At 43.9% G+C, this 144,179-nt stretch overlaps 2 protein-coding genes across 4 annotated transcripts in view; one reads left to right on the top strand and one right to left on the bottom strand.

The window, feature by feature from the left end:
* FNBP1L (formin binding protein 1-like) overlaps window positions 1-19,910 on the top strand; it is a 99,862-nt gene extending 79,952 nt beyond the window's left edge. The window contains exons 9-15 of one of the 2 annotated variants that reach the window (XM_012661123.1): window positions 27-230; window positions 8,991-9,100; window positions 11,962-12,094; window positions 12,469-12,563; window positions 14,488-14,636; window positions 16,185-16,343; window positions 17,637-19,910. In XM_012661123.1, coding sequence (XP_012516577.1) covers window positions 27-230; window positions 8,991-9,100; window positions 11,962-12,094; window positions 12,469-12,563; window positions 14,488-14,636; window positions 16,185-16,343; window positions 17,637-17,644 — 858 coding nt within the window. In that variant the 3' untranslated portion in view covers window positions 17,645-19,910. Of the gene's footprint in view, window positions 1-26; window positions 231-8,990; window positions 9,101-11,961; window positions 12,095-12,468; window positions 12,564-14,487; window positions 14,637-16,184 lie in introns of both variants that reach the window. The other variant, XM_012661122.1, reaches the window with a different exon arrangement.
* A 6,306-nt stretch (window positions 19,911-26,216) lies between these two features.
* BCAR3 (breast cancer anti-estrogen resistance 3) lies at window positions 26,217-135,642 on the bottom strand. Of its 2 annotated transcripts, XM_012661120.1 has the most exons (12): window positions 135,488-135,642; window positions 128,321-128,648; window positions 97,291-97,330; window positions 51,900-52,028; window positions 48,682-49,124; window positions 45,464-45,567; window positions 43,801-44,447; window positions 38,476-38,591; window positions 34,874-35,045; window positions 31,378-31,489; window positions 30,892-31,104; window positions 26,217-26,837 (listed from the first exon to the last, which is right to left on the bottom strand). In XM_012661120.1, the coding sequence occupies exons 2-12, from the start codon at window positions 128,635-128,637 to the stop codon at window positions 26,659-26,661; spliced, it is 2,472 nt and encodes an 823-aa protein (XP_012516574.1). In that variant the 5' UTR covers window positions 128,638-128,648; window positions 135,488-135,642; the 3' UTR covers window positions 26,217-26,658. The 2 variants fall into 2 exon arrangements, with proteins under 2 accessions (XP_012516574.1, XP_012516575.1); XM_012661121.1 differs by lacking the exons at window positions 97,291-97,330; window positions 128,321-128,648; window positions 135,488-135,642 and adding an exon at window positions 74,696-74,991.
* Window positions 135,643-144,179: the final 8,537 nt, after the last annotated feature.

Raw genomic sequence — 144,179 nt, 5'->3', positions numbered from 1 at the left:
TAAAAACTTATGTTTCTTGTGTATAGGACTCTCAAATGGTGGTAGACTCCTTCAAGTCTGGTTTTGAACCTCCAGGAGACTTTCCATTTGAAGATTATAGTCAGCACATATATAGAACCATTTCTGATGGGACTATCAGCGCATCCAAACAGGAGAGTGGGAAAGTGGATGCCAAAACCACAGTAGGAAAGGCCAAGGGCAAATTGTGGCTCTTTGGAAAGAAGCCAAAGGTAAACGTCATAAAATTCCTATATGCTAATCAGTTTTTTTTAGTGTATCAATTAAATCAATATAAGTATTGAATGGATAATGATTTACTATTAATGGAGGATAAATATTTTCAGTTTTAATGATTCCAATAACCTTTCACTTAGGAAACAGAGTTTTATACTTTAATAGTAAAAATTATTTCTGGATTTAACATTTGACCACTGCTTAATAATGACTAAGAATATTAACTCAGTTGTTACTCTCTAGTTAAATATTTGCTTTTGAAAATCTATTTTGTATTCAGTTTCCATCAGAATTTCTAAAGGGACATGATCTAACTAAAAGACCACTAAAATTGCAGTTGTCAATTGGAATGAATCATTGACATAGTAATAATAAATGTCAAATTAGGTCTTAGAGATCATACTACTGAAATTATTTTTATCATTCATATGAGTTTTTAGTGGGAATGACTCGATGTTTTTGGTTATTTGGAATTTTAAAAATGTCTAGTTTGCTAAGAGAATCTCAACTCTTGTTAGAACTCACCTTTTGATGTGCTGTTTATTTTAGGTAGATAAATCTAGCTTAGCAGGTGAGCAGATGGAATAGATGAGTGCTTTGTCTTTCTTATCAATTAAGTGATTATACTAGTGTCATATCAGTAAGGAAAATAGACACTTTTAATCTGTGCTATATTTATTAAAGTATACTTGATTATTGTTTTTTGATCTTGGCATATGACTGTGGATAAAATTAAAATTCAACTGAAATTATAGTTTACCTATAAGTGTCTTTAAAAACACAATTATAATTAACTCACACTTTATTCATGCTTTTAATAATATTGTCCAGTCAAGAAATTGAGAGGTCAGACCTTTTTTAGTCATATCAGAGTAGCTAGAGGAGCTTAGGAATGCAAGGAATACTGAAATTTTTTTAAAAAGAGGTGAAATAGGATGGAATACCAACAGTCTGAGAGGAAAACCATGAATATACTGAAAATTTTTTGCCTATCTCTGTTAATAATCAATTATAATTTTAATATTTTATATGTGACATTACCTGTTTAGATAACTTTAGCTATTGCTGCTGCCTTTATCTCTTGAAAAGTACATGTTAAGTATAACTAGGAATCCATGGTGATGCTAATATTCTAGAAAGCAAAATAATTTTTTTATCTATATCTTATTGCTTTCTCTATAATTTGTGTACTCTATATTTTTAATCTATCAGCTTGTAAAAAGTGATTAAGTGAAATGGTACATTTTAAAAAGTAAATTTGATTTAAATAATGATAGTTTTTGGCAAAACTATGTTTAATTTCTTATTTTTATAGAAAACTTTATTTGAGGTATATTTTGTGAAAAGTATGTTGCCAAAAATAGAATTTTCATTTAGGAAAAGACTATGCACATTTGGCTTATTGATTCCTTTCTTTATTTCCATATTAGCCACAGTCCCCACCCTTAACCCCTACTAGTTTATTCACATCCAGTACTCCTAATGGGTCCCAGTTTCTCACATTCTCCATTGAGCCCGTGCATTATTGTATGAATGAAATAAAAACAGGGAAGCCCAGAATTCCTTCTTTCAGAAGCCTCAAAAGAGGGGTAAGTTTAATAATGGGTTAAAATGCATGATGGCCTATTGTGTGTGTAGTGTGGCTTTTAATACTCTCCACCCTCATTATAAGGCTCTCTCCTATAAATACATAGTTTAAAAACACCACAGAATTAAGTATAGCTGCCCTCAAGTTAAAAATAACTCCTCTTTATAACATTTGAAATGCTCAACCATAAAAGAATGGTATTATAAAGAGGGTGCTGGGTACAATCATATTTTAGCAATTTTTTTGTTTATGTGAAACCATGTGTTCACCATTGTCTTGTATTTACATTTTTAAGACTTTCAGTAATTTGTCACTGGAGTTACTCTTGTAATAATTTGTCACTAATGCTGACTTCACTTGCCAATTTTATAAAGTATTTTATTGACAATAAAATGTCAAGCTCAATTTTAATTGCCCTATTTAACTTTTAGAAGGGTAAAGCACAATTTCTAACAGTTAAAAAAATTAAATAGTCATGTTAAATATCAAGATTGTAGATCAAATTAAGGATAATATATTAGAAGGTATTTTGTAAGTTGTAAAGCATATAAAAATACTAGATATTACTGAGTAATATTTACATGGAATTTGTTTTCTTGAACTAAAGAGAAGTTTTATTTTACCAGAATTTTCCCTCTTTTTTTTTTTTTTTTAAATTGGCTAGCCTTTGGCATTTACTTGTTCCTAAGAATACTCTGCAAATGAAAATTTATAGAATAGTAAAAAGGAAATATTAAACTTTCTAAGCAACAACTATTATACTACTGATAAATAAATTAGTGTTATTCCATTATGTAAGGTTCTGTTTGATTTTAAGGATTTTTTTTTTAAAGAAGAAACAGAGTCTTTCTGTGTTGCCCAGGCTGTAGCGCAGTGATGAGATCATAGTTCACTGTAGCCTTGGACTCCTGGGCTCAAGTGATCTTCCTGCCTCAATTTCCCGAATAGCTGGAACTACAGGTGTGCACCACCATGCTGGCTAATTTAAAAAAAAATTTTTTTTTAGAGACAGGGTCTTGCTGTGTTGCTCAGGCTGATCTAGAACTCCTGGCCTCAATTAATCCTCCTGCCTCAGCCTCCTAAAGTTTTCAGATTACAGGTGTGAGCCACTGTAACTGGCTGAGGATGTGCTTTTTAATATTCATAGGCTATTAGATTCATTTATAAAATTCATTTGAACGTTTGAAAAATTTATGTGCGCTAACTCATAGTTGAGAAATCAGTCTATCAGTGTCTTAAGAAGTTTAATTAACAGTAATAATGCTAAATAATGCTCCTTTCCTCTTTTCCTTTTCTTTCCTTCTCTTTTATTTGTATTTTCTTTTTCCTTCCCTCTCTGTTTTTCTTTCTGTAGTCCTTTCTGTTTTTTCAAATTTCATTTTGGCTTCCTGTAGAACAAGAGATATTAGTTTAGGGCAAGATCACATTATTATCTACATTTCCATTAAAATAATCTGACAAACTTAATTGATGTCAGTAATGAAGCAGAAATGTTCTAGTGTGTTGTGACTTTTTTTGATCTTTTTTCCTCTAATGATGTGAACTTTGCATCTATCTTACCTAATTCCGTTTGCAGATAGTATGGGTGATTAATGACAGTTTGAAAAGTCCCTGTGGATGGGTCTATTATACCTACAGGCATGCCTGTAATCACTTTTTAAAGCTCTTAACACTTATTTGAAAGACTTTAAGAAATCGTATTTGGGATTTCTATTGCCTGAGTTATGAGGGTGGAATTAATTCTAATGTTGCTTCCCTGTGGTGATTTAGACTACATTAAATATTAATATCTTGTCATTGTGTAAATCATGAGAAATTACTGGTTAGTAGCCATGTTTTTGCAATTGTTTGTATATTCGACATATTGAGTCTACCAGGCCCAGTTAAAGTACTCTACACAATATAGTCATAGAGATATGAAAAAAGTATAAAAATAGGCAGTTAGAACTGTGAGCCCTGGAGAGAGAGAAGCTTAAAATATGTGACATCTTCATTCCTATTGAATAAATTTATGGTTAGAACTTTACAACTGTAAAACTTAAAACTATTTGGTCATCATTTGTTTTTCACAAATAGGTTTAATTTTAAATATTCATATGTTATTTTTACATGGACCTAATTTTAGAAGGCAGAAATCCCCTCTCAGTTTTAGTATTAGTTACCACTCAAAAGAATATGGCAATGTGCAAGATAGAAAGTAAGACAGACAAACCAATGGGTTTGGAGGATGGAATAGGAGGAAAGTGTATTACAGCCTTGGGGTTGAGAAGTTTCTTTCTGTTATGATTGGCATTTGATAGTTTACTAGATAATATTTCAGAATTAACCTACTTAGATGTTTTCCTTTCACTTAAGAATTTTTTCTATATAGAAAAATTCAAAAAGAAGGTAAGCTTTAATAAACCAGTTTATATGTTTTTACATGGGTTTACATGAGTTTTTCAGTCCATTAAGCTTACAAAATAAAGCTGATGAGTAGTGCCATTCAACTCAGAAATTCTTCTTTTGAGCTACACTTGTTGGACATTGCTTTTCCTACATACCTTTTCTAAAAAAAGTATGATTTCTTTCTTTCTTTTTTTAAGAAAAACTGGTTTATACAGATCCCAGTATCGTTAAGGATAGGAGAAATGTATTAGACCAATGTTTTTGAGTTTGACAGTAGTACCAGTGGACCTTTTCTGAGAGACAAAGGTCTATAATTTCCTTATGTGACATCAAGTTCAAATTGTTAATGGGTATTTGGGGATACACCCAAACTAAACTATTTAATATACAAACTAATAATTTTTACTCTGTAACTACTTCATTTGAGCTTTATTGGATATTCCTTTTTTAACTAATAGATTTATCTATTATAAATTATTCATGACTTTATAGACTTCCAGAGTCATTCTTCTAAGCTTTCATCTCTCCAGAGTACAGTTCTCACAGGATTTTGGCCTATCATAAAATGAAATACACTAGTAATTTTAATTGCCTAACTGATTTTCTTTTTAGCTCTCCTTTACATTTATTAGGTATAGTGGGTATGTGACATTTTCTAGTTTATAGATATATGATAATTATATGTGAGAGTAAGGTATTTTTGTTGTGAACATGTAATACTTTCAAAAGTACACAATATATTTCTAATATTTTTATAAAGAACTTAAGTTTTATATATATCCTGAAATCTAAGGTTAACGAACTGTAAATTTATTTTCTAACTGATAATTTAGTAAAACTAGGTTAACTAAAAACTGAAACATTTGATATTTTGGTTATAATTATCTTAATTTTTTCTCTAAAAGATACTAATATAGAAATTAGAAAATAATTTGCATCACTTAGAAATTTAGCTGGTGAAAATTATTGTAAAAGATAAGTCAAATTCAAATATTTTAAATAAATATTTTATTTCTTGTCCTGTATATAATTTTGTTTAATAACATTTAAAGAAGACCAGATTATCTTTCTTTCATTTAAACCTTGTTATTTCCTCACCAAGAATAAATTATAGCTTTTGTTTTTCGAAACTACTGATAGTCTAAAGAATGTTAAGCTTAATTTAGAAAGATAATGCATAGCAAATGTCATCTTTCCTTGTCATAACCATTTAATATATATGACCAACTCATAAAGAGATAAGGGGTAGATATTTTTATCAGATATTTGTTAAAATTTATTCATATTTTTATGTGAAATTCTACCTAATATCTCCCCACCTTTTCTCAAAACCTCATGATTTAGAAAACATGGAAAAATAAAAATTTTAGAGGCAGCTAACTAGTTGCAATCAATGTGAAGATTAATTTTGTAAAGCTCTGTTGTTACATATTCTGGGTCTTGCTCTGTGTGTGTGTGTGTGTGTGTGTGTGTGTGTATGTTTAGTTGGGATGCTAGATAGATGCCATGCCAGTTGCAGAATCCTACTAACCCACAGAATGTAGGATAGATGAGTGTGTGTGTGTGTGTATGTATGTATGCATGCATGTATATATGGTATTTATGTAGGAAATACGTGTGGGACACCTGGATCTGGGTAACTCATTATTTTGATAATGTGTTTTTAATGTATCTGTACATAAATAAAAAACTAAAGTAAAAATGTTACCCTCACCTAACTTGATAAATTTAAATTCAAAACAGTATTTTGGACTATAAAAATTCAGATAATTGTGTTTTCTTTAATGCATTGGGAGGAGCATCCTATATTTTGATATTTCTTATAAGATTTGTTTTTAAATGGCTAATATTAGATCTTCTGTATTCAGCTTTTCAAATATTAGTGATTTGAGAATGAAGAACTATATAAGTAAAATTCACTTACGTAAAAATTCTCTTTAAAGGAAAATGCATGATTACTGATAGAATGATTACTATTTACTTTTGAGTTTTAGTTAATTTTAGAAAATATCTGCCCATTATCATCAGTGTATGCTTTTTTGGCAAGTAGTTTACTTTCCTAAAATGTGCTTAAAATTGGTTTTTTTTTGGCATAATTGTTTGGGTTGTGAAATGTACATGATTTCTTTTAATATTGTAAAATCGTATAGGTTATTGCATCTTCTGTATTATGGTTTCATGTGAATAATTTACCATTTCTTTCTGTTTTCCATTGAACTATTCAGTGGTCGGTGAAGATGGTAAGCCTTATGTGCTGATCTATATACTGTGCCAACATTAAGTAATCTCAAAACATTGTTTTGTTTAATTCAAAACAAGTAGTAAAGTACATCCCACATTTTCACCGTGTGTGTGTGTTTTTTTTTTTATAATTTAATACATAGTCCAGCATATACTAGTACTTCTCTATGTTATGAGATTAGAAGTAATGTGGTTAACTGTCATCAACCCATTAAGTTCTTAAATGTTCTTGGATGGAGTCCTTGTCATGTTATAGAGGAATATGAAATTACGGTTAAACATTATTTTTCAAGTTACATGGTAGAGCAAAAGTTCATGTTTTATGCAGAAGAAAATTTAGCAAAAATTATTTTTAACACCCTTTAAAAGATCATGTAAATTTGATTTGTAGTTTATCGCAAGAATCATTAAATTTTTCCAAGAAAAATTTCCTGTTAGTATCATTATGGAATCAGTGCTCTGTTCTTCTGTACTATTAAAGGGGAATAGAAGCACAAATGATCTAAATAGTGTGTGTGCATGTGTGCGTGTGTGTGTTTGGATTGTTCCTTTGTTCATTTATTTGAAACAAATTAATGGAGCTACGTTATAAAGAACTATGCAGAAATTATTATATAAGAAGCTATACAAAATAGCTTTTGGAAAATAGACCACTTTTTTAGATCGTTGCACTCAGCCTTTTATAAATTCCTTTGCAGTAAAAGAGGTTGTTAAATGCCTCAGAGGACTTCTTTATAGGAAATAGAGTGAGTTTAGTTCTCTTATTCTAAGAATAGGTTCTACTGTCAAATGGGGTATTAGAATTGTAAGTGCCTAGGTGTGTATTGTTAATAAATTTGAGAACAAGTTTTGATCAGGGATAAGTCGAACTCTGGCACATTCACTTTTGGGTAATTGTGAGTTATAATTTTAACAAAAAACCCACACTACATTGAAATGTATTTCTTCATTAAGTAATTTTTCAAGATTTTTAGAAATATTTTAAAACATACAGATAGAAAATTTACCTTTGGCATATATGTAATAGTTTTCAAAACCTGTACTCCAGATTAGATTAAATCTGAAAATTTATGTTGAGAATTAGCCAATAAAATTAAAGGAACTTCATATAGAAAATTTTGCCATTCATTTATTTAGGTCAGATTTGGTCAATTGGCCTTCTTATTTCTGGTGACTCGTAGATGAAAAAACAAAAGCCACTTAGGATGCCCTGCCTTTTGTAGGCGGGCTTGTTGAATGTCCATAATGTGTAGGCCACTGGGGAAAGATTCTGGGCATTCTGTTATTAATTAAATATTACATTTGATTATGGCTCATCCTAAAAGTGAGTTTTCTCTTTTTTAAGTAATTGAAGCGTTCTTATAGATAGTGAAATAAAGCTATTTAGCATATGTTATAGGCATAACTGGCCTAAAGAGCAAGAATGCATTGTTTGGAGTGTTCATTTTACCATCACTTTAAAAATTGAGTCATATTCAGGTTCTTAAAATAACCATTTTGAAAAGAAAAAGGAATAGTGATAGGCATCTTCAATTTTTAGAGTAAATAAAGACAAGTAAATGTAGGTTTATACTAAATGGATTCAATAGCTGCTAATACTGGTTCTGTTGTAATTGCTAATAACATAGCTAAAGTAACAGTGGTTGACATTTAAGAGGAAAAAGATGTCATTTCCATCAGAAATTTGTATCTAAATACTAGCACTTTTTCTTAAATTGCATAGTTTCTTGATTATCAAAGCATTAAAAAAGTTTCAAACATCAAGCATCTGTTTTAAAGAAAGATTGCATCTTTCTTTCAGGAACAACAGAGGTATGTTATTTGGTTTTACAAAAGAAATTGAAATTATACTTGTGATTTACAGAACAGGTAAAATTTCAATTGAAAATATGCTTGTTAGAATATTCTATCTTTTGTTTTTTAATAATCAGGTATGTTTTGATTCTGAGGAATGGTTTAATAAATGTAATCATTCAAAGACTGTATATATAGAACATATAAAGTATATTTCATTAATTAGATTATATAAGGTAAGTTGCCTTTTTAACTCAATTATGTTCATATTTTTAGTTTGAGCATTTGTAACATTCTGAATATCATGGCAATAGGTTTGATTTGGCAATGTGGTATTATGTTATATATAAAATAATAACTTGTATAGATAAGAAATGTTACGTGTTTCCATTTTGTTGTTGTTGCTGTAAGAAGGTTTATATGTATTCATTTTTATTCTGCCAAGAATTGGAAATAATGTGATACTGGTCATTACCAATTATCTATATCTGATGATATTTTTATCTGTTCTGTTTCATGGTTTTATACAATGACTGAAATTTGAGCTCTTTCAATACAGTTGTTTTCATTAATATATACACATAAAAACACACACCTATGTAGATTTCTATTTTTTTTTTTAAAGGGTTGCTTGAGGCAGATTTGAAATTAAACTTTGGTATATATTCTTATTTTATGGCAGGTACATTTTAAAAATAAAATTTCCTAAAAATGTCTTCTGTAATAATTTAGATTCTCTTTTCAGGGCCCAGCACTAGAAGATTTCAGTCATCTGCCACCAGAACAGAGACGTAAAAAACTACAGCAGCGCATTGATGAACTTAACAGAGAACTACAAAAGGAATCGGACCAAAAGTATTTTTCTTTTAAATCTTCCGTATCATTATTATTTCTTTCGGCATTTACTTTGAATGGTACATTTAAATGTGATGTACAGAAGGTTTAAAAATCATGTATGCTAATTGAAATACCTTTTGAGAGAAAAATATACTCTTAAACTCGAAAATTTTATGGTTGCTGTGTCATAAATAAAAATGAAATATTAGAATTTCTTTGGTTATAGATTTTTAGAATATGTTTATGCCTACCATAAATTTAAAAAATAGCTTGATGATTCATTATCAAGTGTAGTTTCTGGCTGGATGTCGTGGCTTTTGCCTGTAATCCCAGCACTTGGGAGGCTGAGGTGGGAGGATTGCTTGAGGCCAGGAGTTTGAGACCAGCCTGGGCAACATAGGGAGACCCTGACTACTAAAAATTAAAATTAAAAAAAGAGTAGTTTCACTAACATTAAACACCTCTAAACACATTTTCATTTCGCATTTATACATAAATTGAGTTCAATAGAAACCTGAGGCTGTAATTACTTTGTTTGCAGTAAAACATGTTGTCAAACAATGCATAATTACTTACAACTTCATATTTGTTTGTGCATAGCTTTAATTTTTTAAAAATGTTTACCAAAAGTTTCCTTTAGATCAATTTTTATAAAATAGACACAGAAGAGTTATTTATGATGAATAAAGAGTTATTATAATGGATTGGTGACTTAATCTATACTGAAGATAAAATTGGGGCTTAAAATTATAGCATGTGAGATTTAAGTTTTGATGTTAACAATTGTGTATGAGGTGCCTTGTGGTGCTTAATCATAAATGAAATACTGCAACACAGTTGATTCTTATTAACAGTAGCTGTGTTCTGTAAATTCACTGTGAACGCTGAATTATTGAGTACTGAAACGTTGCTCATAGGAGAAATACAGAGTTGGGCTCCAAGTAGCCACTGGTTACAATGTTTTCATCAACTGATTAATATATAATCTTGTTTTATGTATGTTTTTGTGTAAATACACCTTATTTAATTTATATTGCTGATTTGTCAACTTTGAACTCCGCCAACAGCACTGTAACTCACGTTTGAACAAAGCTTATCTAACACATGTTTTCTCCATAAGTAACATTATAGCCTTCTTATGCTCAGGAACACTAGAAAGCACTTCAGCACTGTGCTTAGGGGCACCAAGATCATCAACAAAAAGCACAAAAATGCGAAAAACATGGCACTAAATAAATAGATTACAAAAAGGACATGTCGTTCAGAATATGAGAGCACAAACATGAAGCCCAGGGTATTACCTTGTTTGACCTCGGCTGGGAACTTGAATGTGTGTCTGGCGACTCAAATTTTTCTCTGCTCTGTCCATGTCCAAAACAAGAATAAAGGCACAGAAACGTGAATGTTCTTGCCATGGCCTGGTATTAGCTCTAATCCAGGGAGACTTGATTAAAAATTATGTGGAGTATAATAACAAAAGTTGAGGATGAAAAGGTATAGAATAAATTGTGGAAAGTCTTGAATGCTTTCCAGCCCTTGATTAAATGCTTTTCTGTGGAGTTCTGTAGGTGTTAGAGTTGCCAAAAGTTGTTGAGAGAGAAGGTGTGACATTATCAACTCTATATTCTTAAGAAAGGTAATTGAAAGCTATATGAAGATTAGATGGTATAGGAAGGAGATTGAAGGCAGGGAGACTGGTAAGGGGACTTTTTAACAATCCAGGTGAGAGAAGCTGAGGGCCTAAATAAAGGCATAGCCATGAGACTAGAAAGCAGGAATAGATAACAGTCATTTCAAAGCCAGAGTAGGTTGGACTTTTCACCTGATTAGATGCCTGAGAAGAGAAACATGAAGGAGGTCGAAAAGAGAAAGACTTGTAGCTCAGGAGAGTAGCTATAGAATTAATTGAAACCGTAAGAAAAATTTGGGGCAAATAATGGTTTTGTTTGTGTTTTTTGAAATATGTGAAAAATTCATATTGGGAGTGTCCAGTTGGGTTTACAAATATGAATCTAGAACTTGGGAGAGAAAGAGGGCTAGAGATACACATTTGAGAATCATCTGAAGATAGGTAATATTATTAATAAAACAGTAGGAGATCATCCTCAAAGAGGGGAGTGTAGGATTAGAGGAGAAGAAACCTTTTTTGTCATTTTATGTAATGTGCATGTAAAGGTTAAACAAAGAAGGAGAAAGAAGCAAGTGAGGGAGATTGTGAGAAAGCAGAGATGAGGAGGAGGAAAAAGAAAATGTAATCTCCATGAAATCAAGAAGGAAAAGAGTGTTGGTCAATAGTGTCAGATGTTAAGAGTCAAGAGGAGCTGATTGAGGCAAACCTATTGTAATATGATTAGAGAAGAGGAGATAGGCTAAAAGGAATTGGCAAATGACTGAATTTAGAGGGAGAGGGCAAGTTAAAGCTGCCATTCCTATTTCTAGCACAGATGAGTGGGAGGACGATGATGCTTTGTGAGCTTTGATAAGGAACACTGGTGGAATAGGGTGGCTATAATGAGTTCGATTTGGGACAATGATGAGTTTAAGAATATTGAGGAATATTCTTCCAGCCCTTGATTAAACCTATATATATATATATATATATATATATATATATATATCACCTTGTTTAGAAAGCAAGAAATGAGAAATGAAATCTGTTACTTTTTGGTATTCTAAGTGTTTTAAAAGATTATCTCAATAAATTACTAATTCTGTACATGTTATCAGCTTTATGCAAATTGTCTTTAATCAGGTCATGTTAGACTATATATAAAGAGATGTGACTCTATGTAAGATTAAGCAAGTCCCCAGAGTCAAAACTCTTTTACCTGGAAGCATATGAAGTGAATATTTAATTATGTGGTTTTCTTCTCTTTCAGAGATGCACTCAACAAAATGAAAGATGTGTATGAGAAAAATCCACAAATGGGAGATCCAGGGAGTTTGCAGCCTAAATTAGCAGAGACCATGAATAACATTGACCGCCTACGAATGGAAATCCACAAGAATGAGGTAGATTTGTTATTCAGCAGTTGTCTGAGATAAATTATTTTTATAAATTTCATATTGATAGACTGGTTTTTGCTATAATTATCTTCAAATATCTATATTTAATTTTAGGGTTTATGATCTAAAAGTAAACTATAATTACGGTATGTAATCTTTAATCCCTCACTAAAGTTTTTTATTTAAACCTTTATATAAAACTAAACATTTAAGTTTTTATTCAGCTGTAAAGTTGATCATTGACCAAATTGGAATAAAAGTTTCCAATCTCTAAGAATTACAGAATTATAAAAACTTCAAGCACATTTTAAATGTAGAATATCTTATTAGCTTTTAAACATATTTATTGAGCTCAGTTGTTTGCTTATTTTTTCCCTAAGGCTTGGCTCTCTGAAGTTGAAGGCAAAACAGGTGGGAGAGGAGACAGAAGACATAGCAGTGACATAAATCATCTTGTAACACAGGGACGAGAAAGGTCAATTTTTTTGCATTTTATTTGTATTCCTTCTTTTCCCTCAAACCTTTCTCACTCTTTTGTCCTAAACTTTATACAATTCTTTTTCTTCCTCCCAAATTTAATAACTTCGGTCTTTTGAACTCTGTTCCTTTAGCAATGTCTGCAGGTAAAGTAGGAATTTTCATTTCGCTATGCAATTCTAGTTTGTTGTGCATCCGGAAACAGAGCTAGGAACACAGAAAATTCCTGGAGCTGCAGTCTGGGGACATAAACTACTCAGGCATGGGGAAGGTTCCTTTAGGGTTTAGATGGAGTTGGGGTAGCTTATGCCAAAGAAAAATTTTGCTGTCAAATTGCTCAAAGTTTTGTGAAGGAAAAAAAAGATGGTTAGTTTGGACCAGAGCCTCCAAAAGGCATTTTGCTAAGTTTCCATACCACTTGTGGCATTTTTCCCTTGGTGTAATGTATCTCCCCTGACCCTGCCCCAGTAATAAAAGTTCACAAATTAGGATTCACCTTGGAGAAGAATTTGAGAGGTCTAGTATCAAATCTTGGTTTTCTACTTAAATATAGTATATTACTCAAAGTAAAAACTTTGTGAAGTTCTATTTTAATGTTCCCTGAGCATTTTAATGTTTCCTGAAATATAAAATGGAGGTTAAAATACCTGTCCTTCAGGGCTGTTAGTAAAAAAGGAAATAATGCACATAAAGCACCAAGCAGTAAAATACCTGGTAAATAGTATGTGTGCTTCACAAATGTTAGTTCCTCCCTCTTCTCTCCTCTTTGTCTCCCTTATCACTTCTTGAAAGAGTACATATCTTCAATATGTCAAGAGATATCCACAAATAACTGTTTTTTTGTTACTAGGTAAAACCCAGATTAAAAGGATCTAATTTCTCTGGCATGTGTTATTTAAGAACATGGCTTCCAGACTTACTGAAAGTGCTGTTAAATCTAATCTTACAAATTTTTCCGTTATTAACATCTTAGTCATTTGATTCTTCAGCAAAATTATTAACATTTTTTCTCTTTGATTTAAAAAATTTTTAAGAAAAATCAAATGCCTTTTTTGGATTTTCTAAGTTACTAACTTTCTTGTTACCATGATTAAATTGGAAATTAACTTTATTTCTTATTTTAGTTAGGAGTCTTTTGGTTTTTGGTGACAGAATGAATACTTTACCTATACTGGCTTAAACTAAAAATGGACTTCATTGGCTTACTCTAGTGAGAGCTTGGTCTAGGAGCTCAGATGATATCCTCAGGACTCAATTTCTTTCCACCTCACAGCCGTGCCTTCTACTGTGTTGGCTTCATTTTAAGGCTCTATATGGTGATCTTCCAAAGCTCTAGGCAAGTATTCTTCCAAGTTCAAGTCCAGTGGAAAAGGGAGTGAGCTTCTCTTCCAACAGTCCCAAGCAAAAATCTCTTTGCGTCTCTTATATCTGATTGGGTTACAGGACTACTTGTGAACTATTCACTCCAGCCATACAAATGCTGTGCTCTGATGGCCCCTCCAGATCCAGAATAGAAACAACTCCACCTGAAGCCTGTGAACTGAACATGGGTCTGGGTGGGTCCCCTAAGGAATTTTAGGGTTCTCTTGACAACAGGGGGCGATGAATCTGTGATGATGAAAGACAATTGTTTACTACATTTTTCCATTTTATCTCTAGACCCAGTGATAGTGAAATGTATTTACTAAATACTGCTATGTGCATAGAACATTATAATCTTTTTATTTCAGAAAATTCAGCAAAGAAGCATTTTATATTAGAAGCAATTTGTATACTCAACATTTAAGAAAATAGGGCTTAATTTGGAACCACGTCTTTGATATTTAGTTTTCCGAATTGATCCTGAAGAGATCAGCCTGTAGGTAATATATAGAGTTCTCATGTTTATGATACTTGATCAGAGATAATTTTATGTTTTATAGTCCTGAGGGAAGTTACACTGATGATGCAAACCAAGAAGTCCGTGGGCCACCTCAACAGCATGGTCACCACAGTGAGTTTGATGATGAATTTGAGGATGATGACCCCTTGCCCGCTATTGGACACTGCAAAGCTATCTACCCTTTTGATGGTATGATTTTCTTAATATGTATTTGATAAAATTGGTTCCTTAAAGTCTAAATACATTGTCACTCACTTTAGTGTTCTCAGCTTAATAATACATTGTTAGAAAATTATAACAGTACATTAGCATGCATACTTTTGTATTAACTGAATTACAAATATAGAGATTTTTCTTCCATATGTGAAATTAAAATTACCCATGTTATCAGCATCCTAATAGAGATTATTATTTAATTATCAACTTTGGTCAATACAGAATTTTCCCCAGAGTTCTTACTAATGCTTACATGTACTCAGCAAAGTTGAAGCATCTTGAGCATATATCCCAACCCAGGAAATGGATGGCTGGTAGATGTCACTTTGTGTTCTTCCTTGCACCTGACTAACATTGAGAGACAGGTACAAGGCATAGCTGAATGCCATCATCATATCCTGACTCTGTAGACCACCTTTTTAGATGATAATGGGAGAGAATGTGGTAGCTTCTGACTATGCCAGCTTTTCCCCTGTGAAAGTTGGAGAACAGACTTTGTGAGGGGAGTGTGGCACTGAGGCCTTCTCCTGCACATTTTTAGTTAGACCCTTTCTTCTCTTGGACTCCAAACAGTCTCTCTTCAGCTAAAGAAGAGCAGAGTAAACTGCTTATAAAAAATTGTTGTAAAATGGTAAATGATATAAGGTCTTTCTCCCCCGTTTGTATTGGTTTTAAAATTGAGTAAAGTCTTTAGTCCTCATTGTGAGAAAACATTAAATTTAAGATCTTGCAGCTGAGTGCAGTGGTTCACTCCTGTAGTCCCAGCTACTCAGGAAACTGAGGTGGGAGGATTGCTTGAGCCCAGGTTCTAGACCAGTCTGAACATAGTGAGACCTTATCTCTAAAAAAAAGAAAAAAATTGAGATCTTGCTATAATATAATCTAGAAAGTAGGGAAGAAATTTAGCACATGTTAAATGAAGACTCAACTGGGGAAATTGTTAGTGTGGTTGGGGATGGGGAGAAAGGGAGTCCTGAGGCTGGTGAGGGATTGAAGGAAGGTTATGCTTTGCTGCCATTATGCATCTACCATCTCCATAGTCAAACCTGTATTTTTCTCTGCTCTCTCTTCAACTGTATTCTTTCCATCCTTCTTCCTACCCTCTCACTGTCTTTTTACTATTTTCCTGATCCATACCTCATGAAATCTTTAGCTAGCTATACTACTCAAATTTGGGAAAGGAGTTGGAATAGTGAAATGGAGTTAGAATACCCTGTCAAATCACAGAATGTCACTGTGGCTCAGTTACTTCATCTGTTATAATACCTGGGGATGATATTAATCCAGTTTTACATGCTTATTGTGCAGCTCAAATGAGAGATGAATATGAAAGTGTTGGGTAAACTACAAAGCATAATAGAGGTGTTGTTGCTAATGAGAGTCAGTGGGCTCATGGTTCCAGGTATGTTGAAATCTAGTAGGGTTATATGTTACTACTACTTTGTGTGTTGTATTTGTAAATTTTATTAAAAATTATTGCTGTGCTTAATTTATGTTTGTGCTATGAAAACTCTTATCTAGGACATAATGAAGGTACTCTGGCAATGAAAGAAGGTGAAGTTCTGTACATTATAGAGGAGGACAAAGGTGATGGATGGACAAGAGCTCGGAGACAGAATGGTGAAGAAGGTTACGTTCCCACATCGTACATAGACGTAACTCTAGAGAAAAACAGTAAAGGTGCAGTAACTTATATCTAAACTAACCAGGCAGCTTTGTGCCGTGTATGACACAGGAATGATAACATAAATGAAAACACATTCAACTGGTTGGAAAAAATAAAAAAACTTAAAGGGCATCTAAGATTTATTGTTCACTATGTGAGCTGTGTAGGCTTAATCTAAGAGATGTAACTATTACCACAAGAACTGTTTTTGTGGAACTTTACTGTTTAATGTTGGTGTGAAGCTTAATTGATGCCTTTTGCTTTATGTCCTGCTTAAGTCTTTGTGAAGGATTTGTGTTTTTCTGCCTTACAAATAATATAATTTGATTTATTGGGCAGGAATCCATAAATAGTATGCTTCTCTGCCTCCTTTCCTTCAGAAAACACAGTGACTGTAGTGAATTCAAATAAGTAAAACTGCTCTGAAATGCTGTGGAAAGCTGACTCCCCAAAGAGTGCTTTGATCTAGGAATTTAAATTCATAGCTACAGTTTCTAGGAAGAAAGTAATAGTTGGATAATTGGGTAAAATAATAATATCATTTTCATTTTCTTCCCTATTTTAACTTTGATTTCCTAAAGGAAGGAAATAAGCACCTAACATATAATCTATTTAAGTAGTAGGCTAATCAAGAGATTTGCAAAATAAATCACCTGGTCTAACTTTTAGGTGAATAAAAGTTTTCTTTTGAGACCTGGAAATATTTTGAGATTTACCAGCAATTTTCAATAATGTAAAAGCTTCCTTCCAAATTAATTTATGTTTCTATTTTTCGTCTTGAAAATGTCTTTTGGGAAATATCACTTTAATGATTATTTAGCATTTAGCAGCTATACATAGGAAAATAACTTGTTATATATGGGAAAATATATATTTGAAGGTGGAGGAAATCTTGAATGGAAGGGAAAGTTTACTTTTTTAAAAGAGAAACAACTTTTTTGACTAACTAGGTTGGAGGAAGATATCTGTACCACCACCATTTTAGAGCATTTCATTATTTTAGTTGGATCACCAGTTACTAGGATAGATCATTTTTTCCAGTTAATTTCAATAAGCATTTGTTGGAAACACTGTATAATCAAGGATTGTGCGGTCCTAGTTGTGTGATGACACCCTGAATTATTTGTGTGGGGAAGTAAAGTGAGGAAGCAGTAAGATTTTGCTCATATTTCAAAATTTTCTGGAGTTTTCAGTAACTGTAAAAGATTTTAGAGACATTTTGGACAGACACTTTAAACTGAACACCCCGTTTGGTCTTACCAAAGGTCTTCAGTAATTGTTCTTTTCTTTTTCCTCCTGGACTGCAGGTTCCTGAAGAGGGTTTCTGAGGAAATGGGCAAGATGTTGAAGGAGGTTACATGCAGCTGCTTTTGGGGGAGGGTATTAGAGTTGTCAGGCTCAAAAGAGAGAGTGACAAAAGCAAGTTGCATGAGTGCATGCAGACATGATTATTTTTTACTAACTTCATTAGCATTTTCATACATTGTTTTAAAAAATCATTGTAATGCCAGTTCTTAAATTCCTAGTTCACAATTATTCACACAAAAGAAAACAGCCAACAGTGGCTGACTTTTTTCCCCATTTATTTTCCTGATGTCCAATCAGTAAAGAATGCAGAGCTATCATAAAATTTGTCATACATTTGACTGTCCCAACAGGACTGCCTCTATCCCAGCTCTGTTTTAATTGTCTTTTGGACCCCTTGTCTGTTAGCTCCTTGCCATTTGTCAGTGTCTGCCTGTGCCACCTCCGTGCTTGCTTAACATCCTGTTGCATGTCTAGAGTGATCGGGCTAGATTTTTCAGGCATGTCTTTATAATCCCTTGTTCTTGTCAAAGCCTTTGTTTTGTTTTACATTTGTAGTGCAAATCTCTTTGTCAAACATCTCCAGCACTAATGTTGCCATCCTAGTATTTGTGTATGCTGCTATAACTTCCCCACTGCAAACATTCCAGTTTTCGCATTATGAAGAAGTAGTCTGTAAACCTGAAGTATTTATGATGAGAAAAAGAAAACATCTCTGCTCTAGCCTACAGCCCAGTTGAAAGAACTCTTTGAAATGTGATACGTTTTCAGCACCTCAGTCTGGGAAGAATCTATAGTCATCACTGAAATCTTGGCATAATAAACACAGAAGATACTCACCACCTCAAGACAAAGGACTATTGTCAAAAGTCAGCTGCTTCCATTCAAATGCTGCCTTAAACTAGAGTGCCTAAATCTGTTGATTGCCAACACTACCACTACAGTATCCCACAAAGGGCTTTATGTGTCAGCTCAGTGCGACCTCCTTTAACTCTGCTGCACTGTTGCAGCTGCCGATGTAGCCTCGGTAGGTGGCTGTTAGAGCTCCACCATGTACGATGGTGCATCTTCAAATTTATGCATCAAACTAAAGACATGTCCCAGTCCATTTTACTTTACTCAGTGTTTTTATGAGAAGTTTTGTGGACCTCTCCCCATTGTCTTTTTATTTGGGGTTATGACGATCTCATTTGATTATTACAATGATAGTCTTTCAAGTGATGCTTTTGTTTGAATCTGATAAAATTTAGTGTAACTTTGTAATGATCTATGTGCACTTTTACTTGTAAAATGGAAATTTCCGTATGTTTATACTTGTAAATATAATTGTTGTCAGTGCCCCGTTGCTCACGTTGTCCTGCTTCGCATTTGTGATTCTGTTTAATGACTTGTAATCTTAACTAATTTCTTAGTGATGTTGTAATAGGGAGATGGGTGGGGGTGGGGGGCTATTTGTACCACTGAAGCTTCATTAATTTGGTTCTTTACTGTTTTGAGGGGAGAAAGAGAACGTGAAATGGTTTGTGTACTATTGGATTTTAAGCAATATTTTAGAAGCTATGTGACTGCTTTAATAATTTTTCCCAGTGTTATTTGAATCATACTACCAGTTATACTAAAGCTGAATGACAATTGTGCAAAAGTTAATGCCTTCATAAGATCAAGTACACCACTGTACACAGCTGAGATATAGCATATTACCTTTGATGCTAGTAAACTATAAAGTTTAGATATCGAATCTCATTACAGGGTTATTTATATAATGTGACATTATTCAATACTGACAGACTACATGAAGTAGTTTTAAAATCTAGTGCTATTTTTATTTTAAAGGTTAGCAATGAGGAGGAAATGTGATCTGGTTGTGTTTGTCTTCTGTATAAAGCCTGAAGTGCTTATGTTTTTTTGGCTAACAGTCACAGAGGGCAAAGTTTAAGGCTTTCTTGTAAGGACTAACTGTTCTTTTCAAGCTACTGTTTGTTTTTCTAAAAGCAGGATTTGCTTCCGTAGGAGGCAAGTTCCTTCACGTGGAATAGTGCAACCTGTATATGGGTTATTAAAATAGCAAAGACATTTGTACTTGCACAGTTTAAATCATTCTTAAATCATCCTTAAATTTTGAACATGTGAATTGTGCAAAAGAAATCTTTAATTTTTCAGTAATTTTTACTCTTTGTGCACATGTTGATTTCCTAATGGTAAATGCTTTGTTTAAGATAGTGTTCTCTGTTGAGAATATTTTCATGGAATAAAACAATCTTTTCATGGCCAGTTAAGGTGTATAGTGTGTTATCTCTTACTGTAATGATTTTTTTCTTGAATATGCTAGATTTCAGATAATACAAAGTAGATGACAAGTTTCATAAATGAGGCAACCTTTTTTGCAAAGCAGTTTTTGGAAATTTTATTCTAGTTTTGGTTTCTCTCAAGCTTTGCTAAAGGAAAAAAATGTTAACCATTTCTTGAGAGTGAATTTAAATTGCATGTAATAATTTGGACTTATCTTTGTCTACAGTAGCTGTTTCATTGACTTTTCTTTTACACCATCTTATCCTCTGCATCCATTCGTCCCTGTACCACACATCCTGATCTAGCCACCACACTCAGGCCGGCATTTCCTGTGCTTCTATTTGATTCCTGATTGGTTAGAGCACCCTCATCTTCCTGGCATTTCAAAGCATGGAAAGAACATTTGCCATATTTAGTGACACATTATCTGTAACTTTGGAAAGTCTAATTTCAGAAGATTCACCCTTTTAAAAAGGCAAATGTGAAACTATGCAAATTTTTAGAAATCCAAAAAGGGAATAAAACTCAGGGTAGATGCTGAACAATACGAGGTTGCAATTGTTGAGATGAAAATTTAGAAATGAATGCTAAGCTTGGAAGTGGGGACACACAAAACAATGAAAATTGCAGTAAAATAGGGTCAACTGTTACAGCTTCAGATGAGCAGAGGTTTGCGGAGAAGTGAAGTTCAAAACAATGAAAAGGGCTACTATCTGAACTAAAATCAGGGAAGCCACATCCTACTTGCTAGGGAAAGATAACATCCTTATGCCAATATTAACAAAAGGAAAAGCATCTCCAGGCTTATTGGAAAGGATTTTCTTTTGAAGAAGGTACAGGTTGAGTATTTCTTATCTGAAATGCTTGGGAACAGAAGTGTTTGGGATTTCTGTTTTTTTTGGATTTTGGAATATTTGCATTATGTCCTTACCAGTTGAATGTCCCTAATATGAAAGTCCAAAATCTGAAATGCTCCAGCGAGCATTTCCTTTGAGCATTGTGTTGGGGCTCAAAAGTTTCAGAGTTTCAGATTTGGATGTTCAACCTGTATTTGTTTAAGTGAAAAATGCTTCAGAAACACTGAACCTATTTCAATGAGCTCGTATACAGATGATCAGATATATTCCTTAGTATAGTCACTGTCAATAACTGGGGAAACTATAGAAAATATAACAAGTGCCAAAAGAATGGGGAATGGGCAAACATTGTTATTTTGGAGAGTAAATTCTGGCACGTTTGACAACAGCCCTTATAGTACTAGATGTTGGTAGCTTTTGGGGGACAATGTAATGGGCAGCTGACCACTTAGGTTCCTAAGAAGAAGTCATGTCAAAATAGCTGCATTCCTTTATTTTGATACAGATGGGGAATTCTAAGATATAATTAATGTCTTGCTTTCTGCACAATATCAATTTGATAAGATTTCTCATTTTTGTAAGATGGTGACAGCATTGTTATAGAACGGGCTGGTGCAAGCTGATTTGGTAAATCTGGAATTTCATCCCTGAAGAGTGTCTTGTGGAGAATATGTGTATGTTTGTTATCAATCATAATAAAATAAACATATCACCCAACTAAAAGAAAATTACCATCTCCTCCTCCAGAGGTAACTATTATCTTGAATCTTGGGTTTATTGTTTTGTTTTTCTTTATAGTTTTAGCACATGAGTATTTTTTCCTAAACTTGATTACCTTCCTTGGTTTTGAGCTCTGTAAGGATGGTGTCTGTAAAGATGCTTTGTATGAGTGGGGCTGATATTCAGTTAATGCATTCTGATGTGTAACCATGGTGAATGCTAAGTACTGAAATGTTTCCATACTGGTTGGTAAGTAGTAACTAGGAAAAGTAGCTTAAAAAAAAAAAGTTAGTTAATCATAGAAGTTCCAGTACATGTGGTTTATCTCAGAAACCACACATGACGCTCTGATACCAACGCATATCTGGTGTGAGCACTGGGGACAAAGCTTAAAGAAGGGCTTACTGTACATTTACTATTATTTATTTCAGGTGTTGGTGAATCCTTAGGTTTCATGACTTCTTGGGTGGGAGAGGGCCCTGGCAGTCAAGCGGAGGGAGACACATTCTGTCTCCCCCAAAGAAATGCCTCGCCCTGCTCAAGAGGGGCAAAGCTGGATCTGGTCTCTGGAAGCAGCTGGGGAGACTGGAAGGGAGCATGGGCCCTGGGCCCGTCCATGGTTTTCGATTTTTTTTTTTTTTTTTTAAGAGACAGGGTCTTGCTCTGTCGCACAAGCTGAAGTGCAGTGGTTTGATCATAGCTCCCTGCAGCCTCATACTCTTGGGCTCAAGTGATCCTCTTGCCTCAGCCTCCTGAATAGCTGGGACTACAGGCGTGCACCACCAGGCCCAGGTAATTTGTTTTTGTTTTTTTTTGTAGAGACAGAGTCTCACTATGTTGCCCAGGCTGATCTTGAACTCCTGGCCTCAAGCAGTCCTCCCACCGTGGTCTCCCAAAGTGCTGGGATTAGAGGATGAGCCACTGCACCTGGCCCCATGTTTTGCTTTTTATGGGTAACTTATTCTGTGGTGGAGAATGGTCTGCCTTGTGTATTTGAAGAGGTGTGAGGAGAGGGACTTTACCCAGAAGAGAATGTTCTCCTGCAAGTGATAGCACAACTCTTGCTATGCTCTCCCCCTTCCCTTGGGTGGTCTCCAGACAGGAGTATCACATTAGTCTGCCCTCTTCACCTCCACAAGTCCACCTTTCCCCTCACTTCCTAGGCAGACCAAGCCACTTTGACTCAGGGCAAGCAGAAGCCCTAACAGCCTCGTCTAGTGTTTCTATTTTCTCCTCTTTCCTCTTCTGCTTTGTCCTGCATCATAACTGGCATCCAGCCAGTCAGTGGTGGTTTCCTCATTGGCCAGTGTGGGAGACACAGTCTGGGTGTGGAATGAGACAGACAAAAACCACATGCTTGCTCCCAGTTCTGGCAAACCAAGATCAGCACCCGTCTCACTTCCTCTTCCTCCCTTTCTCCACTCTTCTCTGTGGCTGGGAGCCCCTGCCACTGGTCTTGGCATGTAGCCAGCACCCAGATGGTACAGTGTTGTCTGATGAGGCTAAGAGATGGGATGGGGATCAACTGCATGCCCACTCTCTTCAGGTGCCAGACAGCACATTAGTAAGCTAATAACTATGTATTGAAAGGGGGAGGTCACTGGAAGAGTTTGCAGTTCCCTGTGTTGAATATAGGGGCGTCATTTACCTGGTGACAGGCCATACCTAACAAAAGTTATACCAACCTATTTAAACAAATGATTTGAAAATTATTAGTAATTGATGAATGATTTGTGTTTTTATCACTTGATAAGTTTTTATTACATAGTTGAAAGAATAAAAGGAATTTTACTTATTCATTTGTACATTGATTTATATATTTATGTATTTATATATTTAGTAACATCCCACTTATCAAACATTTTGAATATTCCACTGTGTTTTGTTTGCTTTTTCATTCAATGTTTCTAAGCTTTATCCATGTCTATGTATAGTTCATTTTACTGTGTGTAATAGTCCATTAAATATATAATTTATCCATCCTCTTGATGGATTATCCTGAGTTTTGCTGGCAAAAACGATGCTGCTTATGCACATCCACGTGCATGGTTACTGATAATGAGTGTTTCTCTAAAGTCTATACCTAGGGGTGGAGTTGGTAGGTTATGAGTTATATTAATTTTCAATTTTAAAAGATAATGCCACATTTTCCTCCCAAAATTATTGTAATATTTTTACACACCTACAAGCATTGTATAAGGGTTACTCATATTCCATATCCTGGCCAACACTTAGGAGTTGGACTTCAATCTTTGTCAGTTCAAAGGATATATAATAAAAGCATTTCATTGTAGTCTTAATTTGTGTTGCCCCAATTATTATGTTGAGCCTCTTTTTATGTTTACTGTATGTTTTTCCTTCTTGTGGAAAGCCTGTTTTCATCTTCATCCATTTTCTTTTTTGGTTGGTTGTCTTTCCCTTTTAATTCATGGGAATTCTTGTGAATGGGATGCTAATTGTGGTAGTTATCTCTTACTGTGTAACATAGCCGGCTGATACTGGTTTGGAGTTTCTCATGAGGCTGCATTCATCTCAAGCTTCTGACTGGGGCTGGAGAGTCCACTTCCAAGATCATTCCAGTGGTTGCTGGCAAGCCCCAGTTCCTTGCTGGCTGTTGGCCAGGGGCTTCGGTTCCTTGGCATGTGGACCTCTCCATTAGGGTGCTCACAAGGTGGCATCTTGCTTCCCCTAGGACTCAAGGTGCAAGCTGCAGTCTTCTTATAACTTAATCTCACACATGACATATGTAACATACCAATACTTCTGCCCTGTGCTCTTGGGTTGCAGACCAACCCTAGTACAATGTGGGAAGGGACAACATGAATGTGAGCAGCAGGAGGCAGGGAACGTTGGTGTCTGTCTTGGAAGCTGCCTACCATACCAGTCCTTTGTCAGTTTTACATGTTGCTGATATGTTTTTTTGTTTCTCTATGTTGTTTTTGATGAATAGAAGTTGTTCATTTTAATGCAGATTAATCATTTCATAATTAGTGCTTTTTCTGTGTAGTTTAAGAAATTCTTAATTGATTCAAAGAAAAAAAGGTATTCTGTTTTTTTCTTCTAAAAGTGTTAGAATTTTGCCTTTTGCACATAGGTTCTTAATTCATTTAGATTTTATTTTGGTGTCCAATACAAGGTAAAGAACCATTTTTTTCTCTTTCATTTGCTTAACCAAATGTTCAAGAATTATTTATTTTAATGTCATCCTTTCTCCCATGATCAGCAGTATCATTGTTATATATTAAATTTCTAATGACAGTTTAATTACTGTAGCTTAATAATGAGCTTTTGTATCTGGTAGGAACGACCAACTTGGGACCGCTGTAAATCAATTTCTTGGTTTGGGGTTTTATAAATTTTACTCCAGACCTATAAGAGGACAGGCTCGTGGCTGCAAATCCTCACCAAAGACTATCATCATTACATTTATTTTCTTCCTGGTGCTGTATGTGAAGACAGGCATGTTTCCTGGCAACCTGCATTTCTGGCAGATAGATTTTTTCCCACCTGTTCTCAGGGACCCTTTAAGGGTTCCTGCTTAATAGAGGCATTTCACACGCAGCTCCCCCAAGACAGCAGAGTCTGCATTCACTGAGCTGATGTTATTATTTGTCTCTAGGCCTACCCAGGTTTCTAAGTTCTTGCACAGAATTGATTTAAATTTGCTGTACCTTTGGCGGGGGCGGGGAGGATTTCCCTCCTTTCATTCTATCAAGATTGTGCATTAAAAGGTATGTTTATTAAAATTTATTCAGGATTTAGTTATAGTGAGAGGGCTTTCTAAGAGGATCTGAACCACTGTATTGCCAGAAGTAGAAGTGTGCTTTTGTTCTTCTCAGCAGATGAAAAATAGCAATGTGATGGTGCCTTTAAAAAATGGGAGAGGGGCCTCCTGATTCTAGGCCACATTAATGGAAATACAGAGTCCAGGATTTGAAACTAATATTTCCGTTGTATTAAACAGATCACAGTGAGAGTCTCATACTTAGTTCTAGTAGGCATATTTAAGATGACAACAACAGGGTGATGGTTAGGTTATGGTGGGACTTTTATAACCAATAAGTCGTATTTTTTCAAAGCCTATTTAACATTGTGGAGAAATTTTTACAGCCTGTTTGAGGAAAGATGGATATAAAATTTGGCATGGTCCCAATATTATTAATATTTAAAAGAATAAACAAATTGTTAAGTGTTTGACAGTTGGTGGCAGGGTGATAGAATATTAAAGTCTTGTATTCCACATTTTCTATAATAGGAAAAAATTGAGGAGGATATCAATAAACTAGGACGTATCCTCTTTGGAAAGTCGGAAACCTAGAAAACAAACCTAGAAAGCTCGTTGTTACACTTATCAGCTAGAAGACAGGTGATTGATCTGAAATACATGAAGAGATGTCATGAAATACAGTAGTAACTAACACGTGGGTGCTCAGTTTTGTACAGGTGGCTGTGCTGCACTGGGACTCGATGAGGTGAACTTGGCCGGAGTCCGGCAGCTAGCATGCTCCGTAGCTTGAGTCGGATCCCGGGTCCTCTGGAGCCACGACTGTCTTCTGTCACCATTCTGTCTCCTAAACTCGAAAACTTTTCATACCACTTTCATTCCTTTTGGTTTACTATCAGGATATAGTAGTGGCGAGGGAAGAGAGTGCCTCAGGAGGCTACGAGGTAGAATTATTGTACTTCAATGAGTTTTATATTGAAGAGACTGGCTACAACTGTTTCACAAAAAGATATATTTTCATTCATGACTATTTACATTTTTCATATTTATTTAAAGAATATCATACAACTGATACCTTCTGAAATGTTTCATGCTTTTCTTTTAAACTCTTCTATTTACACTTATCTGACATAGAATTAAAACTAAAATGGTCAAATGCCATAATAGAAAGCAACCAGCCAACACAGCTAGGTCTTCTCTTAAATTAGCTGATCAAAATTAGCAACTGTTACCTTAATAATAAATTATCATTCATTTAAAAATCAGTAGTAATTTTAAACAATCCATAAATAAGTGTGCTCTGTGCAATTTACACGTTTAATATCCTGTGGATACTAAAAGCTTGTATATTGTCAGATTTGCACGTTATTACTTTATCACATGAAAGCTTTCCCAGACGCTTGAAATAATATCCTAAGGTTCTCTGGAGAGTTGTCAAAGCTCTGCCTGCTTTATGGGAGAGGGTTCCAGTTTACGTGAGAGCGCAGTTAAAATCTGGTTGAACTTCTCATATCTCTCTGTCTGATTGACTTGGGCACCTTTGCTGCCCCACAGCAATCGCATTTGAAATTCAGTCTTGAAGATTTCACTCATTTCTTCATCTGGTTGAAAACCTAATCAAAACAAAACCACCAAAAAAGTTAACTTCAGTTCTGCCTAAAAACATAGTGTTAAAAATGTGCTTGTTTAAAGTAAGACCAAAATGAACTTCATCTTCTCTCAGAACTTTAAAAACTGCCCCCAAAAGAAAAATGCAGGATCTCCTCTATAGGAGGGAGGGCAGACCCCCACCCTCAAGGACCTGAGCACCTTCCGTGAACAAGTGAACTCACTAAAACACGATAGAGTGAAATTCCTGTGTACAAGCCATTCTGGGTGGCAGTGCTGTAGGAAGGAAGGAGTGTTCATGTTACCTTGTTTTTTTCATTTGTTTTTAACAACTTTACATGCCACATGATTCACCTACTTTAGCTGTGTAGTTTATAATAGTACATTTGTACAGTTGCACGACCAGTTTTTGAAGACTTCCCTCACCCTAGTACCTCTTTGCAGTCAATCCTCGTTTCCTACCCCAGACCCCAGCCAACCACTGATCTGCTTTCTGTTGCTACTATTTTGCCTTTTCTAGGAATCTGACATAAATGGAATCAGCCAATATGGACTTTTAAATGTCTGACTTCTTTTCACTTAGCATGTTTTTGAGATGATTCCATATATTGCATGTTATCAATAATTCATTTTTGCTGAGTAGTCAGTTAATGGACATACCATATTTTGTTTATCCATTCACCAATTGATGGACATTTGGATTGTTTCCAGTTTCTGGCTGCTATGAATAATGTTGTGGACATGTTTTTATTTCTCTAGGAGTAGAACTAGTGGATCATATGGTAAGTATATGTTTGCTTTTAAAGAAACCATCGAACTCTACTCTAAAATGGCTGTATCATTTTATATTCACACCAGCAATAGACGAAGATTCCAATTTCACCACATGCTGCCAACCTTTAGGTTTGTCAGCATGTGGTGGTATCTCATCGTGGTTTAAATTTACATTTCCCTAATGACTGATGCTTTGAACATCTTTTCATATAGTTGCCATTTGTGTATCTTCTATGATGTATCTATTCAAATTTGTCTATTTAGCCTCTTGAGTTGTAAGAGTTCCTTATATATTCTAGATATAAGTCCTTAGATCAGACACATGTTTAGCAAATATTTTCTTCTAGTCTGTCTTGCCTTTTCAGTGTCTTAATGGTATATTTTTGAAGAGCAAAAAGTTTAAAATTTTAATTTATCAATGTTTTCTGTTATGGTTCATGTTTTTTGTGTCCTAATCTTTACCTAACTCAAGGGTACAAAGAAGTTCTCCTGTATTTTCTTATAGGACCTTTATACCTTAGCTCTTACATTTTGAGTCTATGATCCATTTTTTGATTACTGATTAATTGTGTGTGGTGTGCATGAGAAGGATCAAGATTCATTTTTTTTTGTATAAGGCTATCCAATAGTTGCAGCACCATTTGTTGAAAGACTATACTTTATTCTGTGAATTACCTGGCACCTTTTTCAAAAATCAATTGACAGCCATATGTGACAGCCTATTTCTTGACTCTATTCTGATCTAAGAGAAAATCTGGTCTGCTTAAGTCCAAAGATGCTTATCAGAGAAGGGGGAAGCCTCTAGGCCTGCAGTCCCCAACTGGGCCACACAGCAGGAGGTGAGTGGCAGGAGAGGGAAGCTTCATCTGTATTTATAGCCACTCCCCATCGCCGGCATCTGAGCTCCGCCTCCTGTCAGACCAGCTGCAGCATTAGATTCTCATAGGCCTGTGAACCCTACTGTAACATGCATATGTGAGGGATCTAGATTGCGGGCTCCTTTTATGAGAATCTAATGCCTGATGATCTGAGGTGGAGCCGAGGCGGTGATGCTAGTGCTGAAGACCAGCTGCAAATACACATCATTATTAGAGAGGTTTGACTGCACAGAGACCATAATAAATCAGTTGCTTGCAGACTCATATCAAAACCCTGTCTGTTAGGCCGGGCGCGGTGGCTCACGCCTGTAATCCTAGCACTCTGGGAGGCCGAGGCGGGCGGATTGTTTGAGCTCAGGAGTTCGAGACCAGCCTGAGCAAGAGCGAGACCTCTGTCTCTACTAAAAATAGAAAGAAATTAATCGGACAACTAAAAATATATAGAAAAAATCAGCCAGGCATGGTGGCGCATGCCTGTAGTCCCAGCTACTTGGGAGGCTGAGGCAGTAGGATTGCTTGAGCCCAGGAGTTTGAGGTTGCTGTGAGCTGGGATGACGCCACGGCACTCTAGCCCAGGCAACACAGTGAGACTCTGTCTCAAAAAAAAAAAAAAAACAAAAAACCCTGTCCGTGAGTGGCAAGTAACAATTAAGCTGCATCTGGTGGCAGGCGTTAAGTCAGAATCTGACACTTATTTTAGTCTGCATATGGCCCGCCTGTTATTTACCACTTCTGTCCGCGCCTCTTTCCCACACCGCGCACTTGTCTCAGTCACACACCCTCACCCTAGCAAAAATGAGTGAAAAACAAACATCGCTGGCGAGCTTCTTTGAGAAGGGCATCATTAGGAAGATATCCTTGATGGATAAACCACCAAAGGCCAGTTAATGACTTCCATTCACTCGGGTAACGTGCTTTGAGCCTGTGCCCTGGGCTGGGTGCTGGTGAAACTAGTCACTGTCACTTTCAGCAGTGGGAACTTGCTATGTAAACTTGTGGCAGGATCAACTGAAAAATTCCATCAGCTACCTTTAAAGGGATTTGCTGTAGAGCAGCGTAAGGCACACTTTCCTCAAAACCCATCCTATATATTGGCTTATGCAACATCCAGTGTAATATATTCATTGGCTTTGCATAAGTGCATACTCTAATATCTGTTGAATTGTGTGTTTTTATTGTTTGCGTCCCACATTGCCAATGCTGGAGACCTTTTTTGAGGGAAAAAATGAAACAGGTATGTGGTGCATATACTACAGCAGACACAGTGCCATTCAGTCCCACATTCTGGTTCTGAAACAATGATTTGCTTTTAGAAGGAAATGAATAGGCCTCTCCTGCCCCACCTAGTTGTTAACCTTGTGGCTCAAATTGTGGGCCCTTGAAGAATTTTTTAAATTATCTGGTAAGTAAGAGAAACCAGTCATCCCTAATGACTGCATTGGCAAAGCCCTGTCTGGCACTTGCTTCCTAAATGGTCTTTCTGCCAACAAGCTTCCGAGCCTTCCAGCACTCGGATGCCAGGTAGTTTACTTCAAAACATAAATCTGACCCTGTGCTGCCCTTCCATGGTTAAACTCTTCACTGGGTCTTCCTCAGCCACTCCCACTTCCTCTGCAGCCTAGTTGGCTGTTCCTTAGGTCGTAATTTACACTAATCCAAACCCAAGTACTTGTAGTTCCCACTTTTCCTTAAACTCTCTCAGTGGCTTTGCTTGTGTCATACCTTCTGAGTGGAATTTCCATCTCTGTTTTCTGGCTAAGTACTATTGTTCATTAACAATCAATGGAGGTGTTTTCTGAGAAGTTGTCCCCATGGCTTCCTCTTTCCCTGCATCTCTGACCAATTCAGTTCCTTAAGTGCTTCCATGGCACATGCTGCACTAACCACCGTGTGCTGAAACCTTGTTTAAATGCCTCTGAGCTCCGTGAGGACATCCAGTTAGCATGGCTCCGTGATAAATGTTAGTGAAACTAACTGAAGCAGCTGCTGTCTGTTACCATTGTACTGACACGAAAGGTCAGTTTACGCAACACTGTGCCGAATGTGCCTGAGGCTAAGAGCAGGGCGCTCACTTCCCAGTGTGACTGGGAAGGAACAGGACTGCAGGTAGATGAGGTCTAGAGAAAACTCCACCTCCTGATCTCAGCCCACCACCTTTTCTAATCTCACCAATTGGAGGTACTGATTTTATTCTATACCATTGACACAACAGAACACTTAAGGAGAAACAGGACACTTGAGTCATTTTTGAATTTAGAGGAAGTAAGGATCAGTCATATACGAAATGGAATTCCTATGCGTTATTCTTTCCTCCTTGGTCTTTTTTAAATTAAGGCCATCCATTCTCTTTCATGCCTTCATTTCAGTTACCACACAGAGTAGACAGCTTCCCAAACCCAGCCCTCACCTGCCAGGATCCTCTCGGCATTCACCCGGTAGCTGTCCGCAGCCTCCGCCATGAATCGGGCTGTTGCCAAATGGTTCAGCATGATTTCACAGCTTTGGTCATTTTTTTCCCACATGTCAGTTCCTTCAAAAGTGACAGCCTGGCGCTCCATTAACGTCACAAGGGGCATCAGCAGTGGGACCGACACACTGCTTTGAGGAACACATGCAGACTCTGAAGAACAAGGAGTAAAGTTTTCCATAACATTTTTTTTTCAAAGTTAAGCACACAATGGTTACTCGTAGCCTGCATCTTGTTGTAGCTACTGTAGACCTTCTACAAGCGATGCGGTCATGTGACAAAAGTCCTGAGGACATCAGCAGTTCCGCAGATAACTCAGGGCCTCATAATCTGCCCTGTTAAATGCTTGACAAAAGGGCCAGATAGGACCTAGTCACTTACCACCCCCGATGGGCACTCCGGGCTCGCCCTGCCTGCCGTGCTCACCTCTGCCTTCGTGCAGGAGTTTGCTGAAGGGCTTCAGCTGTTTCTCGTAGAGGATGGCGGTCTGGGTGTACTGGTGCCGCAGGGCAGTCCACGTTTTTTCTAACCTTGTGATCTGGAAGGAAGAAAGAAAGGTATTCTTATCATTTTGGAAAAGACTTTTTAAATTACCTTTTTGCAGCCAGGCACGTGGCTCATGCCTGTAATCCTAGCACTTTGGGAGGCTAAGGCTGAAGGATGGCTTGAGGCCAGGAGTTTGAGACCAGCCTGAGCAAGAGTGAGACCCTGTCTCTACTAAAAATAGAAAAACTAGCCAGGTGTGGTGGCGAGCGCCTATAGTCCCAGCTACTCGGGAGGCTGAGGCAGGAGAATTGCTTGAGCCCAGGAGTTTGAGGTTGCTGTGAGCTATGATGATGCCACTGTGCTCTAGCCAGGTTCTCCAAAAACAAAAACAAAACAAAACAAAAATTACCATTTTGCTTAAATTTTGGAACAGATAATAGATGCACATGGCAAAAGAGTACCGAGAAAAAGTAATCCCCCAGCGTACTCCTTTCTGTACTGCTCTCATGGCTCATCCCAGTGACAACTCTTCGTGTGTGTGTGTGTGTGTGTGTACACACCCCTTTTAAAAATAAATACATGCATATATACAACCTATATTTTTCAGTTCCTTGCTTGGAAATCATTCCATATAGAACAGCCTTATTCTGTTAAACCTCTGCATATTATTCCTGCATATAGAGACACTATAATTTAACTGGTCTATAGATCAGAGTTTTAAATATATTCTGCTATTACAAAATTACCTGAAAAGGATTTTGCAAATGTAAACGTGTGAAAATATCTGGAGGATAAATTTCCAGAAGTGGAACTCCTGGGCCAAAGAGTACATATATTTTAATTTTGATAGGTGTTGTTGGTAACTGTCCAGCACAGAGGTGGTACCAACGTAAGGACGTAGGAATGTGACGCAAAGCATTTTAATGTTTGTACAAAATGTCTGAGACACACAAAGGATTGCCTAGACCACATGATGCCATTATTAGTTTCTTTTCATTCCTTTTGGAATAATTTAGTCAACACCAGCGTATGCCACTGACTCTGTCCTAAGATAAATGGTCCCCCACTCACACCATAAAGCCAGTAAGCCTAAGTGTCAAGTTTTCTACATGAAACAAGGAAGGGCACTAGTATTTAGGGAATGAGAGCCAACTTTGTGTCAAGTATTTGAAGAATTTAATTTAATCTTCACAAAGCCCCATAAGGCAGGTATTTTGGCCTCATTTTGCAGATCAGAAAACAGAAGGGATTATGTAACTTGCCAGAGGTTTCCCAGCTGGTAAGTGACAGAGCTGAGATTCATTTCCTTGGCTTCTAAGAGCTCCCAGGGATTCCAAGAGGAAGGTAAGAAGGGTCAGCTCCAGCTGGTTTGCTGGGAAGAAAAGGCTGTGGCTGGTTGTCCTCTGGCCACCCCCATGCTGCCCTCTCTTCTCAGAAAACCCTTCTTCCCTCCTGCTCCCTGGAGCATCCGCCCTTCTGGAGGAAGCCCTGTATCTGGGTCAGGTTCATCTCCTGGGTGCTTGTCTCTTGATTCTAGAAGCTGAGAAGAGAAGGCGGCATATGTGGCTGTGGGATAAGCGCAGGTTTGGATGGCGACACAGTGCTGTGACTGTCCTCTGGAGTTTTCCCTGGGTATGCCACTCCCCTCCTCCTGCTCACCCCAGGCCCTGACTACCCTGGAGGACTGCGCTACCCCCCTGCTGAGACTCCAGAAGGGAACGGTCTGGCACTGCTAGAGGAGGGAGCCGCCCACAAAGGCACGTGAAGGTGGGGGTTCGAGATGAGTCCCTAACCGCTGAGATGACAGCGACCACGTGATCCCACAGAACATCCCCTTCATCACTCTCAGAGGAAGCTCTGGGCTGGGGGCTTTACACAGCCTGGCCTGTTGGCTCAGCTGTCCAAATTCTAGGCAGTACCGGATGAGAGGAAATGAACGTGATGCAGTTAAAAACACCTGAATGAAAAATTATAAACCCTGCTATAGAAATCAGCATATCATGAAAGTATGGCAGAATTTATGGGTTGCTTTTTTCAAATATCGATCCTACAAAATTCCAGTGCACCTGAAGAATTTTAAAAGCTCTTGAAATATTATAAATAGAATGGATCTCCAAAAAATTCCTGATGAAGTCACCAAGTTGTTCGGCTTCTTGTTGTTTTTTTTTTTTTTTTTTTTTTGAGACAGAGTCTCACTCTGCTGCCCAGGCTACAGTGCTGTGGCGTCAGCCTAGCTTACAGCAACCTCACACTCCTGGGCTCAAGCGATCCTCCTGCCTCAGCCTCCCGAGTAGCTGGGACTACAGGCATGCGCCACCATGCCCGGCTAATTTTTTCTATATATTTTTTTTAGTTGTCCAGATAATTTCTTTCTTATTTTTTTTAGTAGAGACGGGGTCTCGCTCTTACTCAGGCTGGTCTCGAACTCCTGAGCTCAAACAATCCGCCTGCCTCGGCCTCCCAGAGTGCTAGGATTACAGGCGTGAGCCACCGCGCCCGGCCAGCTTCTTGTTTTTAAGGTGATGATCTTGCTTTAACACAAGGAAAGTATGTTCCTGCCACACTTAGACTTGCAGGACATGTGACTGTAGCTGTCTTCCTTAGTGGCAGTGATGGATTTTCACTGAGCACCTGGCAGGATTTCAGAGACAATGTGTGGCTATGAAACAGCGAAGCTAAATGACCAACAGTTTTGATGTTCCTGGTTGCAGGTTTTGCTTGCAGGACTGTAATCTCGTACTCAGAGTCCTCCAAGCACTTAGGGCGCGGGAGAACAGAACTGGAAAGCTGGTTCTGAGCAATAAAAATAGCAGGATGCTTTGCTCTGTGAGGCCTGCTGGATTGAAAATCCAGGTTTTCAGGTTTGACACTCATCCTGAAAAACCCCTGTCAAAGCAGATAAATTCAAATGCCCAGTTTCAGAAACTCTGAGGGGGTTATGTGGCAGGTGGGCCAGGAATTTTTTAACAGGACTCTGTTTTAGGTGACCTGAGGACCGTACTTGTGATAAACTACTCTAAGGATTCTCTGAGATAAGCTCCCCAAATGTCTCACTTTCCCAGTCATTATCCCAACTGCCCAATTCCTGGTAACCCAGATGGAAGTGTCTCTTATACACTCATTTTAGCCAGATGTCTCACCCTGATTGGTTCTCCAGAAACACTGATTGTTCCTGAGCACGACATTTGTTATTGTACATCAAAGAGAAAACATGAACTGTCAGCAATTATCCACTGTTTTTTAAAAGCAGAGCCAAAATACTTAGGACCCTGCTTTTGGTTTCCCCCTAATCGAAGGAGCTTTCACTAAGATTCAATTTACTTTTCGAGACTTGACTAAAATAGCCTGTGACTTGCTAAGCATGGTGTGTGGACCCCTTTGCAGAATACTGAGTACACGCAGGTCTGAGGGCTGCACAAAGCAAGTGGAAGTTTACCTGTGGCATTTCCAGGGCTTTCATGACAGCTGAGAAAGAATAGAGGTCCCCCATGGAGTCTTTTAGTTCCACTGCCACCTGGATGATCCTGTTGAGGGTGGCCGCGCGGTCCTCCAAAGTGCCCGTGCAGCCCAGGACGTCCACCGCAATGCCGATGGCCATCGTGTTGTGTCTGAGAGGGAGGAGATCAGTGGTCAGGCCAACGGCCAATGGGACTAGAAGAAAACGAAACCAAATTGGCCAGAACAGGACTTGTTTTGCACCATTTGTTGCTTGCTCTGAAATGCGCCGGCCACAGACAGTTTGGACGGCCAATCTCAACAGAGAGACTACCCCTAGCAGCTGACTACAGCAGGGCCCGGGCCAGGCCACAGAGGGTGCACTGTGCAGTCAAAAAACAGATGCTCCAGGACAGGGCCAAGTTCAACCATGAGCAGAGGCATGAAGAGGGCCCCCCTGGGGCTAAGATGCTCAGAGGTTCATGTAGCTCCCTGTACTCCCCACCATGAGAGGTCCAAGGAGACAGCAGGTGCCCCCAGCACACACCCTGGGAATCCCTTCCTCGGGGAAGCCTGGGACCACCTCCAGTGAGCCCCCTGGACTTGGGAATAGAAGGGGCAGAAAGATGGGAGGGTATGTTTGATCCAAGAAGATGACACAGGCATCAGAACAAAGGAAGGAAAGAGGAGCTAAGAATGGTGCTGTGCAGCCCAGTCAAGAGGCCAGAGAGGAACGGAGATGTAGACAAGACTGAACAGCTGATAACCGGCAAGAATTAGCCTATAAAGGTCAGACCTTAATAAAATCAAAATCTTATTCCCCCCAACAATCCTCCCTTTTCTCATCCTGAGCTACATGGGTCAACCTCAGACCTAGAACAGGAAGCAGGGTGATCTTTTCCCTCCACGACAATGGGACTGACATAAATGGCGTCGACTGCGGCAGGAAGCACAGACTGCGACCTCCTTTCCTTCCCTCTGTAAATCAGGAGCCAGGAGTTGACTGCAATGGACCGGAATTGCCTCAGTTACACTTCATCCAGCTCTGGTACAAGTGCTGGAGGTGAAGCCCCAGTTCATAGCTACGGTTAATAAAATACAACAAGCTTCGGAAGTGCAGGGCCACGCTGTCCTGGATGTTCAGAGCTCAGGCTGCGACTCCGTGGCGGTGCTCTCCCTGTGCCCAGGGGTGCTGGTCTTTCTCCTGCTCCCTTGAGCAAAGGGCAGCAGTGACTCAGCTAGTGCCCAGCGTGACTCATTGCTCTAATGTTTGTTAAATAAGTAACGAGCTCTGTGTCTGAGTGTGTTTGTTCACATACGTGTGCACGGTGTTCACTTGCAGTGTTACTTAACGGCTCCACTCCTTAGTTTCTTCATCTGTGAGAAACAGACCACGTATGGGCGTAAAAATAACTGAAGTGCCTGGCACTGGCAGCCACCCCCTAAATAGTAGTTGTTGCCACAGTCGTCTCTGTGTGCGTCTCTCCGTGTCTTGGTCCATTTGAGGCATTTATTTTTATCTCTTTTACCATTTCTCCATTTATCTCCTTTCTCTGATTTCTTGTCTTTCTCAATTAATGTATCCAAACACAGACCTAAAGTAAATTTTTATTATTTGCATTTTTTAAACAGTTTTGTTATTCATTTGCAAAGTGCTAACATTGAGTAGAGCATTTTAGATGTTTCTTTTAACTACTTGTAGACTAACATCCCACGCTGTATTCAATCAATTGTTTATTCAGTGTTTTCCTCCCGTGTTTTAGTTTTACTGGCCCTTAATAAAAGGCAGGTTCTCTACCCCTTCTTTAAGACCTGGTGTTATATCAGTGGTTAGCTAAATGGTTATATCTACTCACTCAGCCAACATTTGCCTGAAAACTCCCCGGATACCACTGTAGGAAGAACAACTCGGGATGGCAAGTGTGTAGCAAGAGCTCCAGGGGTTGGCAAGGGAGACGCTCAAATGTTACAGGAAGGAAACTTCCAGCTTGGTAGGCCTGGCATGGGAGAAGTGGTACATTAAAAATAAAGGGTAATTCTGTATTTGATTCTTAAAGGCAAAAAGGCGATGTCATTTGACACTCCAGGACCCCTATAACCTTGGCCTTTATTTTAGTAAATACATTGTAATTAATAAAATCACTTCCCAGACTCTAGTAGGTAGATCCCACAAGTCAGCCTTGGACAAGAAGCAGGCTAAGGCGCGAGACCCCAGCCAAGTGGCAATTGACAGAAGAAAGAAATGGATGTTGACAAGAGAGAAAATCGCCAAGAGAGACGCCCCAGACCTGCTGCCCCACCTGGGCCCAGGACGCACGTCCCGCACAGCTAGTGATGGTCATGAAATAAGGCTCAGATTCATTAGGCCTGGAACCCGGGGAGTTTTCAGGTGAAACGTCTCATGTGAGAAACAGGGAAGTGTGGCGGCACAACTCACCTCTGTGGACAGGGGAAGCGAGTGGAACTGCAAGGCCAGGCCCCTGGGAGAGAAGGGGACACCCAGAGAGCGAGGCTAGAACCTAGAAAAGTCTCCCCGGGAAAAGCAGGGAAATTCAGAAGTGGGATCTATAATCTCCCAAAGGCCTTCAACAGTGGCTGTGCCTGAACAAAGCCAGCACAGGCCACTCCACCTCCTCACTGTCCACTAGCCACATGTGGCTATTTACACTTAAAATAGTAAATACTAACTAAAAAATGTCCCTCAATTGCACTGGCCGCATTTCGGGTGCCCAAGAGCCATGGCTGGTGGCTACTGCAATGGCCAGTGCAGATGAGGACCTTTCTGTCATCACAGGAAGCTGTGCTCAAAGCCTAGTGACCCAGAACACTATGGAAAGCCACACGCAGGCAGTGAGGGCAACCGGAACATCGGTTGGAAAAAACAGAAAATTTAAGATAACAAGATAGTCGTGCCCCAATTAACTTTTTTTATGCATCAACAAGGCTAGTTTTTGTGGTAATGTGAGAATCTAGTCTAGCACTTCTCTTCTTAAGAACATGCCTCACTCTTGTTTCTAATTTCTAAGCATCCCACGTTCACTCCTGTGCATTCCAGTGGACACCGGGCCCTGGCTTTTCATGAGAAGAGGGCAGCGGGCCGGGTGCCATCATCCCCTGACCTCTGCCTCCCCGTTTGTCCACCCCTCAAAGAAACATTGTTCAGACTCTGTTCTTTCCCACAAACTTCCACTTACTTCCTCAGGCAACCGTAAACTCCAGAGACAAACGCACGCAGCTCATTGAGACGGGGCTATGGGGGTAGGAGACCCGGGGACATCCCAGGTCCCCTGGCTGCCTGCAGCACCCAGCTCCACCCCGAGCTGGCAGGACCTGTGACTTCTCCTCGCACAGGTCAACCAAGCCAGTGGCTTCAGGCAAGTCTGCTCTCCATCTGCCCCCCCGCCAGGAGCAGGGACAGGAACGTGTTCTTTGTGCCTGACTTGCGCTGGGCTGTCTCCACGTGCAGCTCCAGGAATCTCTGGAGCTCTGGGAAGAACGGGCTGGGCCGCGCACTGAGGCGATGCTACTCTGGGCAGGGTTGGTGCTGCTCTGACCCCACAAGGAGTGGGAAGGGTCAGAGACGCAGAGGACAGCTCCGCTCACCTTTCGATGATGTCCAGACGTAGCTGGTGGCCGTGAGGCAAGGTGATGAGCTCCAGCCCTGAGCTCACGCCCATGCTCCTCCTCATCTCTTCAGAGACTTCAAGTATCCTGGCAACCTGGCAGAACCAAAGGCGAAACACACCAGATCAGGAGGCGGGCTTGCCTCAACAAACGCAGCCTGCGAAAGGAAACGCACTAAGCCGGGGCAGCGTGGATGAGCTTTACTTGTTGCGTTTCCCCAGGAGCAGCAGCAGCTGACAATATGGTTCTTCTGTGATGTCCGGGGCATGTGAATACACACACTAGAATATAAAACCTAGGGGCGAAAGGAGGACTGGGCGGGAACACCTAAACTGGTCTGCAGAAGCTGCAGATTTGTTAAGTGTTTCTGCCCAGCCAGAGAACAGTTCAGTCCTTTGAGCTTTTGCCTGACACCGGTGGGATCCCGCAGTGACACTCTGCTGCCAACAGCAGGGCCGCGTGTGTGCGGAGCCAGCCAATCCCCTACGGCGGAGAAGCGGAGTCTCGTCCGGGCTACCTCTGCTGTGGGCTTTGCCATTCATGTTCTCACTGACCAGCACGGCTGGCTGCTGGTCCCCTTAATCACGCCTCCCCAGGGCTCAGTAAACGCACCATACATCTGGAAACTATTAAAAAAGTGTACAGTGATTTGAAACCTGAGGTCTCAAACGCGCCCACTTCTCCTGAGAGGTCTGCCTTAAAGAAAATCTTCCTTTGTCCCAGGCCAGCGCTCACCTCATCTCAATTTTAGTATCTAGTCACAGTTTGTCGGAATCAGGGATTAGTTGACCATTTATAGTTATTTATTACATATTATGTAGAAACGTAACAACGGAGTCGGTGTGTCTCTAAAATGGGCTGATGACACCTCCCAGCACAATGACGTCCTAGCAGTGCGACCAGCAGGTACGGTGGGCCCAGCCAAGCCTGACCGCGTGGCAGGCATGGGACAGTTCTTGCTCTGGCAGACTCGTCCTCAGCCGTAATTATCCCAGGCATGTGAGCTGTGCAGATGTCTTCGTAAAAGGCCACAAGGAACATCCGGAAGTTTAGCCTGTATTATTAACCCTTGACTGCTGTGGTGAGCAAAGGAACCACCGTCAACCCTGAGAGGATGAGCCCGGGGCACGGGCCGCCCAGTGGGAGCTGCCAGAACAGGACGCAGGATCCATACTGAGCTCACACTCACACCCTCCGGGCCTCAGTGTCCCCTTCCTAACACAACTGTTAAATCTACCTTTCTCAAGGACTTTGCAAAGGATTCAAATGACTTTAAAAGCCCAAAAAGCTATTTGAAAATACAGGTTGTGAATCATCAGCCATACGGGAAGGGGAAGAATTCTGGCGAGATCTCAGGACAGAGATTCGCACCTTGGCCACGCAAGGCAGCCCAGGTGCACAGCCAGCGGCCGGTGGCCGCCACTCCCTCCCTCGTGCAGAAGCTGCTCTCTGCCAGAGGCTCCAAGCCCTGCGTTCGAGGGGCGCCCGCCAATCCACGCACGCTCCGGGTAATGAGACTGAAAGGCTCGTCGTCGATTCGGTTTTATTCCGGGAGACCTAGCAGGCATTTGGTGACCCCTGCTCTGAGAAGCCTCCAGTCTGCTTTCTTCCAGCATAAATATGCCACCCCTAGGGCACTTTCCTAGGGCCACAGCTGCTTGCTTCTGAGCTCACACTGCAGGGCGTGGACTAGGCCCCCTGGGAAATGGCTGCGCAGCTCAGACGCAGAGGAAGGGCGACGCTTACAAAGCATTCACTATGGGCTGGACCCAGCAGGGCAGGGGGCACAGGCGCCCCTCGACGAGGCATTCCAGCACCTTTGCCGTCCAAATCTTAGCTAACCCAGCTCTGCTGGCTCTCTGGGCTCTGCCTATCCCTCCTCATCCTGCCACCTCAGAAGGTGCTGTGGTGACCCACGGGAGCCCTGGTGGGGCCTGGCTCGGCCCTCCTCCCAGCTGCCAAGGGACCTTCTAAAATGCAGTGCGAACGCCTGGCTGCATTTGCTGGTTCTGCTGCCCTCGGCACAGAGGACTCAGGTCTGCACCTTGTTTGATTGTAAAGTGTTCTGAGGCAGGAAACTGCCTAGAAGCAGAGACTTAGACACTGGAGGAAAGACCCACCAGGCCCTCCTGCACCCTAACCCTGACCCCACCTTTCCCCAAACAGTCTGAATCCTCTGTAAACCTACCCACTCCCTGTGGCTTCTGACATCCGAGTCTCTGTGCCTTGTGCTGCCTGCAAGGTGCTTTTTGCCATCTTCATCTGGCCACACAGCCTTCCAAATTCATCAAGGATCCCCACCCCATCTCCACCCTCCCCTCCAGCTCCTGTGCCTTCCCCTGCAGCGCATTTCCTAGCCGTTCCTGTGTCTTTGTCCCTCCCTGCCCACCCCCACCGGACACCATGAGCTGGCCTGGCACACGGTAGGCACTCGGTCAAGGCCAAACACATAACGCTAGTAAACACTCAGCACTCACTCTGGGCCAGGCAAGGTGCCCAGGCCTCTTCATATATTATCTCATTTAGTCCTCACTGACCACCTGGGTGGTCGGAATTCCTCAGAGATTCCTTATAGATGGGGGGGGAGAGGCAGGGCAGCTCATGTGGCAGGGCCAAGTGCTTCACTACTGGGCCCCACATCTAGCTATGGGCAAAGACAAGTAGGCGGGAGGATGGCCATACCCCAGACGTCATGAGTAAGGCCAGTGCAGCGCCCATTTGCAGGGTGGGAGGGGGTCAGTGGCTCCTAAGTGGGCTTTGAGGGGTGGGGGCTGGACACTGCTGGGCAGGCAGCCTGGGGGGCTCTCAGGACCACCCGCTGTCCTGATGGCCTTCCTAGGTGCCTGCCCACACGGGTGAGAACCAGCACGTGGGGCCCAGATGCTACCCAGTGCCTGCTCTCAGCTCCTGGGTGGCCCTGTCTGGGCTGCCCCTGCATTTGGGGCAGGAAACAACAGATCTTGTTTTATTTTGCTCTTAGAGGCACTGGTTGTGCCTACTTGGAAGTCAGTGGTTCCAGGAAGAGAATAAGGAAACGTTGGTAGACTTGTGAGGGAAGAAAGAGGGAAGACTAAACACAGCCCTGCCCTGGGGCTGGGTGGGCAGAGTCCAGGCTGGCTCCTGCTCCGGGCTCTGCCTGGGGGCCTGGGACTCCATCCAGCCCTTGCCCAGGGCTGCCTGAAGGCAGACGTGGGAGTGAAGCCCCACCAGGAGGTCGACATGCACCACAGCAAGCAGGAGGGCAGACTGCACGTTCTTCATCTGGGAACAGACTCGGGCTTTAGTTTCATGGCTACCAAAGGTGGTGGGAAGGTTCTAGGCCTCCTGCAAAGAGTGGCAGGCATCTCTCCTCCTCCTAGAGCAATAGGTCAAGGCCATAGGAAGGATTCATTCCCCCTAGGAACTGGGCTGTTCTGTAAACCCAGGCCCCTGTTTTTCCTGGGCGCTTCCTCTATGGAGAACCCAGGCAGATTCATGCCAGGCCAAAAGCTCACTCCCGGCCTATTGGGCTGGTTCTGCTCTCACATCCAGGGCCCAGTGTGGCTGACTTACTAGAACAGAAATCCTCAATCCTCTTACCCCCCAAACAGGTTTAGCTCGCTTTAAAGCAAGGTAAAGATTTAACTGGGCAAATCGTCTGGCCACCTGCAAGCACTGCCCAAGGACCTCCAGCCAAATCGTAAACACACTCTTTTTCTCCCAGTGCACCTGCTTCCTGGCTCTCCTCTCAGGGCCTGCCCAGCCAACGTGGACACCCCTCCCCCCAGGCCTGAGCAGTGAGGGACATTAGCTACTGAGTCATTCCTTAAGCCCTGTTTTCAGCAAGGGCCTTGTTTACCCCTAAGATGGTCAGCAACTGTCTAACGTTCCTCAGGGCTGTTCTGAGGAACCCTTGATTAACTTCTGCACTCCCTGGGGGAGTGCTCAGAGACTGGATTTCTTGCCTCAAATTCATGACTCAGGAAGGAAAACCCAGTTCCTAAATAAGCCCTAACCTTTGAAGCTAACTGATTTCACCGAGCTATGAATGAAAAAGAGCTTTAAATCCGTCATTCGAACGCCCAGTACCAGCCTCTTTCTGCTGAGGAGGGCAGCTAAGTCCGGCCCAGCCTGAGATACCTGTTGTCTAGAAACAGTTGGCCCTGCTTATCTGTGGGTTCAGAAACTGTGGGTTCGACCAACCTTGGCTTGAAAATATTTCAGAAAAATTGCATCAGTACTGAACATGTACACTTCTTTTCTTGTCATTCATTATTCCCTAAACAATATGGTGTAACGGCTATTTACAAAGCGCTTACACTGTATCACGTATTATAAGTAATCCAGAGATGATTTAAAGTATATGAGAAGATATGCATAGGTTGTATGCAAATACTACACCATTTTATATAAGGGACTTGAGCATCGTGGACTTTGGTATCTGCTGGAGGTCCCAGAATGAATCCCCCATGGATACCAAGGGACATTGTATCTCTCTGAAGGATGAGGTGGTTTGGGGACCGCCTGTGAACAAAAGCCACCTGTATCTAAAAGAGATGCTTCCTATCAAACATGATGATGATGTAAACATATTTATTTAGTCACATGAAAAGAAAACGGTCATGATATGTTGTTCAATGAAAGATTCAGGGTTTGGAATAGTATGTATAGACTAGTGCCATTTCTGTATAACAAACATACATGTAATTATTTACACGTATCTATTTGCAGAGCAAATGATAACGTAATGTTTTTGCATATACCAAATGTTGACAATGGTGGTCACCAGGACACTGGATTTTGTGTGATTTTTTTTTAAATTTGTATTTTATATTTTTTCTAAATTAAGCAAATACTGTAAAAAAAAAATCAAGGTAACTTTAAAAATGTTTCTTTGTACTAAGGACCATTCTAGTAACAAAATAAATATATAATGTATGTAAGTATGATGTATAGTGCATAATGAAATGAAAATAACCAAGGTTCTGCTGCTCCAGAAACTGCATTTACATTTACGCTCTCCTCTCCCGTGGCTTTGGCGTTACCAGTTCTCAGGGAGTTGAGGCCAGGGGAGGAGGAGGATTCTGTAGCAGCTGCTGACACAGCGGGGGTGGAGGTGGCCCCAGCAGCAGCTGCCACCCTCTGTCCAAGGTGAGTTTTACAAGCTTCCTGCTTGGGCAAAGGTTGTCCTGACCTGTGGTTCCCACCCCTTCAATAAATCCCCACAGCAGCGTTATCGTCAGACTTTTCCTATGAGCAAAGAGCTTAAAGGGTAAGGCAGAGTGAGGCCAGACAGGACCCCCTTCCCGCCTCCCGAGCTCTTACCTTGCAGTCCATGCTCAGCATGTGCTGGGCAATGGCCTTGGGGTCGCTGTTGGTGAACAGTTCTTTTGCACGTTTCAGCATTGCTGTTTCCAGGGGCTTGTTCTCAGCAGGAAGGAGCTTTGACTCAAAGTCGTTGGGCCTGAACGAAGACACAGTCTCCAGGAGGGGCTTCACGAACTTGCCCTCGTCCTCCTTGTCCGTCTGTGCTGCTGGAGGTTCCCATGGTCTCGCCTCGTCATTGCCATCAAGGATGGAGTAGTTGATGCCGGAGTTCCGGGGGCCTGGTGCCCCGTTCTGCTTGGCCGTCAGCAGTTGGGGATGGCCGCCCCGGGCACACGAGGGCAGCCTTGCTCCCCGGTCACAGCCCGCGGCAAAGGCTGGGTTCAGTTCACAGTAGTTGGCCTCCGCGTTGAGCCAGGCGGGCGGAGACGAGGGAGCTTTGAGGAAGGGCACCTTGCAGGGCTTCGGGGGGGGCTTCGGGCAGAGCTGGCTGTCCGATCCCCTCAGCGCCTCCCCCGCCCTGGCATCCGAGGAGACCCTCCGAACCACCGCCGGGCTCAGAGTGGGCTCGCTGCCCGTCCTGAACACGGGCGAGCTGGGGCAGGGGCTCGTGTCCACGGCCGGGGACTGAGAGGGCAGCTTAGAGCCTGTGGGGAATAAGAGAAGGTCAGAGAAAGCACAGCTGTGTGGAGAACACAAAACAAACAAAACTAGAGTGACGGCTCCCGGCCCTCCATTCATGCCCTTGGGTTTCAATTTTCATTCCCAAAAGAAAACTCAGTGTGACTGCCCCACATCCAGTGTCAGCAGCCCAGAGCACTGTGCGGGCGAGGCCGGCCACCCCACGCTTCCGCGGGCAATTCTCAATCCCAGGGATTGCCGGCAGCTCGGAGGGCGGTCAGTAAAGCAACCTTGCCCTAAGAAACAGAAGTCACCAGCCACATAGCATAAAGGGCCCTGAGTCACTCTCAAAGCCAGGGTGGATCCCAGCCAGCTTTAAAGGAAGAGCTAGGGACACAGGAAGGGACAAAAGGACATTGCGATAACCCACATAGAAGCAGTTTACAAAGGGGTTTTAGTAAAATCACTTAGTGGTCCCAAGAAAGGTTATGAAAATAATGAAAAACAATCCCATGTCCTACTAATGTGATTGCGTACTAGGTTTCCCCACACCCCGGGCCTTGTCACTCTTCTGGCCTTGGAAGGAGAATGGGGAAGATCCACCAAAAGCTCCGGATTGACCCCCTGCCCCCACTGCCGCCAGCCTCTGCCCAGGAAGGGGACTAAGGGAGTGGGCTCATTTATCATGAAGGCCCCAATTATCGAATGGGCTTAAAATCAGAAAACCTGGCTTCAAATGCTAGGTGACTCTGGACAAGTTACTTTAACCTCTCTGTGCCTCAGCTTCCTCAGCTGCGAAATGGGGATAATCACGCCCACCTTGAAAGCTTGTTATGAGGCCTAACAGCCAGCATCCATAAAGCCTTTGGCTCAGTGCTTTGCAACTGGCTCTCGTCCTGGAAACCACTTCCCCTCTAGGCTGCAGGCACGGAGCCTCGTGTCAGCTTCAAGTTAGACAGATGACTAGACTGAGCAGGGCAACCGCCTGAAGGAAATCGGAATCACGAGCCACCCTCCTCCCTGAAGATATCCAGGGACGTACCAATCGGCAGGTAACTTTCCGACTGGTGGGCTTTGAGGGATAAGGCTCGTCGGTCCTGCATGTGATCCAGGCAGGCTGGCTGGCTCCCGCTCTTCTCTTTATTTCTGAAGCAAAAGACAAATGGGACAGAAATGTCATTAAATTACAAAACCTTGAGACAACATCATGGAAAGAAGAAAGAAAGGAAAGAAAGGAAATTGCTCAGAATGAGAGTGCTCCAGCATACCCTAGCAGTAAAGGAACGTCCGCTGGAGGAGGACATGACTGATGGCCATTAGTCCACACTGTGCCGTGTGCGCCAGCCCCGTGCCCCGTGTAGCTAAGTCCTAGGGTGCCTCCTCCGAGCCTTCCCATCCTGTTTAACAGAGCAGGGTAAAAGTTTTACTGCACTCTTGGGAAAATCTGAGGAACTGGAATGTGTACTTTTAACAGAGCCTAAAATTACTTACAGACCCAGGGGAATGACTTGTTTAACTAACATGCATTTTCCACATGCTTCTCAGTGTCACGGTTAGGAAGGAAGCTGTGGGGCAGCTTCTATTTCAGTGCAAATCTCAGCATCTTCCAAATAATCGGCAGGACAGCCTGGGGAGGCTGTCATCCCCATCCTCCTGGCAGCGCAGGGGGTCCTCACAGACAGCCCCCTGCTGCTGAGCTTGCAAAAGGCACCGGCCGGTCACCAAGTGGCAACTGGGAGCCACACAGGGAAGAGGCACAATGTAACCTTCAACACACTCGCCGTTCCTCCTCCTGTTCCTTTCCAGTGCAAACTGCGAATGTCTCCAATCAGCAAAGAGCAGCAGAAACTTGTGCTAGAGGAGAAGGCACTGCACCAGCCAAGCTGTAATGAACTTTAATTGGCCCTCCCACAAGCATAAAACATTCTTATGTTACAGAAATCGCAAAGTTCTTTCCTACCTTTGCAAGCACCAAAGAAAAAACAGATTAAAAAAAACCCAAACTCCCAGCAACAGGGAAATTCCAGCAACCCCTCAGAGATAAGGCAAGACAGAGGGCAAATTCCAAAAGGAAATGGCTTCCAAGAAGTGGTATTTAAGCAGTGACCACAGCAATCGATCGATCGGTCAGACTCCAGGAGCCCAGAGCAGCAGGGCCTGGAGCAACCTGGCTGGGAGCACACCTTTGCCCAGGGCCGGCCGCCAGCCCGCCAACCAGCCGGCCCCACGTCAGCGTGGGTGGAGCCGGGCCAGGACTGACGTCCCTGAGCCACTCAAGGGCAGCGGGGCAGGGCGGTGGGCCATGGGGTCACCTTTCCTGTTTGGTCCCCTCCCCCCACTTAGACATTTCTGTGCCTGCTGCCTGTGTGAAGCAGTGACTAGTCTTAGGAGGTTCTGCATTCCAAAGGGGAGACAGAAAAGTGGCTCTGTTCTGTCTGCCCTTGTTGACTTAGAGACTTTCTTAGTCCTTTTTTTCATTTCGTATCTTAAAAAAAGATTAGTTCCTAACCCAGGATCACTGAGGGCAAACCAGGAGGCCTTCCTCCCAGCGCCAGACCGAGCAGCGGCTCTGCAGGGCTGCCAGATATGCTCGCTCCGTTCAGGACATCAGCTCCTGGCTTCGACCCTTCAGAAGCCAACCCCACCGCCAAGGAAACAGAGCAAAGGTACCCTTTTGATGTTTTAAGGGATCTTATGTCCAATGTTATTACTATGGAAATGAGGATTGCCGATTGCCCTGCGTCTCACGTTCTCCCCCCTCCAATGACAACTGTGACTCTAAGCACCTACCTAGCACCGACTAGGTGCTTGCACCATCCTGAGCACTTTGCACATAATCAATCATTTAACTCTCATAAGCCCCATCTTCCAGATGAAGAAACTGAGGCCTGGAAAGGTTAAACTGCTTGCCCGTGGTTGCGCAGTTGGCCGCCCCAGCCGCGGGGTCCACACCCAGATGCCGGAGCCTCCAGGTACCACACGGCTCCATCTGCGTCACTCGCAGAGTCCTGTATTTTGCTTCTGAATTTTTGCAGTATAGAAATTACAGTTTATGACATTTCCTCATGGTCCAGAAAGAAAACCAATGAGTGGATAAAACACATTGGTTTATGTGTATAAGCCCAGAAGCTGCGGAGCCGGCGAGGGGCTGGGGCTGGTCTATGCCCCACGCGCCTGCCTCCTCCCTGCTGTCCCCACCTGACAGTAGGTAACACGCACACGGACTCTGAGCTCCATGAAAGGCAGGTCCTATACAGCACAGGAACCACCCCTGACATTTGACAGCAAGGGTCCTCGGCTCAGCGATGTTTTGAAGCCCTGATTTTCCAAGTAGTTCTCTGAATTCTTCTCCCCCGCCCCATTCCCTGAGGTTCAGGCTACAGCCTCCACGCTCTCTGCGCCTGCTATCTTAGAAACTCACCTGTTTTCACTGAGTCAACTACCCTTGCCCTGTGGACCACACTCTAATCTAAGACTTCAGCCCAGCCCTCCTGGGCCCCAAACCGCTGCTGAATGCCAGCACTCCACAAGCCCTCAGTCACGTCTCAGTGGAACGACTGGCTTTTCCTCCAAAGTCCCCGTCCTGGTCACTCCTGGGTCTCAGACTTGCCCACACACACAGAGGAGTCCCTGCGTCCCGCCTCTCTGGACTCTGGCTCTGCCCCACTCTCGCCTCCTGGTCTCTCTTCTCCCTCCCTGCTCACCCCCCTCCCCCGTGCTCATCACGGTCCAGTTCTGTGCTTAGGACACCATGCTCACTACTCTCTGCAGCTCCCCCAGAGCCCTTAGCCTGGCTTTAGGGCCTCCCTGTGGTCCGGCTAGGGCTACCTCCAGAAGCCTCCGTGGCCGGCTGCTTGCACAGAGCCTCTGCTCCAGCCCAACCTACTCACGCCAGCTCTTCTGCCCTTTTGTCTCCACGCTTCTGCCCACACTGTGCCTCCCACCTGGAACACCCTCCCCTTGGCAGCATCGACCCAAATTTCCCCTGGCCTTCAGACCAGCCCGAACCCCAGCCCCGCAGCCCTCTCCTGTCAGCCCGGCCTGTCCCCTGCTCAGCGCTGCACCACTTGTTCCTGGCACAACCCAGTTGGGATCTAACTGTGCACAGCCTTGTGACAGTCGCTCCACTAACGGTAGGCATCGCTGCAAACATCTTTTATTTCTCTGTCCCAGGGTGAACTCCTCACCTGCCTCGCTAAGCTTGGGCACCCCTAAGCACCTCTCGTGGTCCTGACGCCATCTGCGGAGCCCCCGACCCACCTGAGGAGGTTTCCCCTGGGCAAGTTCTGCTCGCGGGCCTGGGCACTGCCCATGGTGAAGCTCAGCCTCTTGGTCACATCTGGCCTTCCCTCGGCGAGGCTGCCCTCCCGGGCCCGGCCCGGGGAGGTGCCATAACGCTCCTCCAGGCACCGCAGGGGCACCGTCCTGTTGATGGGCTGGAAGATGATGGCGCCGCTCTGCTGGGAGATGGGCCGGCGGTTGCCCACGTAGCAGCGCACCAGGCCGGGGATGGAGTCGAAGCTCTCCATCTCGAACTGGTACTGCACGCGGCTGTAGGCCTCGCTGAGCCGCAGGACCGTCCGGTGGATCTTGAAGTGCTGAGCGAGGTTCTTCCACTGACAGGTCAGGACAAAGTTCCCAGGGCTGGACAGCGAGTCTCGAACCAGAAAGTCGCCATCTCGCTGCACGAGGTTTTCGGACACCTTTGGGACAAAATGGTGAGTGAGGAATAGGAAAGCGAACTCGCATTCCTTTTGAAGGCTTATTGCTGCCAACAGATGACAGTGCGATTACGGCTCTTGTTCAGTCGGCTCTTTAGTTTTTCAAAGGTCAACTGCGTAGCAGATCCAATCGTTCATTCGAGAACTACTCGCTGACCCCCTACGACGTGCCGGGCGCCACTGCAGGCACTGGGGCTGCAGCGGTGACCGAAGCAGGCCAGAGCCCACCTCGTGGAGCTCCCGTTTTGAGTGGAAAGCTTCTATTTTAGTGAAGACAAATAAACAACAGCTATGGTGTGTCTGATACTGTAAAGTTAAGGAAAAACTAAATCAGGAAGGGAGATCGTGTTTGGGAGGGGAGGAGGGCTGTCCTTTAAAACAGCACGGTCAGGGACGTGTCTGGAGAAGATGGTTTACATAGACTGGCAGGACGTAAAGCGACAGAAAATAAGAGATGAGGAAATGTGTGCCTGGAGGGTCTGAGTTTCCTCCCCAACCAGTGGAGTGAGGAGAAGGAAGGTGTTTGTTGGTAGGATGCCAGAAGTCACCCTCAGAGCCCTCTCCTAAGATGCCCCTCTCCAGGCCCAGCCAGTGGGAAGGAGGCGCCCCATGCAGGACTGTGGAACCAGAGACGTGTGTGGATTCTGGACACACCAATTCCCAGATAGAAGGACTAGAACAAAGTCAGGCTGGAGTCCCTCATCCCACAGTTATTATATTTGCAACGCACTTGTACAGTGCCCGGAATGCAGCAGATGCTCAAAAACAGTTAACTGTGATGATGGTGATGCTAATAGTAACAGGAGAATTTAGGCCAGGTCTGGTGGCTCACGCCTATAATCTTAGCACTTTGGGAGGACTGCTTGAGGCCAGGAGTTGAAGACCAGCCTGAGCAAGAGTGAGACCCTGTCTCTACAAAAAATAGAAAAATTAGCTGGGTGTGGTGGTGCACACCTGTAGTCTCAGCTAGTCGGGAGGCTGAAGCAAGAGGATCACTTGAGCCCAGGAGTGTGAGGTTGCTGTGAGCTGCTATGACACCACTGCACTTTAGCTGGGGCAACAGAGTGAGACTCTGTCTCAAAAAACAAACAAACAGAAACCCTAAACTCCCCCCAAAGAAAAAGAAAAAAGAAAGCAGAATTTACACTGTGGCGTAACCTAGTGGTTCCTGGGGCCGGCCTGGGTTTGCATCATGGCTCAGACGTCTGACTTTGCACAACATACAAAATCTCTTTGCAGCTCAGTTACATCATCTGTAAAACGGGGATAATATTACCTACAGAGTGGCCATAAAGATTTAAGGGGGTAAAATGTGAGCTATAACTATCATTATTATGGTTACAGTGTTCAGTTATCCAGTCTGGAGTGAGTTATTGCTGCAAATTTATACTCAGGGCAAGTAGTAAACAAATTTTATGATCACAGTAAGGAGAAAGTTGGCAGTGACAGTCATCAGTTTTATAACCTCTGATAGTTTTTTCTGGGACCTTCCAATATTTGATCAATAGTATACTTCTGTTAGCTTAAATTAGAAGGCTACCGTAGTTACTTTAAAATTGTATCTTTGCTTTAAAAATATGTTTTCACACAGAAATTCCATTTCTTGGAATTGAGCCTGTGAAAATAATTATAGGCATGAACATAATAGTTACCTTAAAGGATGCTGGTCAGAGTGTTAGAACCCCCCCAAATTCCAATAAATTGTGGTGCGTGTATACCATGGGCATACATACAATGCAGGCTGGCACAGAAGAATACCTTATAGCAGGTGAAAACTCCCAGGACATATTAAATGAAGAGAGTGGGCTACAGAAAAAGTACATGCAGTATGAGCCGCACTCGATTTAGAAAAGACTGGGAGGAAACACGCATAGCAATGTGTTCACGGTGGTTATCTCCAGGAGGCAGGATTACGGATGAGAGTTTAATTTTCTTCTTTTTGCTCTCTATATTTTCTACAATCAATTTTAAACTTAAAAAAAAGTCAGAATAAGAATTATTTCTTTGATCACACGGAGAAATCTGCTACACTAAAAAAAAATAATAATGATAATTCACAACGCCCTTCCCCTCACCTCCTGCCCACACACTTCCTGTCATGTTGTCCTTGGTTAATGATTGGCCAGATCAGGTTTATGATAAAAACCCAAGGGAAATTCTTTACTTCAATTCTGTAGATTTATTCTATTTTTCAATTTTATAATATTAAGTAAAAAAAACATTATTCCTGGCAATCACCCAAAGTATATACCAGGCCACCAGTCTGTGGTCGTCTCTTCCCCATCTCTGGGTCACAGGACGCAGTGGGGAAAGGACGGATGGAATGAATAACTGCGGGCCCACAAGGGCAGAGGCAGCCTTTTTGGTCTGGGCCACCTGCCCCTGTGATGCCCTGTCTTCTCCTGAAGTTAAGCCACTGCCTTAAAAGGGACGCCAGTTCCAAAGGTATGAGGCTGCAGGCAGCTGGCCAGGAGTTCAATTACCTGAACCGCAGCCCGACTTCAGGTCACTGCTGCCTCCTGCCGACTGTGGGACACCGGCTTTCCCTCCTCCCACTCGCTGGGCACGCGGAAGCACGCTCTGAGTTCCTGACCTTAGTTCTTCCGAAGGCCTCCTTAGAGACAGGTCTACGTTAAGTCACTTTATGGTATTTGTTTTTGGCTAAACAGGGGCTCGGAGTGGGACCCCGCAGGGTCATCAGTCTGGACACTGCCTGGGAGCAGCCAGGTGTGTGCTGGAGGGGACGAGACCAGGTACCTGTCGGGGGATGCGGCCATGGTACCAGGCGTGGCTGCGCAGGTCCTCGCTGCTCAGCAGCAGCTCCTCCTCCAGCTCCTTCTTCAGCCTCTCAGGGGTCCTGTCCATGACGTGCCTCTCCTTGGAGAACTGCAACACAGGGTGGACAGTGAGCTCACCCTGCGGGCCCGGCCAGGTAGGCCAGCTGGAGACACCGCCCGCCTTGCTGCTTTGCTGTGATCGAACCAGTGTATGCCAAAAGCTGTGCTCAGGTGGGGGAGCCTGGATAATGATTACAATTAGCTGTGACCTTTCATTTCTCTGGCTACAAGTACATAATAAAATGTTCACCTGCACATGGGGACCGCGATAGGAGAGTCTACTCAAGAAACAGTCACCTGGGCAGGAGGGGCCGGGGAGAGATGTGCGAGACAGTGAGACCTGCAGGGAAGGCTGTTCTCTTCCCGGGGGAGAGTCCCCATTCTGCTTCGTAACTGCTCTAGCACAGAGCGGGGAAGGGCAGCAGTTCCTGCCTGGCCTTAGATCCTGGGCCTCTGGGGCAGGGAGGCCCTGGGTACAGTTCTTGGGCTGGTAGCAGTGCTCCTGAATTCTCTGCTGCTAGCAAACTCAAATTCAGGAATTGAGATAGTCTTTAGAAAGCTTTAGAGCAATTAGGGCAATTTTATGTCTCTTGAATCTAAAATTATAAGTCTGAGTTAGCATTTTCCATGTCTTCCTCATTTCATTTTTATGACAGATTATTGGAAATTGAAACTTAACAACAACAACAAAAAACCCCAACTGGTCCTTCTCCCAAGACAGTTTGAGAATCACTGTCTAGAGCACACACAGTGGCCACGGCAGGGGATTCTGGGGGGGCACAACCCATGCCCACTCACGACACACGAACTGAGCCTGGACACCTGCCCAGTTCCCAGCACACGCCAGGCTCAGGGACCACTCGCTGAAGGTCACATGAGCAGGAAAAAGCTGTGTTCTTGTGGTTTTCCCAAGTTCCACAGCTTGCCCTCCAAATGCCCACAGGAGCCACAAAATTATTCCTTATCGGACTGCTCTGCACCTCAGCGAGGAAAGAGCCCCACATCCTTCACCAAAGAAAACAAAAACAGACTTGGGATTTTAGGGCGGGATTCTTACCCTCTAGTGTCCCTGCACATTGGCCCATGAGGGGCCCTGGCTGAAGAATGACTCTGGAGCCAATCTCTAGGTGGGGCTCCAGCTTACTGTTTACTTGTCCCCCCTCCTCTTCCCATCCCTCTTCTTCTTGCTGGGCAGGTGCTCACGAGTGTTTGAAGAACAGAATTTGCATCAAAGAGACGCTGGTGCTGGCTGTCATGACATCCTGGGGCTTTAGACACTGCCTGCTCCCACCATTACTTGCGTACAGCCACACCTGAATGTGGGCTGTCGACCCAGCCACATTCGTCGTTCCTGTCTTGTCTGTTTGACTCCCGCTAGACTGTAAGTTTCATGAGAACAGAAATCCATCTACCTGTTTCCCCACTGCCCGCAAGCAGTGCCTGAAAATATTAGTATCAAGCACTTAGTATTTACTAAGTGAACAAATACCCCAGGATGCGGAAGGTCGATGACTTTTCTTAGCTGTGGAGGTTCTCCCCTTCTCGCTCAAATCATTTGAAGCCCTGTTTCACTGGGCATGTGGCCACATGACTAAATTCTGGCCAGGCAGGGTATACTGCAGGTTGGTGAGACTTCTGAGGGGAGATGTGATGGCTGGAGCTTCGGTACCATCCCAGACCATGAGGAGGAGGCCACACCCAAGGAGGGGCAGGGCGGGAGGCCGGAACGATGCTGGGTCCCCGAGAACTGTGGGGCCAATGCACCAGCCCTGGATCGCTGGCCTCCAGGTCTTCTATGTGATCTTCTATCTTACTGAAGCCTGCGATTTGGGATGTTTCTGCCAGAGGCGGCCGAGCTAATCTTAGCTGATATTGTGGCCAGAGCCCCCGTGTAGCCGCCCTGGCAGGTGGTCTGTGTGCCCTGCCTCTACCCCTCGTGCTGCCCCCTGGGCCCACTTCTTGGTCTGAGCTTTGAAAACATAGAGGTCTTAAAACACACAGCAGGTCTTATGTAATTCTTAACTGAAAATGCATTTGAACTTATCCAAGAAGCCATTTCCATACTTACCTTTGCGTTTTCCTTCCTCCTGATGCCAGACCACACCTTCCCCTTCCCCACCCCTTGCTCGGCACGGCTTGTGATAGGGAGGGTTATTTTTTTTTTAGCGTTTTATGCATCAATCTTTCATTTCAGGTTTGGAGATAATACTGTTTTATATTTGTTACTGAAAATATGAAATCAACTATCTTGTTACTTCTGTCCTAACTCCTTAGATAAAACGGGAAAATCCTGAATTATTGCGCTTTTGCCGTGCAGACTCTGGCGAGGGGCTGCTAGAGGAGTCAGGGTACTAGCTGCAGGGTGGCACCCAGGGAGGGGAGGAAAGGAGATGATGAAGAGCGAGGCTCCCAGATAATCCGGGGTTGGAAGCCCAGACTTTAGAGAACGTGCCCTTAAGCTTTGCATAATTTGTGAAGAGCCTGGAGGTTACACAACTGCCTAGACTTGTATTTTAAAAAGGAAGGAGGGAAAGAGAGGGAGGGAGAGAGAGTGGAAGGGAGGGAAGAAGATCCGGTGAAAAAGCGACGGCCAAGGGCTTTCCACTTCCAGCCAGTGAGGGCTGGTCTTGGCGCAGCCCGGGGAGCGAGGCCTGAGGTGTGGGCAACGTCTCCCGACAATAAAGACAGCAATTCAAGAGCGTCACACACAGTCACCTCACGACCAACTCGGTAGTGGTTATTTGGGGTGTGGGTGCCTCCTAGTACTTTCACATACTGTTTTAATCACATATATTAACACAACTTTTATTTTTCCCAACTGCCTGTACTTTATGAGACCTTGATCTTGCCAACTATGATTTTGCCTCTGTAGATAAGTATTTCGATGAGCTGTAAACCTCATGGTTGGTGAGAGGTGACCATATAAGAAACTGGCAAAACGTATCCATTTGTATCTTTGAGAGCACTGTGATTGATATTTGTGCTTCTTTAGGATCAGAAATGAGATTCCTGCTTCACCCAACTGGCCACACATGTCTATGACATTTGGCAGAATTCTGTCGGCTTCCCCCGAACAACCTAAATTTTGGTGACAGTGCCCCCTTCTGCTTCTCGGCTGCCATGTGGGAAGAATTTGGTTTTCTTTTTTGAGACAGGGTCTCACTCTGTTGCCCAGGCTGGAGTGCAGTGCCATGAGTGTAGCTAACTGCAGCCTCGAACTCCTGGGATCAAGTGATACTACCACCTCAGCCTCCTGAGTAGCTGGGACTACAGGCACGCACCACCATGCCCAGATTAATTTTATTTTTTGTAAAGATGGGGTCTCACTATGTTGCCCAGGCTGATTTCGAACTCCTGGCTTCAAGCAATCCTCCCACCTCAGCCTCCCAAACTGCTGGGAATAGAGGTGAGAGCCAACACACCTGGCTAGGAATTTCAATTCTCTCCTGAAATGCAACCATCTTGGTCATGGCCTAGGCTAGTTTTTAGGTCTTGGCTACAAAGAAAATTCTAGTAATTTAAGGTAATACAACAGTACCTCTGCCCTCAACAAACATGTCATCCCATTTGTGCGGCTATCAATGTCCTGTGGTCGATCTAAATTCTTTTTTTCTTTTTCGAGACAGAGTCTCACTCTGTCACCCTGGGTAGAGTGCAGTGGTGTCAGCCTTGCTCACAGCAACCTCAAACTCCTGGGCTCAAGTGATCCTCCTGCCTCAGCCTCCTGAGTAGCTGGGGCTACAGGCCCATGCCACCACACCCGGCTAATTTTTTTACTTTTTTGTAGAGGTGGGATCTCACTCCTCCTTAGGCTGGTCCTGAACTCCTGAGCTCAAGCGATCCTCCTGCCTCAGCCTCCCAGAGTGCTAGGATTACAGGCGTGAGCCACTGCACCTGGCCAATTGACCTAAATTCTAATCGATTTTACTAATGCCCTAAGAACCTCCTGCCCTTCTTCAGGCTGCCCTTCTGAGGGAAGAGTAGAAGAGATACACACTGCATTCACTCATATAACATTCATGTGCACTGTTGTTATTTGCATAGCCCAGAATTGTGCATGAGAAGAGACACAATAAGGTGCCAGGTCCCAGTGTTCCAACTGCTTCCAATCTTGGCAAAAGGAAGAGGAACAAGCTCGTTGGGATCCGTCCCACTCCTATGGCCTTTTCTCCTAGCTCTGTTTTCGAGCTCCCTCACGTTTGTTTCTGTAGCCGTCTTCTGAATTCAGTGTGTCTCAGAGACTGGCTGGACCCAAGTCCCCCTCAATCCCTCCGTCCACATGGGGTGGCAGGCGCTGGGATGCCCAGAGCAAGTACCATAGCTGTGCCGTCTCAGAAAGTGGCCCTGTGGACTGTGTGTTCTTCAACTGCCAGGCAGAAGGAGACAGCAAGCAAACTCACGCATAATCAGGCTCTCACACAAATGCTATAAACATTAAGAATGATCACATTATATGGCAGTACAACTTTGTCTCCCAGATCAAATTCTCTATTTGCCCCTGGATTTGAACCTCATTCCTAGTAGGCGTGTCTAATTTCTTGTTTCCCCAGCTTATTGTCTTGAGGGGAAGGAGGTGACGTCCGGGGAAGTAGGAGAGACCGGGTCAGGTTTTCGCAGCCTCGGCACAGGCCCCTGCCATCCCGAGTGCCACCCCACATGGCAGCTGTGGGCTCAACCTCCGGAGGGAAGGAAGCTGCCCGGCTTTGGATCAAGAACATTCTGCCCACGGGTCTTGCCAGTTTCATTCCAGGGACCAAATCCACCCACGGCCACTAAGAGACAAAGATGTAGGCAGAGCCCATATCTTCTACCCCAAGGCTTGCCTGAACGTGACCCACCAGGGATTTGAGAGGAGTCCTTTTGGGGGAGGGGGAGAGTCAGATGAGGTGCCATGTCCATAAGTAAGAAGCATCCCTAGAGCAGGAAGGAAAGGAAAGAAGGGAGGGAGGGTGAGTAACTGCTGCGCCACGGTTACCCACTCACAGGCTCCACTTCTAAACTTTCATCTGAGTCCCCATCTTTAGCACTGGGGTCTGAGACGAGACATAGTTAAACTGATAACACGGCAAATGCCGGGGATGGATGAGGCTCACACTCGTCCAACCACACTGAAGTCAGAAAATTCCTAAGTTACTGTAATTGATGCTTTTCATGGAAATCTGAGTCTAGCTACATCTTTCCTATCTCTAGCATTTTAATAACTCCAATATCAACAGGTATTACAGCACCGTGTTTAAGAGCCACCTCAATCTATGGGCCTATGTCGATGGCCTTGGCACTCTGTGGCCTTGAGCAAGTAACATTGACTCTGTAGATCCTCAGGCTCCCAGTCTGCAAAATGGGTACAATATGTCATGAGATGTTAATAAGGATTAAACGGGTCGGTGTCTGTAAGTCACCGACTTACGTTGGCGCATAGTCAGCATTAACTGTCACTATTGTTATAGACACATATCAGGATGCTACTAATCCGGTTCTATAAAACAGGTGGATTTCGCGTTCAAGGTCTGACGCAGGAGGTGCAGGAAGGCTGGTATTTGGGAGGGAAGCAGTTGAGGAAAGCAGCCTGGTGCTCACTTGGGTGTCTGGCGGCCGCCTGCCCCGAGATCCTTCAGTCCTCACTCACTGCCCGCCACCCGGCACTCCGGCTGGTCACGCGGAGGGGGCTGGCCCTGGCTTGCTGGGGCCAGCTCCGAAAATCACACATACCACTCTGAATCTGGAAAGAACATCTCTGCAGCCCCACAGGGCCTCCGCAAGTCCGGTCTTGACAGGCTGGAACAGCCAGAGCCCCGGAGATGATTGGAAAACACATTCTGGAGGCGCAGAGCCAGCTCCGCGGACGTGCTGGGAAGCTCGATCAACACGGAAACCCACATTTCAGCAGCTCTCTGAGGAAGAAAAAGCCGTTCTGGCCCGGGAGGATCGGGGTCTCCTGCGTGAGCACCAGAGCCTGCATTTCAGATCAGCACAACAATGGGCCGCGGACTCGCGGGAGATTCCAGTTCCTGAGATGGGAGGCGGGGTGCGCTTGGGCATCTGTCAGAACCCCCAGAGGAAGCTGCGGACACTCGTTTGCATGCAGGACACCAGAGAATTAGAAAAAGATGCCATCTACAGTATAATTAATGTTTATTTTACTCTATCCCTGCCTGTAAGAAAAGCTTCCCAGTTCACAGGATGTTATTAAATAAATTGTGCAAATCTCCAGGAAAGACCCCGTGAAGGGCCCAGGAACGGAGGTGGAAAGGGGAAGACTGCAGAGGCGGGGACCGTCGCTACGACTGAGCAGTGTGCCCAGCACTGGGCTGTGGCAGGGGAAGGTCCTAGTCCCTGGTCCCCGCCTCTAGGAGGGCACAGTCTCCTTGCAGACCACACACCAAGACGCGGTTTAACACACCGGAGCTCTGGAGACGGACTGCCTGTCCGGTGACCCCCCTCCCCAGCTCTGTAGCCAGGGCAAGTTCCTCAACCTCCTCGTCCTGTGCTTTCCTCCGGTGCCAAAATGAGCACAGTCATGTGGCCCCAGGTGTGTTCTGGGAACAGCTTCGCAGGGGTACGGAGGAGGAGGGAGGGTCTGTAGAATCAGGGTTGGACCTTGAGGATAAAACTTAAGGAGAGAGTCAGGAGGGGTATTTGGGGCATTTGAATGAAGAGAGAGAAAAAGAGCTGGGCTCGGCTGGATGGAGGTGCTGCCTGGGGAGGAGGTGGTGAAACATGCGAAGGTGCGACCGTGGCTATGTTCTATACGAATATTCTCTATACATCCAGAACCTCCTCTGCCCCCCAGGGGAGCCCCGTCTTCACTCCAAGCACGTGGTTCAGACCCCGCCTTCCTGGCCATCACTGGGTGGCCCAGGGATGGGCCCCTGCCCCAACTGGCCCAGGCAGAGTTCTTCCTGGGGTTTTCCTAAGTGGAGCTGAGTGAAGAGGACACTCTGTCCCATTCTGGTGAAAACATCATGAGACTCAAATACGGAAGTTGCTTCGGCCCCGTTTCCTGCCTGGTGGATCAAGTAGGCTGAGAGAATGAAATCAGCGCCGAAGAGAAGAGGAGCAAGAGATGGAAGGAGCCCCCTGGCACGCGCACCCCTGTGACTTAAGCTAGTATGAACTGGATCCCTGTCACGTGTCACCAGTGCAGTCCTGATCCAGGAAGGCAGGAATCAGCCCAGGGGAGCCCGACGACAACAGGGGCAGAGGGTTTAGACCGTCACACCCCAGATAGTGAGTCACAGACAATCTCTGCCCAGGAAGAGATTTTAGATCTTTTTAGAGAGATCAATCTGGCCACAGTGAGCAGAACGGGCTGGGTGGGGCTGGGGCTGGAGGCACCCGCGGTTGGAGTCTTTTGAAATTGTGCTGACAATGACGAAATTTCCATCTCCAGCCCTTAGGGTTGGGGCCTGGTAGGGACATTTACCAGAATCCACTTCAGGGCTCAGATGTCGATACTGATAAATTGAACTCAGCCCCTCTATGCCGCCTGCCTTCAGCCCTGCTCCCAGGCGCTGGCATCTCCTTTGCCCTCACTACCCAAAATTGAACTCTCAGAATCGGCTTCCACCGATCAAGAAATTCCTAATTCTACCTCTTACCAATCCCCTTGCTAATCCCCACAACCAGATTACTGTTCTGTTCCCCTAGGACTCCCGCAATAGCCTCCTAATGATTTCCCTAAGTCCTGTCTCTGGTCCTACAACCTGCCACCTACAATGTCACCAGACTTAGCATATCGCCCGAGATAGGCTCTGAGATTTTACTCCAGGGGTGCCCAAGCTGAAGCCTCCCCACCAAAAAAACAAAAACAATCAATGGGCTTCTCATGTCTAGTTTTCACTCTCGCCAGAGCTCAGGCCTGTTCTCTAGGGGTCACAGACCCCTAACCTGCCCTGTCCCCCCAGATCCCTGAGCTTTGTAGCCCCAGAGAGCTGACCCATGGCCCCTGGCACACACTGAGGCTGCGTGCACAGGGTTCAGCTCTGAACACACCAGGAGGCCCAGCTCACAATAGAGCTGTGGATGCAAACGTGAGGCGGCCCTGCGGGTCCCCAGAGATAGCTGTCGGAAACATGACTGGTGGGAAAGATGGGCAAAGTGGGGTCCACGAGTCAGCAGATTGGGGGCATTAAAATTTTCAGGATATTATTTGGGTCCATGGGCTGCCCTGAGGCCTGGAGAAATACTAGTTATGCTTCCAAGGGCTCACAGTCACCTACAGATCAAATCCGAAGCCTTCTTCGTAAGACAGGTGATGCCCTTCTCCACCTGGGCCCAAGCTAACTTGCTAATGTGTCCTGACACAGGGCCCAGTTACAGGGATTGCCCATGGCTCCCAGAACACACCATCCGTTTCGTCTCTCCTCCATCCCCTGTTGTGTGGTCAGCAGACAGCAACATATCTGCCTGGGGACTGGGGAGCAGCCAGCAGGTAGCTGGACAAGGCAGGCAAGGGACTTGAAGGCTGACTAGAGGCCATGCTTTATTTGCCTTTGGCTCCCAGAGCCTAGCCCAGTGCCTGGCACACAGCGGGTGCCCAGTAAACACTTATTGACTGGAACCACATTTACCCACTTGCCCTTCATCTGGCAGCTTCCTCATCACTGGGTATGGAGAAGAGGAGAGAGCTTGGAAGGTGGTCAGGAACAAGTGACCTTGGGCATGTTTCTAGACCTCTCTGGGCTTGTTTCTGTATGCACAAGGGCGGGGTAACGATTCCCACCTCACAGGACTGCATGACCTAACGCACATAAAGCACCTGGTCCCATGCCTGGCACATGGTGGACACTAGCTTGAAACAGTGTGGAATTTGAACCCTCTTTCAAAGATGGCTTTTAGCAGAAAAATGGAAAGTTACTTCATTAGAGTAGAGAATTTTTTAAAAAAGGTTTATAAAATCTATCGGAAAGTTTTAGAGCTATCTGGCCTTTGAGACTTTAGGTCTAATAGAATAAATAAGCTAGAAGTTGGAACAGTCAATGTCTACTTAGGCACAGGTGTGTTTATTCTCTTTATTTCAATTCAAAGTCAACAGTTCTTGGGGTTTCGAGTAGCACTAGATGCAGGGTGAAGCTGACCTGCTGTCGCTCGGTGTCGAGCACTTTGTCTGTGTATGTATCTCAATATGAACAAGTCCATGCGGCTAGCTCTAGGTGGTTCACGTAGCCACAAGTCCACAGGTGACAGAGCCCAGCATGTGAGTACGAGAAAGTTTTATGTTTGCAAGAGGCTGAGAGGTCCTTGTACGTACATCATGTCTCCTTCAGGGCCTTAGACACTTAATTGTTGATAAAGCTTTTGCTGAATTTTAAAAGTGGAGATGATTTTCTAGTCATTTATTTATTCTAAAATCAAGGCTGGAAGCTAACTTGCTTGGATGAAGAAAAAGAAGAAGGGAATGTGTGCATGAAAGAAGGAGGGGAAGATGGAGAATGAGAAGCTAGCTGCTGGGCTGTTACATTCTAGTTGGCAGCGTCAGGCCACAAAGCCCAGAATGCTACCAGGGCGCTCACACAAAAGCTTCCTTTCTTCAGCCTTGGAAGAGTTTATTAGATTGAGGGAGAAGTCAACAACAGGCCAGGCCTCTTATCAAATTGTATAAAACAACTCCACCAGTCAGGTTTTTCCAGAAATCTTACCCAGAAATTATGATCACAACAAATTACAAGTCTGACCAGAGTTCTGGATCACAATGAAAAATTGGTCTAATTCTAAGCGAAGCCCACGTCTTCCAATGAGTTCAGGGTGCGAAGGCATCTGGTGGCCCAAGCTGGGACGATGCAAGAGTCCAAAAAGACAGACGCTCATTTCAAATCTACTGAACTCTGGAAAGACTTGTGATGACATGAGTCCTGGGTCATCACTGTCCCTAACAAATGTTGTAAACATATAAAGAAACTGAACCCCCCAATAGTGTACTTTTGATAAACATGACACAAAGCGCTCTGAAGCCTCGCGCTGAAGGAAGTTGCAACATTTGGCATCATCTTGCTACCTAAAAATGAAGTTCTTTGGAGAATTCAGAAACTCGGCCCCTTTGAATCGCTGCCTTGTGTTGAATTTCAAGCAGTGGCCAAGCTTATAACCGAATTCCAAAGTATATAAAGGACTTTTAAAGACCCAATTGGTATTTCCACAATTGAAAACGTGCATAAATTAATCATGAACCCCCAAAATGAAAATGTCCCAATTACTTCCACCACTCTAAACCCTGCCTGTAGCCAAAAAATAAAAACTTGGTTCCCCACAAATCTGAAGCCCAGTAACTTTAGTATAAACTCTTAGAGGTTTTTAATCTGAGGTAGAACAGAAGGAATAGGGGTGGCGTTTGTGGCAATTCTAAAGCTATGTGATGAAACAATTAGTGCATTGGTTTTGTTTCACCTTTAATTGACATTGGCTGGCTTTGTGGCATACCTAAAAATATTTTATTATAATCCCCAAATAAATGAAGAAAGGTTTGAATCCACCAAGTCTACTTTTCCCACTGGGGTGCTAGGATAGTTTCTTATGCTAATCACTGTGATTAAAGCCAAAGCCTTCACTTAAATAAACAATTAACTTTGTAAATAAAAGTCCAAAGGGGAGAAAAAAATCAAATTCACATTTTATAACCCCTATTTCGTAAACAAAACCAAATGGGAGCACAGGCATTGGGCGTTTCTGCCCAGCCTACCCTGGGGGCCACACAGTGGCCTGGCCAGCGGTCCAGGATGCGCACAGCACGGCATTCGCGGCGGGGCCATGCGTACACGGCCATCGCAGATTTGCATGCTGATCACAACGGTTGCACGGCAGAAGGCAACGAAGTGTCTTGAGGAAAGGATGCCTTATTCTAATTCACACAAAGGCACTCTATGGGCTGGCAGAGCGAGGCCCTGGGTGTGTTCTGTGGCCTCTCTGCCTTTTAGGTGTTGGGCTCTTGACGGATGAGGACCTCCGGCATCACTTGAGCCCCCGCCTCCTTCAAATACTGACGTTAAAGCGCAGCAAAGGAACCTTTCTTTGTAGCCTAACCCGCACGTACTTCACCCTGGTGGTCAAAGTTCTGCAGAGAGCCCGGAGGTCAATTTTAAATCAAGAGTTTGGCAGTCGCTGGAACACTGTGCCTTCGATGACACCCGAGGACTTCCCGTCTGCTGCTGTGCCGCGCTGCCTGCGGCTAGAGCGGAGGGAGACGCAGATGCAGTGGAAGGACGACTCCACGTCCCCAGAGCAGTCACAGCCTTTTTGAGGGACGAGGCATTGGAGCAGAACGTACAGCAATAAACGATGGGTGTTACTGCTGACGTTCTTAGTGTTCTTTATCTCATCTGGGGTCAGCGAGGGGTCCTGGCCCCTTCTTTGAAAGGAATCAGTAGCAAAGAGATTCCATAAAAATCTCAGTCAGTTTTAGCATTGTGAAACACTTCAGGGAATTTGACTCTAGTGTTTAAGTACCTTGATGATATAAATTTCTCTTTTCCAAATCCTGGAAAGAATCTCATATTTAGCAAAGATTCTGCAGATGGGTTTTGATGCCATTTTACCATTTTATAATTAGACCTGTGTAATTTATCACACTATACACCAGATTCCCACTCCAGCGCCATTAAAAACTGATTTGCAATTTGCTGTTAAGTTAAAATGCTTCCTTTTCTTACTGTGTGTGATTTTCCTCTTCACAGATGAATGATGATACAGGGGCCATCAAACTCTAGTGCAGACAGGAAAATACCTGTCAAAACCCCCAGAGAGCCTAAATCCAAGAGATTTCATTTTATTCATTATCAAACCTTATCAAACTCTTATCAAAAGAGGATCAGAAGCCATGAATAGGAAATATGAAGAGGATATATGTGGAACCCCTTGCTTATCAAGGGTCTAAGAAATTCCCATTAAAATTCTGCTATCCATGTGTGCAAACTAAAAAGACTAATTTAATTTTAATTTGTGCAGATTGAAGTCTTAAAGCAGAACACTGTAAGCGGGCAGCAGTAACCTAATCCTCCATGCCAAACTAATTACATTAGAATTATTACAATTGGTGCCCATGGCTCCTTTGATGTTAAACTCTTGTTACGTCTAACCCCCAGTCATTCTCTGGGCAAGGTCTCTTTCACACATTCCCATCCTGCCGGAGCAAGGAGCTGTTGCTTTTGAAGCTCAGTTTTATTTTGATGGAACACCAAGGGACTGAAAATTATTTCTCACTGAAGAAGACTGAGTTTGGTCTGAAAACTTCAGGAGGAATTCTAAGCTTGACAGAATGCAGCACACCCAACACCAACAAATGTGGCTTCTTTTCTTCACAAAGGTTACCCACACACTGGCGAAACTGCTTGATGCGTGCATTTCACCATGAGATCTTCTTCCACCCCTGCCTGACCCCAGTGAGTTTGCCCGCCCTGTTTCTGACCCCTCTGACCAAGCATTATTTACCTATAGGCTCATCAAATCTCACCTCCAAGGGGTGGGCTGGGGGGTGTCTCACCTTCCCCTGTTAACAGATAAACTGAAACATGATGTGATTTCCAATAGGCCATTTATTAACATCTTGCCCTGCTGAATGCCCTAAGTTCCTGGTGTGGCACGCAGAGGAGCAGACATCCAAATCACCCCCACGAGGCAGCCGTGCATTCTGATTCCTCTCAGCAAGAAACTGGATGTGCCACACTGAAGATGAAGGCCAAAGGTCACTGGTCCCACTTAATCACTTACTGGACTGACAAAATGAAGGGCTTCACATAAAAGCTAAATACCCGTCCTACCTATGAAACCCCCTCTAAACCACTCGGGTCCCTTTAACCACATCCTCGAGTGACTTCCAGTAGTACTTCTCTCACTCTCGCAGGGTCGGCACATGGGTTAAATGAAACAACGCAAGGGAAATATTAATCATTGAGTCTGGCAGCAAGATTACATTCGGTAATAGTAGTGCTTTGTTAGCATCTACAGAGAATGAAACAAATAGAGATTGCCCTGGCTAAGGCAGACTCTAATAAAAGGTTTGAAAACCAGCAGACCAGAGTTCAGAAGGCAAAGAGATCCAAGCCAGAAATCTTGACCACTGGTAATTCAACCTTGTTAATTCAACATCTTAATGCAAATTATGAGTGATTTAGAACACAGCTGTTCACCAAAATAGATGTCCTATTTGCTCTTCAATAAGAATGTCAGAAAATCAAAATCAGCTTATTCAAATACTATCCTTTTCTTTATTCATTTTGAATGAATGAGATACTACCGAACCAACAAAATGTACTGTAGTTGAAAGACATTAGGAGACATAATTGGAAGGAAAAACAAGATATGTCAACGGCACAGAGGAAAAGCCAAAGATTCAGATAGTCTTCCAGCGTGGGGTATGGAATAAATAACTTTCAAATTCCTTCCCCCCAAAATAGTACCATGACTAACAACTGTCTTAGAACTCTGCTCTGGGACAAAGTGTCAGTGCTAAGTACATAGTAGGCTTGCAGGGAAACGAAATGATTCATCACAAGGTGGGTTCTGGCTAAATATCAACTCCACCGCTTTTCAATACACAACTCACAGTTCACTTGAAAGGTAGATTTCTCCCAGAGGAGCTGACAGCACTTGACTTCCAAGTATCTTGTTTAACATGCTTTTCTTTTTTTTGAGACAGGGTCTTGCTCTGTTGCCCAGGCTGCAGTGCAGTGGCATCATTATAGCTCACTGTAACCTCAAACTCCTGGGCTCAAGTGATCCTCCTGCCTCAGCCTCCCAAACAGCGAGCAGTGGGGACTACAGGCGTGTGCCACCATGCCCGGCTAATTAAAAAAAATTTTTTTGTAGAGATGGGATCTTGCTATCGCCCAAGCTGATCTTGAACTCCTGACCTCAAGCCATCCTCCCACCTCAATCCTCCCACCTCAGCCTCCCAAAGTGCTAGGATTACAGGTGTAAGCCATTGCAACCGGCCTAACAAGCTTTTTGAAAATGCAAATACCATGCTAGACATCATGGAAAGGGACATGACACTCAATACAATACAAAGCAGATCTCCTGAATCCAAGCAATATTCCTGGGAAGAAACAGCTAACGAGAATGTTTATACAAGAGAAAACATGACCAAAGCCCTGTGTTTTCATAATTTGCTCAGACTTACAGAGCTAAGATTTGATTGAAAACTAGAATCCAAGTCTCCCAAAGTATATAAAGAACTGGTAATGTTTGGCTTGTACAGAGGGACTTAAGGGGAAGATGAGGGCCGTGCTGAAATATCTGAAGGGTTGGGTTGTTACTGTTCCAAGAAGACAGGTCAAGTCATTCTTGGTTCAACTCCCTAGAGAAACTAATCCAGAATCCTTTTTATCCTATCTCCAGGTGTCCATTTATACCAACTGATTTGGACTCAAAACAGACATGCTCACAATCTGGAGGGGAAAATGTGCATGAGAAGGGCTATTATGCCCATTTAACTGCAGAACAAGGTGGACATTGCAGGTGCACAGACTCTGACTCCAACAAGATGGGACCTTCTAGCAATTAGACTTGTTTCAATAAGGGAATGCATTCCCTTAAGGTCACAGTACACTTCCATCTCTAGAAATGTCCAATAGAAGGATAATGACTTCCTATGAAGGTTTAGGGGACTGGATGACTAGTAGGGAAACTACTGTAGAATTCCAAGCAAGAGACCATGAGGCCTGAATTAATATAACGTTGGTAGGGACAGAAAGGAAGACGCAGTTGAGTGACATTTAGGAGGTAGCACCATGAAGACTTACTACTTGATTACATGTGGAAAATGAATAGGAGGAAGAAGCATGAGTATTCCAGAAAGATGACAGAGCCACCAACACCAGTACAGAAGTGCAAGAGCATGTTTGTGAAGAAGACGTAGAGCTGAGGTCTGGTGAGCCATCTGCATGGAGTTTCTCACTAGGCCATAGGGCCAGGTGCTGTGGGAACAGGCTGACTGGAGACACAGCTTGCCCCTCAGTATAGAGGGGCATCCTATCCAGACTCCCCCCTAAGAGGTGGGATATAGCATGAGAAGGGGGCTGGGGAACACTGGCTTTTCTTTTCCTGCATATTATGGGGGTACAAATGTATAGGTTACATTGCCCTTGCCACCCCCCCTGATCAGAGCTTCAAGCATGTGCATCCCCCAGATGGTGCGCATCGCACTCATTATGTTTGTATATACCTGTCCCCTCCTCCCCGCTCCCATTTGCCCAATGCCCAATAAATGTTACTCCTAAATGTGCACTTAGGTGTTGATCAGTGAAACCCATTTGCTGGGGAGTACATGTGGTGCTTATTTTTCCATTCTTGGGATACTTCACTTAGTAGAATGGGTTCCAGCTCTAGCCAGGAGAATACAAGAGGTGCTATATCACCATTGTTTCTTATAGCTGCATTTTTTCATATGTTTTTTGGCCATTATTCTGTCTTCTTTTGAAAAGTTTCCGTTCATGTCATTTGTCCACTTTTTGATAGGGTTGTTTTGATTTTTTTCTTGCTGATTTTCCTGAGTTCTAAATAGATTCTGGTTATCAGCCCTTTATCGGATGTGTAGCATGCGAAAATTTTCTCCCATCCTGTAGGTTGTTTGTTTGCTCTTGTGACAGTTTCTTTGGCTGTGCAGAAGCTTTTTAATTTGATCAGGTTCCATTTATTTATTTTTGTTGTTGCTGTGATTGCCTTTAGGGTCTTCTTCATAAATTCTTTGCCTAGGCCAATGTCTATAAGAGTTTTTCCACCATTTTCTTCTAAAATTCTAATCGTTTCACATCTTAGGTTTAAGTCTGTTACTCAGCGTGAGTTGATTTTTGTGAGAGGTGAAAGGTGTGGATCCTGGTTCAGTCTTCTACATGTGGCTATCTGGTTTCCCAGCACCATTTATTGAATAAGGATTCTTTTCCTCAGTGTATGTTTTTGTCTGCTTTGTCAAAGATTAGATGGCTATATGAGGATTTTATATCTGGGTTCTCAGTTCTGTTCCACTGGTCAGTGTCCCTGTTCTTGTGCCAGTACCAAGCTGTTTTCATTACGATAGCTTTGTAGTATAGTTTGAAGTCCGGTAGATTGATACCTCCCATTTTGTTTTTATTGCCTAGGATTGCTTTTGCTATACGGGGTCTTCTCTGGTTCCATACGAAGCATAAAGTTATTTTTTCTATATCCGGGGACACTGGCTTTTAAGAGGCAGACTAGAAAGAGAAACCCAAGAAGACAGAGTAGGGCTGCCCAGGAAGGACCCAGGAGCACAAATAGAGTGCCAGGTCCTGGAGGTGGAGGGAGCAGAGTTTGAGGAAGGAATGGTCAACAATGCCAAGTGCAGGTGGCTGATGGAGTATAGGGGGCTGAGCAGCCAGTGGGCAGTGAGGAAGGAAAGACTGTGTTAACCAGCCTGTGGGTGGGGGCACACGGGGATCAGGAAGGAAGACGTGGAAATGAGGGTGCTTTTCAGGAAGGGAATGACCAGAGCACATTCATCAGCTGAGGACAGTGTGGGAGAGAGAGACTGAAGATCCCCAGGAAGAGGAGAGACTCATGGGGAGTCCTTAAGGAGGGGCAGTCACAGGCTGGCCCTGGTTGGGGAGACGGACACTCCATCCTTGGAGGCTGGAGGAAGAAGCAAGGAACATGGATATGGATGCGGCTGAAGCTGTAGCTCGTGAGGCAGTAGTGGGGAGGGGAAAGATCATGCCTCATGGTGGCCTTAACTGCTGCTGTGAAGTGAGAAACAAGATCTTGTTATGAGTGTAAGAAGGCCAAGACTTGAAGAGAAGGTGGAGGGAGAGAAATGGGAGTGAGCTGAACAAGGACAAGCAGAACTGATGGGAGGCTTCTGGGGCCCAGCCAAGGACACAACATGAGTTAGGGGAGATGCTGTCAGTGTTCCTCGAACTCGTCCTGCATAGAGCCCAACCCCAAGCCCTCACCCCATTCCCCATCTCAACTGCTCACTGGCTCCCACTGTCCCTAGAAAAAAGTCCCACCTCTTCCTAGACACAGGCCCTGCATGCTGGTCTCCACCCACCACTCGAGGCTCATCTCCTTCCACCCCTGAGCTTCAGCCTGAAGTTCCCGAATGCTCTTTCTCTCTCCCATGCCTTTTCTACCTATAGCTCCTACTGTGCTACCTCCTCCAGGAAGTCCCTGATCCAGGGCTGGGTTAAATACATCTCATAGCTGGCTGTGCTTCCTTCCACCTTTGCACCTACCACACAGCACCTGCTTGTAGATCCACACCTCCCCCCCATCAGACACAGAAGCTCCTCTGGGTGGGAACTGTCACCTGTCTTCACAGCTCCTTGTATGCCCTCAGTGCACGTGCTGGGCGTAAGGTGGGGAAGGGGGATGAATAGATGACTTCCAGGTGGGAAGTTCGTTTGGTTCCTCAAATCCCATCTTACTGAGAATCCGGATTCTAGCTTGTCAGTTCTTTCTACATAACTATTTTTATAAAAGCACACACATACCTAGAGTAGACACTGGGGAGAGGAGTTCTCCATATAAACTAAAAGACTGATCATAGCTCCTTCATAAGCTAGAATTATAAGCCATAACATTCTCATGGGCAGAGCCAGATTCCAATAGGGGCTCCTGCGCTGTGGGCGTGCACTGGAAATCCAGGTGAGGACAGGGGTGATGCAGTGATGTCCAACCTCATGAGCCACTCCCTTCCTTCCCAACCAAGATGGCCTGAGACTCCTCTGCTGTCTCTGGAGACCCCCAAAATACCCATCAGCTAAAAGGCTCCTGAGCTATCCTTGACAACATCTTTCCACCCGCAGCAGGCCTGGCTCCTCTGGGTACTGCTGGCCTCTCACATCGACTGTGCAGAGAGATCTCTGTGGTCCGAGCATGATGATTCTCCAGCGTTTTCCCTAGTGTTTAGCACGGCCCATCTCTGCAGTCCTGAAGGTGCTGAGTTGGCTAACAGAATTTTCCCAGGATCCCAGTCCCGTCTCTGCTTCCCACTCAGGTCTCTCCAACAAAAACAAGTCCTCAGCCAGGATCTAAGCTCTGGGGTCTGTTGGGGAAGGGGGCACGGGGACACCGCCTCTGTCAAGCACGTCCTTCCCCTGATGCTGAAACCAGATCCCTGTAGCTCCCAGATGCCAATGGAATGCATTTAAGTCTCTCAAAAAAAGCTGCTCTGGACTTCTTCTTTGGAGGGCTGGAGGCATAAATGAGCAACTAGCAGCCGCCATGAGAAGGGGCTGAGTCACTTGGAAAGACGTTCTCCATGGGGCTTTTCCCACCTTCACAGCTTGTGCTGATGGTACATCTGTCCCCCAGCAAAGGCGACTTAGGCCTTTGTCAAAGCCGGGATGTGTTACTGGTCCCCAAGCTGTCACAATAACAGACAGACCAAAGGATTGGCCACAGGGAAGATGAGCGACACCGCTGCTGCACCACACACACAGCACAGAAAGTTCCACAGGAAACCAAGTTCCAAGGGCCGGCACTCTAGGATGGGCAGATGTGACGCCTCGGGCTATAATGTGGATTCAGAGAGGCTCCGAATATTTTTTTCAGGGTAAGGGAAATGGTTTAAAGCAAAACAAAACATAACAGCAGCAGCAGCAACAACATGATTTAAGATCTTCCCACTATATAGCACTTCCTGGCAGCACAGTACATGCGTAACATCCACTGCTCATCAGAGACGCGAGGGGCCAGAAGCGGGGGGTGTGTCCCCAGTGCCAGCCCCAGAAAGGTGACCTGTCGTGCTTCCTATCCAATTCCCTCTGTAGCTCGCTGGGTACCGCAAGGTGGTCCTGTCACCGGCTCCCCCGCTGCCTCTCCCCTTCTGGGCTGGTGCTTCCCTGCCCACACCTGGCCGCCCCTCAGCCCTGTGCTTTTGTGCCTGCTCCGCCCTCTACCCGGGATGCCATTTCCTCTCCCTCCATGGATAACTTCTACTAATTCTTCCAGACTCCCCCGGGAGGCCTTCCCTGATCCTCCTGGCTCCAGCCCAGGCTATGCCAGGCAAGTGCCTCTGCGGAGCCATAGAACCCTCTGGAGAGAGCACCGCCAAATCATCGATACAGGATGGCTTCACTGGCTTCATTTGGTCGTTGATAAATCTCTGTAGAATGCCCACAAGCACGGAATTGCAGATCTCACCAGCTGGACCCAAAACTCCTCCGGTGCAGGGACTGGGTCTTACCTATTGGGTCCCCAGCACCCAGCGAAGGCCACATATATCTGAGGCACCACAATCAGGGCCTGCTAAGCTGAAGTGAGGATGCGACCAGGATGAAAGTCCATGTGGAAATCTGCCTCAAGCACTTATTAATTCCTGGTAAGGGAGGCCTGGCTGGTGGGATTATTTCTAACTCCTCGGCCTGGACCCCAAAGTCCTCTGTTACTTTTCTGAGGGTGGCACCCACTGCACTTCCTGTGAACCTGCTGCTCTGAGCAGGCCTGGCCCCGGCGCTTCTGCCAATGCCGGTGTCTTTTTTATCTTTGAGCCACTGGGTCTGCTGCTCCCCTAGACTGGAATGCCTTCCTCATACCGTGTTCTCCTTTGCCTACCCAAATCCTGAGTTGCTAAAAACAGAAGAAAAATTTAAAAAGGCTCTATAAAAACCAGTCCAACGTCCTCCCTCCCTCCCTGAAGCTCTCCTAAAAACTGAGGCTTGCATTCAGTGTTCTCTCCCAACAGAGCGGCAAGATAAAGTATAAAGGTATACAATTTCATCTTGTTTCAGGCTTCGATTGTCTTAATATGGTATAGCAGAAAGAACACTGGGCTCGTGCCCAGAAAAATCTGATTTCTATTCCTGGTTCCCCACGAAATGATTCCGGGTAGGTTGTTTCTCTGAGCCCCAGGTTATCCTCTGTGGAAAGGGTAAACTACTGTGGGGCAAGTGGTGTGCGCCTGTATTCCCAGCTACTTGGGAGGCTGAGGTGGGAGAATTGCTTGAGTTCAAGTCCAGCCGGGGCAACATAGTGAGATTCCATCTCTAAAAAAAGAAATTTTTAAAAATTAAAAAAAACAAAAAGGCAAACTATTGCCCTGCTCAACTCATAGAGCTTGTTTTAAGACTCCAATGAGACAACATGTGAAAGAAACCAGAGATTGGGAAGCCTTTTGCAGATGTAATGAAATGCTACTATGACCTAGTGTTCTTGTGGTAAGTCCTCTGAAGGCAGGAATCATACCTCAATTGTCATTTATCGCCCCACCTCCACCCCCAATCCCACCCCCTCTAACAGAGTGTTTATGCATGGATGAGGCTACAGTCAACACGTGGGGACTTTCATACTTGAGTGTGTCTGTTAATGTCATGGATCTGGAATATCTTCATCTCAAGCTTCTTCCCATTGGGCTTATGCAAAATACATTTTCCTTTTTTCCCCAGAGAAAAGACTCAGTGGTCTTTTATGAAATGACTCTCTATTGTCAACCCCTTTGGGGTGTTAAAGTCATGACTCTTAACATGGCTGGAACATCTCATATTTGGCCTCAACTCCATGAGCGCCAGCAATGTATGCATATCCCTGATCCCTTCTCTCCATTTTTTGGCTTCCCATTTAATTTCTTTCCAGGATCTTTGCATAAGTCCATAGGAGGCCCCTAAACACATCCTAAATTCTGCAAGACCTCTGCAAATAAGACCATACTCCTTGAAAGCACCAGTGTATAATTGGTCTCCTATGTAATGAAGGAGCTTTGAAATTTTTAGTTATCTTCCCATACAACAAACACTATTAATAACATCCTACTTTCTCCAGAGATGATATGGATTAGACCAAATAGGAAGTTACCATGGCTACCGCAGTGTTATTTTTGGTATGAGAAATTCGTGCCAAGAGAAGCAGTATACATGGTCAAGAACTAGAGCTTTATTTCCTCTTTGCTATCAGGCAATCAATCCCAATTTAATTTTGAAACTCTAATTGCAACGGAAACTAATTATGAGCAGCAAGATCTGAAACCCCTAATTAAAGTGGGAGTCAATAAAACGATTCGGCATCATCATTGGGGCAACATTGGCAGGATAAGGGAGTAAGTATGAGCAGATTTCTTTCCCAAGTAACAGGCTAAGCAAAACAAAACAGGGAAACTCATCTTGAGGGTGCAGCTGGGGAACCCTACGCTGGGATTGAGGCTCCAGTTTCTGGTGCGTGAGCAGATCAGGTCCTTTCTCTGTGCTATGAAGACTGCAACAAACGGGTAGGGAGGAAAGGAAGGCATTTCCACCACCAGTCAACCTCCAAGCCTGGCCATGGCAGAGAGGTCGAGAAGGGATAAGCTGCATGGTGGTGGCTTAACTAACTGCGCGCATTCTGTGGCCCTTACTACATACCACGCAGGCCTTGGGGCCATAACTGCCGACGCACAGGGTTACCCAAACAGAATCTCATCCCTCAGACCCAGATACTGACGGGCTGATTCCTCACATACCAAATGCTGAGTTGCACTTTTCTGAATTAGCAGAAGTTGGCTTGTGGAAGGACTTCTATTAGAGTGAAAACCTACTGCCAATCCCTGAAGTGCACATTCCCTCTGGGACCTCCTGGTCTATCTTTGACAGCTTTAAAATGCTGTTAATGGCATGACTTCATCTGCCCCATGCTAGAATGATCCATATTTAGGCCAGCAACCACACGGTCCTCGCATCACTCCTCTGGGCTCCAGGACAGAAAGGGGCTCTTAAGTCAGGAAGCGAACGCTTTTAACCCATAATTGCTCATCCTCCATCAAATTTCTTGACAAAGTGGCAAAAATGAACTTTGCTGGATAATTGAACTTTGCTGGTCTCAACACTCCAATCGGAGGAAGCCCGCCCTCTTCTCATTCAGAGTCTATTTTTCCACAGAGGGCTCTTTCTCCCACTCACAGGTAGTTTTCCTGAGTTTGTTTTTTTTTTTTTAAGCACATTGAGAAGAAAGCAGCACAACATCATGAGCCTGCTTAGCCTTTTCAAAGGCAACAAATAAGCCGGTCCCTCAGGAGAGGGAGCTCTGCTGCAGGGTGGGAGGAATTCCTTGAGAGCTTTCAGACTCCTGTTTCCCAGGAACAACCCAGGTCCACAGTCAGGCTGGGGTCCACAGGCTTTTCCGAGGCAGGCAAACCCCAAGATCGATGAAAGCCTATATCAATTTTAATTCTTAGTGCGTCACAGGCAGGCAACATAGAACACAGGCCTCATCTTGAATTAGTCAAAGGAGGTTCTCCGGATATTTTCATCAAAATAGCATATTGACATATTACACAAAGCCTTTGGCATTGATGTCTCGTAACAAAGGTTAAAATGTGAGCAGCGAAAAAGGCGGCTCTGAACCCTGAAATATTTTGAAGGCTGGCTGCAATCTGGAAGACATTTTGTGGTTTCTGTACATGATATACATTACTGACATATCAGGGACCAGCAGGTTAAGCAGAAAAGGCTTTGGCCGCCTCACGTTTATTACAAATGGGGGAAGAGAGACAGAGACAAAGACAGAAAGATCGCTCTGCCTTATTGAGCTACTTTGGTATAAGATTTCAGCCTAAGGAAACTGAAAGTGTCGTGAAAAACAGCTTCGTCCCAAAACAGACAGGGAGCCCCATTCTGTGCCGCTGGATTCTGCTCCCGGGGGAGGGACACCACTAGGAGCTCGTGGACACGCATCGGTCAAAGCAGGAACTTCTGTCCTTACGGCCAGCGAGCTGCAAACTTTTTCTAGTGCCCTTTAGAAAAATAATGCTTTCAGGAACCCCAGAAAGATTTAAGATGCACCTTATCTCCAAACCACACCTACCTTGACTCCAATGAAAGACTTGCGGTGATAGAAGCAGCACAGAGCTGCGGAGACAGCATGGAAAGCATTGCATTCCTTAGGCATCTTTCAGTCTTCAGTCCCAGGGACCACACACTTTCCTTACGGTTAAAAGAAAAGAGGCTTCGGACGTCAGAGCCCCAGCCTCGCCGCAGCAGCTGTGCTGCTCCTGCTCGCAGTCCCTGGTCCCTGGCGGGGCAGTCAGTCGGCTCCTTCTCCCAGGCCAGTCCGGGACTTTCCCCCTCTGCCGAAGCCAATACGATCCACTCACTCGATTCTGGCAGGCTAGTGTCCAGCCTGCCATGCACACAGTGCCAGAAATTCTCATGTGACCAGACTTGCTTTCTGATGAAATTCTAACCCCTCTTAGAAAAGGCCTTGGGCTTCAGCTATCCCCCTCGATTTAGAGACCCGGCAGAAATCATTAACCCCCCAGGCAACCTTTCCTTCTAGGGGTTGAACCACACCATGCAGTCTGCTCCTAGTGGCTCTCTCTGTTTGCTTGCCACCCCAGCACCCAGGGGTTTAAGGAAGCAGGGCAAGTTGTACATACCACACCACCATGTTATGAGACAGAGACTCCTTTGAGAAAAGGACATGGCTTAAAAGTGACCAGGGCATGACTTTCCTAGGAGCAATCCCAGATGTCCTAGGTAACTCAGGCAGGATCCCTGTCCTCACTCTCCCACGCCCACCTCCAGAGCTGTTTATTTTTAATTAGGATGCTCCTGGCAGCCAGTTTGCGGCTGATAACGTTGGCACAGCCATCACTATTGGCAACGCAATATTGCCTTTTGGTGTTTAATTAGCAAGTCCGTCAGCAAACACCCTGAGCGCCCTGTGCCCTCCCCACGTGACTGTGCAGTCTGTTGGAGGATGGGGACTGCGTGCCCGCTTCGGACACAACTGTTCATCCTACGCCCCTGCTTACTTTCATTACCCATCTCCACTTTAATTGCCCACTTTGCCAAACCTCGACCCAGCACACAACCCTTGAACCCAGTGTGTCCAAGTGGGGCCTTCCTAGATCCCCTTCGGTGAGAACCCCCACAAGAGCCTCATAACACCTTTAGGGGAAAGTTGTTGCTTTTCTTCTTTCATTCAAGTTACAGTGGATACTTAACAATTCTGTTTTTTTGTTTTTTATGTGTTTGTTTTTTAAAAACCAAATCCAGTTTTCTGCCTGTAGCTCTTCCTCTCCTGCTGTTTCAAATATTAACTTTTTGTGGCTTCGGCCACTCAAAAATGGAATGTGTCCTGAAGCTTTCTAAAACTTCACACAGGCAGAAACTTGTAACGAGGAAGAAATAGAACCTATTCAGTCCAGAAAGGAACAATACCAGATGAGGCATGAGGGAGGTATGAGAAATATCCAATGGGATTAGTGTCAAATCCTCAGGAGGCCTCGGCCTTTGGACTAGGTCAAGTTTGCCTGTCAAAACAGGGAACTGTTTGCAGTGAGCAGGTAGGAAAGCCACAGATCTCACGCCCGCCGAGGGCAGAGGCTCAGCTCCATGAACATGCCAAATGTGGGGGTGGAGCTGCTCAGGCTCTGTCACCACAGAAATAACTGGGGAGCTCCCTTCGACTGGTTTCCTCCCTCACTCCTCCGTGACTCTGGAGGTCAGGGTTGCCGTCCTGGGCACTCCTGGGCAGCCCACTTGGGCACCTGGAAGCAAGCACGCCAAGGTGCTAGACCTCAAAGTGGTTGTTGAGCTGGAAGAGCCTTGAAGATCAGCCAGTCAGTGGGTCAATACTGTCCGCCAAGGTCCATGGACTGTGCCAGGAGGGGGCACTTCCTGGCTCACCCGCGTTTCTATCAGATGGGGTTCCAACGTGAGTCTGCATGAGCAGCCTGGGCCCATCCCCCCAGTTTTGTAGAGATGACTCATCAATCGAGACATTAGCCACCAGGGAAGGGGCACAGTTTTCACTTGCTATTGCCCTTTGGCAGAAAGTAACACTCCTTGAGGCTAAAAAACTCCCCCAAGAGGCCAGAAAAACACCATCCCAGCTCCTGGAAAAGGGAGGAGAGCAGTTCCTTAAATCCTGCCAGAAATTCAGTGAGATCAGTCAGCCGAGAGCCTCTGAATTTCGGACATCCTTCCCCCAGAAATTGTGAATGAAAACGCATTCTTAAAAGTAAATATGCAAATAACTCAGACATGTAAATTACATGGAATTATGTAGTAACGTGATCCAGAGCCAGGGTAAAAACAAAAGACATTCAGATCACTGTAGATTCACAGCTCTTGTCACCTGAGGCTTTCCCTGTTTGCTCTAAGAAATATCTCCAATATGCCCAAAGAATTCATTCCACCAGGATTAAAGAATGGGCTAATCTTATTAGGTAAGTGTTTCCTAAGCACCTTTTATTTTTGTTCTACACGAAAAATAATGTCTGAAGCAGCACTCAAAGGTTTTAATCAATTTTCTCCCAAATTGGCCAAGGAGAGAGACAAAAATAACATGTTGTTATCGCAACTAAAGATGATAATTGCATGAATTTGCAAAGTGCCCTTCAGTGACTTGTTATGCTTTTAAATGTCTCCTACTTATGCTGATCAATTCCCCCACATTCTCCCACAATGATTATTCTATTCTAGTTACAAAGAAACAGAGGACCAGAATGGCGTGTCACTCAGCAGAGAACAAAGGAGCAGAAACTCCAGCCTATGACTGCAGAACCTGGTATCTGATCATATGGAAAAACAAATAAGAGGGTTTCTTTTAATGTCTTGCAATTAAACCTGTTATTCACGCAGCCCCATGAAAACGCTGTGACCTGGAGCAGTGGGTCACTTTCTGATGATTTGGTACATGGGATCTAGGACCCATCAAATTTGGATTCGGAGTTTTCTAAACACCATGCCCTTTTGGGGACAAGGGAGGATGTCCAGTGAAATCGCAGGGACTGATGAAGGGAAGGAGGGGCCCAGCAGGGCAGCACAGGGCTCTGGGAAGTGCTCTCCAGCGCCCCACTCTGGCCACCTGGGAGGCTCACGCCTCTGCACCAAGGGAAACACCTGGGAAAGTGGCCAGGGCTGGGCAGCCAGGTGGACCCTGAATCCCTATTATCTCGGGTGAAATGCTGCCTCCCCAATCCGGGAAGGGGGTGAAAGCAGGCCAGGGAACGGCCCCAGCACAAGCATTGCCCTCGAAGCCAGTTTTTCCTTGGGCAGCCCTAATACTAACCTGCCCTACTTAGTAACCATGGAAACAGGAGCTGCCTGCCAAGCCATATTCAACAGACACATGCGTCCTGTTGGCAGCAGCCCTTCGCTGAGAAGTCAGAGAGAGCAAGTGCAGAGTTTCCGCTAGAAGATCAGGCTCCCAGTGAGGTAGACCCTCTCTCTGACAGGGCATGGGACAGGGACAGGGGGCAGATGGCAGGAGAAAGATATGCCTATGTCTGCTTTTCACTGTTTCAGGGCAATTGGGTAATAATACTGCCTGTAGCCCCAAAACCGTCCCCAAAGCCACCCCAGAATCAGGGCACCAACCCTTACACTGAGGTACCCTGGGTCACTGTCAAGTAGCCCTATGGACAGTGACTCTGCGCATGGCCAGAGGACACTGGGCTGAGGCTGCAAGGCTCACCGTGAACAGACCCGAAACATCAAGCTGCAGGGAGGAACACCAGTCATCCTGATCAAAACAGCTCAAAACTTCTTGTGGCAGTTGCTGAGATTCTTCATCCCACCCCCTCTCCTCCAAAGATCAATGCTTTTTGCTTCCACTAAACCCCAGTGACCTGGCTCTCAGTAAACAAAGACAGCTTTAATGAGCTACGGAGTGAGGCCGACAAACCACCTCTGTTTCTCCTGGCATCCTAGAAAGTGGGCAAAGATTAGCCTGGACCCGCCCAGCCTGGCACCAGCCTAACATCACAGTGAGGATGCCCTCCGAGGGCCCAGCTCCCTGGATAGCAGAGTGGCCGGTGCCTGGGAAGTCCTGGGCAGAAAAAACGTCAAGTTTTATCAGAAGCCCCACTCCCAAGGCTTCTCCGGGCACCCGCCCTGTCTCTGATTCTGAAAAATAAGCCAGAAGCTCATGCATCTCCAAGACACACCCTCAGACAAAGAGCAAGAAGGCTTGAGTAGGGAGAGCTGGGAGACCAGGGAGGGCAGGAGAGACGGCTCTGGGCAAGACGTCACCTTCTCTTCCGGCCAGGCTAAACAGCTACAGAAGCTGCCAAAGACAGTTCAACACATTTCCCTACGTGCAAATCCAATTGATTTCTTGCTCCAAAAAGGAAAGCAAACTGCGCTTGCTGAGAGGAGGGCGGGCAATGCTGGCCAAGCTCTCTGGGCCCCTCTGTGCACTGGTGTGGTCAAGACGTTCACTTGCCCTGGTGCATACAGAGGGTGCATTTAGGAGTATCTGCTATAGACATCTCAGTCTGACAGTTTCCCCAGATTCCTCAAGGGGATGAAAGAGTATGGCTGTTAAATGGTCTCTGTCCGGAAGAGGTATTGATCTGCATAGAACACAAACAAAGAGACTAAGTACAATCTTCACAAACAGATTTCTCTCTCCTGGGCCTTATGTCTCCCTTTACAAATTTCTGTTTCTCTAGCTAGCTATTAAAATTGCAGAACTGAATAATGTGAAGCAAAATTAGGCATCCTGCCCTGGTTTTGCATTCTCACACTATCACATGCAATCCCGTTCCATACACCCCCACCGATACCACCTATTTGCTGGTTATCACCCCGGAAATCCCTTATTATACAAGCTCAATTTTCTGTTTTAGGCATTGAGGCAAAATTAAAAGAACATGCACAAGGTATAATCCCAGCCTCTCAATCAGCAGGCTCAGCCTGTCTGGCAGTCTTGGCCTTCTTTAAGATTGTGTGAAAGCCATGGGCCCTCCCTCTAGAGCAAAAGGCACATACTTGCAAAGCTTTACATAAAATTTCAAACAAATTCTTGTATTCTTGTATTCTCTGAAGCCTATCCATACACCCCTTGGCGTCTTACCCATCTGAGACGAGTTGCCACCTACTTCCCAAGCTTCCTGTGCTACACCTACTATGCAGGCTTCACACCCAGAGCAGTCATTTATTTCTCCTGTCATCTCAGTTCCTAGGTTTTCTTTGCTGTACACTTCTCTTTTCTCTTCCTTCCACTTTTGAGAAGCATGAGCTATGTAAGTAACTAATAGGCAATGACCACAAAAGCCCTGCGGACCCCTTCCCACAAAAAGTGTTGCAGAAATGGGCCAAGGGGCATCTGCAAGGCCCTCAAGAAGCCTCACCAGCCAGGAGCAGCTGCCTCTCCCATCTCCACTGACACTTGTTCTCCTGTCTCACGAGCACCTCTACAAACTGGCATCTTCCAAAACTGAGCTGTGAGACAGATATCTGCATGTCTCTAAAATGGGTCTGGAACATACCCTGGAGGAAGGACGGTAGAGGGAGAGCCAGGGTGGGTTCAAGTCTTTGCTGGACCACTAGCTAGCTGGGTGACCTTGGGGAATTAACTTCTCTGAGTCTCAGTTTCCTCCCTAAACTTACCAGGTTATTGTGAGCATCAAGTGAGACAACACATAAAGAGCCTGGCACCCAACACATAGCAGGCACTCAGCAAATGTGAGCTTCCTTCCCCCTTTGAAGGAAGGGACCGCACACCTGTCTCCCCTACCGCTGCTGCAGGGCACGTGCCCACCTATAGGCTGGCCTACAGGCGCCCCCACAAGAAGAGGATGGACAGTCACCACACCTTGGACCACTGACCATGGACTGCATCCCAGCTCGTACACCTAGGAAACTCTTGAACCTTAAAAGCCAGGGAATTATAAGGAGACGTTTTTAGAGTTTTTTAGCCTTAAAATATACTTTAGCCTTTAAATTTAAAAATTGCACATTAAAATTACACATGTGGTTTTAATCACGTTTGCTCAGATGTCTCAGATGATTTTCTACTCCAGAGTCTTTGTCATTTCAGGAGTTAACAAGCAGCATGTATATGCACAGCTTCTGCCCACTTGGCCCTCACCCAGGGGACTCCTGGGTTTATCCACAACTACCAAGCTCTCGATGTAAGACCCTGTCAGAGCCAATCTGACTGGGGACCCTGTCGGCCCCCTCCCCCATGGGGCCTGGGTGGCACCCCTCCTTTGGTACCAAGCTGGCTGCAGAACTGGAGTTGGCCGTGTCCTGGCTGGATGCCCTGCAGAATCCTCGCTCCCCCAGCCTGCCTCCTCCTCCAGTCCAGCCCCGGGACTAGATCTTCCACTTGTGTTTAGTGTGCCCAGAGAACCGCCTCCCACATGCCCGACTCCCTCATACTTTGCCGGCCCGTGTTACTGGGTTATCTGACACCAACCATTTCTAAAACTAGAACCATGCCTGGTATGGCTCCTTGGGTGCTCTGCCCCTCTGCCCAGCTGCCCTCTCTAGACTCTGTCTGTGCCAGGCCCCCACCCCCAGATACTGCTTCTGCCTGGACCTCCTCTTGTCAAACCCCTAATGGCAGGAATGTGCCAAGGTCACAGTGCAATCTTCCAGAGCCGTCCCTCCATCTCCACCTAGAAAGGCTGCCAGATGTCTGAGTGGATGAACCAGCCCGCCAGGAAGGCAGGCAGGAAGCTGGGGTGGAGGGTGGTGTCAGCACAGTGAGAGGGGGAGTCAGGCTAACCCCACCCATTCCAGCCTTGACAGAAAATGTGCTTATTAATCCCTTCTCCTCTGTTGTCAAGCAAATTCCAGCCATCTGAGCTAAATATTTCAGTGGGAAAATATTCCTTTTCCAAGGTCATAAGCTGATCCTGGGCATTATCACCTGAGTGACATCCTGGATAATCCTGCATCCTGCCAAAGTAGCTATGAGAGTCAGTCTAGCCTAGGAGCTCTTAGCCTGGGGGTGGACTGGGGCTTCCATGAACTGCTGGAAATTGCACACAAACTGTTGTGTATCTGTTCATTGAGGAAAGGGGTCATTACTTTTACCAAATTCTCAGAGTTATGTAACCTAAAAATTCCTACTGATCCAGAAAGACTTTCAGTAGCTAGCAGGGAGGGAAGTGAGAATACTCCAATGGTCACAGATATGAGCAAGGATAGACACAGTGCCCAGCTAGCTGGGTACCTTGGTCACAGTCCGGCCTTGGCAGGGCTGTGGTTGGAAAGAGGAGGGTATAAACAGCCTTGAGGCAAGCAGTGTCACAGCTCCTCACAGCTGCTGGCATAGCTTTCCCCGCCTGTGAAAGCAGGGGAACCCTCACTCAGCTGGTGGAAGGGCCTTGTTTGCATGTAATACTTGTCACAGTAAACGTGGACACAGCTACGAGTTTGATTGTCAGCAACCCCTCCTCGCCACAGACTTCAGGGATGCGTTCAGGAAGACTGTGGCAGTCACAGACATCTTTCCACGTCACTCGCCCCGTGTGCAAGGTCTCCAGGAGCCAGCATTTCTATGGAGAACTTTTACCATGGCATCTCACTGAATACTCACTCTAGGAGAAGGGTATTACTATCTCTATTTTACATGTGGGATCAAACAGCTCTTACAGTTAATAATTAAAACAACATGACGTAGAATGGCTGGCTCTATCTGATGTGATAATGGAAGCATGGATAACACCTGGTTGCCAGGAGTGCTTTATCTTGTGCAAATCCAAAAGGCAGCCCTTCCTCCGACCAAGGGACAGACATTCTTGGCAACAGTGACAGAAACTCTCATCTGAAATATCCCCAGTCAGAGAGCCTAGTCCACTTATAACCGACAGGAAGGGCGGGGCATGTTCGGATGGATGCTGAGGTCAGACTCTGAGAAGATCTAGGAGGCAACAAAGCCCCATCGCACAAGGTGTTGACTGGAGGCTGAGGGACTGCCTTTGTCGTACGTGGAAACATAAACTGTGCCCCTTTACATGGAAAGGACAACTCGGGGTTCTGTGCATGGAAAGGACTGTACTGATCACCAGCCAGTTTCTTCATTCCTGAGCTGGTCAGCTGCCAAGGACAATGTTGCCTGCAGAAGTGACATCCAGATGTTCAACGTCTGTCCTTCCTGGTGCCCAAGGTGGGGACAATGGATTCCTTTGCCAGTGGCTCAAGGACAATACAATCCCTGGCCTTGCAGCATGTACCCAAGTGGGTGGAGGGAGAGTTATTAGGGAGAGCAGCAAAACCCATCTGGATAGTTCTCCACGAATACCATGTGAAACAGATGTGGGAATCTTTCCAAAGCCAGACTATAGATCATGGAGGACTTGCAGCCCTGTACCCTCTGCCCCCAACCTATAACTTCTCTGTAACAGCCATAACAATTAAACTGGGAGGCAATGGGTATCCAGCACATAAATAAATGAGGAGGGAGATCAACTAGATAAAGACGGGCACAGGACTTGAAAAAATTAAGAAAAAATACATATATATATATATTGCAAAACCTAGCATTCATGTGCCAACATCTTATATAAGTACCTTGAGTAGGCAGAGGTAATTAGAAATATAACCTAATATACTTCTAATCCTGAAAATCTAGGGGGCAAATGATATAAATAGCAGATGGTGGTTATTTAAAAGCTTTACTGGATAGCATGTGTATTTGTTCTTAAAACAGACGTGTGAGCCAATCAGAATACTGGACACTGAATGGTCCAGAGGTGGACATGTGACCTACATGAGACCAATCAGAGTCCTCCCCTGGGATATTTCAAACTAGAACTGAGGGAGAGATCCCTTTTCGCCTTAGACCATAAGCTTTAAGACTATAGGCCTAGAGCAGGCTAGAGCCAGGTGTCCCCACTGTATGGAGAAGCTGATTGGAGAGAAAGTAGCCAGTGTGCTGAAAGAAGCAGATACAAGAGACCAAGAGTCCTAAAGATGTTTTCCTTCCCAGAAGGAGTCATCAACCCAGGCTACTCCACCAGGCTACTCCACCCCTACCCTTCCCAGTGGTAAATTTCTTAGCTCACATCATTAGAGTTTATAGGTTCACCGTATCAGCGTGAGATTAAAACTTGAGATCAAGATGTAACACATTGTGCTGGACTCTACTAGAGATCACATGTATAAGATGTAATCTCTATATCTAAGAAATGCTAAGAAGGAGCCAACATAAACATGTTACATGAAAACTTGCATATAATACACCCATTAATAATAGGGTTGTGCACTCATGTGTCAGCAATGGGTGGAAATTAATGGTGTTTTGCAGCCTACTTCAGGGACTTCCATGAAAGAACTGAGTTGTCTTGAGTTGTCAAGGATAAAGAAGAAATGAATTTGCCTCTAGGAAAAGGGAGAGGGATTCATGGAGTTGGAATGTCCTGTGCACTGGTGTAGGTGTGAGTTTCGCTCCCACATCCAGCACCCCTCCTAGGCTAAGGGAAACCACTAACCAACTGCACACTCAACCTTGCTGATGTGGCAACAGCACCACCTTAAGCTCCTGGAGGATGTTTCCAAAAGCCTATCCTGTTACGTGGAAAGCCATAGGACCTGATTCAGAGGTACTGGTTAAGATACTCCTTTACTGAGGCCAGGTGAACTTTACCAGGTCCAATCACTTGGGAGGGCAACTCTCATTGACTTTTTTCTAGGTCAAAGGACAGGAAATTTACATCATCCCCAAAGTATATTCAAATCTTTGCAAATTTGCTCCTTAGACAGTCCTTAGGCAGACACAGCCTGGAAATTTCAGAGCCCTGGTTCTCAGTCTGTGTGGCCCCTCAGGGGTTTCCTTCTCCCTTTGCTACTGCTCTATTTACTCCAGAAGGAACCCTGGCTCCAGCCCTGTCCTCCAGCGTCTGGCTACTGAAGCACCCATTACAATGACTAGTGTCTACTAGCTTCAGGACCCATGTCATATTCATCATCATCATCCCAATGCCCAACACAATGTCTGAGCATGGCAGGGGCCCAGTGAACATTTGGAGATAGCACAGGCATTCTCAACCCGGGGTCCACAAACACCTTGGAAGTGAGATGCACAGTAAGTGTATATGCATGGTTCTTATTCATCATATTTGCAAAAAGGTAGGGACCCTCTTCCCCACAAATAGTTAAGAACCACATAGGCATGAGGCACAACATGCCACACTGAGGCTGTGCTCCTCTCTGGGGGGACCAGCCTTGCCATCCTCTGGCTGGTTCCCACCTGAGCCCTAAGAGTTATCTGACTCTCTCAAACTGTGCACTACCTGGGATCCCAAACCAGGAGGGGCTCCCAGAGTGCACTAATCCCCAACTCATACCACCTGTGCTCTGCTCAAGTAATTCTAAAGCCAGGAGATCAGGGAACTTGGCCCTGTTCTGCCCAGGCCTTACAGGTAAACGCCATGGGAATTCAGGGGTAGGAGGGGTGGGGAGGGGACTGAGCCAGGATGGACTCAGCTGGACCACACAGATCCCTTCAAAAAACACCCACCTAGGCCTGGGAAAAATAAGAATCCAACTTGAGACTAGTGGCCACAGGAAACAGTTCATCAGCTTCATCATTTTTCCTGCACAAAAAGGTCTTTTCAGAGTGTGAATGGGGGCTTTATATAGTAAGTTCTGATCCACAGGCTAATAAATATGTGAAATGGCCTCTCAGACCAGGTTCCTGCAGCCTGGACACTGAGGTCATTCAAGAAACAATTAGATGCCATCTGGAGAGAGCTGGGATGCGAAAGGAAATTGCCTCGAAGGGCCAAGCAGCATGTTCTCATTCCCAGGGTCTGACACATCCTTATCTTCATTCACATAAAGGCCGGGATGGAGCTTGGCCAGCTAATCCACGCTGGGAGCACAGAGTGAGCAAATGCTGCGGCAATTAATAAAAGCTTAAGGATCAAGAGAATGCTCATTTTCAGCCTGCACCAAGTAAATTTATCTCCTAAATGAATTTATCCCTTGACTACACTTTCACATCCAAGCAGAGCATCTTTGCCATAAACCAGGCCTTGGCCTCACCAAGCTTTGGGTTTTCACAGTCTTACTAGTAAAGAAGCTAGAGCATATCGGCAACTGCCTCTGGCCAGGCTCTCTACAGCACACAACGAGCAGTGGCTCAGTCATGTCAGACGGACTTAGTCATTCCTGGAGTTCCACAATCCACTCGATTGTAAGGAACGGGCCCACAACTGAGAACCCTTCCTTCTAGGATTGATTCTCAATGTTTTCTTATTTTTAAATGAAAATTTAATGTCTTTTCTATATGAATAATCAGTCTCTTTAACTGTAAATGCAATTGTTGGGCAAGCAGGGTTTCAAAATAAACGTAGGTAGAGGGAAAAAAATGGATTTGGACAGCAGAAGAGGATGATTTGTGTCTTAAGTGTTTCTGTACCTTTTAGGCTCTTAAGATGCAGGGGACACTCTGGCATGGTGGTGCGTGAAGTGTACGCTGCAGGCACACGGCAGTCTTTCAGGGAGTCCAAGAGGTCAAAACTTATTTTCACAATATGGAGGCATTTTTTTTGCCTGTTTCACTGGGTTGACATTTACACTGATAGTACCAAAGCAAAGATGGGTTAACTCCTAGTACCTCAGCACAAAGCAAGGCAGAGGCACCAAGCTATTCCAGTGGTCACTGCACTCTTGACCCCCACAATATTTAAGAAAAAATAGCCAGTTCCACCTAAGAAGTCCTCGATGAAGCAGCGAGAATTATTCGCTTTATTAAATCTCAGCCCTGGAGTACATGTCTCTTTAATATTCTGTGCGATGCAACGGGAAGCACACAGAAAGCACTCCTGCTGCATACCCAAGCACTGTGGCCGTCTGAAGGAAAAGCAATTGTGCGGTTGACTCGGGAGCTGAACTAGCTGCTTTTCCCTGGAGTGCCATTTTAACTTCAAAGAATGTCTGACAAACTCGGTTATTCAGACTCGGGTATTTATGTGGCAGCCATTTTCTGAAAAATGAACAAAGTGAGCCTGTTACTTCAAGGAAAACAACTGACAGTATTTGTTGCCAATGATAAAATGTAAGCTTTCAAGTGAAAATTAGAATTTGGGAAAACTCGTGTTTACCACCATGTGTTTGACAGCTTTCCAATACTTTAATGACTTTTCTGATGAGATCAGTGGGCACATTAATGAATGTGGGTTTTGATATTATATCGTGAAATATATTAGCATTTGCAAGTAACTCGATCGTAAAAATTCTATTAGAGAAAATTTGGAAACTGAGAGAAAACAACAAACCAAAAAACCCCTCTTAGTTGCCAGGAATTTTTATTTTGACCTAGTGTATGACTCTTAATCATTCTATCCCTAGGTTTTTATCTTAGGAAAACTCTTGCACAAATGCACACCGAGCCCTCTCAGCTGATGGCAGCACCACCCTTCCTGCACACGCTGGACTCCTCTTTTCTCCCACCTCACGTCCAATCCACTGGGAAACCCGGACAGCTCTACCTTCGCAGCACACACCTGGAATCCCCCTTCTTCACCACGCCCCCTGCTAGCACAGGTCCAAACTACCAACACCTCTCGCCTGGACAATCGCAGTGGCCTCCCCTGGTCTCCCTGCTTCTACCCCCCACCCCACCCCAGTCCCCTGCAGCCTCATAGCAACACGGAAGCCGAAGTGAACCTGAGGCAGCTCCCCGTGTCACTCCATAAAAAGCACAGTCCTTACCCTGACATACAGGCCCTGTGCGATCCGCCTTGTCCGCCGTCCTTACCCTCACACAGCTCCTACCACTCCAACATCAGCTCAAGTTCACTCCCTCCAGTCCTCTGGCCTCCTCGTTCCTCAATGGAAGAGTTGGGCTCTGGCTTCACAGTCTTGCCCTTGCTACTTCCTCTTCCCCTTAGACATCACAGCTGACTTGCTCTTCCACTCAAAAGTCACCCTCTTGGTGAGGCCTTTCCTGGCCACCCTGTCTAAAATTTTATGTCCCCTTTGCCCAACATTTCATAGTTTTTCTCCCTGATGAATCAGCTCTGCTCGGCACTCATCGTTAGCTATCATGATTGACTTGTCTTTCTTATTGTCTTCCCACTCCTCCACCCCTACAATATAAGCTCCACAGGGGTAGGGACATTGTTTTGTTCACTGCTGTATCCTCAGCCCCTAGAACAATGACTAGCACATGGTAGATACTCAATAAATATTTGTTAAATGACTACATACTTACTGCAAAACCGTTTTTAACAGCAGAACATTAGAAAAACCCAAATGTCAGCAGGGAAATGGTTAAATAGAACTGTATTTCATATAATGGAATATTGGATAGCCATTCAAAAGAAGGAGGTGAATCCACATATTTAATAGGGAATGATGTCCAATGAAAAAAGCAAGTTGCAAAGCAATAAGTAGTTAGATCCTATTTTGGCAATAAATAAATAAATTTCTTCTCTAATTTGATCATCCTCAAGAATATCTGAAGCTTCCTCACTCTTTTCTCATTCAAGAAATATGGAGTACCTACTGCTTCCCCCAAGCTCTTCCTGCTGCCCTCTCTTGCTCCGCCCGCCTGGCACACACTGTCCCACAGATGTGGGGTCTTCCCCACCAATCGCAAACGTGCTGGTAGCTGTCTTCTGCCTCACTAACACCAGCTTCCTTCCTGCCAAGTTGCCAGTTTTTTCAGTTATGAAATCACAATTCAAATACAAGTTCTTCTAAGGAAACTTCTTGGTTGCCACAGGTAAATCTTCAAGCCAAATGTCAAGCCCATACCTCAAAATCTACATACAGCATCACAGCATTTTAGTTCTTTGTTTAAGAACGTTAGACAATTAATTCTAATAGTAAAATACCTTGACAATTTTAATCTGCCTTACATGAATCCAATCAAAACAACCTGCCTATTTATGTATTGTAAACACAGCCCTTCTTTCTGAAGCTGAGATATAATGTTATGACACACTATTACATTTAAAAGCTCCCAGAATATTTAAAAATATTTAAAAATGGAACAATGCTGCACTGTTGTGACATGTAATTACCACTAGAGGACAGAGTTGAATAGCAAACGATTCCAAAGCTCAGAATCATGGCCTCCCTTTTTGGTGTTACTGGGTCCCTATAGTGGATAACAAGATCTCCTAAGGAGTAGATAGGTCTGAGCCATAGAGGTTGCCAAAACTGCACTGTTAAAAGCTGTGTATATCTCTGCCCAAATATGTGAGTATGGAAGGTGACAACAGTGATCCCACAGTTTTATCCTGTACCAAGCTGGCAAGAGAAGGTTGACTGAGGTTAGGTTTGGGAACCTCCTTGCTATCTTGAAATAAAAACATTGAAGAATTTCTGAAAAATTTTTAGAGATGTCAGTGTTACTTGCTTTGGGAGATGGAACAATCTTTGGAACAACCTCATTCCCCCTTCCCTCAATTTAAGTGCACTTTGCTTCTGGTTGGGTGCGGTCAGTCGCTAAATATTTATTAAAAGGAAAAGAAAAGGTCCTTGCTCTCAGAACTCACTTTCTAGTTAGAAGTTTTGCTTTTTTTTTTTTAAATAAACAAAATTTGGGACAAGTGCTATGAGGATAACATGCAGAGTAATGAGATAGTGACTGGGGGCTGCTTTCAGAGGGAAGCCAGGGAAGGTCTTCCAGAGGTTGTAAAATCTGAGTCAAGATGAACCAGCCACACAGACTGCTGCAGTAATAGTTATTAAACTAGTATTTACTGAGTGCTAACTATATGCCAGGTGCTGTGCTAAGAACTTTACATGCACTAACTCATTTAATTCCTAAATTCTCCCATTTACTCTTAAGGAAATTGAACTCCAAAGAATTTTAGTAACTTGTAAAGGTCAAACAACCAAGAACTGGCTAAGATAGGGCTTTGGATCTGTGTTAGTTTCCTAGGACTGCTGTGACCAACCACCACAAACTTGGTGATTTTAAAACAGAAGTTTATTCTCTCCCAGTCCTGGAGGCTGGAAGTTGAAATTGTCAGCAGGGCGGTGCTTGCTCTGAAGGCTGCAGGGGAGGGTCCTTCCTTGCCTCTGTCTAGCTTCTGGTGACTGCTGGCAACCCTGGCATTCCCTAGCTTGTAGCCTCATCCCTTTCATCTCTGCCTCTGTTGTCTCCCTGTGTGTCTGTGTCTCTCTGTCCAAATTCCCTTCTCCTTCTAAAGATACCAGTCATTGGATTAGGGCCCATCCTAATCCAGTATGACCTCATCCTAATCTGATTATATCTGCAAAGGCTCTTTCCAGTAAGGTTACATTCGCAGGTACCAGGGCTTAGGACTTCAACGTATCTTTTTGGAGAACACAATTCAGCCCACGACAGCATCCTAGCACCCTAGTTTCAATTCTTGCTTGCCTATTAGTCTCCCAGTCTCTTTGCCACCTCTTAAATAGTTTGGGGTCTCAGAAGAATCTTCTTCCTTGAGCCAGGAAGGATAGTGCCTCAACTTCAAGGCTAATGCCTGCAGCACAGAATACCAATTCACACAGAATGTGAATCTGGCCTTATTTCCACTCACCATGCCAGACCAGGAGCCTTCAAGCACTTCCAGAGGGCAGCTCCAGGGTTTGACCTAGTCTCAAACCATCAAGTTCAGAAGGCCCAGGGAGATTTCACTTCTCTATGACTTGAGACACAAAAAAAGTCATCTCAAGCTGCACTGGCAGAGCAATGTCTGGTCTGAGGAGTTACCCAGACAAGTAAGTCCCAGGCAGGAGCAGTTGCGGTTCTGTCCCACATACCTGTTCATCTAACAGAGCGGAAGGTGCCAGAACCAGGCAGCAGAGAGATGCTACTCAGAGCCTAGAAGTCCACCCCCAGAAGATGCTGAGATACACCCAATTCTGAAACAGCAGTGTCTCTGTCTCAGATCACAAAATGTGTATAAGGACTCACTGCTTTGTCATTAGGCAAGATAGAAGTGATGTCAGAGATGCAAGGTTGCATCACAGAAGTGTCAGCATGAAAAGACAGAATTTTTTGTTGAAAGCCTCCTATATATGATATTTTGGGGGAGGCAAAAGAGGAATAGTGTACATGCAAACAGTCTAGAGCAGAGGTCAGCAAATTTTTTCTGTAAAGGGTTCTGTTAGGCTTTGTGGGCCGCACTATCACAACTACAGACAGTGCCAATTTAACAATGGTTCAATTTATGATTTTTTGACTTTATGATGGTGCAAAAATGATACTCATTCAGCAGAAACCGTACTTTGAATTTTGATCATTTCCTGGGCTAGCGATATGCAGTATGATGCTCTCTTGTGATACTGGGCAGCTAGTAGGGGTTAGGACCTCAACATATCTCTTTGGGGAACACAGTTCAACCCACAGCAGCATCCCAGCACCCACTCCAAACTATACAATTGCTTTGCTCAGAAAAACCTGAGCCATGGCCCCCAGTCGGCCCCCAATCACAAAGGTAAATGATTGGTACCCCACAGTGTGCTGTGTGGCCAGATGATTCCACCTACCTGCCAGCTAATGGAAGTGTTCTGAGCATGTTATAAGGTGGGCTAGGCTAAGCTATGAAGTGCAGTAGGTTAGATGTATTGAATGCATTTTCAGCTTACGATGTGTTTATTGGCATGTAACCCCATGGTAAGTGGAGGAGCATCAGTACTCAACCCCACCATTATAGTATGAAAACAGCCATAGGCAATACATAAACAAACGGGCATGGCTGTGTTCCAATGAAACTTTATGCACAATGAAATCTGAATTTTATATAATTTGCCAGTCTTCTTTTAACTTTTTAAAAACCATTTGAAAATATACAATCCATTTTTAGCTTGTAGCCATAAAAAAACAGGCAGTGTGTCAGATTTAGTCTTGATCTATAGTTTGCTGACCCCCTGGTTTAAAGATATCCTCAAATGCTCATGAATTAATATAATGTCATTGTGGTAGCAACATTTCCAAATGGAAATATCTTTTCCTAAAATATTTACTGGCTTCTGGCAAGATGCCAGGCACTAGTGTGGCCGCTGGAATTGCCCCTGGCTTCTTCTCCCTCACCTGCATCATTTAAGTCCTGCCAGGATCTGTCACTTCCCTTATGAAATGGGTCTAATTCTATCTTTAAAAGGCCTCAACCACTTGGCCTGACTTTCCATTCCCACTGCCACTGTCTTTGCTTAGGCTCTCGTTAACGCTTTTCTCCTAGTCCGACTTTACCAAACAATTATGAACACGTGGTATATGCTCAAACATATCTGTTAAATGAGCCAATGTAGTAAAAAAATCTATAGGCTCAGCACTTGCTCCATCTAATCAGGGATCTGGCTATCTCAAAATGGAAAACTTCCCTTGCTGAGGTAGCAGTACTTAAGGGGTAAAATATAAGGTTTTAGCTTGCTTTTTATAATAAAATCAAGCTTATTGAGTACAATTTGCACTTGGTTAAGAGTCACCAATTTTAGTACAATTTTATGAGCTTTGACAAATGCCCACAGTCAGGTAACTACCACCACAATCAAGGTATTTCTATTTTTGTCACCCGTAAAGTTTCTTTGCAGCTGACCTCTGACCCCTACCCCTTTTCAATCATTGTTTTCTGTCACTGTAAGTTTTGTCTTTTCCAGAATGTCATACAAATGTAATTATAGAGTATGTATATGTAGCCTTTTGAGACTGTCTAGTTTCTAAGTTTTTTGCTGTTGTTGTTAAGACAGAATCTTGCTCTGTCACCCTGGCTAGAGTGCAGTGGCGTCATCCTAATTCACTGCAACCTCAAACTCCTGGGCTCCAGTGAAGCTCCTGCCTCAGCCTCCTGAGTAGCTGGTACTACAGGCATGCGCCATGATGCCCAGCTAATTTTTCTGTTTTTAGTAGAGATGGGGTATCACTCTTGCTTAGGCTGGTCTTAAGTGATCCTCCTGCCTTGGCCTCCCAGAGTGCTAGGATTACAGGCGTGAGCCACCACCCCAGCTGAGACTGTCTACTTTCACTCAGCGTAATATACGTGAGATTCATCCATGTTTTGTGAGTATCAATAGTCTATTTCTTTTTACCGCTGAATAGTATGCCATTGTATGGGTGTACTACAGTTTGTTCACCAGTTGAAGGACATTTGGGTTGTTTCCAGTTTTTCTCAGTTATGAATATCACTATAAACACGCACATACAGACTTTCATATGGACATGTTTTCATGGTAAGGTTTTATTTTATAGAAATGGCTACATTTTCATAGACCTGAAGGATAAGATTCCACTGAATGAGGAACTGGCCTCCAGCCCATTCTTCTGTCTCCCCACCCTGCCTCAGCATTTTTTAAAAATCGCAGTGACACTAAGCCTTCCAAGAATATTGCAGAGAATGTTTTGGGGCACAGTGGGAGAAGGTGGACGGGAGCTCCCTGTCGTTCCCCTGCACGGGGGCCCCAGAGCGAGCCAGGGCTGCTCCACATTCATTGCTGGCTGTGTCTGATCTCTGGTCCCACAGGGGCGGCGCTGGCTCTGCTGATGTGCACACTCAGGCAAAAACTTGCAGAGCCAGCCAATCGGCCCATTATTGGGTTCATATAACTTGTTAAAATCTCACGGAATGTACAGCGTGCCATTGTTTTTGTAAGTCCCTTTCATGACTTTGTGAGCTGGCTAATTCAGAGCAGACTGGCCTGTTTTCCTGCTGGAAGAAAAGGCTTTTCCCAAAGACAGCTATTTAACCGTGACCATGGCCGCAGCCATCTTGAGCACAAAGGGGAGCTGAAGCCATGCTGCCCCTTCTCCCGCCACGGTCTCAACAGCCAGGGAGCTGTTTGCTGCTGGAATTCACATAATTACTCCTTGTTTAATCTGCTGGGTGACCTAATGAATCCCCAGAGACTGCCCAGTTTGTAAAGTCAGCAGACCTAGAAGATCCTTTGGGAAGGAGCACTTTCGGAGCATTAACCCCAAGAGGACTGCTCTCAAGTCTCTCCGGGCCCTTCTGCACTCAGAAGGGAGAAGTGGGAGGGCTGTGGTCCCTACGCAGGATGACAGCTCCAGGCCCATCCTGTCCTGCTCCTACCCTGCACAGCAAACTCAGAGACTGCAAGTCATTTTATTAAAGCTCACAGTGGGTCTAACAAGAACCCACCAAGGCTGACTACAAAAGAAAGAGGATATTTGTTCACTAGGAACCTGGCCAGGAACAAAAGGCTGCATTCCATCCTGACACTTCCTCACTGCGGCCGCCTGGAGAGCAGCCTTTGTCCACAGGCCAGCAGAGCGCGGCTTACAGCCAGCCCCGCCACAAAAAGCACTTACCTACTCACGACCAATTTGAAAAAACAGGCATCTTGAGTTTTCTTTTCTACTTTGCTACATTTTCCAATTTATCTTTTTTTAAGGACAATTTATTTTAAAATGAAAAATCTATAATAAACATTTCTTCTAAAAGAAAAATCACTCAGCTCTGTCCCAGCCAATCACTTCCTCTTCTAAAAAAGATACTTTAACCACCCTCAGAAAAGAGACTCTTTACTAAAATAACTGTAGGGCTTAAAGTAACTAGTCTTCAGCCCAAAAGGAAGATGGTATAAAGGGGAAGGAGACTGGCAACAATATAGATTTATAAAATTTAGTGCAATGGCTGGGGGCAACTTCTGAAGCTCAAAGAAGTAGCTCCAGGGGGGGAAAAATGAAAACAATGATAAATGAGTGAGATAAAAATGATAAAAGCAGATTTCATAGGTTCAAAGGGGTTATAAAAGTGAAACATAATGGATCACAAAGCAACTGCAGGATTGCTGGGGGTAAATCTCCAATCCTAGGAAGTAACATGATGGGTGGGAAATTATTCTCTGTCATGTCTTTGGTTGTAATGCCTGAGATACAACATGAAATGCTACCCTTGTTCCAATCAATATGGCAATTTTATGATCAAGAGTGATAGTGTAATTAAGAACTCCTTACTACTTGCTAAAAAATCTTCCCCTCCAACCTATTACTGGCATAGAAAATCCTGAAAATGTTCAGCTGGAAGGAACATTAGTCCACCCCAAGGTTTTCTAGTTGTGGGAAAGATGGAGCCCAGAGAGGGGGTAAGTCCAAGGTCATACTGCTAATTAGAACCAGTGTGTGGCCCCAGCTCCCCTCCCTGGGGCATTCTTAGGGATATGTAACTTGAAGTGTCTGTTGGAATGCTATCTGGAAAGGGTAACATGCTGAGCTATCACCATTTATTAACATTTTAGCACAACTTATTTTAGCAAATTTTCTGAGCAACTACTTGACACAGATCTAAGAAACTGGACACGGAGTAAATACATTTTAATGGGGGTAAAAATATGGCCAAACACAACGTGGGCAGTAAGTAGGTAGAGCAGTACAGAAGACAAAACTCCACTTCACAGTTTTGCCTAAGGTTATGGCTCTAAAAACTATTTCCTCCCATTAAAAAAAAATGTTGGTTTTATCTAGGGTGAGGTATGTTAGGTACGCAGAGGAAAATTCCAAAGCTGTACACCACTAACCGAAGTCGCTAACTACGTGGTAAGCAGCAGAAGGAAGGTGGAGGTTTCCAGCTTTCTAATCTGGAAGAAGCAGTCCTTCAGAGACAGTGACAGAGAATCAATTACATCTGATTACAGAAAAGGACCTTATGATTATACAAAAGAGTTAAAAACAGAACTGCAAGACGATCACATTTTGAGCCACTGTGGACAAAAAAAATTTGTGAGAGGAGAGGAGAGGTCTAGGAAAACAAGTAAACAGTAGGAAAAAAAAAAAACACTCTCTTTTCGAAGGGCCACAATTAAAGAGACAGAAACAGTGAGGAGTGAGATCCGCAAATCCCTGGGCTACTTTGGGCCTGCTATTTATTTTCCTATCACATCCAAACATCGAACTGAGCCCTTAGGGTCTTGGTGCTGTTGTGGGGCCCAGCAGGAGGCCAGCCTGCTGGACAAGGTAAAAGCACCACCAGACAGCCCTGTGGCTTCCCAGCCATGCACATTTCCCTCCATCCCTCCCTCAAGAACTACTCGTAGCTAAGCAACCAGAAACCAGTCCCCTTTCAGGCCATGTTAATGTGCTGCAGCACAAATGGTACAGGACAGCGAGCTAGCAGGACACAGAATGCAAACCGGGCAGAATGCAATTTTGGAGTCTTTCTCCACCCAGCTCTCTCCTGCTATGACACTGAAGTCCCATCCTTGTGGGTCAGCCTCAGCGCCCTGACTCCCCCGACCCCAGGATGCAGGAGGCAGTCCCAGACCTCACTCTTCCATCTGGGTACAGGGAAATGGGGTGTGTGTGGAATGGCTGGAAAGTCTCCCAGTGGGGAGGAGAGCAGCACTTAAAGACACAGAGGGAGGCCTGGGACCGGAGTTATGTCAGGACTTGGACTGCTGTCCACAGCTGGGGCTTCCACTGCCCAGAGGAGGAGACTCAGGCAGGGATCACATCGCTCCCCATTCTGGGGTCACAATGAATCCCTAAAAATTTGACGTTTTCACTCTTGTTTTTTCAGCCAATGAATCTGACCCTGACAGAAGGGCCCCTCATCATGCAACATTCTTCACATAGAATTTCTACTTTTCTCCATGCCGAGAGGCATTAAGGGCACCAGAGTATTGCAGGGAAGAAATATCTCAAAGTCAAGGGGGCCAAACTATACCCCACTTTCTCTAGAACTCTCTCTACTGGTTCTACTGGTGCTTTCCCCTCTTCCATCCATCCTCTGGTCTACGGAGGGAGGAAAGGCCAAAACTCTGGGGGAAGGCATGGGGTACACAGCACTGTGACCAGCCTAAATACTCTGAAACTGAGGTGCTGCCCTTGTAATAGTGAAGACGGAATGTGGCTCCTAAGGAGTAAGCTCTTGAACACCTAACTCATGCCACAATTCCTCCTAAGAGGTAATAATATACATTATCATAAATCCAAGAAACTAGGTGTGATAATCAGACTTCTCTCTTCTGTAGGAGGATTTCAGTTCTCAAAAATAAAAGAAAATAAATATATACACCCAAAAAATAGAAGGCAGGGCAGGGGGACTGAGGGAAGAAGTGAAAAGTATCTTTTCTTTCGGCTCAGCAGGAAAATATAGTTTAGAAGGATTGAATATTTAGAGCATTGACTGCCAGCCCCTCTAGAAAGTAGCATATTACTACTTGGTCCCAGATTAGCCGCCGAGTAAGAGGTTGACTGTTGGAAAGGAGAGGACAGCTCATAAAGTCTCAGAGGGCCTTCGGTCCTCCACTGAAGGTAAACATAAGTCCTCATCTACCGTTCCAAAATCCAGAAAACTCTGAAAACTAACTTTTAAAAAAGTAGCTCATTGAGCAGCAAAACTAATCCAATCTCATTTGGTGGCAAAATGTAACACGAACTACATAAAATTATTTGTCATCTATTTATCCCTCTTACTGTGAATATTCACGTTACTATGGAGATAATGTTTGATTACGGGGTTCTGACCCTAGACCTCTTTGGGGGTATTACACACATGCATCATATTACCTTTCTTAGAAAAGAGTCTGAATTTTAAAACACATCTGGCTCCGAGGGCCAGATAAAGGGAAAACACTGTAGTCCTGCACTAGGATGACGTGAGACCATACCAAATTTACCAACGGCTTGAGAGTCAAATTTCCTCCTGGTTGTTTCAGACAATCTAGCCAGCTTTCCACACAAACCCGGCTACAGCTTTTTTTGGCAACACCGTATTAGAAAGGGGCAGCCTATTACGCAGGGTCAGGACTACATGTTAAATCCTGGTTTCCTACCTTCACGTATTCCAGAGTTGGGTCCATAGGATGTGGATCCCTGAAAAGAGAAAACGTAAATATGAGAACAATTGGGAATAACACATTCTTACATTAAGTAAAATGTTATTTTTACTTTACCAACATTATTTCACCCTATTCATTTACGTTTTTAGGCTGGGCCCCAGGCAGACATGGATTTGTTTCATGATGGGTGGGTGGGGGGTGGGAGATACCACCGTGATATCAGTCTAGAAGCTCCGCATGCTTCCCTGCGAAATTCAGGCCCCAGAATGTTAGACTATTTATGTGTAGGAATTCTGGATTTACTTGAGCATAAAAACAGAAAGTCTGAAGCAAAGTGCTTGGAGGGCAGAGGTGGGAGGCAAGCAAGACTGCATGCGGGAACGCGTGGCACTTTCAAGCACTGATGGTGCCCAGGTAGATTCCCACACAGTCCCCACCAGGCAGTGATGTCCAGCCAACCCTGACAGGAAGAAAACAGCGGCTCAGGTGGGCAGAGCGGGTGCCCAAGGTCATGCAGCAGGCCTGGGTGAGGGAGGGAGCGGAGCCTTTCTCTCTTACTGCTGGCTCCCGGAGTAAACCTGAGCAACTCATCCCAATTTTTCTTTGTCCCCCAGTGTTTTCATCCCACCATCTAACGGCTGCTCTTATGTCTATCGTAATAATACATCGGATTGACTAGACAATTAAAAGTAAACACCAGTGAGTGGCACTAACGAAGGCGACTTAAGGGAAAGATCTAAGGCAAAAGGAGCAGAAGGGGGACAGGAAAGCTAATGTTTTCAAGGCTTGCAGGGTTATAGTGAGGTGTCACCCACCCTGACTGTGAAAATACAGCTCCTTGAGAGACTTAAACTTCAAAAAATCAACACATTCCCACAGAGAGATGCAATCATTTAAAAATGACAGAATGGCTCTGAAGACAGCAAGGCTAGTGTCTCCTCTGCAGGGGGTTCCTTGGCATAGCTACGGAGAGGCCACGCCCATCAGCAGGCAGGGGATCCCTGCTGGTGAGCAGTCTCCTCTGGAGGAAGGAGGAAGGAGGAAGGTGTGGATGCTTCTCTGGCTTTGGAGACAGCCACCAGAGATGGGAGACTACAGCACTCTTGCACAAGAACACGAAGGCCAGAGCCCAGGGCACAAGCAGTCCTGACCCCACAGGTCAGGGACACAATCCATCTCATGATGGAAATGGATCCAAACCCCAAGCCATCCTTGGACTGGATTGTCCATTGAGGACTGTGCATGGGGCGCATGCGCAGAGGCGGGATGGCGTCCAAGATTCTCCTCTGCAGATTGGGTTGTGAAAAGAATCCCTTTGCAGGGCCAAAGGACTGGAGAAGAGCTTAAGCTTGCAGTCCCTGAGTGCACTCCCATCAAAGAGCGTTATCAATCAGTCTTTCTAAGCCTTCAAACCAGGCATACTCTGCCTTCGAGCTGGTGTTCGAACTGGTGTTCGTTTCATCAGGCATCTTTTCCCAAAGCAGAAAGGAGTCTGTCTGCTTCAACAGGTCACCCTCCTTTCGAGGTCTTTGTAGTGTCAGTGCCATGCTCACCCCCTCATGTGCATACACGGATGTCATCAGGCTTTGGGACCTTGGAACCACCCAGCTAGTGACTAAAAACTTTGTCAGCAGCATTTTGGCTGTGCTTCCCCCTTTAAGTTCTTAAACCCCTGGTTTTCTACTGAATTAACATTTTAGGCTTATAGGCATTGTTTGTCCTAGTGGTCTGGCCCTGGGAATACAGAAAAATGTTAGATCCACTGAAATGCTGTTTTTCATCTTCATGTTTCTATTTTTATGTACATTTTAAAATGTACTTTATATGCATGCATATATGTCTTAACACATGGATATATATATAGGTACATACTGCCCAAATTGAAGGTTCTCAAACCTTTTGGTCTCAGGATCCCTTTAACACTCTAAATCCCAAAGAACTTTTGTTTATGTGGGTTATATCTACTGAGAATTGACATTAGAAATTAAAACTGAGAAATTTTCAAGATATTAATTCTATTTTAAAAAACCATTTACACGTTTAAACAACATTTTAATGCAAAATAGATGTTTTTCATGACAAAAATTTAGTGAGAAGAGTGACATTGTTTTACATTTTAAAAAATCTTTTTAATGTCTATCTTAGCAGAAGACAGCTGAATTTTCATATCTACTTCTGCATTCAATATGTTGTGTGATAGGTCTTGGCTGAAATAAATGAAAAAAATCCATCCCCACACAGATATGCAACTGGAAAAGAAAAGGGTATTTGAATAGACTTTCAGATAATTATGGATATTCTTCTTTGATGCCATACCAAAAGTCGACAAGTGAAAGGTTAGTTGTAATATGGAATCTAAAACTTATTTCTCACTCTTTTGTGTATACCTTGCACTTTGAATGAACCTTTATCCATGTTTGATTCTATAACCAGTATTCTGGAAAATACAGGTTTACTGACTTATGCAGATCTTCCAAATTGACACATTTCAATATAATATTTAAAAAAACCTCACATTTGTTAATATTACCACTGATCTCCTCAGAGAAGTTATTAGGTACAGTGTCCTTCAGTATCCATGTGGGACTGGTTCTAGGACCCCCTCCTCTGCCCCCACCCCAAGGATAGCAAAAATCCATGGATGCTCAAGTCCCTTATATAAAACGGTGTCGTATTTGCATATAATGTACCTACGTCCTCCCATATATTATACTTTAAGTCATCTTTAGATTACTTATAATACCTGATACAATGTAAATGCTATGTAAACAGTTGTTATGCTGTATTGTTCAGGAAATAATGACAAGAAAAAAGTACATGTTTAGTACAGACAAAACCATCCTTTTTTTTACGCAGATATTTTCAATCTACAGTTGGTGGAATCCATGGATGAGGAGCCCAGTTACAGAAGGCTGACCGTATGAGGAACTATCAAGTTCATGGTGAAAGGCACGAGTTTTTCAAAATTCTAATTTTCACTTGAAAGCTTGGATTTTTTTCATTGGCAATTAACACTGTCAATTATTTTCCTAGAGCTTCATTTCATTCATTTTTGGGAAAATATCTATCAAATACTAATATCATATAGTCATGACTTGTGATTTTTAACTCTCTTTTTTTAAGCATGCCACATGTCATTATTTTAGTAATTTTGTTTACAATTGTTCCTAGGATCTTTTGCCTTAACCACCAGATTTGGTTGTAAAATCCTTTTCCTTTTCCTTTTGAAAGCTCAATGTTCCTCGCCGCACTCCCTGAGCTAGTTCTCTCAGGAGAAACCTCCAGCTCTCTCAGGGAGCAGGTGCGATAACAAAATGCTGTGCCTGGTTGTTCCTGAGGCAGCACTGGCTGGTTAGCAGTGTCCCCACACACAGGTGGTGTCACCTGGAGGTAGGTGGCCTGTGCTCTCCCCACAGCCTTGCTGTCTCAGTTAGAACAACCTCTTAATTGTACTCTTTTAATTTTTCCTTTCTGGTTCCTTGAGTCAGGGCTTCAGAAGACAACTTTGAAAGGCGTTTATGGTGAAAGGTGTTTAAGAATGCTTTTCAAGCAGGTAACATGTCATGAAAAAAGTGGCTAGTTTAGGTTATAATCCAAGCACATAATAAGAGCTTTTCCTTCTACATGACCATCTTACTTTGGTATGCAGCATAAATATTTGATATCTACTTCCTATTTTGTTACACAAAATATTAAAAAGATGGATATTCAAGAGTTGAGATTTAATATGAATTTTTTTACCTTTTCATCAAAGACATTCTTAAGAGAAACAAATTTTTTTAAAAGAACTCTGAGAACACAGAGGGGAGGAATGCAGCAACTACTCGCACAGTTTGGTGGCACTGCTTTGCTTTGCACTGAGGCACAGCAATTTCATCCACTATTGCTTTTGCACCATCAGTGCAAATGCTGACACAGTGAAAAAGGCAAATGACATCTTAGTGTTGTCATGAAAATAGTTTAGTTAGATCTTATAAATCCCCTAACAGGATCTCAGGGACCCCCAGGGGTCCATAGATCATATTTTGAAAGCCACTATACTAAATAAATAAGTACCCATACATTAGCTGTAGGCTCGAATATTTTTACCAAAAGATCTACAATCAATAGATACCATACCAAAGGCTCAGGCTACAGAGGCAAAAATATTATAATAAAAAAATGGGACTACATCAAACTAAAAAGCTTCTGCACAGCAAAGGAAACAATCAACAAAATGGAATGGTAGCCTACAGACCCCACATTATATAAGGGGTTATAATATGTAAAATGTATAAAGAACTTATACAACTCAATAGCAGAAAAACAAACAATCCAATTAAAAATGGGCAAAAGATCCAAGCAGACATTTCTTTCAACAAGACATAAAATAGGCAACAGTTGTGTGAAAAGGTGCTCAACATCCTTAATCATGAGGAAAAAGCAAATGAAAACCACTGTGAGATGTTAACTCACACCTGTTAGCACAGCTATTATCAAAAATCAAAAGACAACAAATATTTGTGAGCGTATGGAGAAAAGGGAACCCTTGGATACTGTTAGTGGGAATGTAGATTGGTACAGCCATTAGGGAAAACCGTAAGGAGGTTTCTAAAGACCCCAGATGAATGGACTACCTTATGACCCAAAGGAGATGAAATCATCACCTCGTAAAGATATCTGCACTCTCATTCACCGCAGCATTATTCACAATAGATATGGAAACAACTAAGTGTCCACTGATGGACGAGTGGATACAGAACTGTGGTGCAGTCAAGACTCTGGAGACCCCTTTCTCAAAGTGTCTGTCATTTTTCTTCATCTCTCACTGATTACTAGTCTGCTGACAACAGGGGTACAACAATTGACACACATAGGTTTGCTCTTTGTCCTTCAAAATCTTCCCCATTCTTGCATGATTCAACACATCTGCAGCATTTATCATTTCCTTACCACCTTGAACTTGTTCTCCCACTACTTTCATTTATCTTAATAGGAGTTTCAACACCTGTGATATGTATCACACAATACCTTCTGCACCCAAAGGAGTCCGTTAATGTTCCTAGGAGTTCTCAAAATCAAGTACAAACTCAGCAACTACCATGGAAGGCAGCATCATAATGGCTGAGACCAAAACAATCACCAAACTCTCTCACGGAGCCAGGGACAGCTTTGTCCTGCTAACTTGCAACATCCCTAAGTTGAAACTTCCTAAGTGAAAGGGCTTTGATGTTTCTCATTCTAAATTTAATGAACTGGCATTTTAATTAAGCACAGAGAAGGACCCCAGATGAATGACTTAAAAGTGTAATCTACAAGTACCATGGCAGAACAATGTTCGTTTTCCAGAAGCCAATAATACAACTGTTTAATATAAATGACTTCTTTCTAAAGTTGCGCTGTCCAATATGATAGTCTCTAGTCACAGGGACTATTTAAATTAAAGCTAAATAAACTTAAAAATTCAGTTCCGCAGTTGCACTAGTCACATTGCAAGTGTTCAATAGCCACATGTGGCTAGCAGCTATCATGTTGCACAATTCAATGACAGAACATTTCCAACATTGCAAAAAGCTCTATTGGGCAGTGATGTTTTAGAGAAAACACTTCTAAATAGAAAATCACTCTGCTTCCATGAAGACTCTCATTTTGCTACTCTTGGTTATGGTTAGTGAACAAAGTACCAAAGGAGATTTGAGGTGCTCTCACATACATACAGGGTTGCCCTAAACAATGGCATCAGAGGCCAACAGTATGACAAAGTTCCTATACATTATTTTCTTGAAATGTAGCTTTTCTTTTTCACTTGAAACTCTGAAATATTTCAATGCCAGTGGACTATTTCTATTTGTGAAAAGTAACGTGTCATTCAAACATTGCATTTGATGAATGATTCGAATCCAGTAAAATCATATAAAAAGCCACCCAAACCATTCCCTTGAAGCGTCTGCAATAACAGTAATGCTTTTGAGGTCAGGGTTTTAGTTCTGCTTTAGTAGGAGGCACAGTGGGATGGAGGAGAGAGGCGTTATGTGTACAATTAAATGGTTTGAACTTGATCTCTCTCCAAAAGCTACTCCTGGTAAGTGGAGGTTGCACATTCAAAAATGAAAAGGGATGGTCTTTTTAATGAGGCTTGACTGAAGTTCTCCACGAGAACTCAAAAAGAGACTTAAAAACTAAGGTCTTAAATGGAAGCGATGAACACAATAAGAAAAAGAAGGAAGAAAATAAACAATTTTCTGTTAATTGGCCAAAGAGGTTTGGGGTTTGTTTTCCCAGCTAACTCTCCTATAAACCATCGGTGAGTGCTTGATTAGATTTCTGTCTTACTTGTGATTGAAACTTCCTAATTCGTAATACTACTTCTAATATCCTGATAGCAGAGCTAAGGACCAGCTATTTGGAAGCCCCGAATTACACAAGAAGCCTTGTTTTCCTTTCCTCCCCGAGAAGGTCAGCCATTACCCCAGCCCAGCCAAGACTGCCTCTCCCAGCAGGGGGTCTAGGTCCAACCTCCTCCAGGAAGCCCTCCCTGAGGAACCCTCAGAGGACAAGGAACACCATCCCTGGCCCCAAAGAACCAGGCAGAAAAAATTAAGCAGCATAAGAAAAATATAATAACCAGGGTGAGAAGACTGAGAATAGGAACAGCCAACTGCTGGAGGCCAAGGGCCCTGGGCTAAGGGAGGACACAGACTGCTCTGCACCTCCTGGTTTCCTTCTCTTCTGCCAAGAGAAGTGTGTTATGGTAGAGGGTCAAACAGGAGCATGGAGGAGTCCACCCTGGGTGCACTGGAGACATCTTGGGGTGGAGGAGCAGGCATGTGGGGAGAGCACAGACCACCTGCCTCAATGTGACCCCATCGTGGCGTGGGGACACTGCTAGCTGCACAGCGCCTGGCCTACCCAACACTGTTACGCACCGGCTCCCCAAGAGAGCTGGAGGTTTAGCCTGAGAGAACTAGCTCAGGGAGTGCACTGAGTTTTCATGGGCATCTTCAGAGAAAGGGAGAGGGAATGTCCCAGCTTTCAACAGGTGAAATGAAATAAATAAATAGTATGTGACTGGAAAAAAAGTGGTGAATGGAAAAGAATTTTACAATTAAATCTGGTGATGATCAACACATAAATGCACATATAAGAATAACATCTATTGGATGTTGGGGGGGGAGGAGGGAGGAAGGGACAGGTATTTGGATACACAAAGAGTGCAATGCGCACCACCTGAAGGATGGACATATTTGAAACTCAGACTTAGAGGGGGAGGGGGGGCAAGGGCAACATACGTAACCTAAACATCTGTACCCCCATAATATGCTGAAATTAAAAAAAAAAAAAACTAAAAAAAAAAAAACAAAAATCTGGTGAAAACAGCAGATCCTAGGCAAAATTTTAATCAGAATGAGATATTAAACACCTAAAAAAAGGAGTTACGATTGCAAATCTGACTATATTTCCTTTTGTGATATGATGAATAGACTAGTAGGTCTAAGGAATGCTATAATTAAATTATATCTGGATTTCAGCAAAGTCATGACATTGTTATGACCAAACAAGTTACAGGACCCCAAGTTATTTAGTATTCAATAAGATAGATTAGTTTTGAACTGAACAACCAGCATCCCTCCCAAACCCCTACCAAAAAATAAACAATAATAAACAAACCACTGATTGCCTAGAAAGGTCCTTATTAGCCAGAAGTGCTCCATCCAAGCTCCCATTCTATTCAGACTATTCTGATACCTTAGATGAGAACCATGATGTATAGTGATCAAATTCATGTGATAGGCACTCTAGCTGAGGGATTGTGAGCACAGGCTACGAAGCCAGACTACGGGGTTCAGACACGGCCTCTACTACTTATTACCGTGTGAACCTGGACATAGTCCACCATGTGAACACAACCTCTCTACGGCTCAGTTTTGCCATCTGTAAATGGGAATAATAGGAATAATAGTATTTGTATCATATGATGGTTGTGGAAACAGAATGAAGGTGAAATTAACTTACCAAAATATTTAAAACAGTGGCTGGCATATAGTAAGTAATATATGGGCATATATTAAGTGCTCTAAGTGTGAGCTGTATATTAAATAACATTACTAAGTCTCACCCTATTCTGCCCCCCCCACCAAATAATTTAGGTGATGGGCAAAATCTAACCAGATGAGATGGAACAGGGATAAATTTTGAACTTCTAATTTAAAAATTCCATTTTTGCAAGTAGGTGGGGAAGATGTGAAATTTAGTGGACCAAGTTTAATTATGAAGTAGCACGGTTCTCAAAGATGCTAATGGGACCCTAGACTACATTGACAGATTAAAAACCAGAACAAGGCTGGGCCCGATTGCTCATGCCTGTAATTCCAGCACTTTGGGAGGCCAAGGCAGGAGAATCACTTGAGGCCAGGAGTTTGAGACCAACCTGGGCAACATAGTGAGACCCCATCTCCACAAAACATAGAAAAATTAGCCAGGTGTGGTGGCACATGCCTGTAGTCCCAGCTACTTTGGAGGTGAGGCAGGAGGATTGCTTGAGTCTAGGAATTTGAGGCTGCAGTGAGCTATGATGATGCCACTGCACTCCAGCCTGGGCAATAGAGCTAGACCCTGCTCAAGACAAAAACAAAAACAAAACAAAACCACCAGAATGAAAGGAGGTAGGAGCCATTTGTCAGAGCACATGTGGAATATTCACTTACATTCTGAAACACTGGATCTCCAGGACAGATCCAGAAAACCAGCAACCAGGAGAGAGAGGGTTTTGAAACCACATGACATGAGGAAAAACTGAAAGGAAGAGGAACATTTAGCCTGGGGAAGAGTGGCTTGTCATCTGATTGTCATCCACCAGCTAAGGGTTTCCACATGGAAGAAAGAGCAAATGTTCTGTTTAGGCGGGCTGAGAGGGGACCTATGGGGAGGAGTATTTTAGCCCCAGTTAGGGAAGTACTTTCCAACAACTAACACCTCTTAAAAGGGATGAACTGCCTTTGCAAGACGCACATGAAGGTCAGTGGTCATCTGTTGATGGGAAGGCAGGATGGCCCTCTGTCCAGGCTGTTGTAAAAAGCTAGGGTGTGAGGGCAGAGACTACATCTGTCTTTTAAAAACAACAACAAAACATTTATTGAGCACTTGCTTTATACTAAAGCGATTTACATAAACTGGAAGATTTCATCCTCATAATACTGCGAAGGAGGTGGGACTGTGCCCAATTTGCAGATGACAAAGCAGAGGGCACCCAGCTAGGAAGATGAGCAGCTGGGGTTTGAGCCAGGCGTTCTGACTAACTGCATTACACCACATGTCCAGCACAGTGACAGCAAATCGTCAGGCTCTCAGGAACGCTGGTTGATAGACTCAATTAGATGTACAGTTGCTCATTCAACATTGAGCTATGAAAAAGCACAGGTAAGTTGCTAGGTAACGGTCTCCCATTCTGGCCTTAACTCTACTCCCCTCCCCATCCCTTTCATAAAAAGTGAAGCCAAGAGAAGCCATACCCTGTTTTGGAAACCAGAATAAATCTCCCAAGCCCATGTCAACACTGATTTCACTAGGCCTGTGGAAGAAATTAGCACTGGGTCCCCAGTGCTGATAACATGACATGTTAGCAGGGACAAACCAGAGGCACTCTGCGGAAATAAGACTAAAAAATAGTCAGGCGAACCACTCGGAGAATTTTCTACAGAGATATTTGGTACTTTCCACAGACTCATTCTGCTTTTCATCTAAAAGGCCTGAGAGCAAAGCAAAGAATAAAACTGAAGTCCCCTCTTGGCCCTGCCCCCAAATGAACTCTGCAAGGCCTGCTGAGGGAGCCTTGTTCACTCTGTCATGAGAGCAAAGGGGAGTCCAAGTATTTCAGATTCTAGCTTCAGTGCTCCAAGGCGTCCCTCCTGTATCCTCATATTCTTCTCGTCCTCTTTTTTAAAGAGCCAAGGGAAGGAACAGAAGGACAGTATCATAAAACCAAGTTACTGTGCTACAAAGCCAAAAGCTTTTAAAATCAATGCCTTGATCCAAATAAAAATTATATTTAAATGCAGAAGTGCCGTGTCACATTTCTCAGCCAGCCACCTGGGCCCAGCTAACCAGAAAGAAGACGTTCTCCACATACGAACTCCCTTCCCGGTGAGCTAGAAAACACAGCGGCTGGCCCTACAGCCCCAGCCTCTGGTTTGAAATAGAATATCCAATTATTCATACAGCAAACAGTCCTTGAACCAGAGATTTATATTCTCTAAGAGAGATCACTAGAAAACAAACAGAGGAACTTGGCAATATAAATGAAAAGGTTTTTAAAAAAAATAATTTTGTTTGGCTTATGCCAATTATGAATCCTCACCCTCGTGAGTCCATGCTGTGTGCATCTCTGCTTACGGCCAGGGTCTGGCGGGCAGCTGCCCCACTGCGGACCGTCCACAGAGAAGGCAGCAGGGTGAAACTGGACTCTCTTGCTATTTTGCTTTTAAGTTTATTAAGTTTAAATAACATCACTGTGTCTGTTTTGGCTAAATCATTCCTTCCAGTGTCCCACTTTTTAAAGTTCAAACTTTAGGAACGTTTAGTTGAGTCACAGAAGTAATATATTTACTATTGTAGCTTGTTTCTCATCAGTAACCAGACTGATAATTTCCTCCCTCTTAACAAGACCCTTGATCCATAAGTGTTTTTGCTATTTTGAGTTAAGAGGTTCCCTTTAAAGCAAAATTTCACTAATACAGACCTTCCTTTCTGAGTAGTTGGAATACAGATGGGGAAGGAAGGTCATTCTGTCTGTCTTAAATTACAGAATGTTTTAAATGAATGACTGTTTACTTCTTTAAATATAGAATTAATAGCTGACGGTATTGCCAAACAAATATCCCTTTACATATAACATAAAATGGGATGGTTTGTAATAAGATCACTATTTCATGCGAGGAGGAATGTGAGAAACTAGGTGCAACTATGACAGACTGAATCGGATAAAGGCTTCCCTTAAACTCCTGCACACTGGTAATTTGCAGAATCGGCACCTCCTCTGTGCACATGGCACGGTGTCTTTATTTCAGCTCGTTGTACTGTGTGTTTATCTGTACATGGTCTCTCCCTTTACCAGGTGAACTCTCCAAGAGTAACGACAGTCTACTTCCCGCCCAGCATCTTCCGTGGTTCTTGTATTCATCCCACAAATGGCATCAAGCATCTACAAGATGCCACACACTAGCCTAGGCAATGGAAACTCAGGAACCAAAGACAGAGTCCCGGCTGCCAGAGAGGTTGCAGGCAAGTGGGGAAGACAGACCAACAGACCCAACGCAGTTCGGGTTGGGCAAAAGGTGCCAGCAGGTGGGAAACACTGTGGAGGGGCCTACAGGCAACTTCTGAGCTAAATTGTGAGGGCTGAGTGGGGACTTGTTTTGGTGAAGAAGCCACGGGGTAGGTGGTGACGAAAAACACCCTGGGCAATGGGAGAAGCACGCGCAAAGGTACAGGGTCACAAGACAACGTGGCGCGTGTCGGGCACTGCAAGCTGTTCAGGAATCAACGCCACCTCAGTCCAGACCACCATCATCCCTCGCTGGGCCCTGCTTCATCCCAGCTCTGCAATCTGCTCTCCCCCAGCAGCCAGAGTGATCCTTCCTCAGACTGCACCCGCCTCATCAGAACCAAACCCTCAAGTCCTCACTAGGGCCTGCAAGCCTGGCTGGCGTGACCCCAGCCAGCTCTCCAACTTCATGGTGGTAGGCAGAATCCTAAAGACGGCCCCCGAGATTCCTGTCCCCTAGCTATTCAATCACATACTAATCTAGTGTTTAGATTAGTCCTGCTGCAAAGGAGTTTTGCAGGTGGGATTAAGATCCTCACTCAGCCGACTTCAAAAGATGGTGGTTATCCGGGTGGGCCTGAGGTGGAGCACGAGGGGTTTCTGACACAAGGGATCCGCTGCTGGTGCGATGTTGTCAGAGGGCCTGTGAGAAGGCCCAGGCACGGAACTGCAGATGGTCTCCAGGGCATGGGAGCCGCCCTCGCTGATAGCCAAGAAACAGAGACCTCGGTCCTACAACCGCAAGGAACTAAATGCTGCCAATTACCCGAATGAGCATGGAGGCAGCTTCTTCCCCAGAGCTGACATATTGTGTGCGAGACCCCCTGAACTGAGACCCCCGCTGAGCTACACCAGATTTCTGACCTACGAAACTGTGGGCTGGTGAATGGATGTGAAGTTGCCAAGGTTTTGTTACACAGCAAAAGAAAACTAATACGCCCGTTGTCTATTCCACTCTTCCATCCCAGCCACACTGACTTTTTCTTCTGTTGCTCAAACATGCCACGCCTGCCCCTGCCTCAGTGCCTTGGCATGGACCGTTCCTCCCCCAGACACTCAGGGGCTCAGCCCCTCGCACCATTCAGGTCTCTGCTCAAACATCTCCTCAGAGACCTTCCTTAACGGTTCTCTCTAGATTAGCACCACTACTACCCTCTATCTCCTGTCTGTCTTAATATTTTCCCATCGTCTCTGACATTGTAGCAGGGTCGGTCTTTCCCCTGGAACACAAGCCTCCAAGGGTGGGGCTCTGTCTGCTTTATTCACCTCGGTGTCCCCAGTGCTCTGCTCCTGGCAGCTGCCCAGCGACAATCTGTCAGATTAACAAAAAAGAGGACGAACAGAAGCGCAGGGTTGGAGGAGGCCTGGGACGGTGAGGGGCTGGGACAGGAGATGGGGAGGAGGCCCAGCCAGACCATACAAGGCTTGTGAGCTACAAGAGCACACATAGATGTTGTCATGAAAGCGAGGGGATTTGTTGAAGGATCTCAAGCTGGAAAATAATCAGAGATTTGTGTTTTGTAAAAAGTCCCCCTGCAGCAGCATGGAAAGCAGATTAGTTGCAGGGCAAGATGGAGCTGGGAAGACCAAAGGAGTTGTTGGGGTCATCTGGGTGAGAGATGAGACTTGGGCTGCAGTGTGGGAGGCGGAGGGGATGGTGTCCGGACTTAAGAAATTCTCCCAAGGGAAAACAGGATTGGTAAATGACTGGCTTTGGTGGGTGAAAGGGAAGAGAGAGGGAAGGACACTCACCGGATTCTTCCCAGGGGGACTAAGTAGGTGGTGTCTGGCACATGGCAGGGACTCAATACGTTGGTCAAGAATGAATTGGCAAGCCCCTTTGCCCCTAAGCACTACACTATACTAACTTTTAAGGCTACTGGGATCTGAATTCATTAGACTTCCCCTCATTATCACCCATTTTCCATGATTAGCGGTACACAGATACCTGCTGCCACTCAACTACTGAATGTCTCCAATAAGGTCTCCTTCCCTCTCAACTAACAAATGAGTTACTCTCAGGAGGGTCTTTCACATCCCTCAAATCATGGACACAAAAATATTTCCCTAAAAGTACAATGAAATATAACAAATATTTAAGGAATCCCTTCACACCAACAAAAATAGTTAACTCACGAAGGAAAAGCAAAGAACAAAATGAAGTAGCTGTGCAGAAACTAGTTAAGAATGCCCGATTTTACATAACCCTTTGTTCTTCTCCACCACCCCCGCCTGGGGAGCAGCCACTGCTTATCTTGTCTTTCCACTGGGCCATAAGCTCCAGGAGGGCAGGGGCTACTTCTATCTTGCTCATTATGTATACTGAGCCCTTAGAACAGTACTTGTCACATAGCAGCCATTTAATAAACAAGGGCAAATACGGACAAATAAAAATATAAACCATAGGCTGGGCACAGTGGCTCACTGCCGTAATCCCAGCACTTTGGGAGGCTGAAGGAGAAGTATCACTTGAGCCCAGGAGTTTGAGACCAGCCTGGACAACAAGCAAGACCCAATTTTTTAACAAAAAAATTTAAAAATTAGCTGGGCACAGCAGCTAGTGCCTGTAATCCCAGCTGCTTGGGCGGCTCAGGCAGGAGGACTGCTCGAGCCCTAGGAATTCCGGTCTGGGCAACAGAACAAGACCTTATCTCTATTTAAAGAAAAAAAGGTACATGTATACACACCACAAATAACCAACCTTGTATTATATCTATATAATTCAATTAAAGCCTCAGAAAATTAAAAATTTCTACCATGGGACTTTCATTTGCTCAATAGGATAAACCAGATTTTCTGAAAACCAAATGACAGTTAAATTATAGATATATTTTCAAATACATTGTTGAATTCATAAGAAAATTAAATTCTCGAGAAACGCACACACATATTCAAAACAGATACAGAAACAGACAACAAATGAAGAATATAAAACATAAATAACAACAACAAAAGAAAGCAGGGAAGACAAGCTCTGGGTCCATAAAAGTGAGCAGCTTGCCCTGAAGGCCTGCAGGAGGTCTGAACCATCAAGCAGTCAAAAAAGAAAGAATGTGCTAAAAACAAAACGAAACATGCTGCACCAAAGGGAACCAAGAAGGAAACCTACTGTCTCCACCACAAATTCTCATGGGAAAAATAATGGCATTAATAAAATTTCCCCTAAGAATTTGTAACCACAGGTCTTCATGTTGGTTGGGAATTCAAATTTATACGACCTGTTTTGACAGAGAAATCCAAAACTGAGAAATTAAAACATCTGGGTTGGTGGTGCCACTAGCAAGAGAAGTATGTGTATCTTTTTTGGAGGAAAATTTGTTCTACAGAATGCTGCTCAGGATATCCACAAATTTCATTATAAATTCCCTTTCAGAAATAACCATATATAATGGGAAACAAGCTCCATAATGAGCAAAGTCAGCAGAAATAATAATAGATTGAGATACTCAAAGACTTTAGATATTAGAATATCAGAAACAGGCTATAAAATAATGATGCATGATACATTTTTTAAAAGATGAAATCAAAAGTGATCTAAGAATAAACAGGCAGATAAAAAATAACTTAATTTCTCGAAATAAAAAACTATTAATATAATCAATTAAAACACAAAACTCAGTGGCTAAGTCAAATGACAAATTAGACATGATTGAAGAAAATATTTATGAATTAAAACAAAGATGTAAAGAAATTACACAGAACATGGTACAGAGAGAAAAAGCAATGGAAAATATTAGAGAGACACTGAAAGTACAATGAGAAGGCCTAAGTATTATACATTTAACCAGAGCTCTAGAAGGAGAAAATTGAGAGAAAGGAAAAAAGCAGTGGTTAAAGAAAAGAAGATGGGAAATCTTGAAAATTAATGAAAGATACCAGTCCCCAGACTCAGGCGCACCAATGAATCTCAAGCAGTATAAACCAAAAATAAATTTACCTGGACACATTGTAATGAAACTACGGCCTATCAAAGATAAAGTCCTAAAAGCAGGCAAAGAGCAAAGAAAGGCTGCCCCCAGAGCATGACAATCAGACTGACAGATTTTTACCAGCCAAAAGGGAAAGTGAGGCACTCAAAATTTTGTCCCCAGCAAAACCATCAAGAACAAGGGTGAATAAAGACAAGTTTAGACAAACAAAAACAGAGAATACCCTTTAGGAAAAAGGAAAAGGAAGCCAGAGGAAAAGCCCAAGACTTATGAATGAATGATGGACAAAGAAACTGATATACGTGTAGGTAACTCCAAACCAGCACTGATGGCATAAAACAAGACGGATGTCTAATTCGTGGAGTTTAGAATAAGACAAACTACTACCTCGCACCTATTAGGATGGCTACTAACAAAAAACAGAGAACACCAAGTGTTGGTGGAGATGTAGAAAAATCAGAATCCTTGTGCGTTGTTGGTGGGAACATAAGATGATACAGCTGCTGCAGAAAACAGTACGGTGGTTCCTCAAAAAATTGCAAACAGAATTACCATATGATCCAGCAATTCCACTGCTGGGTATATACCCCAAAGAACTGAAAGTAGAGTCTAAAAGACATATTTTATACCCATGTTCATAGCAGCATTATTCACAAAAGCCAAAAGGTGGACACAACCCAAGTGTCCACCGACAGAAGAATAGACCAGCAAAATGAGTTACATACATAATACGATGGAATATTATTCAGTCTTAGAAAGGAAGGAAATTCTGACACATGCTACAATATGGATTGACCTTGACATTATGCTAAGTGAAATAGAAGAACATAAAAGAACAAATAGAATATGGTTTCACCTAGACGAGGTAGTCAAATTCACAGAGACAGAAAGCAGACTGGTGTTTCTAGTGACCAGGGGGAGGGGGAAATGAGGAGTTGCCGTTTAATGGCACAGATTATCAGTTTTGCAAGATGAAGAGAGTTCTGGAGATTGTATAATGACGTCAATGTACTTATTAACACTACTGAACTGTTTTCTTAAAAATGGTTAAGATGGTAAATTTGATGTGAGGTATATTTTACCACAATTAAAAATATTTTAAAATAAAAAAATAAAGACAAACTAAAATACAGGGCAACAATGGTATAAAAACCAAGAGGAAGGTGACCAGAGTCAGTGTTCTAAGGTCCTTATATTGCTCAGACAGAAATAAAGGTATCGTTTTACTTTATGTTTTATAAAGTAATACAAGGGTATTTTAAAAGCAGCCGCCAAGTGCGCCTGTAGCCCTCGCGGTGAATACTTGGGAGGATGAGCCGGGAGGGTTGGCGGAGCGCGGGAGTTGGAGCCCGCAGTGAGCTGTGATCACACCACTGCACTCGGTCTGGGCAACAGAGCGAGACTCTGTTTCGAAAAAAGAAAAAAAAAAACAAAACTAACCAGTAAATGAATAAGAGTATTTTTAAAAAGACAATTCAAAATAAGGTGATAACAAAAATGCATAATTTTTTAAAAAATATAGTACAGAATTACAGAATAAGCAGCTATAACCTAAATATATCACTAAATACAACTGTAACTAGCAATTATAAGAGATTTTCAGAATATAGGATACAGTTAAAGTGGTATTTTGAAGGAAATATATAGCTTTAAATGCTTATTTTTAGAAAAGACTGAGAATTAATTAAGAGTTCAGTTTAAGTTAAAACAGAACAAATGAAGAAAACAGAACAATGGAGTAGAAATTAAATAAAAACAATAATACAAAAAGGGAGAAACAAAGCTTGGTTCTATAGGAGGCCTAATAAAATAAACCTCTGACAGATATAATCCGGGAGGGGGCAGAGAGAGAAAAGTCTCAAACAGTATAGAACTGAAAAGGGGGCATCATCACAGATATGAGAGCATAATAAGAGAATATTATAAACTTCTTTGTGTCAATAAATTTGAAAGCTTAGGACAAATGGACAAATTCCTAGAAAAATAACACCAAAACAGACTCAGAAACAAAATCGAAAAAGTCCTATAACCATTAAAAAAATCTGAATTAGTAGTTCAGTATCTTCCCATAAAGGAAACATTAGGCCTAGACAGTTTTACTATTCAGCAAGTTCTGCCAAACTTTGGAATTGTTACTCGAAAATTATATAAACTCCTCCAGAGATTTGAAAAAGAGCACATTATAATTTTGATACCAAAAGCAAAGTCAGTAAAAGAAATGTATAGGCTAATCTCACACATGAATAGATATGAAGAAATCCTAAACAAAATATTGACAAACCAAATCCAAGAATGTATTAAAAACACATCATAATCAAATTAGGTTTATTCTGGGAATTTAGAGTCAGTTTAACATGAGAAAATCTATTAATACAATTTACCACATTCACAAATTAAAGTAGAAAAATAATTTTGGGCATCTAATTGATGAAAAACATTTGGGAAAAAATCATTTTTTCATGATCTCTGGGGTAAAAAGCTTAAACTAGACATGAAGAGAACCTGACAGAGTATCTATCAAAAACCTGAGCAGGTATCATTCTTAATGGTGAAATGTCAGAAGCATCACCACAATCAATCAATCAGACCAGGTTATCCACTGTTACTGCTTCTGTTCACCACTGCCCTGGAGGTCTTAGCCTGTACCGTTAAATATGCAATAAGGACTGGAAAAGGGAGAACAGAACTGCAATGATTCACAAATGATGATGATCTACATAGAACACATAAGGAATCTACACAGAGCTTCTAAGGAAGTTGAGCAAGGTTCCTGGATCTGAAAGCACTACACGAAAATCTTAGATTTAAAACTTAGGGCAGGGACTAGAAAGAAGGCTTATATATCTGAGATAGAGTTCTTGCTTTGTGGGAGTTTATTCATCACAAATGAACTTATTCCTAGAACACTTACCTGAAATGTCATACTACAAGACTTAAGACAAGTGTGGCCAGTAGGCTGAATCTCTATTTACCCGAAGTAGTGGGGCCCAGCAGGAACCAACATCGCGGCCTTGGGGTCTATTCGTCTACCATTTTTAACCAACCCATGCATCAGGGTATGTCACACAATCAGGAAAGGTGAACCCAACAACTGGAGAAACTCTGCCCTCCATAGGTAACCTGGTGGCTTCAGCCCATGGGCACATGGACATGGCCTCAGAATCTAGTGGTTTCACCTCTTGTTCTCCAGCATGAGGCTCCAACAACATCTCAAAATCTTAGTTGGGGAGAAGTAGGAATGGAAGGATAGGAGAAAGGAAGAGATAGCTATAAATCTACTAAGATTTTGCATCTATAGGACAATATTCCTTCTATTATAATAGAACTATTAAATATATATTATATATAATTACCTAGAATATATAAGTATAATAATGTTCTATTAGATAAGATTAATGCATGGGACAGTCTAGAATTACCAGTTTTTCTTAATTACTGCACAGAAGACTCAGACCCAAGTAACCTTGGATAGGAGCTCCTTCGTTTTATATTTTATTAGATGATAATCATGCTTCTAAGGTCTTGCCCAACTCACCAGCTTCATCTCCTCACCTTGCACTTCAATAAATCCTAACTATTTGGAATTTCCTGAATCAATAGGCCTGGAGTTCCCTCTTCTTCCCATTGACTCCCACCTTCTCTGACCACTCTTTCTCACCACCCCTCACAACTCACAGAATTAGTGACATCTCCTCGGTACTCCTTCCCTGTGAATTACAAAACTTTATGATAACAGTAATAATTGAATATACTATGTGTGTTCTTGTCTATCTCCCTTATTGGACTATGAGCTCACTGAGAACAGGGACCATATTTTACTCACCTTTCCATCTCCAGGACACATAGTTCGATAAATGTTGGTGAGAATGAATGAACGTGTGTGTGTGTGTGTGTGTGTGTGTGTCCTCCAATGTGCAGAAGACCTAGACCCCAACTCCGCCTTCCCACCACACTCCATGGTTCCCCAAAGGAAGAATAACATTGGAAGGAGAGAGGGAACAAGAGAGCAATGTTGTTCTTGGACTGACCGGCCTCCTCATCAAGAAGATATTTAGCCACAGGCCTGCGACTGAACTGTGATGGCCTCAGACAGAACTCCCTTGGCAATATGTCACTGCCGCCAGGGCAGTGCCTGGCTCCCCAGCCCCACTGAGACCAGATGTTTTCAAAGTGACGCTGTGTGGCTGGCTGCTCCTGCTGAAAATGAATCTCTTTGGACATGTTTGAAATGCCAGGGAGGAAGTTAATCAGGGAGATAATCAAGAGGACAGAGTGAGTTTACCACAGGGCCATTTCCATCTGTCTACTGGGAAAATGAGAAGAAATAGATGCTTAACACAGGACTGGCATGGTGACTGGAGAAATGACATCTTTGGAAAAATACCAGCTAGAGTGTGCTTAGAATAACAGGTTATTTACCGATATTGGGAATCACATTAAGGTCCCAATAAAGAGTTATTTTCTTGCTGTAGAAAGGGGGATATTGTGTGTATAGTCTTTGCTGATTTAAAAAGACATGTGCTTTAAACAGAGAACTATAGCACTTCTAGATGTACATTTAAGAAATATTTCTGGTTCATCACCTTGCAAAATAAATGAGAAGAGATTCACTGTTCCACATCTCACAGCGTATTTATTGATCTTATTTGTTAAAGTACGCTTCACTAGCAGCTGGCAGATAAAGCTGGTACTTATTGAATATTCTCCTCCCAGGGTTAACACATGACATGAGAAGTTCCTTCTCAGTAATACAGAAGAACATTAGGGAAGTTCCTTAATGATTAAGCCAACAGATCTGCTTCAGAGCAGGAGAGGTCTAAACAGAAGCCCACTGCTCTGCGGTGGAGGAATTCATCTTCCATTTCTGATGTCTAGAGCTAAAAACAGTTCACCAGGTACAACAGGGCAGCCATGTGGGACCACCTCCCTTGGTCTGAATATTAAACTTCAATCAATGCTCCTAAAGTGACATTAGCTTCTTTGACAGCCCTAGTATGCTGCTGACTTATTCTGAGGCTGCAGTTACCCAAATTCTGGAATATTTTTCATGTGTGGTTAAGCCAAACCTCATCCCTTCACTTTGCAATTTATGTTTTTGGACTCTCTAGTACAAGTCTTTGTCTCTTCCTATAAAGTTTTATCCAATTAGACTTGGTTTGTTTTTTAAAAATACCAAGATCTTTTTTGGGATCTCATTTCTATCATTCTGACATGTTAGTTATTCCTCCAAGATTTATGTCATCCACATATGTGATCTGTATGCCAATATTAGTGTCTAAATGATTTTTTTAATTGACCAAGATGGGACTGAGGACACAGTCTCCAGCATGCTCCCCACACCATCATCTGGCCTGGGTCTCTCTCACCAGAGCACAGCGGCAATGACTGACATCCGTACACACGCCTTCTCAACATTCCTCTAGGCTTCAACCCAGTAACCCCGGGAGGGAAAGTTCATCTGGTATGACCTGATTTTAGCAAAGCCCTGCTAGCTCCTAACGGTGACTGCTTCCTTTACCAAGTGTTCAGAAGTCATTGTCCTAATAATCTGTTTTAGAATATTTCCTGATAGCAACGTCAAGCTTATCATTTTGTAGAAGAGTAACTTTATCTCCCTATCTCCTTTTTTAAAAATTAAAATATTTAATCCACCTGTATTTTTCCTGTAGCTCTCCGTTATCCCAATATTCCTCCAGCGTTACAGTGCTCGTTTGATGACCTCAGTCTCACACTCCCTCAGTCTTCTCGGACTTGGGGGCTTCGCCAGATTTAGCAGCAGTAGAGCCCTTGTCACAGCCTCATCTCCTCGGGGCCAGCGATTCTTCCTTCACGTTTGTGCTCCCCTTTCCAGCCAGAGAACAGAAGCTCAGCAGTTTGGTTTCTCTCGCATCCCCCGCTCTTTGGTCTTATTGTTCCAAACATAACTTCTGAAAGCCCTTTTTGTCGCCCTTAGCATTTTTCACAATCCTCTGCTCACTCTGCACTCTTTCTTTTACAGCACAGAGCCACCCTCTTTGGTTGCATGGCCCGACCTCTCCTGGGTCTAGGTCCAAGGTCAGGGCAGCACAGAGGAGGCAGGCTATGAGGCAAGGGTTATCTAGAAAGTACCATCTGCGATCACGAAATCAAGGAGAAAAAGTAATGTGATACCTGGAAAGATGTTAAGGTCATAGGTTAAGAAAAGCAGAACTGCTTATCAAACTAGTGGAGTGATGCGAAGGGCTATACCACGGATGGGAAGTTAGGTCGGTAGCAAGGAAGGCAAGAGAACAGGTGCTGGTAAGGTCAGGTGGTTCAAAATGGGCATCCCTTTCTCCCAAGGCTATGAACTCTGGCCTCGCTGTTTTTGAATCTCCAGCACCTAGCACAAAGCCTGGCACATGGTAGATTTCAACATACTTGTGAATGAATACATCGAAGTGGCCCTGGCTCATCATACCACATTGGAGGAATCCTGTAAATGAGTAGGCTCAGACTGGAGGCTGTCTTCCATACGCATCCTCTCCTTAAACAGAAGAGCTACCTGGATGGTCACGTACCCCGTCCTCCTTTGGAACTGTGGTCAGACTATCGTTGTAGTTGTCCTGAACTGTGTTTCTCTTTTGGAGCCTGAGGGCACGGAATCGTGTTTATCATTGCCCTCAACTCTGGGAATCTTTCTTCTTACAGTCCAGAGTAGACTGTAGATGAGAACGCATTTCCCTCTCTGGCTTTCCGAGATTCTAAGGCCTGGTTACTTCTAAAACGCCTGCTTCTTTCACTTCAACAGCCAGTTCCTGCTTCTGTGAGTCAGTGTCTGTCTCATCTGAAAATACAGCAATGCCTGATTAATGTGTTCGTGAATTATATTAAAAGAATGATAATTAAACTGCATTTTCAGGCAGTTTCTCTAATCATCTTAAAATGGCATCATTTAAACACCCTGCATATTACACTATGGCGAGTCTATATAGGAATCTGAGACTAACACAAGTAGTACTGGTTGATAAAAACTCAACCCAGCCACGGGTTAACTTGTGCTCAGCAGACTCCCAGTGACGACATGAAGCTAAAAGCCACTGTTGAAATCTTAACTTGGCAGCAGTCACTCAAATTGAATAGAGTAAGAACAAGAAAAACCGTATCAAGGCCAGTATGTCTCTTGGCAGGCACAGAGGGTCTGGCACCAGTGAATCACCAGGCTTCAGGCTGTCTAAGCCTAAACACAGCACTTGTGATAAAAGCAGATGCTTTGTTTGGCTGGTATCTATCTTCCCTTCCTCTACTCCCACGAATCCCATCTACCCGCCCCCAACCATCCCCTGCCCCCTCCTAAAAGAGTGTGTTTATAAAGGTTTCTTCTCAACTAATTCAAAGGCAGACTAAAAATGCTACGGTTCTGAGGCGATGCCCTGAAGCCTCTAAGAGGAAGGGCTTCAGCCAACCAGACACAGGAACATACGCCCTTGACCTGCCTTCCAGGGCAGGTGCCCCTGCTCAAGGTAGCCGTCCACCCAAACCACGGAACAGCAGCCATCACCCCTTAGGCAAAGGCCTGACTGCCACCTGCAGCGCCCATGTGCCCCTGTCTGCCGGGTCATCAGAGAACGTATGGGACATCTGAACACCAACCCTATCCAGACCCCACCTCATCTCTTTGCTGCCAAACTCTCAGCCTCCTCAGCTGACTCCCAGGAATGGACTATGCTGGGATGCCTCTGGGCTGCACCTCAGGGTCCCTTCCCTTTATTCTGTGCACGGATCTCTCGATCTCTCCCTTGGTGACAGCATCCACTTCCATGGCTTTAATTTCATTTCTGTGCAGACTCCTAACCTGATACCGTTTAGACCAGACTTCTCTCCACAGCTCCAGGCTCATAATACCAACTGCCTGGTTAACACCTCCACTCAGACACGCATGCATGGCAAAGTCAGCACACCCCAAACAGAGGTCTTGATTCGGCAGTCGACCTTCACCCCACCAGCCTAAGAAAAGGCGACCAAACAAATGAAGCCTTGCTCCCCTCTCAAGCTTCCCCATCTCAGTAAATGGCCCTACCCCACACATTCGGCCATCTGAGCCATGTTTGATGGGACCTCTCCCTCTCCCCGCCACATCCAACCCTCAGTAAACCGGGCAGACTCTACCTGCAAAACATACCCTGAAGCCACCTACATTATCAGGTCTGCCTCCACCCTAGGGCAGCCCCTACCTGCTCCTGTGTGCTTGCACAACCACCTCCTGCCCGCCCTCCCCACACTCCTCCCCTTCAATCAGCTATCCACAGAGAGATGGCGCCACCTTCTTCAAACTGAATCTGATCATGCCATTCCCTTGCTTAAAACCCTTTAAGGGTTTCCCTTTGCCCTACAGAGATAATCTAAACTCCTTACCAAGGCCTAGACCAACGCTGTCCAATAGAAACACAATGTGAGCCATGTAAGTGATTATAAATTTTCTAGTAGCCAATTAAAAAATGGGTGGAGTTAATTTTAATAGTATATTTTATTGAAGCTATTTCAAAGACATTATCATTTTAACACATAGTGACATAAAATTAATGAAATATTTTATATTCTTTTTATAGTGAATCTTCAAATGTTTCCTCCCCCCAAAAGGCCTTCCCTTCTCCAATCTAAGTAACTCAGGCTCCTCCGATGTTACCTTCCTCAAACCTCCTCACTTTGAAGTCATGTACTTATTGACGCATTTGTCTGAGTGCCCCCTAAACCAGGAGCTCTCTAAGGACAGGGGCACCACATCTGCTTCACTGTCCACTGGTACCTAGCACAATGCCTGGCATAAAACAAGCTAATAAATACGTGTTGAAGAATAAACAGCAAAGACACTGATATTAAGGACACGGACAATCAAGCAAGGGCTCGGGGCCATTTCACTGAAGACAGGCTCTGTTCTGTGTATTGGTACAATGGTGTGCTGATATTTTAGTGCACTGTGTGGCCATTATACCTGTAAACCGTGAGTGCTGGCCAGGACACACTGCTGTAGGGCAGACCGAGGGACTCCAGCCAGACTCCATCAACATGTGGGAAACTCTCTCGAAGAGGCTGCACAGGGTGAATGTGATCTCGGGTTACACAGGAGGATTAGGAGCCTCCCAGCTCCAGCCTTCCGGAAGGAAGGAAGGAAGGAAGGAAGGCAGGAAGGAAGGAAGGAAGGAAGGAAGGAAACAAACAAACCAGTCTGAGCTCCTCCTCCATGCCAGTTTCTGTGCCAGGCGCCCTCACATGTGATTGCATTCACTCTTTAGAGCCACTCTTTGAGGACCTGGAGATTCAGAAGGGTTAAATAACTTAGCCAAGGTTACAAAGCTACCAGATGTGGCTGCTGGAATCAGTGTCATGGTCACTAGCAGCTTTCGTTGATAGCCAAGGCCACATCAACGTTCCAGCAAAAGCCTTAGTGGCCTTTGGTGTCAGGTGTCCCAGCAGAATTGAGCAAGAAAAGAATAAGCTGCTGGTGACCAGGTGGGAGCCAAGAGCAGGCACGTGAGCTGCTCAATGCAGACTCCCAGAAGGACGCACCAGGCTCCAGTGTGAAAGTTGGAGCGCTGCCAGTCAGTGGAGTCTTCACAGTTAGAGACCAGTGAACCTTCACAGCACTCCTCACAGGGGTTCTTTTCACCCCCATCGTATAGTTTAGAACCTGCTCTAGTTCACACGCCTAATAAATCTCAAAAATAGGGATCTGAACTGAGACCTCCGGATTACCTGTCTTATGTCTCTTCTCCTCCTCACAGCAGGAGTAATTTTACTTTTAGTAACTGTATTTGCAGGTGAATCTGGAACTACATGCAGTCCAGGCTAGTAAAGGCTGGGGCAAATATGGACAGATTCTCAGACCTCCATAACTTGTGAATGACAGCACAATTCTTCAAACAAGACCATGTATACTTGTCTTTGGGGCCTCTGGAAGAAAGAGCTTGAAATTTGTATCCACTCCTGCAGCCAGTCTCTCTTGAGGACAGCCTGGGTAGCAACACCATGACAAAGCCGTGAGCGGCAGGGTGGCTGTGTCTTGAGCCCCAAGCCAGTCTGGCCTCCCAGTCCAGGCCCCCTGAAGACTATCTCCTTCCAATCAACAATAGCAATGATTTCTTCTGCTTGCAACAAAGACTTCTCCAGCTTGCATATTCTGGCCAGGCTGGGATGGCTCTCAAATCCACATGTGATAAGAACATGAGTAGTAATTTGTAACTGCATAGTACCTTCTGTTTACAATGTACTTTAACATATACTGAGGGATGTGAAAAACTCAGAAGACTAAAAAACCCAAACAGCTTTCCCAAACAGCTTGTGGGAGGCCTGAAAAAACATGATTTAAAGCAGGTCTGTCCTGGGGTTTTGGAGGGTGGGGGAGGAGGCAAGAGGAGATGTTGAGCAGCTCCACTCAACAAGGATTGCATTGTGCAATCCTCTGATCATTTTCTTGGTTGCAGTTTGCAATTGGTTAAAAAAAAATTCCCCCCAGAACAGCTGAGAATGCACAGATCCCAGCCTTTAGTTTCAAATCATCCTTGTCAGTAGAGGACTTAGGACTACCGTCAGACAGCTGGTAGACCCACAGGCACTTCCCATTCTCTGGACTCCTTCGACCCAGGAACAGCAGGGGATGCAGAGGCTGAGCTCACCTCTGACCCAGCTGCTCCAGCCCTCAACACTCCAGGGGCCACTGGGCCTGGGCAGGCACCATGCCTCGGAATTCACTACCCCATCCACGACAGCTGCATTCAAACACCAAGGGTCATTTCAAAATGTTAGCAAAACTCAACTTTAAATTTTAAAAATAAAAATTCGACCCATGGACCATTATTTTCTAAAGACATTCTTGAACTGAGGCTGTTAAAAAGCCATTGTCACTGCTAAAATCAATAATATACCTTCCATTAAATAGACTCTATTAATTTATTAATTAGATTTTTTAAAACTCTAGATCCAATTTTTCCTCTGTGCATGAAGCGTTTCCAATTTGCAGACAGCAGACGTGCCCGGGTATAAATAAACTGCAGACGTTTGTGTATGGACCTTCACATTGTAGATCCCTCTGATTAGCTTTGAGCTCGGGGCTGGTTTATCTGCATGTCTGGGGGAACGTCTTGCTTTGTTGAAGAGAAAGCAGTAGTTCTAGAACTTGGCAGTTCTGAAGAGGAACAACTGAAACAACTTTTCAGATGAGTGAATTGACGCAGCCCAGAGTTAGGTCTTTAAGTTGGTGTTAGAGAAAAGTCTGCACAGATCCTAGGCCTTACACCTTTGCTTCAACTTTGGTGCTCTGGCACTGTGAAATGGTAGCTGACTTACTGCCTGGGAAAGTGCACCAGATTTTAACTAGGGATAATTCCGCAGACTTCCTGGCCACTGTCAGTTAAAACACTTGTGACGAGTCAGCTCCCCTCATGCACACTAATGACACGCCGCATTGTCCCGCCACATGCTCCTGCAGCATAAGCGGCAGAAGGAATTAGGTGCTTGCAGCTGTTCCTAGGAATGCCTGCCTCCACATACCCACAGGCAGGCAAAAGACCTGAACGGTCTCCAAACGCCGATGCCGAAGCTATTGTGGCAACACAGACATCACAACAACAGGAACCAGTCCCCTCTCAGCCCAAGGAAGGTCCCGGATCCTAATACAAACTCATCCTTGAAGATAAATTAATCAAAGGGACATCGGCCACATGCTAATGTCAGAAGGAAATCCTGTCCGCAGGCCTCTTGGAGAAGCCTGGGGCTGCTTGCAGAACAAAGGCTCCTTCTGTGACATCATGAGGCAGGTTTAAGAGCTGCCTGGCTTCTGGCTCTGGCCACATTTCAAAACCACAAGTACATCCAAGGGCAGCCAAGACAACGACAAAGCCAGAGATACGGTCTCCAAAAGAGAAGACCAACTCCTCCTTCCAGGCCTACCTTCCTCCTGGCGCTTGGCAGCCAAGGCTCCATTCTTCCCAAGGAGAACGTCCAAGGCACTGGATTCAGACAGGGGACTGACCCCTGTGCAAGACGATAGATCAGAGGACACCCACAGCTGGTGCCAACATTCTGAAGAGGCTGGAGCACAGCGTCTGGGGAGGGACCTATAGTACCCTCTGGGTTCTAAGCCCAGCTCAGTCAGCCACTAGGGTATGATCTTAGGTGCCTCAATATCCCATTTTCTCAATTGTAGATGATGATGATATTGTTGTTCACGATGAAATCTGCTAGTCTCTCACACAGGAGCACGATACACGGACAGGATAATTTCTAAACATATCCTTTAAGATATTTTAAAACTATAAAGTACAAAGATACTAATAATCAGGAAGATATGACACATGTGGATATGACGGCTTAAGAGTGCAAATTTTTAGGTCAAAGAGGAGACTTTCTCTCTCGCTGCTGCCTGGGGCATTCCACAGGGTGGCTGTTCAAGTAATATTCAAATTATAATAAAGGTGACTTTTTGGCTGGGCGTGGTGGTTCACGCCTGTAATCCTAGCACTCTGGGAGGCCAAGGCAGGAGGATTGCTTGAGGTCAGGAGTTTGAGAACAGCCTGAGCAAGAGCGAGATCCCATCTCTACTAAAAATAGAAAAAAATAGCATGGCATGGTGGTGCACACCTGTAGTCCCAACTACTTGGGAGGCTGAGGCGGGAGGATCGCTTGAGCCCAGGAGTTTGAGGTTGCCGTGAGCTAGGCTGACACCACAGTGCTCTAGCCTGAGTGACAGAGCAAGACTTTGTCTCAAAAAAAAGGTAACTTTTTAATATTAATAAGCTAAGCATAAATTTGCAACAAATCAGAGTACTTCACAAGATAAGGGGGTGCTTGTCTGGAGGGCTTCTTTCCGAGGTAGGTCAGGTACCCATGAAGAGAGGCTCTGGGCTCCCCAGGATGGCACCACTACCATGAGGCCAACACCCCACACACTGAGACAGCAAGTTTTCAGACCTGACTTCTGGGCGAATCACTGTTAACCAAAATTAACCCTTGAATTCACTATGAAAAGAAAAAAGAGGTGAGTGAGCTGGAGTGGGCAGTCGGTGTTTCTCAGCTCCTTTAAACTGCAGGAGCTGAGTGAGGAGACCACCTGCCATTTCTCTCTCACTGCATTTCTGTTGTGGCATGTCAGGCAAAACCTCCCTCTCTAGAGCCTTGGGTTGTCATTCACACCACTTATCCCTAGCTTTCCACCTGTAAAAACTCTGTTTATATCATGGCTGGTTCCATAAAGGAATTGAGGCAGCTCATAATCTTATTAGGAACACTTAAAAGAAAAAAAAAAAAGAATACAAGGTACTTTGAACTCCTCAAAATTGGGAACATCTCAAGAGACTTTTAAAAATGTGTTAGCAAAGTGAATATATTACATACTGGGAGTAGGGTGATAGGACTTCATGACCCTTTGACCCAAAACTGTGTGCCTTTTCAGTCAGCATAATTCTTGAAGAATATGCATTTGTTACTTCCTGTATTCGTCTTTAACAATAAGATATTTTAAGTTAAGAAGAAAAGATGTGAATTTGGATTAATGTAGCTCTGAATCATAAACAAACCCTAAACCAGCAGCGCTTGTTAAGTCTTCCACAGCTTGGACTTCAAACTCAGGACTTGTGCCCACCCTCCGATAAGATCTTTTACAGAGATCCGACCTCTGTCCAAGTCTGTTTTCAAATCAAAAAGCTTTGAACTCCTGGCAGGTTGACAGCTTGGATCTTGGGTGTTTATCAAGAACTTCCTCAAGATAGGAAGGGTGACTCCATCACCACCACCTTCCCCCACCCCCCTCTGCGGAATTTCCCTTTGGAAGAGTTGGCACCCAGCCAGGGTCTCAGAACTTCAAGGACTGAGTCTGTGAATTGCCTGCATCTGGTACATGGCTGATACCTAGCTCAATGCGGAGTTTAAGTTAATAAATAAAAAGTGGTCTTTTTATTTAAGCCAGGTGACAGTTGGTTCTGACATCACATGGTACAGCTTGGCATTTACGCTCACTTTTGGCAGGCTGGAAGTTATCTGTCTTTGCTGGTCACTTTCTGCATCCTTGCCCAGTAAGTGCCAATGATGCGATATTAACAATCCCGTGCACAGGTATGCACCTCCATAGTTACCTGTTTCATTAGCAGGCTGCCTGCCAGCTCTCTGAGCTGGGAGGTCACTCACCTAGATTCTGCAGAGCAGGTCCAGGGCTTTCTAAACTCCAGGATACCCTGGGGAACCTTCTAATCTGGTGTCATAAACAGTTCAGTGCTCCCCAATGCTTCCTAAAGAGAATATCTGGGCCTCCACTTATTTTCTTCTTGTACTACTGCAATTACGAAACTAAAACATTCTGAACCTTGTTTGCCTAGCGCTCTACCAACGTCTATACTATTTTCCTCTCAATTTGCTACACTCCAGCCACAGGCCATAACAGCTTCCTGTTGGTTTTTTCAAACATACCAAACTTGTTCCCAACTCCAGTTTTTTGCACTCAATTTCTCTATGCCTGGAATAGTCTGGAAGGCCCATGGCTGCCCTCTCCCATGATGCAAGTCTTAGCTTAAGTATCTCCTCAGACCTCAGATGCTTGTCTACCCTACCAAAAAAGATGTCACCCCCAATAAATCTCCAGCACATTACTCTATTTCCTCTGTAGTGCTGACTATAATCTGCAATTATCTTATTTTTACTTGTATCTATTATCTATGTCCCTCACTAGAATATAAACTCTGGGAAGACATTGCTTCAGATGCTCCACTGCTACCCTGTTAGTTCACATATTTCCACCACTCTGTAAAAGGGCAACAGCAAGTTACTGCAATAACTTGGCTGCTAGAATGTCTCCAGTGCTACACCAGCCCTTCAGTTAAGATAATTAGAAGGACTGGGCAAAATTTTCCTGGTGAAGCCCTGGGGCTTATAAAATCAATGTAGTCTAATGAACATAGGTGCTCAATATATAGATATTAAACAAACTAATGAGCTAGGATCAAAGTGACTTTCTTTGCTACAAGGTTGGACAAAAAGAGAGGCAACAGAAGAAACTGCCCCATTCTTTACCTGATAGCATCAAAGGTTGCTGATCTTCCCTAACAGGAAAAGGAGTGCACAGTTTCCAAACTAGCTCTAACAAGCAGAAACCAATCATAGCCAGGCTCCTTACAATCCCAGAAAAAAAGCATTTACAACCATAAGGCTCATTTGTACAGATCCCTGGCATACACAGGGAAAAATCAATTCTTGTTCAAAAGTATTCTGAAGCTGACCTGGTGGTGCACCCACACAAAATTTTATTTCGGCATGTTGATAACTGAATATAAGGAGATACAGGTCCTAATTTATAGACATCCTAACATCTCTATAGAATTGGATGGATGTAGTTCAGAATCTGATAGTATGATAAAAAAACACAACAACTTGGGCTTTCTTTTATGTGACTTAATGATATAGGAAAACGGATTTTAAAGTACCCTCAAATATTGAATGATATTAAGAAACAGTTAATTTTTTAGGTATTATACATTTTTATATTTTGGTTTTATATATATAATTTTAAAATAAGAGTCCTTATTTTTGGGAGACACATACCAAAATATTTACAGATAAAGTAAAATGAGATCTGAGATTTGCTTCAAAATAATAGCAGAGGAGGAGAGGAAGTAGGTGGGAGTACAGACAAAACAGGACTGGCCATGAGTTGGTAACTGCTAACGCTGGGTGATGGGTCCATAATTAAACCATTTGCTCGACTTTGTAATGTTTGACATTTTTCCTAATAAAGAGACTTTTTAAAAAGCCCTCTAAGATAAATCATTTTCACCTGTGAAATTACAGACGTTACCTGAAGGAGAAGGTTTCCCCTTTCCAGTCTTGCAGTGGGTTCTCTTGGATGACGTCCTGGGTCAGAGGCGAGTTCTGCCGTGGGGATTTGGAGTGAGGGAGGGTGCCCACGTGACTGAAGTTATCGGAGGACCTTATGGGAGGAGGGCCTTTTTTCTTCCGTGGAAGGGTGCCGTGTATAGACACATCCTGGTAGGCATCTGTGCGATGCTCAGCGAGAGGGGACTTGCTGCTCAGAAGGTCCATGGATGAGGCCAGGGGGAACTGGTGATTCACTGGCATGTTTCTGGGAAGGCTTGCAAATTTTCCTGCAGCCATGATTCTCAACTCTAAGGGGGAAAAAAAGAGTGAAGGTATAAATCTAAGGTAATCACAAGAACTGACTTCTTACTTACAAAAGGAAATGGAAATATGCCACACAACAAACAAAAATATTCACAGAGCGTTAAAAGATCACTTAATGGCATCACTAGTAGAGTCTAAGAGGAATGGGGAGTTTACTCATCTTCCTCTTTTATGATCCCACGGAGGGATTCTCCTGGCTTGGCAGCAAAACCAAAAGGGCAAACACATCTCATAGTTGTTAGAAGCACACAAGACATTTCATTATTTCAGACAACTGAGGCTGACAGAAACGCACAACTAATAAAAAAAAGATTATTAAGGGAGGACTCATGGTTTTAGGAATGAACTCAAGAGAAGATGTTGTAAATTGTTGGATAATTAACTCACGTATTTCTACCATCCTGTAAATGATAAGAACAGGCGGAGATTATTGGAATTCTTTAGCTGCTAGACTGTCTTCAGTGCCAGACCAGCTCTCAGCTGTGCTACCCAGAGCAATGGGACAGAATTTTTCTAGCAAAGACTTGGTGCTTATAAATAAATCAATGTACTCTAATTAACGAAGACAGGCCGGGGTCGGGGGTCAGGAGGTGGGCCATTCTTCCATACATCAGTGGGTTCAGCTGCAGAGGAAAGCCACTGGGGGCGGGGGCTCCCTGGACATTCTCCCCAGAGGGGTCAGGAGCCTGCCTGCCACCAGCAGGGTTAGGCAATGCTCATGGGTACCTATACAGTCAGGGAAGACTAAAAAGGAAAGGGGAAGTAAAAAGTGGGGGGAGGCAGCGAGGGAGCATGGAAAAAAAGGAAAATGGCACGTGAGGTTGTGTGCAGAAGTAGCCCCAACAATTGCTCCCAGCTATGACTGCCAGTAGAAATGCTCACCTTGAGCAGAGTCCATGCTCCGAACCCTAAGAAAAGCAAGCTATAGATTTGACCTAAGCCAATTATATAACACATTTTTAAGGCCAACCTACAGAGAAAAAGAAACAGAAGCCCAAATAAGAATTAGGGCTAGGCCCTGGAGACAGAAGGCTCCAGAATCTGTCCTACGTTAGTAATGATATCCGCCTCTGGTCTGGACAACACCATGGGACAGCTAAGCCTAACGCACTGCCCTTCTCAAGGCTGGTGAGGGGGGCAGCTGTTTGCTCTGCAGTGGGTTCTGGAGCCCTGCATCCCCACTCCTCACAGACCATCCTTTCCACTGCAGTAGTCCAGGAAGAGCTTTCAGTGAAAATCCTCACTTAATAGCACTATTAAAGAGTCAGTTCCTTAAAGGAACTGGGGACTTAGGATGTGGCTGGAAGACAACCAAGAACAATGCAACCCTCCATAAGCTGATAGAGATGGAATCGGGATAAAGACAGCAGAGCGTGCCAAGGAAACACACTGCATGTGCAACAAAACACACATGACCCACTGCTTCCACCTACAATAGAGAGGAGCACACAGGTGCTGGGGGTGGGGTAGGAGGAGACCCTTTACTCAAGGCATATAATCCTAACCCTGTTCTCAGTTCTTTGCCAAACCTGGGGCTTGTCTGTTCCGTATCTAACTGGGACCACACAGAAGGTCTGGCTCACAGCGGGTGCTGAACAATAGGACTGTGGGTCCTGTGCAGGCCCCTCCTGGTTCTGGCCAGCACCTGGCACACTGTCAGCACTTGCTCAATGTTAATCATTGTTATTAAAAAAAAAACCAAAAAAAAACCTCCCCAACGCCCCACTCCAGCCTGACCACCAGTGACGTAAACTGACTAGGATTCCTCCACCCTACACAGACATACATACACACACACACCCCCCAAGCTATGAACTCTTGCTGCTTCAAACTATCTGCACCTTCCTTCTTCATAGACAGGCCTGAATAATTTCAAGGACTCCCTTGTGAGGAGGCCTATAGCACCCTACAGAACCTCTTCATGTGCACAGGGCCATGTTGTTGATCAAGCCTCTTTCCAAGATAGTATGATGGGCAAAAGTTACCCTAGCTCTGGTGTCTTTGGCAGCCTGTTTCCTCTCTGCTTATCCAAGATCTACCTAGGTTTCAAGATTGAGTTAAAGTGCTCTAGAATACCTTTCATCCAGTTACCCACACCTCAATTTATTATCTAATAACAAGGGATGTTCACACCTCCCCTTCTTACCTTCAATTCAAAAACCATTTAAGCGCCTACTTCATATAAGACACTCAGAGAAACAAAGATGCCTAAGCCCCAATTCCTATGAACTCTAAGAGAATAATATAATTCTTAAATAGAGACCCTTATGCTGGAAGGAACAATTAATTTTGATGAAAGGACTTTAGGAGGATCTCAGAGAGGGTGACAATGGAGACAAAGCATTTTGAAAGCTTGAAATTTGTAGGGAAAAGTGTTCCAAGAGGATCCTGTAATGGCAGATGCATAAAGCCATGGGAAGTGTCCCCACAGGCTCGGGACACTGCAAGTTGCGTGGTGTGGCTGAGTGAAGAGGTCAAGAAGCATTTCCTGAAAGAAGCATAGCTAGGACCAGACCATGGAGTCTTGAAGGCCCTACCAAGGTATCTGCACTTGCTTGACTACTTTAAGTGCTAGGGAAGATCTGGAAGGGAGAGACAGAATCCAGTCTGTGCTCAGGTAGGTAACTGATAATTCTGGAGGAAGAGAAAGAGTAGGCAGGGAGGTCCCTGGACAACCTATGGAGGAACAATAAGGAACTCTGACCTGGGGCAGTGGCCGAGGGAAGCGGACAGAGTGAAGAGACATCAGTACTTGAGGCCTCTGGCTGGAAGGAAAGGGGGCTACAGCCACAGGAGGATGGCACGATGCTGTAATATGCCATCTAGTTTCAGCAGGGAACCCGTGCAGGACTCAAGCTCACCACTGGAGCTGCTGCAGGTGAGGTACCAGCAGACAATTCAGTCAAGAAGGAGCTTAGACACTGCTATGCAGTTAGGAGTGAAGGCAGATGTAGATTTTTAGGAGTCATCAACATAAAGGGAATATTTAAACCAGAGAGTAGATCCCTTAGCTTGTTATTATCAGATGTGATAACAGATGTGAAAGCACGTCTTAAACTGTCAGGAACCATACAATAGCCATGAATTATATCCCTGCTCTCTCTCACCGTGGCTGCTTCAAGGCTACAAGGACCAAGGCAGGAATGAGTTCTAAAAATATAAAGTGGTGGTTCTCAACCTGGCTGTACATAAGAATCCTCTAGGGGGGACGGGTATATGCATACACAAAGAGTGCAATGCGCACCACCTGAAGAATGGACATATTTGAAACTCAGACTTGGGGGGGAGGCAAGGGCAACATACGTAACCTAAACATCTGTACCCCCATAATACGCTGAAATGAAAAAAATAAATAAATAAAAAAGAATCCTCTGGGAAGCTTTTAAAATCCTGACGCCCAAGCCTCAACCCAGAACAATGAAATCAGAATATCTGTGTGTCGGACACTGGCATCATCTGTAGAGCTCCAATGTGGAGCTAGGACCACTAGACTAGCAGGTCTCTTTGGAACAGAGCAATTTATACTCAGAATTGTTTGCCTGGGTAACAGAATTAAATGACAATGAAGAGGTATCATTTAATCAATAGAAGCATTCACTCATTCTTCAACACACACATTTATGGAAGGCCTGCTATGTGGCTGGCACTGTGCTAGGTGTGGGAACAGTGTCAGACAAGACAGAAGTGGTCCCTGTCCTCATAAGGTTAATACTCTATGGAGGATACAGACAATAAGTAATGACCATACATGTTGGTAGTTCCTAGTTCATTTTTTGAGATAAGGGAAATAGATATTCATTCATTAAATATATATCCTCTGAGGGCTTTCAGTGTACGAGAGCCGAGGATATAATAAATTAGACAAGGTCCTGCTCTCACGAAGCCTACATCGTGATGGGAAGCCCAACTAACACAAAGAAACACAAAGAATATAAACTAGGTGATGTCCAAGTTGTAAGCACTCTAAAGAATACAGAACAGGATGAAATGATAGAAGATAATGGTTGGGGGTGAGGGGCTACTTTACATTAGGGTGGACCGGGAAGGCCTCTCTGAAGAGGTTACAATGACGCAAAACCTGAAGAAAAGAAAAGGAACCATTGGAGGAAAGAGTTCCAGCCAGGGGATCTGGCAGATGCAAAGGCCTTGAGGCAGGAACGAGTGGTTGGAACAGCACCAAGGTGAAGAGTAACTCGCAATCTCCAGGCTCTGGCTCCCATGTTTTCTCCATTGGAAATGTTTTTGTCTTGATGTCCCTGGTCATTATATACTTCTTAAGTACTATTTCACTTTTAAAAATCAAAATGGTATCATTCTGAACCTAGGCTTTGGAGTCTGATATTTACAAGTTCAGATTTCTATTTTGCCACTGACTTACTAGCTGTATGGCCTGGGACAAATTACTCAACCTGACAGTTTCTCATTTGTAAAAATGAATTAACAATACCTATTTCACGGGACTGTTGTAAAAAGTCAAATGTGATCATGTCTACAGAGCCCTTAACATACAGCAAGCACTCAGTAAATAGCAGATCTCCTCTAAGCAGGGCAGGGGCCACATTGCCTTGTTTGTCACTGTATCTCTGCTATGGCGAGAGTTCACAAATGAAGTCACTGCTCCTGGGGAAGACTGCAGCTGGAAGAATGAGGAGGGAGATGTTTAAACCTAGAACAATAGATGTAAACACTCCAAGCAAAGTAGGACACGGACACAGACACACAGACAGGCACAGCAAGTGAGCCATATGTAGTCTTTAAAAGAAAAGCCCACGTGAGACTTTGGCCATCTGACTTCACTTCTCTCTACTGTGCAGGAAAACAGACACAGTGCCCTGACCCAGCATAATGCCATATCTTGAAATATATACAAAGGTCAAAGACTCTACGTCTTGATATGAAAACATGAGACCCACGTGAACATCAGGGATAAGAAAGGGACAAAATCTACCATAGCCCTGACCCTACTCAGTGGCTCCACCGTAAAATGCTTGTGAACAGCAGCCCAACTCACTTCCTTTACAAAGATGTCTCAAAGAAACTGATGATCTTGCAAGTTGAGGCAGAAATAAGCAGTCCACTTATTTGGATTTTTCTTTTATTTCTGAAATGGGATATTTTCAAGTTAAACTCATATGTGATTATCTGATGTGGGCTTTTTATCATATTTTAAACTTTGCAAATGTAACCTCCTCAGCTGCCCCATGATGACGATGACTGAGAATTTACAATTTGGATCTGTGGTTTTATATCTTCTCTGGAGAATCAGACAGGCAGAGGAGATGGAACAACCGCTTATCCACTTAAAATGAAGTTTTGCTTGGGTTTAGGAATTAAGGGTATCTCATTATTTTTGAAGTAAACTTACGAAGTCTAGCCAAATGATTAAAGTATGAATAATTCTTCCATGGATTGTATTTCAAGCAACAACACACTACAGGATTTAAAACGATAAGGTTCTTAAGATTAGCATTCATTTGACAAACAGTTCTTTCTATATGACTAGGAGATTGAGATCTTGGTTGGTCACCCTGGAAATGTCAGGCTTCTCAGCAGCAGTTCGGAGAAAGTTGGAATTCGGGCGGTGGTGACGGAGCCCTTGGCATGTTAAGGTGTTTACGGCACATTCAACACGCCCCCTGGCACACCCGTGCACAAGCACTTTGCCTGTGGGCTTCCCAGTTATTCTCTGGGCAGCCCCTTCCCACTAGGACCTGGGCCCTGCTGAGCCCCGCCCCCAGCGTGGAGGCCTCGGTCCCTACAAATACCGAGGGGGCCATCGGCTCCCAAACTGACCTTCCCTCGGCCAATGTACTTTCCCTGGAGAGGTCTGTGTAGCCTTGGGAGATAAGAGTCAAGGTTTAAAAGACTCTCTGCACGGCTCTACTTTCCATCTCAGCCGGTGGCTTTAAGAGAATGCAGACACGAGATTAGGCAAACGGGTTTTCCCTTTTGCACCTTGCTTCAAGCGCGTTAACACCAAAACCAGAGTTCTCACCCCCAAAACCCCCACCACGACCCACCGCCCCACAGAACACGCCGCCTTGCCAGCTGCTTCGGAGCTCGCTCGACCTCCTCCCCGACGAGCGTCTACACCTGATCCAACTGTTTGAAAGCGGTGGGAGCCTCAGCGGCTTAAGTGGATAAGGAAAGATGGGCTGTGATCCGAACCTCTTTCCCGTCGCGCCCACCGTCCCTCCCTTCCTGTGCCTTCCCCTCCCCTCCCCCTGCTCCCCTCCCAGACGCGGAGGGAGCGACACAACCGACTATTCATTCTTTCTCAACAAAGGGAGAGAGGGAGGGAGTGTTGTCAACAGTTACGGGGCAGGCTCCTTCGCTTTCTTTGCGAACTTCCCAAGAGATTAGTGGAGAACTCGCCTCCTCCGAGCCCAGGGCTTCCAGCGGAGCCCTCTGGGCCCCCGCGTCTCCCCGACCCCGGCCGGCCTCGGCGGAGAGGGACGGGACAGGGGAGCGGTGACCCGCCGAGCAGCCTGGACGGGCAGGGGGTCCAGCGAGGCCAGCGCCCGGGAAGACGCCGCTCGAGAGCAAATTGGCAGAGATGCTCCCCGCAAATCGCTGGGCGTCTCTCGCTGCGGGCCGCGTCCCGGGAGCCCCAGCGCGTTCGGAGGGCGGTAGAGCACCGGCCCCGTCCCCACTTCAGCCGCTCCCGCCCCCAGCGCCAAATCTGCTGGGGGAAAAGACCAACACGCGCCGGCTCTACTTTCCCCAGAGCCTAACTTTCTGCAACAAACTCCCAGCCCGTCCTAGCCGTGGCGGGGGAGGCCCAGGCACCCCCGCGGACGCGGGGCGCACGGCGGAGACTCACCTCCCGGCGCGCTCGGGCTCTCCCGCTGCGGCTCAGAGGCGCGGCGCCGCCGGCCTCGCACCGCCCGCGCCGCGGCTGCTCCCAGAGCTGGGGCCGCTCATGGTCCGCACCGATCGCCCGTGCGCCCCGCGAGTCCCTCTCCGGCCCCGGCCCGGCCCCCGCCCGGCAGCAGCAGGCGCGGCTCTGAGCGGGCGGCGCGCACTCCGGCCCTCAACTGGTGATTTGCGGCTTCGCGGCCCCACCCCGGCGAGCCGATTCGCGCTGCCTTGCGGAACCCCGAGACATTTACATTCGGTGACCTCGCCTGGCCCTCCTCTGCCCGGATTTTAGAGTTTGGCTCTCCTCCTATCTCCTGGAGAAGCCAGTCCTCACGTGTAGGTCGAGCACTTCCTTTCTGAACCCCTCTCAAGAGACAACCTCGCCTGATCCGCCCTTCCCGCTTCCCAGCGTTATTTAATTACCCAGCAGATCTGCTTTGCTCCACTGCAGACACCTGGCTGGCTTTCAGTTTAAAGGGCTTTGATGGGACAAAGACCCAGGTAATCACACATGAACAAGCCACAGAAACAGGCAAATCAACCACACTTGCATGGACATACTGAAAGCAAAGTGGGAGGTGGAAGTGGCCCTTCGGTACTAGGTGTTCTGGTGGGTGAAAAATTGGAGCCTATTGGAGGACTTACACTATCAGATAAGACCCATTATGAAGCCACAGAAATAGTACAACGGTAGACAAACAGGCCAATGGAATAGTGAGTCCAAAACTAGATCTACAATATATGGTCCCGTGACTTATGTCAAAGGTGCTGCTGTGGTGCATTTGGAGACAAATGGGTCTGTCTTTCCAGTAAATGATGTTGGATCAACTGAATATGCACATGGAGGGGGAAAAGAATCTTGACCCCTACCTCACACCATACCAAAAAGAAAAAGAAAACAATCCATTCCAGGTGGATTTTAAAGGTAAAACAATAACACTATCGAAAGAAAATATCCAAAAGTATCTTCGTGACCTTTGGGTAGGCAAAGATGTCTTAAACACATATAGTACTAATTTTAAAGGAAAAAACTGATCACAGGACAACATTAAAGTTACATACTTCTGTTCATGAAAAGACACCATTAGTGAAAAGGCAAACCACAGAGTGTGAAAATATAGTTGCACTTGGACAAGAAGTAAAAGTTGTTTTTTAAAAAAAGAAAAGAAAATATATTAATTGCAACACACGCATCCAAAAAAGGGCTTGTGTACAGACTATATAAAGAACACTGCCAGATCAGCAAGAATAAGGCAGAAAATCCAATTAAAAACAGACAGAATATCTCAACAGACATTTCTCAAGAGAGGATAAACAGGTATGTCTCAAAAAGCCAATGAACATATGAAAAGGTTCTCAATTTATTAATCATCCCAGAAATGTAATTTGAAATTATAATGTGATCTCACTTCACATCCATCAGAATGGCTAAAATTAAAGGGTCCAACAATACTGCTAGTGAAAGGGAAATTTTTAGGTGTGCAGTGGTGGCTCATACCTATAATCCCAGTACTTTGGGAGGCTACGGCAGGAGGACTCCTTGAGTCCAGGAGTTTGAGAACAGCCTGAGCAGCATAGTGAGACTCTGTCTCTACCAAAACTTTAAAAATTAGGTGGGCGTGGTAGTGTGTGTCTATAGTTCCAGCTACACAGGAGGCTGAGGCAGGAGGATCACTTGGGCCCAGGAGTTTGAGGTTGCTGTGAGCTAGGGGCTGAGGCCATGGCACTCTAGCCTGGGCAACAAAGCAACACTCTTGTCTCTATTAAAATAAATAAATAAAAACAGAACTTTTTATAACCACTTTAGAAATCTGTTTGGCATTATCTATGAAAGCTAAATTAACATATATCCTGTGACTCAGCAATTCCACCCCCAGGCAGTTAAGGTTATTAAGTATGAAATGTCCGATTTCCTTAGGTACTAAGTTTAACAGTTGATAACGGACATTTCACTTTGACACTTGTTTTATTTTTGTGAAGGTACATTCTCAGTCTTTCAAACACACATTTTGGCTTGTGATTATCTTCCAAATTTTTTTAGAGCAATTTTTGTGAAACCATGGATAAGTCAAAAATTCATGTTATTTTTGAATGTGAGTTTCATCGTGGAACCAATGCAGCTCAGCTCTAAATATCAGTGAAGTGTTTGGGAGGATGTGGTTAATGAACGGACAGTACATCAATGGTTTGAGAAGTTCCATTCTGGTGATTTTAATCTTGAAAATGAGCCACATAGGTGACCTGAGACCAAGGAGGATAATGATGACCTGAAAGCTGCAGTGGAAGTGAATCCATCTCAACCTAAGCATGAATTAGCAGCAAGGTTTAATGTTACTATTCCAACAATATTGGACCATTTGAAACAAATGGGTAAGGTAAAGAAGCTGGACAGATGGGTACCGCATGAATTAAAGGAGTGTCAGAAGAGAAATCATATCGAAGCTTGCCTTTCTTTGCTGTCATGACATAAATGTGAACCATTTCTACACTGTATTGTTATGTGTGAGGAAAGATCGATTCTTTTTGGCAATCACAAGTGTTCAGCACAATGGTTGGATAAAGATGAAGTGCCAAAACACAGTCCAAAACCAAATATTCATTAAAAAAAGCTAATGGTGTCTGTTTGGTGATCCAGCGCTGATATTGTCCAATACAGCTTCATGAAACCTGGTCAATCTATTACAGAGGATGTCTGCTGCAACCAATTGGACAAAATGATGAGGATGCTTGTGATTTAGCATCCGAGATTGATCAACAGAGACAGGCCAATCCTCTTGCAAGACAACTCTCAAACACATGTCTTACAAACACGCTGCTCAAACTATAGCACGTGGACTTGGAAACTCTCTGTATCCACCATATTCACCAGACCTTGCACCAACTGACTACCACTTCTTCCAGGCTTTGGACCACTTCTTGCAAGGAAAAATATTCAATTCTCAACAGCTGTGGAAAATGCCTTTTGTGATTTCATTGCCACTCACTCTCCAGGTTTCTTCACTGCTGGCATAAACAGGCTACCATTAAGACGGCAAAACTGTATCAGTTTAGACCCATACTTTGATTAATTGTACTGCTTCTTGTTTGAGATATAATAAACTACACCTTTCATTCAAAATCAGACATTTCATATTTAATGACCTAATATATAGGTCTATGCCCAAAAGAGACATATGCATATATTCACCAAAAGATGTTCAATAACCCAAATGTCATCAACAGAAGAGAGATAAACTGTGTGGAATACTACACAACAATAAAAATGAATGAACTACCTCTACACTCAAGAAGAATGAATGTCACAAATGTTTTTGAGTGAAAGAAGCTGAACACAAATGGGTACATATTCTATAATTCCATTTACGCAAACTTCGAAAATGGTCAGAACATACCTGTGATGTTGAAAGTGAAGATGGTGGTTACCTTGAGGGGTAGACAGTGATGGAAGGGGAACCCGGAGGGGGCTTTTGGGTGCTGGTAATATTTTATTTCTTAGTCTAGGTACTGGTTACATGGGTGTGCCTCATTTAATAAAAGTTAACTGTTCCTCAGTGTATAAAAATTAATTGATTTGTGCATGACTCTGCTTGTATGTTTTACTCTAATAAAAATATATTTTTTAAATTGTGCTATATTGAGTATATAATTTTCATCCCTCTGAGAAAGAACTGTTGGCAAATCTATAAGATCCTAAGTGCTGCACCCTTAAGAATGACTTTCTACGTTTTCCTTATGAGTGTTTTTGTGGGTTTGTCTTTATCCTTTCTACATTATTAGAGGCATAAATCTTTGATTTTTGTTGAGTTTTTCCAAAGTGCTTAGTGCCCTGAATATCAAACAGACCAGCTGGTATATTTCTAAACTGGAGTATCAGAAATTCGTTTACTGATTTTTCTGCTGCTCTGAAGTGTCACTGAAAACAGTGGCAAAATTCACATTGGTTTTTCTTGATTTTCAAAGTTCCCTAAGTACACGTTCCTACTGTAGAGCAGCACGGAGAGACAGCAATAAAGAAAGACCAGAGGACAACTCACACCCAACGGGACCTTGGACAAGTCATTCCTCCTCTTAGTCCCTCCATTTCCTCATGAGTGAGTGAGTGAATGGATATCTCCCTCCTAGGGCTCCTGTGAGAAGTCAAGGAAATAATGGAAGTGAAAGTGCTTAGCACATAGTAGGTTTTGTTAGCTATCACATAGTAGGTTTTGTTAGCTATCGCTAGAATTGATGACAATCTATCATTCATCTTCATCCTGTGAGACAGGAGGCATCTCTATCCCCATTTTATATAAGAGGAAATAGACTCAGAAAGGTTAAGTGACTTCAACCACAAATTCATTCCATAAATACTTGTTGCGTGCCTACTATGTGCCAAGATGCATAGCTAGTGAGCAGCAAAATCAGAATTTGAATCAAGTATTTTATTGTATTTTTAAATTTTATTTATTTATTTGTTTATTTTGAGGCAGAGTCTCACTCTGTTGCCTTGGGTAGAGTGTAGTGGAATCATCACAGCTCACTACAACCTCAAACTCCTGGGTTCAACCCTCAGCCTCTCAAGTAGCTGGGACTACAGGTGCATGCCACCACATCTGGCTAATTTTTTGTATTTTTGGTAGGAACAGGGTCTCTCTCTTGTTCAGGCTGGTCTCAAACTCCTGACCTCAAGCAATCCTCCCGCCTCCTCGGCCTCCCAGGATTACAGGCATGAGCCACTGCGCCCAGCCTGACTCGGGTATTTTAACTTTTAAGTTCAGTGGGTCTTTCCATCAAACCGCAACTGTGTTCACATTTGTATCTCCTAAGCCTACCACATAGTAGGTGCTCAATATGCTAACGGATGAGCAATGAGAGTACTTTAATATAATTTTTTATTGGGTAATAATCACATGGTACACAAAACTATATAATGGTATACAGTGAAAAGTTCCCCTCTTACCTCTGTCTCTCATCTGCCCACTCCCCCTCCCACTACAGATGAGCATTATTAATATCATGTGCCTCCCAGAGTTTCTGTGTGTGTGTGTGTGTGTGTGTGTGTGTGTGTCTTTTCTTACCCCTACCCCTACTCAAAAAGTAACATACTATACCCATGTTCTACACTTTGCTTTTTCTTTTATCACTGAACAATATATCTTGGATATTGTCCCATATTAGTACAGAGGGATCCTCTTCATTCTTTTTTTGCTTGGTATTTCTTTGAAGAGATGTACCATAATTTACTGGACATTTAGCTTGTTTCCAATCCTTTCCTATTACAAACAATACTACAATGAATAAAATATGCAAATATATAGGTAAAATTGCTGGGTCAAAGGGTATATGCTTTTCTAATTTTGATAAATAATGCCAAATTATCTTCTTCTTTTTTTTCCACCTCCTTCCTGAGATGGACCAAATTACCTTCTATGAGGGTTGTACCAATTTATAATCCCCAGCAATGTAAGAAAATGCCTATTTCCCCACAGCCTGGCCAGAAGGTGTTATTAATGCAAATAACACCTTCAATTTTTATCAACTTGATAAGTAAAATATGAATTTTAGTATAATATGAATTTGCATTTCTTTTATAATAAGTGAGGCTGCTTATCTTTTCATATTTAGTGGCCATTTGTTTTTCCTTTTTTGGTATTTATATGTCCATTTTCCTATCCACTTGCAGGTCTCTTTCTTATCAATTTTCTAGGGCTTCTTTCCATATTAAGAAGTTTAGCTCTTTGTGGTATGAGTTACAAATGTTTTTCCAGCGATAATATTAAAGAAAAGAGGTGATGTATGCAAAGGACTATTATTTTGGGAAGCTCACCCTGGAAGCAAGCAAAATGAATTATGGAAGTGAGAGCCAAAGGAGCAACACTGATCAAAAGGCTATGGAGGCCGGGTGCAGTGGCTCACGCCTGTAATCCTAGCTCTCTGGGAGGCCGAGGCGGGCGGATTGTTTGAGCTCAGGAGTTTGAGACCAGCGTGAGCAAGAGCAAGACCCTGTCTCTACTAAAAATAGAAAGAAATTAATCGGACAAGTAAAAATATATAGAAAAAATTAGCCGGGCATGGTGGCGCATGCCTGTAGTCCCAGCTACTCGGGAGGCTGAGGCAGAAGGATCGCTTGAGCCCAGGAATTTGAGGTTGCTGTGAGCTAGGCTGATGCCACGGCACTCTAGCCCGGACAAAAGAGTGAGACTCTGTCTCAAAAAAAAAAAAAAGGCTATGGAGGCCAGGTGTGGTGGCCCATGCCTGTAATCCCAGCACTTTGGGAGGCTATGGCAGGAGGATTGTTTGAGGCCAGGTGTTCGAGACCAACCTGTGCAATATAGCAAGACTCGGTCTCTACAAAAAAAAATAATAAAGAAAAATCAGGCAGACGTGGTGGCACATGGCTGGAGTCCTTGCTACTCTAGAGGCTGAGGCAGGAGGATCACTTGAGCCCAGGAATTCAAGGTTACAGTAAGCTATGATCGTGACACTGTACTCCAGCCTGGGTGACAGAGTGAGACTCTGTCTCTAAAAAAATAAATAAAAAGTAAGTACCAAAGTTATTACCAAGAAATAACGGGCAAGAATTATTAATTAGCAGTAATAACAATTACAGTAACGATTGCTGCACTTGGTTTAGGAGTGACTCCATGCCAAATACTATGCTAAGTGCTTTACAAGCTTTAAGCCATGAACTGGTACTATTATTGCCCCATTTCACAAATAAAAAAGGTGAGTTTACCAGTTAAATGACTTACTTGAATTCACCCAAGATGTAGGTGGCAGAATCGAGGCTAAGCCCAGGTCTGTCTGACCCCAGCTGCCTTGCAGGGAGAAGGAGAATGATCAGAGTTCTTCAGTCTAAAAACCTGAGTAATTGCCTGGCTTGGCGACAGATGTAGAAGGCAGAGAACAGCTGCCTCTGGCTGGAGTGATGTGCTCAGTTTTAGGGACACTGAGAATTCTTCAAGGTTGATCCCAGCTCAAATGTCCTATTCTGTAGAAAACCTTCTCTTACAGGTCAGTTTTCCTGGTTATATGCACCTTATGGCACCCTTTCCTTCCTGGAATTTGGCACAGTTGGTAATTTCACATTTATTTCTGTTATTGCTGTTTAATACCTGTTACTCTTTAGACTCTAATATCGATATCTGGTTTTGCCTTTGTCTTGTTCTTGGTTTGGGGCCCGGCACTCAGTACTTATTTACTGAAGGAATGAACTCCAGGGCCCTCAACCCTTTGGCCTTTCATCTTTATACTGCATCGCAAAGGTCCCTATAGGCTAAATGTAATATATAGTATTGTATTATATATACTAATATAATAATATTTATGTTTATATATTATAAATATGTAAAATATGTTATATTATAAATATACTATTTATTATATTATAAATATACTATTTATTATATTTATAATATAATTATATTATATTATATTTATAATAATATATACTGTTAGGGCTTTGCTGAGCCCTAACAGTAACAGGAAAGGAACAACAGATGCTTCAGCTATCACTGATGAAGACCAAACAGAAAATCTGAACTTGAACAATTGCAGAAAAACAAACTGAGAATTCCCTGAAGTTAACATACAATGAACAACTGATGCAAAGAGTGGGAAGCTCTTATATGGACCAGAAAGGCAAATTTTGCATCATTTTCAGGAGCTTTTCCCTCTAGGTTTCCTGCCCCGCGAAGAGCAAGCCACGGACTTGGAGTCACGGGAACCCCCGTCTGCTAGGCAGGGAAGTCAACCCAGCTTCCAAAGGCCTGCCTGGTAGCTGCACACTCACCGTCATACTGGCCAGAGAATTCATTGTCTGATGACTGTGGCTTAATGACTCGCAATAAATACTTATTGAGTGAATAGTGAGAGAGTGAAAAACAGATGAAAGGCTTGACGACACAGCCTCATTTTCTAGGCAAGGTACACCTCCACCTGACCTGTGTGTGTGTGTGTATGTGTACGTGTGTGTATGTGTGTGTGTGTGTGTGTGTGTGTACATCTTGGAGATGGCATGATTGTCTAGACCTTACCTACCTGTTTCAGGACTTGTCCTCATCTCCAAACTCTGGACCTTGTTTCCTATTTACTTCCTTAATTTAATTACTAGCTTTTTATTAATTAGCTTCTTAATGTATTTAACAATTGGAAGAAAATACATCAAAATGTCTCTGGATAGGAATTCCAGATGATTTAATTTCCTTATTTACACAGCTTTCCTTTTCAGTTTTTTCTTGCAGTAAACATATATTAGAATTATATAACATTATTAAAATGTTACTTAGAAAACAAATTCAAAACAAAACACAAAATAAAAAATAAACAAAAAACCCCCACCAAATTCCTTGAGCATCTGCCGTATGGAAAGCATCACCAGCACTAGAGACAAAGGCGAACGCAACACCAGGACCTCACTTCCTGGTGGGGAACGTGGCACAGACAGAGAGTGAGAGGACAGGCCGCAGCAGAGGTGTGTGGGGAGGGAGCTCTCAGAGCAGGGAGGAACTGAAAGTACTGGGGGACAGACCGCTGGTGCCGGTGAGGCTGGTAAAAGTAAAGGAGAGGAAGTTTTTAAAAAAGTGCTTTACTATGGAAATAAAGAAAGAGGAAACAAATGCATGCAAAACCTAGTGGTGGTGGCCTCCTGGCTGCCATCTTGAGTTATGTCCAGG

Source organism: Propithecus coquereli, unplaced genomic scaffold, assembly GCF_000956105.1.
Source record: "Propithecus coquereli isolate 6110/MARCELLA unplaced genomic scaffold, Pcoq_1.0 Scaffold7, whole genome shotgun sequence".
NCBI lineage: Eukaryota > Metazoa > Chordata > Mammalia > Primates > Indriidae > Propithecus > Propithecus coquereli.
This window is presented reverse-complemented; position numbering and strand designations above follow the sequence as displayed.

Bases quoted from the DNA above. Each gene is read 5' to 3' on its own strand.
- BCAR3 (XM_012661120.1), bottom strand. From the start codon at position 128,637: ATGGCTGCAGGAAAATTTGCAAGCCTTCCCAGAAACATGCCAGTGAAT. The intron at 45,568-48,681 runs GTGGGTCGGGGG...CTTTTGCTTCAG, and splicing joins CCCAGGGGAAACCTCCTCAG to AAATAAAGAGAAGAGCGGGA. The intron at 31,105-31,377 runs GTGAGCACGGCA...CTTGTTCTTCAG, and splicing joins ACTCCTGCACGAAGGCAGAG to AGTCTGCATGTGTTCCTCAA.